At 47.5% G+C, this 143615-nt stretch overlaps 4 protein-coding genes across 4 annotated transcripts in view; 2 read left to right on the top strand and 2 right to left on the bottom strand.

Moving 5' to 3' along the window:
- Positions 1–2647: 2647 nt before the first annotated feature.
- SOX18 (SRY-box transcription factor 18) lies at positions 2648–6350 on the top strand. The gene is made up of 2 exons (XM_032766435.1): positions 2648–3204; positions 4282–6350. Exons 1-2 carry the CDS (start codon positions 2793–2795, stop codon positions 5130–5132), a joined length of 1263 nt encoding a protein of 420 aa, XP_032622326.1. The 5' UTR covers positions 2648–2792; the 3' UTR covers positions 5133–6350.
- Positions 6351–54187: 47837 nt separating this feature from the next.
- C14H20orf204 (chromosome 14 C20orf204 homolog) lies at positions 54188–61297 on the bottom strand. The gene is made up of 5 exons (XM_075072423.1): positions 61283–61297; positions 60866–61006; positions 60324–60392; positions 57803–57955; positions 54188–56482 (listed from the first exon to the last, which is right to left on the bottom strand). Exons 1-5 carry the CDS (start codon positions 61295–61297, stop codon positions 56333–56335), a joined length of 528 nt encoding a protein of 175 aa, XP_074928524.1. The 3' UTR covers positions 54188–56332.
- A 5970-nt stretch (positions 61298–67267) lies between these two features.
- Positions 67268–102838, bottom strand: PRPF6 (pre-mRNA processing factor 6). Its single transcript, XM_032766258.2, has 21 exons — positions 102616–102838; positions 100275–100440; positions 99318–99436; positions 98519–98597; positions 97383–97559; positions 95629–95784; positions 93634–93728; positions 92507–92663; positions 92089–92251; positions 88809–88927; positions 87893–88111; positions 86095–86217; positions 85045–85166; positions 83666–83804; positions 82497–82616; positions 80980–81156; positions 79639–79772; positions 78905–78996; positions 74477–74591; positions 70636–70762; positions 67268–68792 (listed from the first exon to the last, which is right to left on the bottom strand). The coding sequence occupies exons 1-21, from the start codon at positions 102795–102797 to the stop codon at positions 68640–68642; spliced, it is 2934 nt and encodes a 977-aa protein (XP_032622149.2). The 5' UTR covers positions 102798–102838; the 3' UTR covers positions 67268–68639.
- A 39352-nt stretch (positions 102839–142190) lies between these two features.
- SAMD10 (sterile alpha motif domain containing 10) overlaps positions 142191–143615 on the top strand; it is a 41348-nt gene continuing 39923 nt past the window's right edge. The window contains exon 1 of the mRNA XM_032766440.2: positions 142191–142831. Within this exon, the coding sequence (XP_032622331.1) occupies positions 142741–142831 (91 nt within the window). The 5' untranslated portion in view covers positions 142191–142740. The remainder of the gene's footprint in view (positions 142832–143615) is intronic.

Raw genomic sequence — 143615 nt, 5'->3', positions numbered from 1 at the left:
CTCTCTCTGTAGCTAGTAATACTTTAAAATATATATGGCCATGTTTACTATGCATCTTGGCCTGGAGATTGACCAGACAGCATCAGTCCCAAAATGTATAGTTGCAGAAATGGCTCCTGGCCTGATACCACTGAAACAAGGAAATAATAGCACATTGCCGTGTGCTGGAGTTACCAAAAGGACAGTAACCCAAAGAGGCACTTATTTCACTGACAAGTTACCACTTACAGCTGTGCTGCTGCAGAGACATGGAATCTCCATTCTAATGCATCGGCCCTGCTGCCTGCGCTCTGGCCCAGTCAACCAATCTTATCACTGAGACCCTGCACCAGTCCCAGCAGTGGTGGCCCAGACACCAGTACAGATGCACTCTTGCAAAGAGCAGATACACCACAATTTGCACCTTTAGCCGGGTTTCAGGCAGGGGTAAACTCCACCCGAGCAGGGGCTTTGCCTGTCTGTGCTAAGGGTTTGCAGTAGTGCTCTTAGGCCAGTAGCTTTGCTGTAATCAAGACAAGGGTCCAGAGTAGAGGAGGCCCTCCGTAGCTATTGTTAGGAGACTGAAAGGAAGGGGGCAGTTTATTCTTTCAAGCTCCAAACAGTTTTTGTCTTTAACATTTATGGTACCGCAGAGAGAACAAGCTTTGGGCTTTTACTGCATCGGAGCTATTCTGAGAAGCTCCTTGGGCTCCACTTCTCAAAGGGGAATGGGAACCTCCCCACATCCCTCCCAGCTCCCTGCTCCCCTCTAAACTCCAGCACAGCTGGGATCAGCTAGATCCTGCTCTTACAGCCCAAGGACAGAAAGCGGCAGCTGCAAATATTCCGACAGACCCTCTGCGCCACCGCTGACCAGGGCAGGCCCACGTCCCTGTCAGCATCGCTCTAGGTTATCTGAGTTTCAGTCCTATCCAATAACCCGCCCTGGTGTTCAGGAATAAACCGCAGACAGACACGAGCTGATCCGGGATTAGCCACTCCGCAGGCATGAAACGCCACCCAGAGGCACCAGCACAAACTGCCCTTTCAGAGAGAGGCTCTGAGGGCACCTGGAGGAGGGTGTGGGTGTGTTGGGGGTGCCCGTGGAGGGATGAGGGTGAAAGCACATGTCCCGGGGGAGGTGCTGAAGGCACTAGGCTGCACGCACCCAGCCAGAGAGGGGCTGGGGTGAACAGCAAGGGGAAGGGGCTGGCTGCAGAGGGGCTGGGGTGAACAGCAAGGGGAAGGGGCTGGCTGCAGAGCGGTTGGGGTGAAGAGCAAGGGGCAGGCGCTGGCTGCAGAGGGGCTGGGGTTGCTTCAGAGATACACAGGCTGTTTTCCCCTCCAGGTTGTATATTTTTCGCTTAGGGACAGGCTCTGGACGTGGCAGGTCTAACATACTGCAGTTCCCCTCTCTGCTCCCATGGCCTAAGCCAGGGCAGCGGTTTTCTGCAGGCGGCAAAACAGCACAGCGGAGTTCTCTGCAGCTACCAGCCCGGGGTGCAAGCCCACATGCGCGCCTTAAAAAGCGCAGGGCACAGACAGCTGCCCCCCCTCTCCTCGAAAGCCACCGCAGGAGAGGGAAGGGCAGGGGGCTGGAAACTTTCAGGGTCTCCTCTACAGTCACTGCTGATTTCTTGTTGCAAAATCTTAGCAAGGGACCCCAGGACCTGGCGGGAAATGGAGTTTGAAACCTCAGTTGTTTCTGTCTCGAGATTGAAGGGTAAATTGGGTATTTTTTTCTTTTAAAAAGCGCCTTTTGTTTTGTTTAGGGTTAAATGCAGATTGGCTTGTTTCAAATCACTTCCAGACACACACACCCCGTGGCATGCAACACCCCGCCGCTGCTCTCCGCTGCGAGCTCTTGCTCAATACGATGCCCAGAGTCCGCCTAATGCTCAGTTTCAGATTTCAGGCTGGGGTCCGGGGTAGAGTTTGCAGGCAGAGCGGGGTTTGGATGCAGATAGAAGCGGGGAGACCCTTCGCCTGTGCCCCAGAGCGCTGGGCCGGATGGCAGGCAGCACTGGAGGACAATATATTCAAGCCGATCCATTCTCTGCCCCCGGGACACTCCAGTAAAATACACAGTTTGGGCAGAAGCGGAGCTTTTTCTGCCCTGCTGCTGCAAAGGGACCGCTGCATATAGATAGTGGCGCCTACTGACACATAGGCAGCAGAGTGACCAGATAGCAAGGGTGAAAAATCCGGGCAGGAGGTGGGGGTAATAGCACCGGTGTAAGAAAAATCCCCCAATATCAGGCCTGTCCCTATAAAATCGGGACATCTGGTCACCCAGCTCCACACACGTCTCCCCAGGACCGGGTCCCTCGGCAGTGCCAGCTGCGCTCGACCTGCCAGGGAGCCCAGACAGGGCTGGCGCATCGCAGGCTGCAAAGCGCGCAGCAGCGGAGCGGATCCCAATCGCCCTGCCCGCTTGCTTTGCCGGGAGGGAAGGGGGGTCTGTCGCGCTGCGGATTTCAGCGACCCAGCAGAGCTTGCAAAATAAAAAATCAAGTCCGAGCTCCTTGGCCGGAAGGGAAGCCAGGTTTCAAACTGGCCCCCCAGCCAACCCCCTTCCCAATCGGCGCTTCCCGAGGCAGCCCGGGGACGCCGCCTCCCCGTTGCTGATTGGCCGGGGGTGGCTATATTTGACCCCTTCCAGCTTCGCGGCGTCCCAAAAGTTTGGTTTTTTTTCGGGAGGGGAACGCGCCTGTGCCTGACTCCCCCCGGACCCGCTGAGCCGCCGCCGGTCGCAGGTTTCTCCCCTTTGCCCCGCTCTGCTCGGTTCTGATCCAAAGGGCCGCCCAGCTGGAATGAATAGACCTGAGCCCAGTTACTGTAGAGAGGAGATATCGCAACCCAGGGGCGGCCGTTCATGGGGACCCACTGCGGCCCCCGCCGCTGAGCCCGGCCTCGCCTACCAGCCGACCCCCGGGGCAGACTCCGCTTCCAGCCGGACCCCCAGCCCCGAGCCCGGCTTTGGATTTCGCCCAGGCGCGGCGGGGGGAGAGCCAGGCGCGCTCGCGTCAGCGCCCAGCCGCTCGCCGAGCCCGGATCCCGGGTATGGATACAGTCCCACCTCGGGCAGAGCCGAGGGGAAGCCGGGGGAGGATTCGCGGATCCGCCGCCCCATGAACGCCTTCATGGTGTGGGCCAAGGACGAGCGCAAGCGGCTGGCGCAGCAGAACCCGGACCTGCACAACGCGGTGCTGAGCAAGATGTTGGGTAAGCGGCGAGGCGAGCCACTGCCCCCTTACGGGACCCGGGACAGGCTGTCTCCCTCCGGGACCCGGGGCAGGCTGCCCCCCCTCCGGGACCAGCCACCCCCCCTCCGGGGCTGGGACCCTGGGACCAGCCTCCGGGCCCCGGGACCGGCTGTCCCCCCTCTGAGACCGACTGCCCCCCTTCTGGGACCCCAGACAGGCCGCCCCCACTCTGGGACTAGGGTTACCAGACAGCAAGTGTGAAAAATTGGGATGGGGTGGCAGTAATAGGCACCTATAAAAGAAAATATCCCAAATATCGGGACTGTCCCTATAAAATAGGGACATCTGGTCACCCTACCAAGGACCCCGGGGCAGGCTACACCCTCTGGGACAGAGACAATCTGACTGGGACATGGGACCCGGGGCAGGCTGCACCCTCTGGGACCCGGGGCAGGCTGCTCCCACTGGGACAGGGGCAGGCTGCACCCACTGGCATAGAAACAGGCGCCCCTCGTTGGATCTGGGCCAGGGTCAGGCTAAAGAAGGCTGCATGGCTTAGGGCTGGTCTGCTTGGTGGCTGGAACGGCTGCTGTTGCTAACTCTCCAGTACAATGGCCCCTCCACCTCCTCTCTTGCCTTGCAAAGGACATTTGCTTATTGGCTTTCCTATCCGGTGGGGGGTTATTTTCCTTTTCGGGGGGGGGAGCGTGCAGTGTCCCATTGCAGAGAGGAGCCGGATGCCTGTACCCAGAAAGCGCTGGAATTCTCAGCAGAATGTGGCTCCTAGTAGGCCATTGCAGTCATCTCTTTGCTTCTCTGCAGGGCTAAAGAGTTAAATCTCTATTTTTCTTTTCTTTTCTTGGGGAGGGGGGAGACTTCGTATCACTTTTCAGCCCTCTCCCCAGAGGGGAGTTAAACTGGAGGTTTGTATGTTATCGGTTTTTTAACCGCATTCTGGATGTGACCTCCCTCCTGCCCTCCAAAGCATTTTCCTCTCTTGTATCTTCATGCATTGCTTCTTTGCAAAGATCTGTGCGTTCTGGAGGAAGGGTGCAGGGATGAGCTCTTTTAACGGGGTGTGCTTTCCCCTTTCCAGGCCAGTCATGGAAAGCCCTGAGTGCCAGTGACAAGCGGCCCTTTGTGGAGGAAGCGGAGAGGCTGCGAATTCAGCATCTGCAGGACCATCCCAACTACAAGTACCGCCCAAGGAGGAAGAAGCAAGCCAAGAAAATCAAGAGGATGGAACCCAATATCCTTCTCCACAACCTTTCCCAGCCATGCAGCGACAGCTTCAGCATGAATCATCATAGTGGCAGCCAGCCTGGCCATCACCAGCCTCCCCCACTTAACCACTTCAGAGAACTCCGCTCCATGGGGTCGGATATTGAAAACTACGGCTTGCCAACTCCCGAGATGTCTCCCTTGGATGTCTTGGAACAGACCGAGCCAGCGTTTTTCCCTCCTCACATGCAGGATGACTGCAGCATGATCCCCTTTAGAGGCTATCATCCCCATCACCAGATGGAGTTTCCCCCAGAGAAGCCCATGGGGCGGGACATGGCACTGCCCTATGCTCAGACCCCATCACATTTGGCTGATACTATGAGGACTCCCCATCCATCTAGCATGTACTACAACCAGATTTGCTCTGGACCGCAGAATATCCTTTCTGCCCATCTAGGCCAGCTCTCACCCCCTCCCGAAGCCCATCACGTTGACAGCGTAGATCACTTAAATCAAACTGAGCTTTGGACAGATGTTGACCGCAATGAGTTTGACCAGTATTTGAACATGAGCAGGACTCGTCCTGAAACCTCAGGACTCCCTTACCATGTCTCCCTGTCCAAAGTGACTCCGAGAAGTATCTCCTGTGAGGAGAGCAGTTTGATATCTGCATTGTCTGATGCCAGCAGTGCTGTCTACTATAGCTCCTGCATCACAGGCTAGGTCTGCCCCACTGCACGATGTGCTCACCCTGGAGAACGTATGACCCTTCAGTGCAGAGTCTCCTTTAAAAAAAGAAAAGCCATCTTCCTTTAACCATTGAGCTCCATAATATTTAGAGTATCTCATTAAATGCATCGCTTTTTTTAAAACATGCTGAAATCACTGATATACTGTATAACTATATAACACAAATAGATGCATTTTCCAACGCAGAGGGTTAACATAGACAAGAGGTCAGCCTATGGCACTCCATCTCTTAACTCTGTGCCAACTGGAAAATATGGCAAAGCTTCTTACACATTGTTTTCAGCCGGGCATAGCTGTAACTTCTAAGATCAGGTTGTTCTACCGTGTCTTTAGACAAACTGCAGTGATTCGTGTCTAAAACAACTGCCAATGGGACCTGCTCAAATTGACCATGTTTAACTGAAGGGCAAACTAAATAGCATGGGAAACCTTAGAGATATTTTTGAAGGGGTTGTTTTAAGACTGGGTGCCTGTTAGAGGTGGTTTTTAGCACAGTTTTCACTGTATTCTCAGCAATATATTTTAACTGGGCAACGAGGCTATATTTTTACTAAGCATTTTTATATATAAAATTATATTTAATGTTTGGGGTTTTTTTATTATCAAACTTTTTTTAAAATAAATCAAAGGATATCCATGAGCTCTACAGCATTTATGTAGCGAGGCTGGGTTTTAAAAGAAGAAATATTGGGAGAAAAGGGAATTATGATATCAATATTGTTGAAGAATTGACTAGAATTCTGCACACTCCCTACCCCTGCCCCCAGAATAGAACTGCATACGTTTTTATTGTCTAGATCTGTCTGGAGAGCATACTGGTTCATTATTAAAACATCTTCATATAATTATTCCCATCTTGTGTGCTTGTTGTGTGAACACATATTTTCCGCAAATGCATGTTGTCCCAACCATTTCCAGATTCTTGGATCACTTGATTAATGTCCTGACAGCCTAGCAATTGTATTAATTTCAATAGTATCGCCCGCCAGCGCTAGGAAGCCTTGTAAATGCTCTCCAAAGATATATGAAAGGTGGCTAGTGCTCAGAGAATGTCAGCAGACACAGTCCTCATGGCTGTCTCACCCTCTCTTAAATTTCTCATTTTGTAAGTGTGAAAGACATGTTCTATGGGGAAAGCATCTGTTCTCAGATAAATGACATTTAATAAAACATGTGATATCCTTCTCTTGACATTTGTGTGCCTCTGTGTGGTTATTATTTTTGCTAGCATGGCTGTACACTATCGTATACGGCCTGATGCCTACGAGCTTTTCCCGGATCCTCATTTGAGTCAAAAAGTGCAAGGATGGGGCCCATAAACGTTGCAAATGGAAAAGACTTCTAGCCCAGCCAGTACAGGCTTGTCCCTTGTAATGCATTTTCTAATGCTTTGTTCAGTCTAGTCATAAAACATTCCCAGCAACAGAGCTTCCACCAGGATCCTACACACCCATTAGAACTTCAGCTTTTCATTGTTTCAACCCATTGTTATATTCATTTGGGTCCTCCAAGGCAAATCTTATCCATCGTTCCTATTTTATGCCTCTCGCTTCAATTAGTTCTATTTATTTCTGGAAAATGCAGCATTTGCACCAGAATATTTACAAAAGAAAATGCCAATCTGTTGCATAAATTGCTAGCGGCATCCGTTCATTGAACGCTGGTGATTTAAACCAGATTGATTTAGCCCAAAAAAGCTACTAAAAAAATGAAGAGATGAAAGGTTTTTGTTGTTGTTGGCAGGGATTTGCCGTTTAGGGGAGATGGATATTTAACAAATGACATGAATTTTTCAAGCTTCTCCTAAATCAGACCGACGTTAGTGTTAACAGGCCTAAGTCCTGCCCCATTTTTTACATGAAGTGCCAATAAATGAACTGAGTGTTTGTTCCCATTTAATTACAGAAAGGAACTCCATTGTGTTTCCATATACAGTACGTGTAAAAAAAAGGGGAGGGGAATACATGGAAAAATGACATCATAGGCTAAACAGGAGAGCTGGCTTATGGCCACCAGTGGTGTGTCCAGCATGTGCCAGGATCGCCGGCTGAAACAAACAGAAATGGGAAGCATTCTGTGTGCCTGGACAAATGACTGCGAAAGGAAACAGCCTTATATAGGCTGAATCCCATTCTAGTCCCCAGAAACGGTCTGGAAGGAAGAAAGCAAGCTCTGACTTATTTTCCAGTTCTGAGCTTCCAAGTACCTTGCATATTACCATGTGATCACTTCCTGTGATTAAAAAGAAGAAGAGCACACTCAGCCCCTCTCCCATCTGCCCTGGAGCTCTGTCAGAGGAAAGGTAATGGGTAGATTAGATCACAGAGGAAATGCTAGTCATTTTCTACCACTAAAATTCCCTTCTTTCCCCCCACTGTTAGATTTGCAAGCTGTGCTAATTCTTCCACCATCCCAGAAGGTAGCTAGATGATTCTTTGCCTATTATAATTAGATGCCTCTCCGCTGCATTTTCATTGTTAATTGAATGCTGGTCACAATGCTAAGAATGCAGGGTAACATCTTCAAAAGTGTCTATGTGACTTGGGCACTTCTGAAAATGTCACCAAATCCTATCTGCAGAAAAGGCTCAGTATGGGAAGCAGATGCCCCATCGATATGCCCTAATCTTGAGCTGGAGGGGACATCTCTAGAGGACAGATAATGCTTCAGTGTCCATGGCCCATTCAGACCTTGGCTTTGCTACGTGCTAACTATCCATGGCTGGAGTTGAGTAGATGACCAGCTTTGTATTCCATCCTCAGTCCCCAAGCCATGCAGCCCTTCACCAAAAGGAATCAAACAACAAAATACAGGTTTCTGGCCATGTGTTGTATCTGGGTGAGGTTCTTTTAATCACTTTGGTGTTGTTTAAGATGTAGTAGCTTAACAGCTGCAAAACTACATGGAGCAAGCCGCTCTTTGTCAGCTGATGGATGCATCTAGCCTAGCGGAGAGAGACTATACTGGCCAGATGTTTGAAGTGTTCCTTCACTCTAGCCGTTGTTTATAATGGGAGAGTCCCTGACGGCTTCATGGCTCCAGATCATGTTCTTTTTAGATGGACAAAACGCTGCCTCTGACACACACACACAAATCTCACTTAACTGATATCTCGATAATGCGCCAAATCAAGCCCCCAGGTCTGAACTGCCCCAGACCTTGGAAGAGTTCAGATGTGGATCCAAAGGTTGAAGCTTGGGCCCATGTCTAATTCTGTTCCTATGCAGGAGGTCGGTAGCCAAAGGAAGCGGAGAAAGTGCCATGTGAGGCAACTGCAAACCGACATTCGTGCATGTTGCTCCTTTGGAAAAGTCAGACGGACTGAACCTCATTCCCACTTCTTCCCCTGTTCCTACAGCCCAGGGCTTTTTAATTCCTTGCCAATGGCTCACCACTGAAGTTAATGGTTTGACGGGGACCTGCGCTTTTGAGGCCTTCAATAGCTCAGACATAGGTTAGGGGTTCAATACAGGAGTGGGTGGGTGAGATTCTGTGGCCTATGTTGTGCAGGAGGTCAGACTAGACAATCATAATGATCTCTTCTGACCTTAAAGTCTATGATTTTATGAAATATTTCTGCAACAGAGCATTAGGCATTATACTATGCATTTCTGTGTTTTAATGGCCATTTGAGACTTAAGATATTTAAATCCCTATTCCACCACAAAACTGAATGATGCAGTCCCTGCGCTTCAACACAAAGGTACTTGCAACAAAACAATCCCCACCCCACCCACAAACTGTCTCTCATACATGCTGGGCCAAATCCTCGGCTGGTGTCTGCATAGCTCCATGGACTTCAGTGGCATTATGGCAATTGACTGCCGCTGAAGACCTGGCCTTCTGTGTTAGTATTAGGCACTGATAATAGCCCTTACTCTTTAATAACACTTGCGACACTCCAGTACCTGTCCGTTCTGCTATTAAGGCCTTTCTTTGACCACCTGCGCTCAAGTCTTGATCAAGTCACTAAGCAACCTAAAGTGTTTTGTAAACATCATTATAGATCATTACTTCTGTGCAGCCAGTTTCCCCTGTCCCACACACAGTGGCATGCTTCCCTCACGATGGGTGTGCAGCTCTGGGAAGGCAGGGGAATGTGGCTTTTGTAAGGATGTAAAGTTACCATCAAGTGAGTCGTTCTGTATTCATAAGGATGTCTTCTCCCTAGTCAGCCACCAAAAGGTGTAGCTCAAATCACCACTGCAGGGAAAGAAGCTGGAGTGATTTACGGTCAGTTAGTCCATCCCATCCCAGGAGCCCGATCTACAGCATTAGCAGGTCTCCTTGCAGGATCATTCTCCTCCCAAATCATCTCAGCTGCACCATTCTCTTACCCATGCCCCTAGTGAGGGAGCTCTCCTGGATACACACCCAATGGAAGGTTGTGTCCCCAGGCAGCAGCATGCCTGGTGGTAGCAGAGCGTTTTCACCAGCAGGTTCAGCCAGGGAGATGATAGTGACAAGAACACAACACCCCCTGTCCAACTAGATGACAATCAGCTCATGGGCCTGACTGAAGATTAGTTGCTGTTCACATAGGTGAGGTATCTCCTGAATTCTCAAAGGCGTATCCCACAGCCCAGCAGCGCTTCTGACAAATGAGCCATTGCTCCTTATGCATCACCCTAACTCCATCTCTCATTTTACAGTAAAGGCTGCTTTCTCTTCTACATCAAAGCAACAGAGGCTCTGCCAGTCCTGTGTCCTTGATGAGGCATGTGTGTGTTTGTTAATAATGAAGCATAATTGCAACCAATACCATGAACAATGCAAACCTAAGCCCCACACCCACCCACCGGCAGCCCTACCCAAGATCAGAGAAACAAGGAAGAAGGAGGAAAACAAATCCACAGCATCATGGGAGGTGACAAGTTAGGAGAGCTCATGTCAGTCGCAGATTTCTGTCTAACCCCTTTGGTGACAAATGCCTTGTCTTGATCAGTAAGAATACTGTGCACAAGTCGCTTTAAGGAGTTAAGGCTTCAGAATATGCCTGGTAGGGGAAGAGGACAATATTGTTATCTCTTGTATACTATTAGTCTATAAGGTGCCACAGGACTCTTTGCTGTTTTTACATTGTTATCTCTGTTTCCCTAGAAAGGTGACTTGGCAAAGGTTGCAGCAAATTCAGCGGTAGAGATGGAAGAAGGCAGGATTCCCTGCCAAGCTCGCATTCTAATCGATAGACAATACTTTGGCTCTTCATAAATAGAAGTATAGCAAAAGCATCTTCCTTCCCTGTCTGCTATCCAAATGGCTGTAGGAGGAACCAGATTTGCTCTTCACTTCTTCCACACTGCCAGTGCTGAGTTTGTCTCAGTGTGGTTGAGTCCTTCCTGACCATGCTCTCCCCATAGACTTTCCCTCCTGACATTTGGGCCAGTCTCCCCTTTTTGTGGGATCCATGGATAGCTATGAAGGTTTCTCATTGAGTTCTGGATCCCCAAACCACAACTTTTTTATGGGTCAGATTCAACTGCCATTGATTTCAATGGGAGTTGGATCCAGCCATATAGCTGTAGGCCAAGATACAACCTACTTCAAGCTATGTCTCCTTCCAGTTGATTTCCCCTTGTAATTTTAAACCGCAACAGAATCGCAGATTAGTTTGGCCATCCCACAATGCTATCACCAACAGTGCCCCAGAGATACTTTTCTTAATTCTTCATATTTACAGGCTTGGAGGTAGCATTCTGGGAGCCCATTCTCAATCTTGCCATTCAAAGAATTAACAAATAAGAAACCAACTGGATAGCCTTAAATTCAGGAGTATCGTGTCTACTCCATCACAAAACCCGAAAGGGCCCCACCCTGGGCCTAAATTCATCCTTTGTATTGGGCTGCATCATGCTTTTGAAGCACCTGTTCATTGACAGCACCATGGTGGGGGCAGTGAGAGGTCTTTAAAAGTACACTTATTATTAATGTTACAATTGTGTCATTTGCCAAGTGCACGTTTTCATGTGCCCCAAATCTCATATTTGCCCACTGTTTGGGTGCATAGAACTGTGCATGTCAAGAACTGTGCAGCAGCATCGGTTTATGCATGCCCATTTGTGGGTGCAGATTTAGGGGGCATTTTTGAAAATCTGACCCTCAATATTAGGTAGCGGAGGTGGCACAGATTCACAGTGCTCTATGTTTATAGATTCTCCACTGCAATATTTTCAGAGATAATCAGGTTACCTAGTATTTGTATTTTAGCCAAAAAGATCCCAGAGCACTTTATAAGCTTTACACATACACACAGGAATCACTGAAATGTAACCGCTTTTGGAGTGGAACACGGGAGCTGCTAAATTATTGCATTACATGTTAGCACGCTAGCACACTAGTCAAGTACTCTCAGCTACAGAGCAGAAGATCACCCCAATGCATCTCACAGAGAGGAGTGTGGCTAAGGAGTCTTGGACCTGGGAGAAAACGGATTCCTGAGCCAGATCATTGACATTTTTCATCTTGCAGGCTTGGGCGGAAAAGCAGAGAGAACAGTGCAGTGCTGGGAAGCAATCAAAGTTTAGAAGTGTGAAACAGCCCTGAATATAAAAAGTTGCCAACCCAAAATCATGAGTTTAGGAGGAAGAGACATTTTTCTCCAGCCAAGTTAAAGACTAACCTTTCACCCAGTTTTTGTGTGTTGGGCACTGCTGTTTGAAGTTGAGCCACTGAGTAGAGAAATATTAAAGGGGAAGGTATACGGTTCCGACTGTAGAACAGAAAGAGCTGAAGACTAAAGAGCCTTCCCTCTATGTGCATGGCTTAGTGCATTTATAACTGGTGTTTTCCCATGACTTCAGTCCCAACGTACTGCCAGCATCTAATTATTTTGTAATCAGGATTTTTGTAGAATGGTTGAGATAATGTCTGTGGACTGACCCATGATCTTAAATGTCTCATAACACCTATGGATCTGCCGACCGATTATCTGGATCCATGGACTTTCCTCGTCCAGAACGACTGGAACGAGGGAGGTGTTCATTTACAGAGAGGTGATCTAATCAAATGCCACAGGGGCACTTGTGCTCTGTTCTGATTTGGCAATGGAGTCCTGAGGAAGAGCTCTAGCTGGGAGGGGGAGGAACCAGCCAGGCCACCATCTTAAAACACGGGAGGAAAAGAAGATGACTTACTTGTTTGCCTGCTGCTGCTGGCCTGGGGCCACACAATGCTTCCAAAGAGATTTGTGCTTCCTCCATCCTCCCAGCTGCTTCACTGAGGGGCAGGAGCCCAGAAATGTGCATCAACAAGATTCAACATCTACAAGCAAGTAACCTCTAGCCAGCCAGCAAGGCCACTGATGTTCAAAAACCTGAGCCAATAAAACCCCCAGCAAATTTTTTCAGCTATGTACCTGCTTCCTGAAGCAGAATGAAAGCATGAGAGTCACGACAGCCATCCAGCATAAACAGCAACCTTTCTTTCACTAATTTTTATTAGTAGAGGAGTGTGTGTGTGTGAAGATTGCACACGCATGTTTTTCCTGGGTTGAGAGTATATGCTTAATCCCAAGAAATCATGTTATTTGCACCTGAATTTGGCATTTGAATTTCAAACATAATAAGCTGCTTCCTTGTGAGTTGCACTGGAATGTTTAATGTAACCTCATATTGGCGGGGAGGAAGAAGAGAGGAAGAGACTGGCTATTACCTAACCACCAGTACACCACTACTTTGGGCAGGCTGCCTTAACTGACATCAGAGCTGTAATCTCAACATTAGAGATTTGAGCCTCCCTCTATCAGCTATTTGGCTGGAACATAAATGTATTGTGACAAAGTTCCTCCTCTACCTTGGTGGGTCCTGCGCTTATTGGCGGATTTGTTCACCTCAGTGATCTTCCCCTCTTGTGGAACCCACAGTCTGGAACAGCTCCTCCTGTGTCTGATCAGGAGTTGGGAGGTTTGTGGGGAACCCGGGCCTGGCCTCTACTCCGGGTTCCAGCCCAGGGCCCTGTGGATTGCAGCTGTCTATAGTGCCTCCTGTAACAGCTGCATGACAGCTACAACTCCCTGGGCTACTTCTCCATGGCCTCCTCCAAACACCTTCTTTATCCTCACCACAGGGCCTTCCTCCTGCTGTCTGATAACGCTTGTCCTCCTCAGTCCTCCAGCATACACGCTCTCACTCTCAGCTCCTTGCCTTCTTGCTCCCAGCTCCTCACTTGCACTCCTTCTCCTCTGGCTCCTCCCTGCCTGACTGGAGTGAGCTCCCCCCTAAACCCAGGTGCCTTGATTAGCCTGCCTTGATTGGCTGCAGGTGTTCTAATTAAAGTAGCTCTCTCTACTGTCTTCCAGAAAGATCTTAATTGACTCCAGGTGCCTTGATTAACCTGGAGCAACTGCCATTTGGTACCAGGGTACTAGCGATTTGTTTAGCCTGGGGCTAACATACCTGTTTCTCAGTACTTTACTGTAGCCATCTGGCCTTGCCCCATCACAGTATCAATTGCCACTGAGACGGAGAATGGCCTGTTACTTTGGGGGCTGATAGCTAAATGAGATTGCTGCCTTCCCAGACTCTTACACTGGGTTTATATGAAATTGTGGGCTCACTTGATATGATTTACTCAATCTGTTTATTAGATTAATGGGATGATTTGATAATAACCCACTTTCTTTACATTTGATTTGTTTGTATATATTTTTTTATTTTACATTTTGTGTCGTTATTTCAAGTAGGTAATAAAATTGGAAGCCAGTGTGGTCTGGCAGTTTCCGCCCCAGATGTCAGGGTTCCAGGCCTGAGGTGTCTGAGGGTAAATAAAAGAGATAATCCTGTGACCCACCTAGGGGTGGCCCATATGACTCCCCCCGTAGTCTTCCCAGAGCAGGTGCCCATACTGGGACACTGTCAGTTTTTGCAGGAAAGCAGACTTATGTATTGATCATGTCTCTCTATAAGTGACATGAGTCCCAGAACCATTGAGCAACTGGGATGGGTATCAGCTGCTCAGCTCCATAATAAGTCTATGCTCCTCGTGGTAGGTTTAGCATGCAAGACAGCAAAGTGATAGAGCTTTGTTCAGCTTGGGTGAGAAGTAGGTCCAGACATTAGCAGACCTGTAGCCCTGGTAAACTAGTGGTCCCTAAACCTATGGAAACCAGCATCATTTAAATAAATAATAACAACAAAAAACACCCATAGGCAAGGTTTTTGTATCAGATCACAAGTGGGTTACACGCTGAGGAGGCAGAATCAGGAAGAGAGCAAAAGGTTCCCAGGCTTTCGCATACCCTCGAGAGAAAGTCTGATTGTTCTGATTTTGCCCACAAACATAGTTCCCCTTTGCGGTTTGATTAATCTCTAAAGGATGCCATGGCAGGATGGAGGGGCAGGCACTTCCTGTTTTCCTAGAGAACAGGATGTTCGCTTACGATGATGCCTTTGGAGCTGGAGACCGGAGGTCTCGCTTTAAGGGGCTTCCATTCCAATCCTTGACCTGGTATTTACAAGGTTTTAGAAACCACAGGAGACTTGCTTCAGTGATTGGACTTCAATGGGCAGCTGGGTCCCTTGAGGATACGACGGTGGATGCCCCGGCTTTTTATTGTCGTTACTGCCCTTCAGAAAGCTGGATGTGTGAATTGCTCAGTCACACATCAGGGAGTGGTGCAGAGAGGAAGAAATAGAGAACACGGCTCCTGCTCCGCTTCCTGGGGGTTGAACCTGGTTTCCTTGAAGTCATGGCGGGTAGTTGCCATCGACTTAACTGGGATCAGAATTTGACCCTAAGTGAGTGATTACCATCAGTCGAGACAATTGGAAAGACCGGCGTGCACATCCACCTGGGACCTCCCCTGCAACCCAGAGCATCCGAGTGGAATTCAACTCTACCCACTCGCTCCCCATGCCACCTCAGCTACCTCCCAAGCAAAGCTCTGGGCAACTCTTTGTGCTGCAGATTCCTTCTTTGAGGGGACTGTGGACTTACACAACTCTGGGCTGTAATCACCCGCTGAAGGACAGCAGGGAGTCTCTAAGAGATGGGCAAGGCTGAACCTGCATAGAAAAGCGGGGTAAGGACAGCTGGGTCATCTCCGCTCATGTCTCCAGCCTCAAGCTGAAGCCCTTCATTTTCTTTCCCTGGACACTTGGCTTTGGATTTGGTGGTGAGAGGGTTATGCAGTTTGGGAGATGGAGCTGACCAGCCACCCTTTCTCCTCTTGGCACTGTCGCTGCTGTGAGCTGGGAGACTCCTTACCATTCAGATATGGACGCTAGCACTTTGGGTGATGGCTCCAGTTTGCGGCTGGGGATTCATTCTCAGCAGGCTGCTACCAAAGCTAGGGCTCATTTGGCAAGTGGGAACACTTGAGAAGAACCTCTTTTTCTTTCAGGTGTTAACTTTCCAAAGCCACAGTCCCCTCCCCTCCTTTAACATTTTGTATATATGCAAAGATATTTAGGGATTAAATACGCAGCTCAGTGCAGCCATGCAACCTTTCTTCTTTCTTTCAAGGGTCGAGCAGTTCAGGCCAAGTGGAGCAAAGAAAATGAGGTCAAGAATAAGAGAAATCCTATTATCTGTAAGTTCTTGTAGGACTTCCGTCACCTTAGTGGCAGAGCATCCAAGAGACAGAGATGAAAAAAGAGCAGAATTGGAGTGAAGGAGGGAGAAGAGATGGAGGGAAAGAGAGAGTGGGAGGGAGAAAGTGAGCCAGACATGAAAAAGAAAGAGAGGTAGAGAGAGAGGAATACAAGGGGAGCGAAAAAGAGAAAGCGAGAGAACGGAATCATCCTGACAGGGCAGGGAAAGAAAGACAGAGGGAGAAATGTTACCAGAACCACATATCTAAAGCTGGCACAAAATTCCACAAACTGGGCAAGAAAAGGCTGAATATAAGAACGTCCATATTGGGTCGGACATGGCCAATGCCAGGTGCCCCAGAGGAAATGGACAGAACAGGTAATCACCAAGTGATCCATCCCCTGTTGCCCATTCTCAGCTTCTGGCAAACAGAGGCTAGGGACCCCTGTGGGAGAGAGCTTAGCTCCTAGTTTTCGTGACTGACCTCATAAACCAACCCACTCACAACATGTTCTTGGAGAGTTTCTCGGTGGGAGTGGGAGTGGGAGGGACGCACTATGTGCAAAAGGGATGGCTTCTCTCCATGATGCCCTGGCCAGGTGCACACTCCAGGACCTGCACAATTCACTGCACTGGCTCCTCTCATTCCAGAGCCATAGACAATTCTCAGCCTCTTTCATGAAGCGGGTTGTGACCCCTCCCATCCCTGCAGATCCAGCCCCGCCTAGGTTTCATCCTGCATTTTCTCCATGGCAACTGTTGTGTTGGGTTGCCTGAAAGACTCATATGGACAGTCTGAAGACAAGGTGAACATGAACTGGCTTTAACAGGATGGCTGTCGGCCAGACCTCCCCAGTTTGTTCCCCATGATGTTTAATTCCTCATCTGGCCGTAGGTCCAGGGCTGTCTCTTCATTAGCACCAGTTCTTCTCTTGCTGCCTTCAGCCCCCCTGCTCTCCTCCCTCCTGCTGAGTTTGCCATCCGGTTCTATCCTCCTGTGTGTTGGAACCCTCCTCCTCCCGCCTCAGTTGTGGTGCTGTCTGCAGATTCGATCACAGCTGAGTTTTGCACCCAGAAAACACATGACAAAGACAGGTACAAAGCAGCCATGTCAGGTCCAGAGAGAGTTTCCTGTTCACTTTGCCACAGGCCCTGTCTGCACCAGGAAAATAAGGTGTGGTTAGCAAACATGTTAGCTAACATGGTAGCTGGTCGTGCTGAACGCTAGCTGAGACTTTTATAAGCACAGCTGGGCTGAATTCCCTGCTAACATGACATCACTGAAGTCAAGGAGTTACGCCAACAGAAACTTTGGCTCAGGTGTCTTTGTCTACGGGCATGAAAAAACACCCCCCTGAGCACAGCAAGTCCCAGTGCTGTAAAGCACCAGTGTAGACAGTGCACCAGTGATGGGAGCTACGTCCCTCATGGGGGTGGGTTTTTAGAGTGCTGGGAGAGCTCTCATGAGCTCTGTCCCAGCACTCCACCATGACCACACAAAGCACGTTGAAGCATTGCCATGGCAGCGTTTTAGCATTGCTAGTGTAGACAAGCCCCTGGACTGGGATATAACTTGAAGAAAGTTTCCCAGCGTTAAGATTGATAGGCACTTTGGAATGGGAACAGATATGTCTTTACAAACTATTTGGATGGCCCCCAAAGCTTGCAGGTCCCGTGTATGTCCCTGTCCATCTAAGGCCTCTCATTCCTTCCAGCCCCAGTGGGAACCCATTTGAGATGCAGTGCAAAGCCAGAGAATCCTGGAAAGACTTTTAAAAAAACCTCTAACCCGTGAACCCCTTCTCCCCCCTACATGCCTTTTATGGCAATTCTGGAATTCAGGAAACAATACACGAGCTTTTTATTTTGTGGAGTAACTCTTGAGTGGGGTTCAGGTGTGAAATGGAAATGGAAATAGACTTTGCTGAAATAGTTTGGGGATGAGTTCACTGCTGTTATGGCTCAGGCTGGGCCTGTTACCACGCAGCCCCTTCCAATTTTATGACTTAATCTCTCCAAACTTTGGTGCCGGATGGTTTCACATTGGGAGAGGTGGCGCGTAGGGCTCTTAACAGATCGTTACTGGAGAAATATGGAGAAGTTATTTGACAGGTATATTTAAAAATTGACAGCTCCATCCTGTCGACTTCTCTAGTGGTGGTTACTGGGGGGTGGGAGGGGAGTTCGGGAAGAGAGGGAATGGGGAGGAAATTTGTTTGGCTTAATGGGCAGGTGGTATCTGTTCCGAGTCCTGTCATTACCATTTGGAATCCATTCACTCGCTTTGGCTCGCCTCCTGCTTCATCCTGCCTGCTTTTCTGCTCTGTGGATGCTTGGGTGCATTTCTGTCAAGGCTCCTAATGCACACTAACACGCAGGGTGCACAGGATGCAACACAGTTGCACACAAGTCATCTCTGCAGCAGGCTGGGAAATGCGATATGTGATTAAACTCACCAGGCTCAGGCAAACCCCAGGGACTCACGTGGGGACAGAGTGCACTCCCCCCCCGTTCGCAGAATGTGGGTGTTAGCTGGGGATCTTTGCTCCATGTGCTGGTAAAATGGCATGGGGCAGGACACACATGGGGGCGTGCTCGGCCTCCTGGTAGCGGTGAGGCATCGGGATGTACTTTTCTAAGAGCTCCTCCTAGAGGCAATGCCAGGAAGCACTGCAGGGGCAGCTCAGGGCTAGGGAGACTTTACTGAGAGCTCCCCACTCATTCCCAAACACAAGGCTAGGTCCTGGTCCTAGTCGTTAAGACCTGTAAAGGGGTAAGGCCCAGTTATGCTAGCAATAGCCTCTCCATCCTGTACAATTGTTCTCAGCAGCCCCGCGACCGGTGATGGAAGGGCAGCCCAGTGAGGAGGTCACTAGGCTGGGAGTTGGGAGACCCGGGTCCTGCTCTGCCACAGGCATCCAGTGTGACCCTGGACAAATCACTTTGTCTCTCTGTGCCCATCTGTGCAGTAGGGTATTCACCTACCTCACAATGACACATACACTAAAGCTGGTGAGGTGCTGAGATACTCTGGTAATGGGAGCCATGTAAGTACTTTAGAGACAGTGGTGACATCTAGGTTGAATCCTGGGGGAGCTGTGGGCAGAGGTTTTCCCAGTGGAGTCCAAACATGCTCATTTTCAAGGTCTTTTTTGGATGCACTCAATGTGGATGTTAGTTTTGCATGGGGTAGCTACATACTGCCCTGATGGGTGCATTAGAAATGCCATTGGGAGGCTGGAATAGATAGAAAGATTCATTCACATGACATTTCCTTTTGAGTTTGGGGGGTTTTATTGGTGGGGGGTTGAATCTGAGACCTCTTAGTGGGGCAGCCCCACCTGGCCAGAGACCTAGAGAAAAGATGGATGATGCTTCGGTGCAGCAAAGCTGCTGAGATTCATTGAACTCGACTTGCCACTAACCCCACCAGTGCACAGCCAGGCAGGGGTGGGGCACAACATTCTGAAGCCCACAGAGCCTCCCAGTCTTACAATGTGCAGAGAGGTTTTGTATTTAGTGTGAAGGGGGGGCAAAGGGGAGATTTATGTATGTGGGTCAGTATGCACCTGGTGTGTGGGGTCTCTGGTGGGGGAGAGGTCTGTATGCATTTTCAGCTGGCCAAAGCCCGGTCTCTGCACCAAGCACATGGAAACAGGCACAAAGCAGGGGTTTCTATGACAGTTCCAGAGTGGGGCCCATAATCCTTCCCCCACTTCACAAAGCTGCAGGGGGGCTTCTCCGAAGTTACTGCAGCCTCAGCGCTCCAGTCGCCACAGCTGCTGCTCCCTGTTTAGCAGAGGGGTTGGCTGTTTGATGGGTAGCTCTCTGAGGAGCTGCAGGGGAGCTGCTTTCATGATCTCCTCATTAACCGAGCCCCCACAGGGCCCTACAGAGAAGAATCTCAGCTTTCATGCATGTTGCGAGTGTGGCTGCACATGTGTGTAGAATGCTAGCATGCATGTAAATGCTGCATCCAGCAATAGTAACTATTTTGTGTGTGTGTGTTTGTGTGAATGAGCACATCTGCCCCGGTGTATTATCTATGAAAGCATAGACAAGGTTTGATGAGTCTGTGTTTCTGAAAGCAATCGTCTCTGCATATGTGTATGTGTGAACATGCTGTGGAAGGGGGTGGTGAGGAACATTCTGACTGTGTGTGTCTGTGGATGTGTTTGTGTGAATGCCCTTGTCAGTGCACAAGAGCCTCTGTGTGTGTGTTCTGCTGGAGGATGATTGCTCAGGTTTATAGAGGTTCTGGGGGTTTTATGGCATTATGAAGTACTCGATGACATCAGCCAAATATTAAAACAGTATGGGCCATGCGGCCTTCCAGTGGAATATGCAGATTTGAATCTGAAGTTATTCAAGGGTGAAAAACCAAAGGAGTAGTTTTGGAAAATGGGGCCTTTTTCTTTTGGACTCTACCCACAATTGCTCCATCTCTCCCTTTCTGCTCCCCATCCTTCATCTTCAGCATCCTTTAGCTTCTTTGTGCTCATGGGTAAAGAGATTCTAGACATGGAGGTTTTTGTTGCTGGACTTGACGAAGCTTTGGTGATTCCATGGAACACACAGTGCTGGCTTGAGTCATATTGACTCCCAGGGAGAGCCAGGAAGGAGGGCGAAGAGAACCACATAGGGAATCAGAGGAACAAGTAATCAAGGCTGAGATTTTCCAAAGGGAGTTAGGGACCAAAATCCAGTTGACATTCAACAGGAGATGGCCATCTACTGACCCTGGATGTTTTAGAAAAACTCATTCATACTCCTTATTCTGCCAGTCATCTGGAATGAACTGTTCTAGATGGCTTGCATCCAACTTCCTTTCTTACATGGTGGCTGAGGTTTTCAAAAGTGACCAGTGATTCTGGGTGCCCAACCTGTGATGCCTGAAAGGGTCTGATTTTCAGAAAGTACTGAGCACCTGACTTCTGGGAATCAGGACCTTTAAGGCAATGGTTCTCAACCAGGGGTCTGAGCCCCACTGGGAAGGCCGCAAGCAGGTTTCTGCCAAGCAGGGACGGCATTAGACTTGCTGGGGCCCAGGGCAGAAATTTGAAGCCCCAACGCCGGGGGCTGAAGCCAAAGCCTGAACATCTTAGCTTCCCAGGGCTCCCTGTGGCGTGGGGCCCTGCTTGCTACCCCCTAATGCTGGCCCTGGCTTTTATATGCCAAAAAACAGTTGTTGTGGCACAGACAGGCCACTCACATGCTAAGGGGGATGCTGTGCAGTCTGCTAGAGACACTCTCTTTCGAAGGAGATGTAAAACAGAGGGTCTCGACTCCTGGTGGTTGCTAAACGCCCCTGGCTTTTTCCACAGGAGTCAGACTGTTTAAACCTGGTGTCCTGGCCAAATGCCGTTGCCTTCTGGTCACCTCAAATTCCCCTTCTGGCTTGATTTGGATACATTTCTGAAATGTAGTGGAGCTTTACTGTTATGTTAAGTCACTGGGCCCAGGAAAGAGGCAGGTTGGCAGGAGAGAGGTAGACCAGCAGGAGGAAACAGGAAAGTAGTCTGCAGCAATGGAAGGGTGGTGGATGGGAAACACGGCAGAGCCAGATGGTAGCCATGAGGTGGCAGCCATCTTTGATTCACTTATATCAGGGTTTGCTTTTGGTGATCAATGAAGCGCTGGCAAAATTCCACTGTCTGAGCATGAGTCAAAGCTCCATCAAAGAGGCTTCACATCCCTGGCTATAATTGTTATTACTATCTTGCATTGGTGCCTGTCCAGCACGGTAGCGGAGGGCTACCCTCCTTCTGGGAATACTGATCACATATCAAGGTGCGGCCTGCAGGCCCCAGAGGATCTTTATGTTTATGCATCTCTTTAATCTCTGCAGCACTGCATGTGCAGCAGCCAGAGGCCTTCCCCCCTCCCCGCCCTTCTCTGCAAATTACAGGCCTATTCCCAAGAAAGCTACTAAGAACAACAAAAAAAGAATTTCCATAAAACACAACTCTGAAATGAACGGAGGCCTTCCTGCTACACTGCTGTTTTTGCAAATAATTTACATAGAAGCTGGTTTTCCAGGCTCTCATTGATTCAGTGGGAGCTGCAGGGCTAGCACCCGAGAAACTCAGACCCGGAATACACAAACACACAAGCACACACAGTACGGATCAAACTCTGCTGGCACCACTCCACTGATTTCAGCAGAGTTACGATGCCAACAGAGAATTTGGCCCATCATATCATCCATATTATAGGATTTGCAAAGAAGCGACGAGCCAGCACAGAGTCTGTAAATGCATTCTTGGACAAGTTCCCCCACCTGAGACTCATTTTTTCACAGCATTTCTCCTGTTGTGAAGCTCAACAACCCTGGAATGGAGATACCGTTGTTTGAGGGAGGTCTGGCTGCAGTTCCACAGGCTATCTCCCCTCTTGCTCCCTCCTGCCTTCAGTGCTTCCCCTGCCCTGCACCCGATGGCTCAGACCTTGCTTTTGCACTTTGATTTGCTCCTCTAGAAACACGGGCTGCAGATGGGGCAGCGCGTTGTCATTCTATTGTTCTCTCCCCTCCAGGTCTGCTGCTTCATGGGCGTCACCTGTCAGCATGGTGCTCACCTCTGGGGCTCCATGTGCACTCACTGTTCTCGTGAGCAGCCCTGTCCGGAGTAAACCAGCTACTTTGATTTCCTCCTCTAGAAACTTGGTCTCCATCTCCTACCAGCAGATCAGGAGCAGCTGCCCAGGCAGTCAGCTCAGTGTTCTCAGAGCGCCAAGATCTCTGACAGGCTCTTCTCTAGCACCCAGGTGCATGGAGGCCAGCCGGCCAAACACTCTCCATATGTGCAGCGACCCTGGGGCCAGTTTGAAGAGATGAGCCCAAGCCAAACCCTCAGATCCACAAGGGGAGCTGCCAAGCTGAGACCTAGGCTCTGCGCCAAGAGCTCTCAACGCTGGAGAGCTGTGTTTCAGTTTGGATCCATCCCTAACATCACACTTGCAATCAGAGACTCCCTCAGTGGCATTTGTCCTGGCTCTGTGCTCAGCCCCTGTGAATGTCCTTCTAAGACACTCGGTGGTACCTCCCTCAGAAGGAACAGCCATCCCCCAAAAGCATTATGGGCCTGATTCTCAGGAGGTGCTGAGAACATCAGCTGATGTCAGCAGGGGCTCCTCCTGTCTAGAAATCCAGGCCTACATTAGGGCTCAGAGTTAACACCATCCAGGACAACATGGAGATTTCCACAGAAACCTTTCTTTCCTTTTGTGCTCACTTGCCTCCCAGGGATAAGTCCTGGCAGGGCTTTCGCTCGCATCATTCTCCTGCCGGAGCAGAAACGTCACAGACTGTCTGAGGCCCATCAGGAAAGCCAGGCCAGGCCGCACGGGGGCCATTCTGGGAACCGCTCCAATCATCAGTGGAGAAGCCTGCCTAAAAATGACTCTCCTGGCTCCCCTCCACACATCGGCCATCCCATATGGAACAAATGTACATTTTCCATCAAATGTTTGTATTTTTTCATTTAAAAACCCCCAGGGCTGCGTGTCCATGTGAAATGTCGCCGACAGCAGATCAGCCTCGTCATGGAGATGGAAGCACTGGCCAGCTTTCAAGCTACTCAAAGGTATGGTATGAAGCCATCAATTTTAACGGGGGGGTTGACATTTGGTGGTGTCTGCCTCACACTTCATGAATGTTTGTCCACGTTACAAACTAACCGCCTGGCTTGAGACATTGGCCGGGGGAACCAGGGTGCCGGAGGGCACGGCTGTGATGGTGCTGGCTGACATGAGTGGAGGTAGAGAGGAGCGACAAGGGGTGCTCACGGTGAAAGAAGAGGGGCATAATGGATCAAGTCTGAATGCACTGGAGGAAGCATATGGGGGCCCAGCACTCTAATAATAGCAAGTACTGCAAGCCAGGAGACCTGAGATACATTGGCAGAGCCGTGTGAGCACTCAGGAGGGGCTGCTGAAGGTCAGAACGGAGATGAATTGGCAAAGCAGTGTGGGAAAGGAGAGATGCTACTCCTCAGGACTGAACAGAGTGCTGTGAGGCGGAGCACTAAAACAGGAGGCATGCAATGGGTCAGGCCAGAGGTGCGCTTGCAGAGCTGTACACAGGCATAGGCCTGGAATAGTGGCGTTCATTCGAGTGTCGGTGCACTATGCCTGCCTAGCTGTCCGTCTGACACTCACCAGCCTGGCACATGAACCCCTCAGTCAACGCTGGGCTTCCGTCACTTTCACAAGCACCATTTTCAACTGACCTCCCTTCCCAAAAAAAACAAACAGGGCTGTCTGCGTAGAGGCCCCTGGAATAACTACCACTGGTATGTGCTTCTAAATGGCTGAAACACAGCAAAAGCCCGCCGCTGAATCCTTCATGCCGGCTGGTTTTTGGAAACCTGTAGCTGCGTCCTTACATTATTAGATCCCAGATGTGCTGGGCTCGTACAATTTTATTTCTTTGGCTGGAATCAGGACCTGGGTTCTCTCATGTCCTTTTATAGCTGGCACTGAGGGGGACAGACCAAAAGAGAGGAAAGCCAGAAAGAATAGAAAGAACCCCCAATTCCACCTCCCCTCAAACACCTCGTTGGGAAGCCGAGCCCACTGGTCTCCCCAAAGTTTAATACAGACAAATCTTGATCTGAAAGATGGACATGAAAGTGGAGTTTGGCTCTGTTTTCTCTCCCATTCAAAACATTCAAAAACTATTAACTGCGGTGGGGGTAAAAAACCAGCTGGTTTTAATATCATGCTCTTCCAATTGTGTTTTTTTCTTTTCTTGAGCACTTTAAGTGACATGGTTACATGTATTTGATTAAAAAGCTGTAATTCAACAAGTACGTTTTCTTGTACTGTATAAAACTGCTTAAAGAAACAGGGTTTATTTATGGCGTTCTGTGGACAGACAAGATGATAAGGGAAAAGAGAGGGAGAGACAGTCGGACAAACTGACAATCTAGTATCTCTTTTAGAGTTTGGCAAATACTGAAAAAAATATTTTGCATCAGTATTAGCTCTAATTTAAAAAATGAATTTTGTTCAGCCACCTTGGTCTCTGAACAGTTTCATAGATTCCCAGGCCAGATGGAAGCACTATGCTCATCTAGTCTTACCTCAGGTATATCAAAGGCCAGAGAACGTCCCCAGAATAAGTCCCGGTTGAACTAGTTTGTGCGCGGGCACGCTCACACACACACACACACACACACGCTTTCTCTACAGGACTAAACCAAGACCCCGGCTCAGCTTTGGGAAGATCTACATCTAGGTCTAAATTCTGCATGTTGGATTCATCTCTAAACAAGAATCATTTATGAGATTCGAATCCATTGCCCCCATTTCTGGAATTTAATTTTCAAGAGTCTCTCTGCTCCCTGGAAGCAAAAGCATCAAAACTACCATAAGGGAGTGTTTAATCTGAATGGAACAACCAGAAAGTACCAGAAATTTCCCAAGAAGCTCGGATCTAAGGAGAATGCAGCTCCTTGTCTAGAGCAAAGAGATTTGGGTACATTTGGAGAAGCATCCAATTTTGCATATGCTCCTTACTGGTAATTATTCTTGAATATGAATACAGAGCTTTCAGTGATTGCATGTGGCTTTATTAACATTAGGGCATTTATTTAACTTCACAATCCCTCTGTGATGCAGGTCGGTTCTGTCCCCAGCTTACAGAAGACTCCAATTTTCAAAAATGGCCACTAATCTTGCCCAATTGGAGATGACTTTGGCCAGATTTTGAGACAGTGCAGATGAGCACCCTTGTCTCCAGGGGACACCAACAAGAGCTGCAGCTATTCAGCTTCCCAGTGTCTCCAGCTGGACACCTAAAACCCAAAGTACCTAAAAATCAGTGGCTGCTTTTGAAAATGTTTCCTAAGTGACTTTCCCAAGGTCACAGAATGAAGCTGTAGCAGAGCTGGAAGCAGACACCTGGCAACTTGATTCCCTTAATTACAAACACCTCCTATTCAGGGAACAGGTTGGATGGAATCTAGGCATTGGTGGATTTACAGATGTTCAGTTCTGGAGACTTTAATCAAGTCTAATAGCCTTGACTTAATGCTAAAGAGGCCTTTGGTTTGTTTATGCCCTATGATGAGGCACAGCTGTCAGTCTCAGAAGTAAGCCCCTGCCCCCCAAGGAGAAGAATGGCAGGGGATGTGGGTTTTAAAGTGCTGGCAAACAGCTGTGTGCGGGGAAGGATGAGATGCTTACCTGAACTATGCTTGGTTCCCTCTGCAAGCAGTCATTCAGTTTCAGGGGAACCAAAATGACTTTGGAAAGGGGGAAAAAAGGGCAAAAAAAAATTCCCTCTACGTGTCTTTATGCGACTGAAAAACTGAATTTGCCAGTATACATAAAACTCTCCAGGCCGGCTGGAGAGAGGAGAGCGGGGCGAGGAAGACAGCTGCAAACCAGCTATGCAGATAGCGAATCACCCAGGCTGACAAGACCACAGGAATTGCAGCAGCATCCTCAGTCACTCTATCCCAGAGCTAAACTGAACATGCCAAGAATATGGTGTGTGGTGGAACCCAGAGCATACCCAGTGTAGGTAGGTAGGTAGCAGGACACCAAGGGACTCTTCTCAGTCTTCGCACTCATTGCAAAGTGCAAAATGGAGCTCTCCCAGGCAGCAGCCGGTTCGGTGCCATTAGCACAGCTCCTAGGACACAGGAACAGGCCTTGGAAGCAATTCAGCAGCATCTTCCTATGGATGGTCACTTAGAACAGCATTTCTCAAATGCAGCCTCCATGGCCGCATGTGGCCACTAGGGGCTTTTCTTGCTGCCACACCCTCCTGAGCAGTGATGGGGGAGGAGGGCGGCAAAGCAGCAGCTCCTCCCCTGGGGCTGCCCACAGGGTTTGGTCCCTACCTGCTTCCGGAGCCACAAACGCTGTAGGAGCAGGCAACCAGTGGGAGTTCCCCATCTGCCCAGGGGTGGTGGGGCTCAGGCTTCAAGCTTCCGCCCTGGGGTGGTGGGTGGCAGGATCTGGCCGTGCAGTGGCAGGCTCTGTCCCCCAGCTACAGGGTTTTGGGCGCCATACCTGGACTCGCCCCCCATTATCACCTCAATCCCCGTTGCCTCCTCCAGACCCCCCTTGCCATTGGCCTCCCCTGCCTCATCCAGAACTTAATTTGTCCCCCAGCGTGCCAGGGCTGAGTAGTCTGCTATGAAAAGTGTAATTAACAAATATACAAATACCACTTTTCACAGTAGCAGACTTACTAACTAGCAATCTAAAAAATACCCAAACATGCAAAGCGCCTTATTTTTGTTTCTATTCTATTTAGGTCCAGTAAAGACCAGAGACAACTGTACATTATTCTTATTATTGAATCTGCAAAAAGAAACCCTACAGAAATAAATTGCAATGATCTGGACAAGTGTATGTGCATATTTATTTGTTTTGCTTAAAGTTAATTAAGTATTTTAGGAAAACTTCTCAAAGCGGCCACCAGTAAGAGTTGGTGGCCACCCTCTGAGGCCACCCAGAAATATGTTGTGAGAACCCCTGACTTAGAAGGATAGTCCTGAAGGGGCTGCCAATTCAGCCGAGGGGAGGGCACAGCAGAACTGAGGCATCTAGGAGCTGGATCTGGGTGATGAGGCCACAAAGCGAACTGATAAGGCAGATCTGGGATGTTGGAAGAGTTGTCCGAGTCCCCTTGAGCTGGACTAACAGGGATGCTGCGTACCAGGATTGGAATGCATTGGACGAGCCTGCATGACAAATGCACACACTGTGCCCGGCTCTGGGCACCAATTCTGTCCGGACACTCATTAGCGTCAAATTCATCCCCTTCCCTGGCCAAAAACCCAGCAAACTCAATTGCTCCACTGAGCTAAAATGAAGTCTGTGCAGAGATGACCAGAGTGGTGGGCGACCTAAGGCAGTAAAAACTAGGCAGTGCCATTGTAACTCTTGGGGATTAGTTCACCCACATAAGGGCCACATAGCCCAAAAACTGGCTCTGACCCAGAACACAGGAGCCAGAAAATTCCAAGTTACAGCCTGCTACCAAAGCAGGAGTGAAATCCTGAGGCGTCCTTTACTCACACCTCTGTGCTTGGGTCTTCGTCATGGCATATGATAGCTCTGCCCACAACCCTGAACTTTGCAGGATCATTCCAATTTCTCCAGCAAAGTCCCACATCCTATAAGCCCATCATGGTACACTGGGAAAATGTTTCAGTACAATCTTGCAACGCCACACATTTGTCCTGATGGAACAAGTTGAAAAAGCTGAACCCTTGTCCTATAGCCCATGTGCTGCAGAATCTCTCGGTGCAGTGAGGGAGAGAGAGCCAGTTTCAATCTCAATCCTTGGCCTTTGGTTGGTTAAATTTCCCTGCATTTCCATTCCTTGAGTGGCACTTCTGTGCATGGCCCCAGACATGCTGCTGAAATAAAATTCACCATGGAAAAAACTTTGCATCCCCCACTACAGTTTGGTTCATAACAAAGATTAAAAAGAAAAATAAATATTTTAAACTAGAACTGAGCCTGTACCAAAGGCCCACGCCCAAGAAGTCCAAAACTCTCGGGAATTTGGGATCTGGATCCAAACTTGGCGATCTACCCCAACTCTGTAAAGGACTGGATGAAAACCCTGGATCTAAGTGCCCTGAAATACTAAGAATTTTCACACCACAGCCCAAACTTTGTACCCAACATTCTATGAACCCCATTAGTGCAGGTCACAGGGTCAGCAGTGTGGGAACCCTCTTCCAATTCTCCTACCACAACACAGAGAAATCCCTTGAAGAATCCCCTTTCTTTTGTTTCGCTCCAGCTTCACTCGGTTTCCCTCTTCCTGCACTGTTTCCAAACACTTGCATTGGTTCCATTGACAACCTTTAGGAATTTCTTGTTATGTTACCAAGTGGCAGGATTTTGTATCCAAGCCACTTCCTGGCTGCTCGGACTGGTGTCTTTTCCTTGGCTCTGTCCCGCTTAGGGATCACCTGCGGTTCATTTGATTTATGAACGGAGAATTTTTTGAAACGCCGTTTCCTTTTCATTGTTGTTTCAGTTGCTGCTCTCGCTTCCTTCTCACTTTGAATAACTCCTACCCTGCTGCAAACGATGAGAATCATTGGGAATAAACACTCACACTCCAGCAGGCGATTCTTGGCCTGCCGGCTGAGGCGCTGAATTGAGAGACCACCCTGGCCCACCCGCCCCAGCCCCAAAACATCCTGAATCAGCCTGGCTTGACATTCAGGTGAGAAGCCTGATGGGAAGCGGCTGGGAAGAGGGCTGCCTGCACTTGTTGCTTGGTGCGTGGGCTGATCCTGGGAAGGGGGTGTCCGTCATGAGGGGAGCTAGCTGAATACCACGCCACCTGATCTGCCTCAAAGTCCTTTCAAGGCAGAGCTCTGAGCTCTTCCCAGCAGCCTGTAAGGATGGCCCAGTTCCTATAAGCATCTCCCAGTTTGCACCAACGTTGCTTCTTCCTTGGGATCAGGAGTGGGTCTCCTGGCCTGTTTTGGGCGTTGTAGGAGTCAGTCACTGATGCCCCCTGGATGCAGCGAGGCTGTGTCTGTCCTGGGCAGCCCAGTCCCACCATGTAGTCACTGTTCAGGAGACGCACAGACTGCCCTGCATTGCTTGGACAAGATCACCGCTCAGGTCAATGCTGGAAGGCATTGGGGAGGGGATGGGGGAAGTGGGGGAAAGACAAATACCTGGGGTCCTGGACTCTAGCTAACATACCCCAGTACAGCAGGCCATTCATTCTGATCTTTTGCAAAAGGTACCATTGGAAGCTGATATCCTCCATTTACCCCCCCACACAGCCCAGGCCACGGCAAGGCAAGATTCCCCACCAGGCCATGTCACCCTGTCTCACCCCTAACCTGAAAGGCTCCCATCTAGAGGGAGGGGCCCAGCTCATTTTTGTACTGGGAACCAGAGAAGGCTGGGAAACCCGGAATCAGATGACTGAGCAGGCAGCATGCCCCAAGCTCTGTCTTTGGTCAGGGGCTAGCTCGGTGGTCAGGATGTGTCCCATTAGTGTCCCTCTCAGCCCCCGGCTGCAATGAAAACACAGCAGGTTCTTGGTGCAGATCTGCGGGGGTGATTGCCCTCAATACAGAGGCTCATGGAGAAAATTCAGTCCTGGCAGTTAGCATTGACATTGCAGGAGCTCAAACACATGGTTTGTGCTCCTCCTACCTAGCTCCTCCTACTCAGCTTTGAGTGTGCAGGGGGAGGGGGGACGACCCCCTAAACACGTTTTCTCTGTCCATCCCCAGCAGCTGCCTCAGGTCCCATGTCTGTCCATGAGCGAGTCTGATTTCCCCTGTGTTTGGTGTGGCATCAGGACCCAGGGGATGCCGGGATGAGTTCTCCAATCTCTATCTACTGATGGCAGAAAAGGAAAATGCAGGGGTAAGCAATTGCCTCTGCTTTCTTGTGGGACCCGGAACTCTGTGCTGGAACCCATCTGTTCAAAGGGAGGTGCAGCTCTCTCTTGGGATTTTCTAGAGGGAGGAGGGATCTCCAGTAGGACTTTTCCAAATCCCCCACTGTTCTTGAGACACCTTCCTAGGGTATCCTCCATCAATTGCCAGGCCCTTCTGGAAGGACTTTAGTCCACTCCCCTCTCTCCCTCTCCTCTAGGCTGAGTCTGCTGGAAGGTTATAGGAATGAGGTTCAAATGCATGGTTTCTGCACCACCGCTGGGAACAGAACACAGCCAGCGAGGATCACTCTTGCCTGTCTCCAGAGAAACCACCTCTCTTCCTTCTGTCTTCAAGACAGTGATGTTCTAGACTCTCTGGTGCAGATAGGAAACCCTGGAGAGACAATGATTAGATTTATAGCATCCCGCCCCAGGACCACCTCCGATCAGCCCTCAATCCTCTGCCACTTGCTGCTCAAAATGTTTCATTCTGCCAGCCAAAGGAAGAGCTGCATAGACCCCTGATTATCCAGGGACTGTAGCCTAAGATCCACCAACCTATGGATTCAGGCTGGATTACATCAGCAACAGCACCACAATTACCTGGCTGTCCTGCTATAACACACCCATAACCACCAAAGGACATCCCAGTATCATTCTGCTGCACATTCATGGTGTCTCAGTAGCTGCAGAGACAGGCCCAGGATCTTCCTGCTCCGAAAGGGCAAACATCTGCCTCCAGAGCTAAAGGGGAACCTCTGATAGCGTTAGAGGGCATATGGCACACAGTTGAGCAGTTCCGATTCCACCCAGTAGAGGGCAGCGGTCTCACATTCGCGGTGGTCAGTTAATTACAATGCTTTGCGCTCCCTCGGAAGTCAGAGTGGATTTGGCTCTCCGTGAAACTTGCAGTGGGCTCTCGCAGGGAAGCGCCAGCTCAAGCCAGTCTCCTCAGGTTCAAGGCTGCTTGCCTCCCCAGCTCTCACGGGGGGCGAGCCGCCCCCATTCTTCTCCACGCCCTATTGTCTTCCATCATCCATCCTCTGCGCCCCCCCCTCACTCCCCAAGCGAGGCTCCTCCAGGCCCCCACTGCGGCCGCTCTGGGGGCTGGCTAGAAAACAGGAAGCTCTCCCCAGCGTGATGCAGCGGAAATGAGACAAATGAAATGCAGTGGCAGCAAGGAAGCAGGCGGAAGCTGACAGGATATTTGGAACGGCCTGTGAATTCTTGAGCTTATCTCTGTGCAGCAGAGGCCCAGAATTCCTTAAAAAACAGAGCGCAGCTGGAGGGAGGCCCGCTGCAGAGCTGGGATGTGGCAGCTCGTGGCGTGTCAGGCCAGGCTTTTCCCTCCGACAAGTCCAGGCCCCGTTGTGGTAGAGGGCTCTTGTTCCGAGATGGAATCTGGGCTCATGTTTTTGGCGCGACTCCGTGTGACTGTCAAGGCACCAGCTGGGGCTGGGATTTCTAGGGCGGGTCCTAGAGCAGCAGGTCCTGAGACTAGCTCCCTTGCCAGCATTCGAAGGGAGCATGTCCTCAGGCAACGCTCAGCCATGGCACAGGACATGATCCAATGCCCAGCAAAATCAGTAGAGGTCTTTCCACTGGCTTCCATGGGCACAAAGTCAGGCCCAGAATGAGTTAGGGCGCCAACCTGGTAAATCCACAAGGGGAAGTGAGTTTGATGGCTCTATCCAAATTTTTATTTGCCAGCATCCCTAAATCACCATGCAACCAGGCCTGATCTGCTCAGAAGGCCCAGAATGGGACTGAGGCATATGAGCAGCGTGGCGTGGCCGTTTTGTGCAGTGCCTGCCCACGCTCTTCCTGGATCTAGCTAGGACATTAAGTCCGTCTCTTTCGGGAGCGCTCCCTTTGCTCACACTAACCACCCAGAGCCCTCCAGCCTCTGACTCCATGGGAATCAGCAGAGAGGAGCTCTCAGGCTAGCAGGGAACTGAATCAGCACTGAGTTTAATGAAAGGGGGAAGTGGGGCCTGGTGGTTCCTTTTAGACAGTGATGAGACTTGGCACAGAGGACCCTCAGGAACCAAACATGGAAGCTTCTGCAATTGCAAAACGAACCCCAGAAAGCACAAAGGAAATGCCAGCATTTCTATGGCAGAAACATGGCGTGCTCTGTCTATAGGCTGGGGTCACCTTGCAGGGCTGATCACGATGGTCCTTCCGGTAATTCTCCTGTATGCTGCATTGCAAGGATAGAGGAGAATGGAAGACTGTCAGTGCATTTTTTTTCCTCCAAGGGGGCTGGGTTGCAACCTCTGCCAGTAGAAGACAAGGCAAAACCTGTATATAGGAAAGGGAGATGAGTCTCCTTGCTACTGCAAAGGACTTGATTTCCAGCCTGGAAGATCGGAAAAGAAGCAGCCAGGAAAGAGCTCTCTTGGCATAAGGCCACTTGCTTCTGCTATCTTATTGCTGAGGAAAGTCCTCAAGAACTTTTTCTGTCCCTCTCCCAGAGGGTGGGACAGAGACTGCCTTGTACTAGGCAATGGGAAAGACAGAGACCCTTATCATATACCATACCCATAATCTCAATCTCAACATTTCGTTAGATGAGTTAGTCTTTTTGAAGAACTTCAGTTGGATTTATATCTGGCATTAAGTCAACTTGAGAGACCTCCGCCTCCTTCATTCTCTGACCAGCCCTACCTTGATCCGAACATTTTTATTCTACTTTCTCCCTTAAAGGTCATCTTTGGTTCACATTCTCAAAGTTCAGCTTCCACGAGATCCACCGTGGGATCAAACAACAAACAACAACAAAGCCAAACAAACAGGAGGAAATCAGAGCCAGAGCTTCCGTCTCAGGTTCTTTTTCTTGATGCCACCTGTACATAGGGACAAAACAAATCAAAATCTGTCCCGGACATGCAGACGTATAAATATCCACAGCACAGAGGCAGACATGGCCCTTCCAGATGCAAAGATTCCCTAAGGAATGTCCCACAGTGCAGGTCCCAAAGCATCACCACTCTTCCCCCCGTAGTCTAACTTACCACAGGGAGTGTAAATAAGCCTCTTTCTCCCTTTATGTTATTGACCTGAGATTTAATTAGAGTCCAACTTCCTCTCTATATGAAAAATCACTTCCTGGAGCAGGTGGCTCTGCGACTGCAGGGATTGTGGGGGGTGGGGGTAAATTGGGGGAAGAGTTTGTTGTTTATTTTTGTATTTACAAAGCACAGCTTTTTCCTGATCCCGGGCCTGGGAAGAGTGACAGGATACGAACTCCATCCGTCTCCTCTGAAATCAGACAATACCCGCAGCACAATAATGATTTACAGTAGAGAATAAAAAATGGCCCCTCCTGAAGCGCCGATGCAAACACCTGGTGCCCTCACACGCATGTCGTTAGTGTCGCAGGCAGAGGCGGACGCGTGCATGTATTCCCCCACCCCTCCCTCGTTCCCAGCTGTGTTGTATCCTCTCTCTCTCTCTCTCACTCACACACACATACACAAAAGCAAGGTAGCAGATTTCCTCTGTACAAAACAAACTCCAAGGCAGAGAAAGACAGAGGCATTGTGGGAATGGAGGGAGGGATTTAAACAGTCTTATTTTATTCTTCACCATTATCTCCAGTGCCTCCAGGGGTGTCTATATGACACAGAGGGTCTCTCCAGCCTCCAAAGTTGCCCAGGTGCAAAGGTGGGCTCTCTCACTAGGCTGGGAGTTCAGTGCTGCATTTCTTAGAGGCACAATGCAGAATCTCAGCCCTGTCTTTTCAATTTGCTAGGGAAACCCGAGGATGGGTTAATACCTTAGGATGAGTAAATGGTTTGTATAAAATAAAAAATGACTTAAATCTCTGCCAATGTGAAGTTCTGAGGTTCAAAATGCGTGGTCTCTCTCTCTCTCTCACACACACACACACATACACACTTTTGTGCCCTTACACAGTCCCCTGGACACACAAAATCCATGCTGTCTATGATAGCCTGGGTGGCCAGCTGAGATGCAGGAAAGAACATTCCCACAGAAGACAGCCCCTACCCCACGAGGTAAAGAGAATCTTGATCAGCTGTAGCAGACTGGAATTCTTGCGAGAAAAGCCAACCGTTGAAGATTTCCAGTCCAAATAAACCCAGATCCATTGAAGGAAGGCACAAAGCTTTAACTGGAAGGGTAATTACTTACTGGCTCATTTTACCAAGGATTATGGTGGAATCGCCAACAGCTGGAGTCTCTACATCAAGACTTGTCTTGATTAGATGCCATAAAACGTCTTTCCAAAAGCTACGGTCTAGCTCAACCACAAGATATTGAGCTCAATGCAGAAGTCACTGGGTTAAATTATGGCGTGTGTTATACAGAAGGTCAGATTAGATGGTCATAAACAGACCTTCTGGCCTTAAAATCTCTGAAATTGACAAAATGGTGCTTCTGTGGAGTAGCTGTTCTGGGAACAGTTCTTGTTTTGTTCATACTGGTAAAAGGAGCAGCTGTCATTTATCTATGAATCAAAAGATAAAGTGAATTCATGCTTTTACATTATTTTAATTAAATAAAAATAAGCTTTTTTAAAACAAGCCCTCCCTAACTCACCCTAGTACTGTCTTTTTTTCTTGCCATTGTGTTTGCTCAAGTTTCAATCTACTCTGTGAGCGAGGTTCTGAGTCAAAGCTATAAAACGTTAGAATGACCAGGCTTGACTTGTAATCCTGCCCTCCACTGTATGGAATCAGAAAGGTTCTGCATTGTGTCATACGCCTTATAGTGTTAGCAGATATGAAGATTCTCTTTTAGCCCAAGTGGCGAAGGCTTGTGCTTCCAGAGCACTAACGTTTGAGTTCTAACCTAGTTGCTATTAATAGCTCTCGTTTGTATGCCACATGGTGATAACAGTTAAGTCCTAAGTGACTAAGAATTTGGTACAATATTTTACATTTCTAGAGAGTCTTTCATCCAGAAAGAACTTCACAAGCTTTGACTGTTGTGTGTAAAACCCAAACCATGAAAAATGCAGCTAGTTTCAAATTTCATTGCAACCTGAAATCCCAGTGCAGATGAATCAGGAGGTTTTGCTAAGGCACCAGTCTAGTAACCGGGGGCCCAATCTGGACAAGCCTGTGATGATTTATGGCTTCACTTCAGCATTAAGCAAAGCTCACACACTGGATTGATATTCAGTTTGAGTTTCCAGGCTTTTTTCAACCCCCAAAGCACAACTAAAGGAGTGCAGACCCCACATGCATCATAACCAAGGAGAATGTTTGCACAGTGTTCTGCATACAGCAGCTGCCTGATTTCACACAGTTCTGCAAACTCTACACATAGATCACGACAGAAATGCAGCTACCTCTGGGGTAGAGGGCAGCAGCCACCCAGTGCACAATACTCTGCACAGCGGTGGTGAGTAGAGGGCGGAAAATGTTACCAATCCCACTGCTGTTGTGGAAAGTGAGATGGGAGTCTTTAATGCCCACCCAGAGCAGACAGCACCTCTGGAGATTTAGATTTCATCTGCAAAGAGAATTGCAAAGCAGGGATTGGAAACAGGCTTTGGAGGGGCAGCCGTATTAGTCTGTATCAGCAAAAATAACGAGGAATCCTTGTGGCATCTTAGAGACTAACAAATTTATTTGGGCATTAGCTTTCTTGGGCTAGAACCCACTTCATCGGATGCATGGAGTGGAAAATAGAGTAGGGAGGTATAAAGACACAGAATATGGAAAGGTGGGAGTTGCCTTACCAAGTGCAGGTCAGTGCTAACGAGCCAATTCAATTAAGGTGGAAGTGGGCTATTCTCAACAGTTGACAAGAAGGGGTGGAAATCGCTTTTGTAGTGCTAATGAGGCCAGTGTAATCAAGGTGGCCCATTTCAAACAGTTGACAAGAAGGTGTGAGTATCAGCAGGGGGAAATTAGTTTTTGTAGTGACCCATCCACTCCCAGTCTTTACTCAGGCCTAGAAAGTTTGTCTTTAACCTGTTGGTGTCCCCCATGTTTCAAGAGAACACGTATTGGGCTCAATCCTGCTTCTGCTCAAGTCAGTGGCTAAACTGCCATTGACTTCCATAGGAGCAGGTGCTAGCCAGCTGCGATACACCGTACATCTCAGGGTGACAAGCAAAACTCCCATTGACCTCCCTGGGGGTGCTGGGTGTAATGGAGAGCAACATTAGGCTGGTCCCTACACAGAGGACTTGTATCCTCGCCTATTATTAATTCTTAGTTGTATTACTCTAATGCACAGGAAATATAGTCATGGACTAGAGCCTATTTTGCTGAGTACTGTGCAAACAAAGAACAAAAAGCTGGTTCCTCCTCTGGCTTGAGCCTTACACCGTGTATACTCCTGGGATGAACACGGTCATTCCCTGACATGGCTGTTCATGCTCAGTCACACACTTACCCACACACACTTCTGTGTACAGTTGCTTGTAGTTACAAGCATTTGGTGTAAGTCACTTCCATTTGCATTAACAGGAGGAGAGAGAGAGAGAAAGAGGAAAACCCAGCTCAAGGCGATTTAATAAGTTCAGCTTTATGAGTTGGGGAATGAGTGGAACACACAAGTGGTAACACAGGATTAATCTCTGCTTTAGCCCTGGGAATTATGTGTTCATTAATCCTAATTTTTCCAGATGTTTCACTCCTTATACCACGGGCTTCAAAGCGTCTGTGGCTGCGAGTTCCAATGAAGCCATGAGAACATTTTAAGAGAAAGATTCAAAGCTTGAATTGTTTCCTTTTCTCCTCCCCCCCCGGGCTGTTTGTGAGTGTGTGTGTGTGCGGTCCTGCTGCCTCAACATGTTGTGTTACTCAATGTGCTAACAAGATGGAGTGGAGCATTTGAACTGGGGAATGAGAATGTGATGTCTTTCTTTATTTTTTCCCCCCAGGTTTTACACGGTTTTGTTGGAGGTTTGGCCACCTGCCCATAATTTGTCAGTATTTTATGACTGTAATAACTCGAGAGACAAGGTTATTTGGGTCTGAAATATCGAGTTGTTTTTAAATATGTTTATTCACCATGCTGCCATTGACCACATTACCCATGAAGCATTAAAAAAAAGACAGCAACCAATACCGTTTATGCAGGACCTACAGTATCAAGGGATTTCACAGGTTTTCGAAGATGGCTGCGTCTATTCTCCTGGATCTGCCATGAGAGCTATGGCCGCACTTTATAAAGGCAACCTGGAAAGAGTTTACAAAAGAGCTACAAGGCTGGTTTGAAGTCTGGAGAACTTACCTTACAAGGAGAGGCTGAGGAAGCTCCGTCTATTTAGCTTAAATGAAGATGTGGCTGGGTCAGTCTCTCAGCATGTACCTGCGGGAGAAGATTTCTAACAGCAGAGAGTCTCTAATCTGCCAAGGCAAGGCAGCATAAGAGCCAGTGGCTGGAAACTGAAGCTAGACAAATTAAGACTAGAAACAAGGTGCAAACTTCGAATGGTGAGGGTCCATCACCACTGCAACAATTTACCTAGAGACAGAGTCCTGTGGCACCTTATAGACTAACTAACAGAAGGATTGGAGCCAAAGTTTTCGTGGGTGAATCCCCACTTCGTCAGATTCTCCATCACTTGAAGTCTTCAAATCAAGCCTGGGGATGAGATCCTCACTCCCACGCCAGCCTTTTTACAGCACATAAAAGGGATGGAGCAGCATAAAAGAACCTAAAGACTCAGGTGGGAACAGACACTGGAGGAGACAGCTGCCAGGCTGCCTGCTCATGACCCCCTTGTACGCCCAAGCACAGGGGGCATCCTGGGGAGGGGGGTGTCTCAAGGGCAGTGTTCTCATGTAGTCAGGTATTTTGAAGGACTCTATATACTTGCGCTTAAGCACTTGAAATAAAACGTACTTAATAAAAGTACTAACATCCCTCCCCACTGTCCCGGATCCTGCATGGCCCCCAGAACCCACTGTTCCAGCTGAAGCTTCAAGCACCACGTTCCAGCTCCCAGGGCTTTTCTCTCGCAGACCTGCTGTCGCACTGGCAAGGTGGGTGGCAGCCCTGCACCCTTCCTGTCTGATTGGTCACAGGGGTAGCAGGGAGACTTGCTCCCAGCCCAGCAGATGGGTGACTCCCTAGCCAGGGGAGAGAGACCAGGCAGACACCTACTTCTCAGTGTCCTGCAGCGATGGAGCAAGCCCAGTAACTGCGTCCCCTGCAGGGTGGGGTAGGAAGCGCCTGCCAGTCACTGTGCATGCATGGGCCAGTGCTACGGGGCTGTGGGAGCCTAAGCAATTGCTTAGCATGCCTCTTGCCTTCCCAGCATGGATGGTGCTGAGACGGTTCCCCAGCCCTTCCATCATAAAGCGACCGCCCACTGCAGTTAAAGGCAGATGGGGGAAATTCATGTCTCTTTTGCCTCAGTCTCAGCTCTCTCCAGATGCCTCCTTCATCTGGCTGGGACACCCCCAGCCTCAGCTGCCTGGATGCCAAAGAAACACTGCTGCTAATAACAATACAGTCAATAGAGGGGACAAAGCCACCCTCCACTCTCACCCCTTCACACACTACAATAGAGAGTGGAGGGAACAGAGGTACACACCTCCCTTCCAAGCCCAGATCTGCTGGGTGGGGGGGACCCCCTCTCCTTGGACTGGGAATGGTGTGGCCAGAACATTGCTGGTAGCTGCTTGTGCTGGGACTTCAGACTTCATAGGGACTTTAACCCTTTTATAGATGCAATAAAGATTTTTTTTTTCTTAAAACAGGTGTCTTGGGTTTGATCAGTGGCTCCCATTGTCATGTGGGGACTTAGCCCCAAGGAGCAGGGATCACTTGGATTTCTTTTTGAATGGCTCACACAGGGGGCTCCTCCCTCGTTACTGATTGGGTCATCCCTCTTGTCTGATGCCCAGCTTTATGCCACAGGTGCTTAGTGCAGACTGGATGAGGGCAGCTGGCAGCCTTCCTGGTGTTACTGGTGATGGTTTTAACCCTTTGCAGTCAAGCTGCACTCGTCACACAGCCGGGCACACTAGATTCTGTACAGCTCTGATTTCTAGACATCTGTATTGGAACCGATTCACATTGACGTTGTGGAGAGAGACACAGGATCTACTGGACTGACCACAGGGCAAGGAACCCAGAGCTTCTGAACTCAGATCCTGACATGCCCGTGGCTTCCAAGCCACCTGTTTACCTTTGTGTGTCTCAATTTCCCCATCTGTAAAATGGGGATAATAAAAACCGTCCCTCCCTCCCAGGGGAATTGTCTGGAGCGCTTCCTAAGGCTGATTTATTATTATCATCGCTATTAGACCTCAGCAGGAGCCCTAACATGGGAGCAGACATCTGCCTGGTGAGGGTTCTTACGCATTCCTCTGGAACATCTGGTACTTGCTGTTGTCACAAACAGGATACTGGGCTAGAGGTCCTTGGGGCTGCTCCAGGCTGGCAGTTCCTATGCTCCTACTGTACTGAGTACATCAGAATAACATGTGCAGATTGAATAATAGTTCCATGTCGAGGAGTCTTTGGGTCCAAGGGCATGTAGATATTATGATGGGTTTGCAGTGGCTACAGGGGGGTGTTGCAGGTGCTGAAAGGGCCCCTCCCCATACCATGCTGGCTAACTCACAAATGTTTGCCATGAGTGGGCCTGATTCACCATTGCCTCGCGCCTTGGGTAGCCACTTACGCAGAGTGGGTGTGTCCCGAGCTGGAAGCATTTGACACCTACTTTGCACTAGCATAAGTAACTGCACAAGGCAGTGGTGAATCCGGGGTAGCTGCCAGCCGTCCTCGTCTGGCTGGGGACGTCCTGGGTTTTACAAACCTGTCCCAAGCCAGGTCAGGTTTTCTAAACCTCAAGAAGTCATCAGTTCCAATCCCCTGCGCTGAGGCAAGACCAGCTAAGCCTGGACCATCCCTGACAGGTGTGTGCCCAACCTGTTCTTAAAAACCTCCAATGATGGAGATTCCACAGCCTCCCTAGGTAATTTGTCCCCGAGTTTAACCTCATAGCTAGAAAATTTTTCCTAATTTCTAACCTAAATCTCCCTTGCTGCAGATTAAGCTGATGACTTCTTATCCTCCCTTCAGTGGAGAGGGAGAACAATTGATCACCCTCCTCTTTATTACAGCCCTTACCACATTTGAAAACTGTTATCAGGTAGCCCGTCAGCCTTCTTTTCTCAGGACTAACCGTGACCAGGTTTTTGAGCCTTTCCTCGCAGTCAGGAGTTGTTGTCTCTGCTGTTCTGTGCCAGCCAGGGATATGGCAGGAGCATCCCCCAAGAGATTCCTTCTTACCAGTCCATTCTCATGTCCCTGGTAGGATCCATGTTTCTCTGGATCTTCTGGCTGATCTTTGTGGCAGTCCTTGCCCAGCCAGGGGATGCCTAGCACCAGGCTGGGCTGTACAACTTCCTCACACTCAGCGCAAGTGATCTGATCACATTTGCAGCTTCCCGCCCTCTTAAAGCAGGGCAAGTTGAGCATGTGCCACCTGCAGAATGCTACCTGGGGATATAGTCATTGGGGCGTTGGCCAACATGATGATCAAACCGGCTGCTACCTTCACCCTGGGCAGCATCTCCTCTTTGGCATTCATCCGGGTCTCAAGTCTGCAACTCCCTTCTAGACTGGGAAACTCCATCTCCAGCAACAGTGTTGCATCAACAACCTCCATGACCTGTGTGGCATCATTGGCACCATGGGTGGGAGGGTGGCCACCTGGGTTGCTTCTGCAGAGATCTATGTCCCCCACCTCTACCAGGTCTTCCCTCGGCATGCCAGCCAGGTGGCAATGTCAGCTTGGATGCAGCCTCACTGGGGGAGAGACAGGGACAGAGCACCTCAAAGCAGGTTCTCTATCAGGCTGAAGGTTTTGGGGCATCCTTTGCAGTGTCCCTCTTTGGAGGGTACCTCCGTGGGCTGGTTCTGAAATGCCCCTTCCTGGTCTTGCCATCTGATGACCTCTGTTTTGATGATAATCTTTATTTTAAGACTGAGATTGCGGACACTGTTAACCTCCATCAGGAAGTTCACCTGCCAATGAAGGACAAGGTTTAACTGTCCTCTTCTGTCAGGGCTGCAGGCCTGACTTGACCACCTCTCCAAGCACCAGCTAGATCAAGGCCCCCCATCCTCTCCCGGACAGGCATCTGTGTGTGCATGGCACTTTGAATTATTCAGTGACTGTGGTCTCTGAAGAAAGATGGACGAGAATCTTTCATTGTGTCCACTTGGCCTCTGATATCTCCAGACATATCTCCCGTGGCTATATCTAAATAATGCTGTGTCCTCCCATTGGGTCCATCCTGTTCCCTTGTTCTGCTTTCTGTGGGAATGACTTAAATCCACGGAAAAGGCGACTTGGCTTTTCAAATCAAAACCGTGTCACATGTGGGCCTGGATTGGATTCTGTCTCATTCTTGCTTTCCAATGGGGAGGCTTTGGGCTGGCAGATTGGGTCCCACACTGCAGTTGGGTCTCAACCAAGCCCCTTTCCCCAGCCTTGGGGAAAGCAGCCAGGTACCCAGGCCCATCTGCACTGAGCACACAGAGGCAGTAGATTTGCCAAGTCAAGGGGTGGGGAGCAAGGGAAGAGAGCCAGAGGTATTAGGGCAGACCTGGGGAAACAATGCTGCTCGCTGCCTCTGCACATCCTCCTTGCTTCTAGTCATCAGGTTATGAACCTATGGCTCACGTATTCTTAGGGCTGCCAGGCGAACAATCTCCCAAATCCTCTAGCAGTGAATTGGTGAGATTCGCTTGTCTTCCTCCAAAATACCTCACAGTGCCCCTGCACCATGTTTCCTTTAGATTATGAAGTCTAAGTCCTCCACTTTTCTTGCCTACCAAGCTCCCCTCTTTCCTTTATGGGGGAAAGGACCCAACTCCATTGATTCCTAGGGAGGATAATCTACAAGGTTAATGAGACTAATCTAAGGTTTGGCTCATATATATGCAATGACTCCCCCCTACTAGGCTTTAAACCCGGGACATTCTGCACCAGTGCATAGACCTCTACTGCTTGTGCTAAAGGAGCAACTCCACTAGCTGGCAGCAGTAGCCAACTGTTATCTCTTTGTGGTCTGGCTGCTGGAGGGAGACAGGACCCACGCTGCGCAAACGTATTACAAATATCTCGCCTCTGCCCAGTGTTGCTTTTAAATGTCCCCAGCCATGGATCCTCCGAAGACTTCCCTTGTGGAAGGCTCTCTGCCTATGAGCTCTTGCTATCCGGAAGCTTTTGTGCTGATGGCAAACTTTTGTTTTCTGTCTTTCAACTTGCTGAGTCAAAGTATATTGCCTGGTAAACTCCTGGGTGGGCTGCTGGGATTTCACTGGAATCTGAATGTGTCAGGGAGGGCACAGCAGTGGCTAGTTCTCCACTGCAGATATCAAAGAGGGGTGTAGGGACTTCTTTATAGGGGCACGGGCACAGGCCTGTCCCCCTTCTCTCTGACAGGACTGTGCTGTGCTTAAATCTCTGCACAACTGTGTGGACCCAACTGCAGCCCCTTCTCAACAGAGAGCAAGTTTCCTCCTTTATTCTGCTGGGGCTGTGGAGCGGCAGTTCAGAGTCTGGCCCAAGACAGAAAGAGGATGATGATTGCTGGGCACAAAGCTAACCCTTGGCCCCAGAGAGAGCTGGAAACAGGCCAGTATCAGGTTAAACATCCCATAGGGCGTGCAGAGGGGATTGCCCCATCGTTGCAAGGGGAATCCCATACCTATTACCTGCCCTTGACTAAGAAAAGTTAAGGGGGAAGAGACAAAAATGTCAGAAAAAAGACACCGTTGCGGCAGAGATCCATGTGAACTGCAACCCCGTCCTTGGAGCAGGAGAGCTGGGAAAGCAATGCAAACCTGGCTGCTTCTCTGCTGCTTCCTGGTTGCTCCCGGACTGCTCCTCCCACTGTGGCGCACTTCGGTGTGTGCTGTCTTTGACACCCTCTGCATTGCAAAGGCAGGAGCCCAGGAAGGGCGGGGCTTGGAGAGCCCAGTGAGAAAATCGCCATCTGGACTGTACTGGACTGGAGGGAAGGGAGCGGCTGCCCATTGGAAGGCGGAGCAGTGGCTCCATGAGTGGCCAACATCCACCCCAAAGGATCCTGGGATTCAGGGAGCACCCCTCTCCCCTGTCCGCCTCCCTGCACACCCCTTTCTGCAAAGGGCATATGAGTCATCACTCCATGTGGGGTGGCACTAGTCCCCTCTGATCCCGCTGCTGTTGCAGACACAATGCTGTGGCTGGTGGTCTGTTTGCAAGGGTGCCCCAAAGCGCCCCTCCCCTCCCCTCCTCGCCCTTGCCTTAGGAGTATGGTCTCTGCGTGGCTGGAGGTCGAGAACCCAGGCCATCCGGCTGCCGGCCTGGAGCAGCAGAGCCCACGTGATGGATTACACGCCCCTCCTCCTGGCGCAGCACCATGGAGGGGTAGTACCCAGAGCAAGGCTCGGGAGTCGGTCCTGAAATAATCAGAAACAGGCTCGAGTGCCCTGTGTTTGTTTTGTTAATTATTAGAATAAAATAGCGTTAAACTCACCCCAAGGGATTCTCCCTCCGGATCCTCTTCTCCGAGAGCATTGGGTCCGTCCAAGGGGAGGCCGCAGGGTGGAGAGATTGACCCACGAGGGCTGGGAGAGGTGTAACTCAGAGCACTGTGGGCTCCTTGCTTCCCATGGCCTGTCAACTCCATACGAGGCCCAGTGGCTCAAGCCTTTATCTAAACATTCAAACTGCACCAGTCTAATCTAGATCCAGTTTGAGATCGATTCGCTTCAATCTGGTGTGGGCACCCGAATGTCAGTGCGAGCGGCTTATTGCGGTTTATCTTGATCTGCTCCTAAGGACACGTCAACACACACACTGACACCTGACTAGTTAAATCGATGCAAACTCCTGTGTGTTTGAAACCGGTTACATGGGTTTCCACCTCAAGATAAACTACTCCAAGCCAGGTTCAATCAAATTCAGTATCCACACACAACATTACATTGGGTTCACCTCAGCAGTTTCAGATAGAGTGACCAGATGGCCCGATTTTATATGGACAGTCCTGATATTTCGGGCTTTGTCTTATGTGGGCGCCTATTACCCCGCACCACGTCCCGATTTTTCACCCTTGCTGTTTAGTCACCCTAGTTTCAAATCACACCTTTAGTTAAAACAGTGTCACTCTGGGTGTAGAGGAGGCCTCACTGACTCAGGGTCACCATTTCAAAAGTGACCCAGGCCAATCCTCAAAGGTATTTAGGCTCCTAACTCCCACTGGAAGATCTGGGTCTAAGTGACTTAGGAGCCTAAGTCTCATTTGCTTGCAAAGAGACTTAAGAGCTTAAGTACTTAAGTCACTTTTGAAAATTTGACCCTCGCAAGTGGAGGCGACATTGGGGGGAGTGTGGGATCATGTCCCCCCTTCCAATTTCCTGTTTGGTTTGTACTGAGCATGCTCACACAGACTGATCATTCTCAATAACACTGGTGAAGCCAGTTGCACTCACTCTAACCCGCCCCCCCACGGCAGGCACAGGTCACCGCTGCTCCAGAGAAATCAATGTATGCCAGGGTTAGATGGCGTTCAGCATCCTCATGGCCCTTTGATGACTAGAAGTGGGCAACATTTTATGATTGAAACATTTTTCAGTGAGAAATGCAGATTCGACTGCTCCAAAACTTCACAAATTTGTGTCAACTTCTCCAAATTGTTTTGGTCAGGAAAGAAAAAAAAAAATCAAAAGGGGATGTTTCAATCATTTCAGAACAAAATGTTTCAATTTTTTTATTCAAAACGACCTTCTGTTTAGGAACGTCCTTTAATTATTTTTTTTAATTAAAAATGTAAAAAAAACCTCAAACTCTCAATGAAATGCTTTGTTCATCCTGCAATGATTTTTTTTTCAACTTTTAGAGTCACCCAAACTTTTGAAACACTTTGTTGTTGTTGTTTTAAAATCCCACCGAACTGAAAAACCCGTTATCTGCTCAGGTCTACTTACGATATCCATTTTCAGTGGCACCATTAATGAACACTGTGCAGCTCTGGAGACCCAGCCACCCACTCCCCAGAGAGTGACAGGAGGAGTAGCTTAGGCATTGGAGAAATTGTTAACCAGCAGAGCATGTACCCTTTTGTTCCTCTCCCATGGTGCCTGCCTCCAGGCAACCAAGTGTCCTGGGACCAGCCCACAGGGAAATTGGTGGGGCAGGAGAGATGGGGGTTGGAGCTGCAGAGACATTGGCATCACTTGCTTTCTGTAGCAGCTGCTTGGCCTGGAATCCCCTCTCTGGTGGGGTTGGGAAGGGCTGGTTCCTTGAAAGGAGCATCCTCCACTGAGGACATCCTGCTAATGGAGTCCCAGAGCAGGCACGCCGGGAAGGCCCCCACGCTTTGTGGCACTCAATCTGCTTGGCAGATGGCAGGACTATTCGTTGTCGTGCAGGAGCCTGGAAACCCGGCAGCAGGACCAGAGAAAGGGGGAGGTTCTCCCCCACCCAGAGAGCCTCTTTATTATTATTTAGCCTGAGGTTTTTGGTGTATTTCTTGCTCATGGGCTCAGAGCGCTGCCTAAAGCCTGGCATGGAGCTAGCAGAAAGCATGAGCGTCTCCAGGCAGCTCTGCTCAAGCACCCCGCTCCTGAGCTGCAGCCCACATCAGAGACAGCCAGACGCCCTGACGTTGCTCTGCCAAGGCACCGCCATGCTGGCCAACGGGGTCCCTGCTATTCTAGTGCGGCCCGGAGCTGTGAAGAGCACGTATCGGCAGGGCGGGGCTGGTGGGGATGGGCATATGTCCTCCAGGGTTTACGACCTGGCCCCTCGCGTTGCGGATTTCCACAGCTGCATTGGATGCGGACAGTCTGTGTCTTCCCACTGTTTTCTACTCCTGGGGGTTCCTGCCCCCAGAGGAATTCCTCTCCTCTAGCTGGAGCCAGGGAGTGCCTGCAGATGGGTGCATCGCAGAGCTCTCCAAAAACAACCGCTCTCCAAAGGATCACGCCGTAAAATATTAACCAGAGCCCCTAGCGTTTATCACACTGTAAATCTGGGCTTTCAACAACTTTATGATGCTGCGCAGAGACAGGGAGAGAACAACACACTGTTCCCATTGTCATACACAGACTTAACATGCCAGGCCAATTCCCTTCTCCCTTAGTGCCCCTCGCTCGAGCTGGCTGGGGGTGAGGGGTGCAGGAGCCCACCTTCCAGGTCTGGAACACCCACAGGTGCTCTGGAACTACAGGTACAAGTGCCAGGGTCAAGTCAACCAGCCATCCTTCGGAGGCTGACAAAAGGAGCATTGTGTGGTTTACTCCGGGGAGGTCTTTTGAGTTAGACCTTTGAAACCAAGAGTCCGCCCCGTATGCAAATGTGCCTCCAAGGGTGTTTGCGCTCAGCCAAACCTCCACCCCAGAGGCAGCTGAATTTTGGTGGGGCAGAGTCCATGGCCATTGTGAAGCCCTGGGGGTGAACAGCACTGTAGAAATGGGAAAGATGTTATTAAATCACATCCTTGGAGGAGGAAATGCTGCAGCGCCGATCCGAGGGGTCCCTAGCGTGTCACCGGACATGGGCACATACAGGATCAGCTGGTCTGGATGCCATCAGAGCCCAAACCCAAACCCCACCTCTTTGGCCATTAGAAACAGTTGTCTTTGCTGCTGTCACTCTCCTTCCCCAGTTCCAACATCCTCATGCTCTCCAGCTCCAGGAGCCCCTGAGCTGCCCTGGGATGTCCTCGGGGTGTTTTTGAGTCTCCAGGAATGGATCTGTAACAGGATGGCCAGGTTGTGCTCTTCCTGGCCTGACTCTGGTCTAAGAGTTTTGGGGACTAACCATGCTGCTTGGGGCATCTCTGCTGTAACTCCCTGGCAGTCTAGCCACCAACAGGGCTGGGCTAGTGCCCCAGGGCTCTGCAGAAGGAACAGATCACTGGACTTCTTCACCCGCGAGCTCCCACTCAATCCAGCCAGGCCTGTATTTAGCAACATGGAAAGGGTGTCCCCCTTGAAATCTGTCCCCGATCCCCTTGGGACCTATGACTTCCCAGGCTAAGATGCCATGACCTACCCAACCACTCCCTGAACGACCCGGTTAGGAGACGGACTCTGGGATAAATCCCCTGGAGCATCTGCGGGGAGTAGCTACACCACACTGGTCCCACCCCGCTGTCGCTGCTTCCCGGGTGCAGCCGAAGGATGGTGTAATGAGTGATAATTACACAAGAGCCCCAGAGAAGGAAGTTTGGATTCAGAGGTTCTCAAGTGCATGGAGCACATCTGGGATGGCCTCTGCAATGCACACGCACCCCCCTGCACCCCATCACATGCCCACAGGCACACGATGGCCACACAACCGGACACAAACACCTGCTCTTACACAGGCATGGAATAGAAAAGACAGGTACCACTGCTCACTCCTGTCTGCACACAGACAGATAGAAAAACACTCTGTGGGCAATCCCTGACATTCCCCCCCCCACACACCCTATCCCCCACCCATGCATTTGCTTTTCACAGTCAACAGTGAGCTGGCAGAGACTGCACAATCCTCTGAAGCATCAGTGCCCCAGAACTGAGCACCATGCTGGGTGCCAACCAACTGCCTAGCTCTGCGAGGGGGAGGGCGAGGGGCTGCGAGGAACCGTCTGGGGGGCTGGGATTGGGGCCGGGACTGGGGCCACTTGCCAGGAGCCGCAGCCGCAGGGCAGGGAGTGCACACCCTCACTCCTGCACTTGGCCTTGCCTGCCAGCTATTTTTATTTTCCTTTTCAGGCCAGTTTCCTTTTTCCGGCTGTTTTGCTACAATTCCACCATCGCTCCAACCTCCCTTTTCCCCTCCCTCCCTTTAGCATTTTCCTTCCTTTCCATTCACTCATCCCTCCCTGATGGTCCGTAACACTCCGCCTGCCGGTGCTGGTTCTGACCCCCTCCCCCCCGGCTTGCTTCAGGCTCCACCCAGCCCTGCGCACCCTGCTCCCAGCTGGCAGGGGATGGCGTAGCTGCAGCTGCGTGGCTTTGGGGAGCAGCGAGAGGACCGGGCCAGACTGGAGAGGCGCAGGGGTTTGGTGGGGATTATTAGCGTTCTTTCTTGCAATCGTTTCAAAGCCCTAGTCGCTGGCGGTGCCATGGTCTCAGGTAGCCACTGGAAGGAGACCTGCTCCCACACACCCAGGGCCAGTACGTTCCACACCTCGCTTCCCACGTCGATGTAACTGTCCTGGCCTCTGTCACGTTCCCCCTGGATAACGCAGCCTTCTGCTGCCAGCGTGAGCTGCTGCTGCTCTCACCCTGCTGCCTGATCGGTCTGCAGCTATCCTAAGTCTCTGAGGCAGGGCCTGAGTCGTGGTGGCCAAGCGATACCCGCATGCCTGGATCAGAGTTTAGGCCTGTCTAGGCAAAGCAAGGTCTGGCCTGCAGCTCCAGGCCAGGCAGCAGCCTGGGAGTTTCACGGCAGCTCCATGTTATGCACCCTAGGCCAAGAGAACGGCCCAATCTGCCCAGTCCTTTCTCTGGGACTGTGCTGCCAGCTTAGGGGGGACTTTGCTCCATGGCTCCCATGAAGAACCGAGCGAGACATTCAGACAATGCAAGTCACAGTCCAGGACACATCATGCTGGAAGCTGGCAGACGGAGGCCCCCCAGCCCTGTCTGGACTCCCTGTAGAAGGTGACGGGCTGTGGTCTGGAGCACTAATGCCTCTCAGAGACTGGTGGGATTTGTGGAAAGGGAACATGCTGCTCTCCCCTGTACATACAACCCCTAAGCAAACACTCCCCCCCTGCCAGGGCCTAGGCGACTCATCTGTCCCTGCAGCCCAAATGACAGACACTCGAACCAATGGCCAGCCGGTCCCACCAGCCCGAGCAGTGTCTCAGGCCTGGCCCTGCCTGCAGGCCGCAAATGCAGCTAGCTGCAGCAATGCATGGGGCAGCACTGGCAAAGCACCATGTCTAAAAGAGCTCCCGCAAGGCAGCCTTGAGCACGTCACTGGGCTGCTACGCAATCCCTTGGCTTTTCCACTGGCCCTGCAACAGAGACGGGGACAGCACAGGTGTCCTGGGCACACTATGCAGCAAACCTCATCCCACCCTCAGCCGACCACTGCTGAGAACAAACAGGGGAAACATTAGCTCTGGGGGGCCTGCGTGACTCATGCTTCCCCTGGTGAACTGCAAAGGCTGATGGCAGAGACTGGGGGCAATTAAGGAGAGGGCATCTCTTTCCCCACCCCCACCCCGATATTGTTATAAAACCTGGATGCAAATTGGCAAAATCTTTGCTATTTTGGGACTCTCAGGGGGATGGTTGCTGGGAGGCAGTGTAGCTGGTCTCCCCCCGCCCCCTCCATTTAACAATTAAAATGCTCTTCATATTTGATCTTTTGTTTAGGGAAAAAAGCCCAAAACCAAACAATGGTTTCAATGCAAAGCCCCCTGCAGAGCTGATAGAATGAGGAGCAGCAAAACAAGCTGGTGTTTGTTCTCTGCACAAGCTACTGGCTCTGGGGAGCCGAGCTGCAAACTCTGCCCATCCCTGCCACCTCCCAGCTGACTTTGCTGGGATGGAGGGGAGCACAGGGTGAAGCGCTGTTCCCCGCTGAGATGCCAGCCCTGTCTGGGCGTACGTACAGGAGGGAGCTGTGCTGCTGAAGGAGGCTCTAGGAGTTACAGGGAGGGGCACGGGATCCCTGCATGGGATTCGCACACCCGTTGGCATAAACTCCACCCCAGCTCCAGGGCCCACGAGTTTGACATCCTTGCACAGGCTGCAGTTGCCACCAAGCGGGAACCCCAGACTGTGAGGAAAGAAAACGGACCCAGCCGCCATAGACCGGGACAGGGAAAGCACAGGCAGGCAGAAGGGGCACAGTATGAGGAGTGTGGCTGGAGACAGAGGGTCAGGTGTCAAGAGGGAGCTAGTTTGGTGAGACACCTGGCGATCAGGACCGCAAACTATTCCCCAGGCTGCTGCCAGCCAGGGGATGCTGCTCTGCCAGTAAAAATCTCTTTCCTCCAACAGTGCCGCAGCACTTCCTGCTAATGACACTGGGCCAGGGTGGGGAAGGGGCAACTCAGCAGTGCTGCCCTCTCGTGATTTTGTCACAAGCCTGGCGATAACTGATTTTCCTTAAAGCCCCAACTCCTGGAGGCAGGTGATTGTGGGCGACACTCACCTGCCTCTCTCTTTTATTTTTTAAAAGTCACCTTCTAGCCATTGCCTGCAAACATGAGCCGAGGGTGCCCTAAAGGCTCAGGAACCAGAAGGCAAGGCAAAAAGAAGCCCTCCTTTTTTTAGATCTCATGATTTTTAAGCCTTTCTGGGGCTGGGGTCAGGCTTTTGGAAGGCTCCCATCGGCAATGCCCCTCAGATTGGTGCAAAGGCGCTTCCTCTCTGGTTACAACAGCGCACCAGCCTGTAGCTAGTGAAACAAGGAAGCGCTGGGTCTTGCTGAGGACGAGCCCCGGGCAGCGAGGGCTCGACAGGCCCACAAGGACCCTCTGTCCCCATCTCTGGTGAAATCACACTGACTTCACTCTGAGTGATTTCCCCCGACCAAGAACATAAGGTGGGGGGGGGGAAGGGTAGGGGTGGCAGGCTGGGATCCTCCCCAGGAATCTGAGTTCCACCCTCCAGCAATGCTTCTGGCAGCCCCACACCGTGGTCGCCAGCCACGCTGCGTGGCATAGCTAACGTGGCTCAAGCCTCAAGGTCCTTGGGCGCTTGGCTCCAGAGTCTTTCCAGGATGTCTCTAGCACAGCCTTGCTGCACAGCCCTCTCCTGCCACCTAGCGTCATGCAAACGCCCGGGCCAGGCTCTGTGCTCCACCCCCGTTGTTCTCAGGCTGAGCCTGGCCAAGGGCCTTGGCTGGGCTCAGGTCTCCAGCCCGAGTGCCCTTTGATGGACGGGTGCGCAGCAGAGGATGCGGATGGACCACGGCCGTCCCCCGGCCGATGCAGAGCCAGACAGGCCATGGCTCTGGATGCCAGTCTCCTGCCTTGCTCCATGCGCAGGCCTGGCCCCAGTGCGATGGCTGCAGAAAGTCCCCAGTGGGGAGCGGGCCTGGGAAGGAGAGTGACAGCAGGATTAAGAGAAGCCAGTTCTGCCCCCCCTGGCCCCACACTAGCTCACCAGCCTCAGTGGTGAGCTAACAGGTTCAGTGGCGCTGAACAGGTTCAGCTGGGGGCAGCGTTTGGCCCCCGGTGCTGGGAGCTGGACTCAGGCCTCGGGAGGAAAAGTCCTCTCGCAGAGGGGCTGCGAGCACTTTGCAAACAGTTAGCTGGCTCAGCAGGAAGGGGAAGCTCTCTGGGGCACGGGCCAGGTCCTTCTGTGCTTGTACGGCACCCAGCCCACGTGGGATCCTGAGCAGGGCCTCTGGGAACTCCCTGCCCCTGAGTGTTAAATAAAGAGAGATTATCCCCATTTCACAGCTAGGAAAACCCAGGCAGGGAGCGAGGCAGGAATTTGCCCAGGGTTACAATGAGGGCCAGTGGCAGAATAGGGGGGAGATGCCTTCCGGCCCTGTTCACTGCTTTAACCACTAGCCGATGCTCTCCCTGCTTGCTGGGGGCAGGGAAAGTGCATAGGAGGGAGATCACTGTCTCTTGAAGGGGAGGGGTCATAAGGAGGAGCCCCTTTCCCAACAGTTAGTTTGGGTACTAACCTTAGCCACTGAGGCAGCCTGCGGCGTCGGGACTGGGGGGGACGTGGGGTTGCCAGGGCACCGCACAGAGGCAGGGCAAAGGAGGGGGCAGGAGTGCAGAGACAGAGAGGGGTTGGGGAAGCCAAGGAACACATGAGGGTAAAGGGAAGGGACAGGGAAGGGCCTGATGGAAATGGCTGCCAGCTGAGCTCCTCTCCAGCCGGCCCTACTCACCTGCTCCCTGCTGAAGCCGCTCAGTGCACTGACTGCAGGGCTCTTAGGATCAGGCCCAGAGGGGCGAGATGGAGCCATCGCCATCATGTTATCACACATCCTCCAGTGCATTGGCAGTGGCTGGGGGCAGGAGAAGGCAGAGGCCAAGCCTGCCACGCCCATTAACCCCCTAGCAGCAAGTGGGTGGGCAGGTTTACATGGGGGCCGGTGAGGAAGGAGGCTTTGCTGGGTCAATCATGAGCAGCCCCACGGGGTCCCTCAGCCGCTCGCAGCTGTCGCTCCGGTGTGGGCTGACTCGAGAGGATAGTCACAGCCCTTGCCTGAGCCAGCCTCCCTCACTTGGGCAGGGTGGTGTCCTGGAACAAGGGAGGCTGGCTCCGTTCCAAGTGGATGGGCAGCAGCATGCTGGCCATGGACCACCCAGCCCTAGATGCTGCTTTTCTGACCTGCCACCTCTCCAGGAACAACACAGGGGCTCCATATTTATTCACCCGGTCTGGCTCCTAACAAGTTGGCTCAGGGTACATGCCATCCTTGCTGGAAGAAAACCAGCAGAATCATTTGCATTTCTACAGTTCCCTCCAAGGCAGTCTGGGAGAGGTTCACTTAACACTGATCAAGGGATTTATTTCACCCAGGGTATAACTAGCCTGCGGACCCCCCGCCACAAGATAGCACTGAGGCCAGATGCCTAGCAGGGTTCAGACCAGGATCGGGCATTGATAGGGAACTAAAAACCACCCAGGGTTTTGAAAGGGATCTAAACCTTCATGCTTCAGCGCATGAGCCAGTCTCTAACAAACCGGCGTCAGGAGGAAACCTGCCCCATGGGCAGGTTTTCCCATTCCTGCCTGCTGCAGTGTTCTTTGCACCTTGCTCTGAAGCATCTGGTTCTGGCCAGAGTCAGAGACAGGATACCAGCCTAGAGCGGCCCCTGCTCCAAGTTTGTATGACAAGTCCTGCGATTAGTATCATACCTGCTTTACAGCAAGAGAAACTGAGCTTGACAGGCTGAGTGGCTTGCCCAAGGCCAGCCAGCTGCAGAGTCAGGAACAGAACCCGGCAGAGTGATTCTGCCCAGCCCTCTGTTCTAACCGCTAAGCCAGACTGCCACAGCTGCTCTAGGAACTCCAGCATCAGCAGCAGTTGAGGCTGTGTCAGCAGGGACTGGTGTGGGAGGTGTGAGAGGCATGGGATGCGGCTTGCTCTCCCGTAGCGATGGTGGCTCTGGAGTAGGGGGCTCATGGGCCTGTGAGGCACACAGAGCACACAGGCCCCTTCTCTGAATGCAGTGCCACTCACCTCTCCCTCATCATCCAGGAGTTCAAACAAGGACCGAGAGCCAGGAGATCTGGCTTCTCTTCCTGGGCCTGCTACCAACTCTGCGAGTGACCTTGGGCATGTCACTTTGGGGACATCTCCACAGCAAGAAACACCCTGCAGCAGTGAGTCTCCGAGCTATGGTGCTAAAAATAGCTGTGCAGATGTTCCCACTGGGGCTCTGAAACCTGGGGAGCGGGGGGCTTTCAGACCCCGAGCTCCAGCCCAAGCAGGAACACCTGCACAGCTACAGTTAGTGCCTTAGCGTTGGCCTGCGTCTGTAGGCTCGGGCTCTGAGATCCACCGCTGCAGGGTTTGGTTGGATGATTTTTGCAGTGTAAACATACCCTGGTCTCTGTGCCTCAGTTCCCCATCTGTACTCCAGGGATAACAGTACTTCTCTGCTCCCAGGGGTGTTGTGAGGGTGAACTCCTTTATGCCTGTGAGACACTGCAGTGAAGCAGAGCCATAGCTGTACCTACACAGGTCGCTGCAAAGGGTGGCTGTTGCAGCAGAGGGACCGTGCCCGCAAGCAGCACCACAGAACAACTGGGAGTTGAACGGGATGCTCTGAGGAGTCTGCTCCACCTCCGGCAGCCAGCAGAGGGAATTCTAGTTTAGTGATAAAATCTGGTCCCCAGACTGAAGAGCCATTGACGATATTTTTGCAGCAAGGACGGGAAAAGATGGCAGTAAGATGTGATTGCAGCTCAGATAGGCCAGACCTGCACTACCTTTAATTCAACTGGCATAGCTAAAAATAGCAGCCAAGGCATCAAAGCCTGGACTTCCACTCCAGCCGCACAAACTCTAGAAGAGAGGGGGGAATTTGTGTTTTCTAGATAAAAAATCCAGAATCAGTACGAGAAGAAATTTTATTGTCAAGCTTCTGAGAAGCTGCAAACAATGTGGCATTACACCCAAGAACTGAAAGCAGGCACAATGTGTTGGTAAGAGAAAATTTGTTATTCATGAAAAAAACTATCCACTCCCCAACCATGTGGGCTTTTTTAATTATCACCATTATGGCATTTCAACATTGGCTATACGGGGGATTTATGTGTTTCCAAAGCTCATGGATTTGAAGGATTTTCGCCGAGGTTTTGTTCTGGTGCGTGGAAAACACGCTCCTTTCCGATGCTGCTCCTTCGGGGAGGCTCATGTTTAAATGTCAGGCAGCCAGTAAGTAAAAGGACGTTTCTTTCCGATCTCTGCTCACCGCCTGTGACGTTCACTTGTCTGCGCTAGGCTGGCTGGGCACTGCTCGAAGAGCTGCAGGTGCTCAGTGAATCTCAGACCAGCTCCTCCTGAACTCATACTCACCACTGCTGTAAAAGGGCCTACTGACTGCAATGGAGTGGCAGTCCCTAATTCCAGGGGAGAATTTGGCCCGTGGTGTTGTGTTTCTGACCTGTAGATACCTTGACCAACAGCCTCCTGTATACGTAAGGGCTTGGTTGCCACCAGGTAGGATGAAGAGTACAGCAATGGCATTATCCCATGAAGAGCAGAGAGGAGATTCATAGGCCAAAAAGAATGAACTACTGTGATCAAACACTTTTTACTCCACTGGCCATGGACACAGAGTGATTTGAACTGCTGCCCTCTAGCATCACAAGCAGGAGCCAAGCCCCAGTGCCACCTCACATACATACAAGACTTTGCTCAGCAGCCACTGGCTAGGGTGTTCCTGAATGTCCTAATGCACCGCTAAGCATGAATCCACAGCAGGTTGTATCCTCTGGTGAAGCTAATGGGAGCAGCTCTTCCTCCAGGGCTGGAGCCCTACCAGTATCAACTGGTTTTCTATAACTGATTAAAGGGCCTCTCTTCTAGAAGCCTCTCTTCTAGAAGCAGGGGATTTGTTTTGCTGGTAGGAAGAGGACAGTAGTTACAATAGCATAAAAGATGAGCAACTGAAGGCTGGTTTTACATCTAGGCAGCACAGCCTTCCCCTTAGCACCACGAGGCAACATCAGTTCAGACCCAGAGGGAAGAGCACCACTTGCTGAATCATCAACCCCACCTCCTAAAGCACTTTGGCTTTCCCTTGTCCTCTTGCAGTGTCCATCACAAAGAATGATGGGAAGAGAAACCCAGCCCGGGAGGAGATACAAGTGATTCTCAATTGTCTATTCATCCTGGTTTTTCCAGGAGATGGTAGCAGCTGTAGAAAGTCCATTTCATTCTCCGCACCAGCCTGTTGAGTGCAGGTTGGAAGAACAAGGAGACAGAGCTAGTTCAAAACCATGGAATGTCAGGGGGATCTAAGATTGCCTAGACTACTTGCCACTATGGCTACCATGCCCAGCCTTTCCTGAAGCACTGGCCCTTCGGGAGCTAGATGGCTTTCTCCCAGTAACTTCCGGGGTATGAAGACAATATTGCATGTCAATGAACAGCCCCAGGAAAGCAGCAGACACCATCTCAAGTGGTGCAGTTGTAACCCACACATCTCCTGGGTGTGGTGCTCTATCCCATCTAGTGGCACTGAGACCACTTAAAGAGAGAGAGAAAATGAGTCTGCTCTACTGCCTTAGCTAACAGCCAATTGGCTTTTAGCTCATGCGGTAGAGGCTCATGCAGTAAGCACCAGAAGTCCCAGGTTCAATCCCCCCCACCGACGACAAGTTTGTCAGTGTTACACAGTGCAAGAGGTTTCCTAGCAGACAAGAAGCATTTTCATAATTCGGGAGCCTCCTCTTACTCTATTGCCCTCTTCTTTCACTGCCTGCTTACTGCCCTGTCCTTCCAAATTCCTAACACACAGACTCGCTGGAGCCAAGGCCCCCACTGTGGAAACGTCCAAGAAAGTTTTAATTCAGAATGAAGGAGCAAATTCTGTTGATGCCACTCAGTTCATTTCAGGGCTGAATCTGACCCTCAGTATTTGCTACCTGGAACAGTAGCAGAGCAGGCCATGAACAGAAGATGTGTCCCTCTCCGATCCCCACAGAGAAGAATGGGATGCAATGGAATGCCTGCTTCACCCAACAGTAGAACCAAGAAATCAGAAGGAAGGAGTTTCCATGAAATCGGTGTTGCTTACTGGCTAGTACGGAGGTCGTGGTACAATCCCAGGTGCTCAGCATCCATGGGGAGAGCACCATGCACTGCTTCCTACTGACCCTATGTGTCCCAGTCCTTTGAGTGGAGAGAGAACAGCTTCTCCCAGCAGGTGACCAAGTTTTCCACTGTTCGCGCTATCATCTTCAGCTGCTTTCTCCTGTTGCCCTGGCTTCTGTGTTGCGGTTTCTCTGTAACTGTTGACAGACTCTTCTGTTCGCATGCAAAGAAAGAAAAACAGTCACTGCAATGAAAACTATGGCCTAGATACAGATGCCGAACAGGACAGAGACCAGTTCCAGGCTGTTCGTACCCCAGGAGTATGTGGGGAAAAGCAACGGGGAGGGGGATAGCACTGGAAAATGAGGGTCCCCAAGCATGCGTGTAACCCACTGGCGAGGGTGTGGGACCTGTAACACACACTTCCCAGTGGGTTGCGTGCGCTCTGCTGGATACCGGGACACTCACCCCAATGGGCACATGCACATCTGGCAGTACAGGAGAGAAGCCACCTGTGAGGTTGTACCATCAAGCATCACCCTCCAGAGAGGGTGGGTGCATTCCAACCTGGTGAAACTTTCCAAGTAAAACTTCCAACGGGGGGGATAGGGCATGGAGGGGTTTCTCCTATATATCTATATCTATGTCTATTATATATATATATTTCAACAACAGCCTAGAATCCTCATAAATAATCCCAGCATTAGATATTGGCTAATTAATGCAGACCACACACATCTAGTATGGATGAAAGTCACTTGGTAAGTGGAGAAGACACAAGATCTGTTCCCCAGATGACTTGAAATGGTTCCGTCCCCCAGGTATCAGTCTCCATTCATAGGCATTCCGATCAGCTATTCAGACCAGTCAGCCACATTCCCCAGTGAGACAACATGAAATAAAATAGCTTCTCTGACAAATTGGGTGGGGGAGGGGCAGAGCCAGGGATTTCCAGAGACTGTGCCAGGTAACCTGAGTTCATCGGCAGAGTCTTGCACAAGGGCATCAAACATCTGAATAGATTCCCTCAGCTTGGGCTTTCCCCCACGACTCTCCCAGGTGAAGAGTATCCATTAATGAACTCAGCACTAGTGCCAGATAGGGAGAGGGTGGCTATCAGCTTGGGGTTTCCCCAGGGCTCTCCCACAGGCGAAGGCTAAGGGAATTCATTTCAGACCACAGAACAGCTCAGTGACAGTTCAAAGGCATCATTTCTGGGGAGACCCTGGATCTTGCCCCAGGCCTGCATGTGCTGCTCAACAAAGACAAGGCGGGTGAGGCAATATCTTTGATTGGACCAGCGTCTGGTGGTGAAAGAGACACACCTTCGAGCTTGCACAGGCCTGAAGAAGAGCTCAAAAACTCGTCTTTTTCACCACCAGAAGTTGGTCCCATAAAAGATATTACCTCACTCACCTTGTCTCTCTAATATCCTGGGACCAACAAGGTTACAACACTTAAACTTCTTAACAAATGGTTGCTATTTTTTGCACCATGCCAGCTGCGTGGCAGAAGAGAAAAGCAAGCCCCGACCTTGTGGATTTTCTTGCAGTTCTGTTTGGTCACAGATTCTGTGTTGCTGACCACCTGCATCACAGCCACTACTTCAGGATTCCTCCAGGGGCCTCTGACCATGTCCCTGAGAGACATGCTCATGGTGGAGATAGACAGCAGGATTTTCTGCTCCTGAACAAAGAAGGATGCAAAATCCAGATGTGCAGAACCAACTCAAGCAGAAAACACTATGATTAAGTAGAGGAGCCAGTGCTTGCTTAATACAAGCTCGGAGGCCCAGCATCTTAGATCACTGGAGTAAATAGTGCCCTAAAATATAGTCATCGCCCCACCCTGCCAAAAAAAAACAACAAAAAACACCCTTCTCCCACTCTGTACCGTAATGCCCACTAGAATACAGCTTAGGGAAGCTGTTCTGCTGACCACTTGGGGAACAAGACATGAGGCTGTGGCCACAGGCAGTGTCACCATGGAAGTGATACAAGTGTTACCTGCCGCCCATCTACCTGCACCGCCACGTTAGCACTGCTGCTGCCTAGCAGGCTCCACCCCAGCTGCTAAAGAGACCTGCAGTCTTTCCCTCAAAGGGCGGGTCATGGGCACCATTTTTTTGATGACCCCCCCCCCCCCCCACACACACACACACTTCCCCTTGTTTGAATACAAAAGAAAAAGCCTCGGTTATTAGCTACAACAAACAGCAAACTGAGGATTTTGCTGTTTGCTCTGTTCTGAGTTCCTGCCTCACAGATTTGTGTAGCTAATAACCGAGGGCTTTTTAGCTACACAAAAGCTACGGGGCAGGAACTCAGAACAGAGCAAACAGCAAAATCTTCAGGTGTTAGCAATAAACCATGTGAAAGGTAGGGTGACCAGATGTCCCGATTTTATAGGGACAGTTTCGATATTTGGGGCTTTGTCTTATATAGGCACCTATTACCCCCGCCCCCGTTCTGATTTTTCACACTTGCTGTCTGGTCACCCTAATGAAAGGGGCACATAGCACAATGAACTGGTTAGTGTGTCTGTGCTCTACTGCCTCCTCCTGGATGGAATTGTAACTGCTCCAATAGCAAATGGCAGTTCGGAGTCTCTTGCTGTAGCCACGGAGCTCTGAGGATCCCTGGTGTACAGCACAGTGACAACACTGGCTATGGAGTTGTCACACCAGGGTCAAGAGTGAGACTGGAACTTCTGTGAGTCTCACACACTTGTGGCTGGGCTTTGTCTAGCTAGGGGAGTGTGTCGAACTGGCTCGAAAGCGAGCGTCGGTCACAATTTGGCTGTGTCTCTGCTGCCACGAAATCCTGAGTGGCCATGGCATGAGGGTTAGTCACTGCTGGGCAGTTTGGGTGGCCACTCATGCATTCCCACAACATCTGGCTTGCCGTTAGTTCAGGAATGGCATGGGCTCACCTCACCAGTGCAACCTTGCGCATGTGGGGCATAGGAAGTCGCGCTGCAGATGTCATTTTGAAGAGTGCCCCGCTCCACCCCTGCTTGGGGGACCTTGAACGCATGGTGTGCATGAGGTCACATTGCACAGATGACACCATTTTGAAGAGCATGCCGTTCCAGCCTTGCCACGTGATCTTGCATGCACTGGGCATGCGAGGTCACAGCAAGAGGGGTGGAGCAACGCACTCTCCGAAATGTCATCCCCTGTCCAATACTGGACAAAACCACCTCTAGTTTTGTCTCAGTCCCCGACAGGGAACAAACCAAGAAGACGACTCTGCAGCTTAAAACCAGACAAATGGCTTGCCTACATGCATTGCAGGATGTCCTGATGTGTGACCCAGTATTGTACAGACTCACATCTCAGCCGTCCACTCTCTTTCTCACACACAAACACACACGTTCAATGGCCAAACCTGTGTGAAAACAGGAAGAGAACTCAGGTCACCCTGTTCCACATACACAGCCAGTGCTCATAGACTTTAAGGTCAGAAGGGACCATTATGATCATCTAGTCTGAACTCCTGCACAATGCAGGCCACAGAATCTCACCCATCCACTTCTGTAACAAATCCCTAACCTACGTCTGAGTTATTGAAGTCCTCAGATTGTGGTTTGAAGACCTCAAACTGCAGAGAATCCTCCAGCAAGTGACCCGTGCCCCAGGCTGCAGAGGAATGCGAAAAACCTCCAGGGCCTCTGCCAATCTGCCCTGGAGGAAAATTCCTTCCCGACCCCAAATATGGCGATCAGTTAAACCCTGAGCATGTGGTCAAGACTCACCAGCCAGCACCCAGGAAAGAATTCTCTATAGTAATTCAGATCCCAACCCATCTAACATCCCATCACAGACCACTGGGCATACTTACTTGCTGATAATCAAAGATCAATTGCTAAATTAATTGCCAAAATTAGGCTATCCCATCATACCATTCCTTTGAGCTAAAGGAAAGTACTGGCTGTAAGCTAGCGGTACAGGGCTGATGACCCACAGTTGAGCAGTCCTGATTTCATCTAGTACAGGACGCTGGTGTACAGCCCCCACCCCCACACAAAAGCACATTGCAGAGAAACCATTTACCTTGTTAGAGAGGCAGGCTGGGCCAGCTCTCTCCCTCCTTGGTGTTTCAGCAGATTGAGTCAAGTTTTTCTGCGTAAAATAAAAGGATTACAAGCTGCTCAGCTTTGGGCCTTTCTCCCCGGCTCTCCTGAAGTTACTATCCCGTGCTCTGTGCACAGCACAAGCTCTATGCGCTGGGGAGAAGAGACCCACTGAACTGAGCAAAGCACCCCATGAGGCTCTCTGGCGGGCTTGATAGGGGGAGAGTGCTCCTTACAAAAATCTCCTGGCACTTTTCATGAGGATGCTGTTGTCTTGGCAGCTGAATTCCAGGGGCACTCTAGGTGCGCGCTTCCCATTCGCAGGGAACACTGTTATATTCCACAATGCCTAAAGGCCCAGGTGGGATGGACGCCCTATTCCACTGGGTGCTGTACCCACATCAGCGAAGCCACAGTCCCTGCTCCAAAGGCCCTATGCTATCTAAGACAACCTGTGCCACATGGCCAGATAGTGACATTTTTATACCCGCCCGCCTGCCAGGGATTGTCCGCTCCACTCACCAGGTTCTGGAGCTCATCAAAGATCACGGCTTGGTATTGCCGCAGGATTTCCACAATGCTGCACTTTGCCTTGCCCTTGCTCAGCACCGATACAAGCAGCAGCAGCAGCAGAACAGCACAAAGGAGAGTTCTGGGGAGAATCTAGATGGGAAAGAACGACTCAGCTTCAGCATTGTACACTAGTGCCAGGCACTGGAGACCTGCCTGCCCTTTGCCTTGTAGGCTGAAAGGAAGCTGGTTCACTTGTGTAGTTTAAAAGCAGAATGGTCAGCTGTACAGGGTGGGGTCAGCATGGACCCAGACTCCAGAAGTGCATATGGGGAGCTCCTATATAAGAAGTGGAAAGTATTAAGAGTGCACTGGACTGCAGTATAAGTAAGGTATCCTTCGGGAATACATGTCCCCGGGTCAGCTAACCAGGTTGTGCAGCATTCCCGACAGATTTGGACTTTATCAGACCAGAGGAGAGGAAACTCCAAAGCTGAGAGGCCCACCTGGAGAACACACTCCAGCACTTCCTTCTCCTTTTAGAGAAAAGGAGCTTCAGTTTCACCCCAGCTTGCTGCTCTGGCAGCATGGGAGAAATGCAGTCTTAGGTAGGATGGTCCCAGGCCATTTCAGGGTCAAATCCAAAGACTTCATTTAGAATTAATGGCAAAAGCATCTCTGTCCTTGGAGAGGTGATTTTGTGTGTCCAAACAAAACTGGGGGCAGCTGTCACAATGGTGCATAGGGACAAAGGATGCCTGAATAGGCAGAAGAATGGCTGCTGTGTGGGAAGCCTATTTTGTCACATCTTAAAAAGATGCTGAATATAAAATACAGGAGCAATAAAATCCAGGGAGACATGGTCTCTTGTGCAATTGTTCTGCACTGGGTAGTTCTGCACTTGCTCCAGCTTTTCAAAAAGTTCCTTTAATCCAGGTGCTCAGTGGTCTCACACAGGAACAAAACAGATGCTCTTGATGGCTAAATGTGTGGGGGGGTGGAAATAGCCTACGCAGGTCTCTGCTTGCACTGGTGCAGCACGGATCTCTAGGCAAACCTTCAGGCTTCATGCTTTCCAAGCAGTACTGAAGCCAGCCACGGCATAGCCCTGAAGCCAAAGCTTTGATATCTGAGACTGTTGAGTGGATGAAGTAAATAAATTTTATCTCAGTGCTTGTCCTGTCTTTGAAAAATCAATGATCCTCAGACGCGTCAAGGGATGGTGTAGGTTCACTTCCTTCTGCCCCAGCGAAGGGAGTGGAATTTCTCTTTGGGTGTGGCAGAATCGTCTCAGAGAGCCAGTTGCACAGTTTTGTTTTCTCTGTACATTTCTCCAAGAGACGGGAGATATCACTCCAGAGCAAACTTCAACACAGCACAGAAGATATAAATAACCCTCAAAACCATTCATCAAAATGCCAGCTTCGCTGCAAACGGAATATCCCTTTCTACACCGACACCGGCCAAAGTCTAAGGGTTGCTGCTCAGGAAGGCTTCCCCACAGAGGAAAGAAGGCCTGGCAATTTCACTTGAGCTATTAAGTAAAGGACTCTTTCCATAAATATCAAATTCCGGAACACAGCGACACTTGCACCATTTCCAAGCAGCTGGGACGGGTACTACATTTTCAGTCCTTAATATGTGAAAAAACACAGTCTGTCATTAACAAGACAGGCTGGCTACGCTCTCAAAGGCTGTGACCCGCAATTCTCACAACTCACATGACCAGCCTGGTGGAGGGGTGCCCGTAAGAGATACACGCTTCTGGAAGGAAGACTCTAATGAACAAATCTCGAGAACTGTTTTCTCTTAGTAATTGGCACTGTTCAGAGGTGGAAAAAGTTATTATAGTTAATCCACATGCCTGGGGATTACTAATTCTCTCTCCAAGACAGTCTGAAGGCTTTGGCCCCTGCCCCCCTTACACACAAACAAAATGTCAACAATTGGCATCACTTAATGTTTGTTAGTAGCATCCAGGAAATGCTCATTCTGGGTTTAGAAGTCACCTCCTTCCATGGAAGGACCAGGAGTTATTTGTAAGGTTAAGAACAGGTCTGTGAACTGTACAGGCAGCTGGGTACAAAAACTCAGCATGTTAAACTGTGCTTTGCACACGCCGGAGGCCAGGGGCTAATCTTTTCTTTCCTGGCCTTAATCCTCTAGCAAACACTGACAGATAAGGGAAATCACTAGTATTGACAGAGCACTTCCTGGTGGCACATGCTCTAAACTCAGCGCTCACTGATTGAGGCACAGAATCTGCTTCAGCAGAAACCACTTTGGTCCCCACACACACAGTGTCCTGGATTGCACTGCCCCGCTAAGTCTGCCGGGGGCCTGACCCCTGTGGCTTGGGGTAGCTTGGAGGGCAGACGGGGTCTGGCTGGCTCTGCCTTACACCTCGCAGAGGCACATGCAGACAAGCCCGAAGGAAATGGATTTCAACACACTGCTAATTAAGGCCAGAGCTTTCCCCCTCCGCCAACGCACCGATTTGTGCGCACTGCAGGGCTAGGATTTTCTCTCCCCTGCAAACGCGTCTCTCCCTGGCTCGGCTGCCCCCGATCACAGCAGCTGGCTGGTGCTTTGTGCTCTTTTCACAGGGCTGGACGAGCCCCCAGTGACCCCCCACCCTCAGTATCTACACACGCCCACGCCGGCTCCGTGCAACGACCAGGTTCCAGCCATGAGCCCGCACCAGGACCGGGTCTGTGTGTGTGTGAGTGAGGGTGTGCGGGGGGGGGAGGGGGGGTCCCGGTCCCTCCCCTTTCCAGAAACAAGCAGCCGCTGTTGAAAAGCGGGAACATTTACAGGAAAGCCTGGCCCGGGGCGAGCGGGGTTTCTCACAGTCCCTGGGGCCGGTGCTGAGTGGGAATTTCCAGTTCCTTCTTCTGGATCTAGCTGGAATCGGTGCTTCTTCTTTGGGGGCGGGGGGGAACCCCATGTGGTCCCCAAAAACCCTTTCAGCCCCCTCCCCCCGCAGCGCAAACTTCCAGCTGTCAGCTGCCGCTGGCTGGGATTAACCCCCTCCCCGGGACACTCACCATTTATCGCTCGCGGTGCCGATCCCCACATCTGCAAGTGCCCGCGGTGGGAGGCGAGGCGCCCAGCTGCATGGTCCCTGGCAGTCCCTCCGAGCTCCAGGATGCCCGGCGCAGGGGACCCGTCTCATCCGGCGCCCCTGCCGCTCCCTCTCCTGCGCTGGGCTCCCCTGCTCCAGCTGGGTCCCAGCATTTGAACTTGGCTCCAGGATCTAATAGTAGGAGTGGGAGGGGATAAAGCGCTCGCGGCTGTAGTCCCACCCCCACCTCCCGCCACCCCCAAATCCTGCCTGACCGGGTTATCCCAGCCGGAGACCTGCACCTGCCCTCCCAGAGCTGGAGGAAGGGAAAAGGGGGCGGGAGTGAAGCAGGCTCTTAAAGCCTTGAGAGGGGGGTAGGATAATATCAGGAGATAACTTGTTTATAGAGGAGATGGAGAAGAGAGTCTCTGCCTGGGAGTGGAGGGTCAGGTCTGATTGCTCCGTTCTACAGCACAAAGTGCTGGGAGTCAAGTCCCATCGGGCAGAGGATGGGATTTTTGGGGTGCTCATGAAGTACCTATCTATGGAGCAACAAGGGCAAGTCCCTTCTGGGTTTCAACTGAAATTTCAAAGCGTGTTCCATGTATGTACATTGCCAGTACTGGACAGGGCTATCACACTACAGGTAATAACTAACCATCTCCCTTCCTAAATGTTTCAAACACCACAACCACAACCACCTCCAGAAGGTCTCCTGAAAGCCAGTCTCAAACTGAAGCACACAGTGCCAGGCATGCACAGGTCAGGTAAGGCTTCTAAAACACTACAGAGCTACTACTGCTGAAGACAGCCATGCCTAAGCCAAGCTGCCAGAGGTTTGAAGATGCTGAAACACATGCAAGAACATACACTTGGGAGTTCTGCTTTGGAAATAAGGCATTGGCTCCATCCTTCCTCTCACAGAACCATCTTTTGGGGCTGAGAATTATTGCTGTGGAGCTAACTGCTGTGACCGCAGATGTGGCAAGCCAGACTTTTTGCTTTCAGTTTCTACTAGCAACATGTTTTAATCATTAGCAATTTCTGAAAGTGGATCGAAAATGGAATTAATCTACTTTGGTGTTCATAACTGCACTTTGTACTATAAAATCATGTTGCTAGACATCAATTTATAGAACTTAGTGTGAGTAGGCAGTGTGAAATGGTTAAGACACTTGAGCACTATTTACACACACAAAGAGAGGTTAAAAAAGGTACCTTTGGTGGCCTCAGATGAATGAGCTCAGAATCTTATTTAGAGTGTGATGTCAGCTAAACCTAACAAATTATTTCACCGTGATTTTTACAGAACAAATTCTAATCTAAAGATTTGACAGCAACCAAAAGCATGCTAGGCATCTAGATATTAATAAGACACAGCCCATGCCCCAAGTTTACAATCTAAGTTCATACATGATGTAACAAACATTAATGGAACAACAAAAAAGGAATGAGTTAATAGCAATAAAGAGTTACTTGGCAAAGGAGAGGGCACAGAACCATGAAGCAAAAATGTGTGGCTTTTAGTAGGGTACCTGAATAACCCAATTCAATTCTTAGACATCTTGGCAGAACTGAGCCTTCCAGAGGGATCTGAGAGGGGAATAGTCTGCTGGATCATTGATTGAAGCAGGAGGAACTACGTATACTCAAGGACACCCCACTGAAGGTTGGATCCGGACATGTTTATTGTGCTCTATGTGCATATAAATAAAATTTACAGATTCAAAAATCCATTTTCAAAATGTTAAAGATATCTAAAAACATTAAGCTGGTAAAGGGAAGGGTCCATTAAAAAAAGGCATAAAAAATTATGAGATTTTGAAAGATAAGGTGAAAGGTAGAAATACTGGGTGGCAAGAGGAATTTCATGCTCTAAAGGAAACAAATCCACTTGCTGGTACCTAGCCCTCACATCCTGATCCTTTCAATACCCCATTCTGTGCCTCAGAGAGTACATTTACTCTGAAGGTGAATTTTTGCATTAGTATGTTGCTACATTTTATGCTCTTTAAATAAAGTTCACTCCAATCTCATACAAAGCCTGAATGAATGGACTTTGTGTTGGGAACAAAGCAAATGCAGGGAAGGATGGAATTCAGCCCTCAACCAATGGGCAGCATCCCAACCCTCCAAACCCCTCTCCTTTATTTTGGATTTTCCCAGGCATTGGATCCAACAGCCCATCCCCAGCCCATTCCAAAGCAGAGTGTGAAAACCCCACTGCATTCCATCCAACACAGCCTCACTGCAGGACTTAAGAGCCAGAGAGGGCTTTACAGGCCCTCTGTACCTGGGTGACCACAAAGCCCAAGTTTGCTGCCCTGAGTACTATTGTATGTAGATTGTCTAGCACATTTCCAGTACTGTGGCACTTCCTAACCAAGAGGAACAGTTCCATCTCCAAAGATCTTACAATCTAAAGAGAGAAAGGACAGATGAAAAGACAGGGAAGGGTCATCACCTGTAAGCAGAGGATAGGTCAGGCTAGGCCCCATAAGTATTCAATACAGTATGTAAATGCCATTTGTTAATCTATGCAGTAACCATATTGGTCCCAGGATATGAGAGACACACGGTGGGTGAGGTAGTATCTTTCATTGCACCAACTTCTGTTGCTTTAAGCTTGTGTCTCATCAACAAAAGTTGGTCCAATAAAAGATCTCACCCACCTTGTCTAATTTGTTAACACATTTTTTTCAAGCTGACCCCTTGCAGAACCATTATTAGTTTGACCCAACTCTGGGAATCCTAGTTAAACTATCCCCTTATCTCTATGCTCCCCACCCCAACAAATTAATACCCCTGTTCCCTCCCAGTACGGTTAACCCAGACTAACCCCTGCATTCCCTATGCAGAGAATCTTCATTCTCCCTCTGCACCAGTCCCCATTCTCCAGTGACGGAAAGAAAGTCACTGTTAGTGATGGAGAATCTCTTGGGATAGGGGAGGTCCTCCCTCTCCATGCTGCTTGCCCTAACAGCTGCAGGCCTGAGCCTTTAAAAGCTTACAAGCCCCCAGCACACTAACGAGATATACTTTTCTTAATGAAGGTGCAACTGCACATGTTCTCACCAGCTACCTGAGAGACAACACCTGGCTTCATTTTGCATTTATAAATCAGGAAGAAAAACTTTCATCATAAGTGGCCGTTCCTTAAACAATGTGGCACTTAAAGCAAAAGAATATGAGAAAGCTTGGCACACAGATACATTCCTCACACGGGCATCTTTGTAAGGAGTAGCTGGCCTTTCATAAGGTACCCACCCACTAGTCAGATCCAACCACCCTGCATTTACTCTTTGACATGCAACAGTCACTGCAATGGAGGAGATGGTGGTCAAATAGAATTCAAAGCGAAACACAAGACAATTGTATTTTATAGCATCCCATTACATCTGTACAGTTTTCCAGGCAAGTGACAGGTTTTCTTCAAACAACATTCTATGATGATATATACTTAAAAAAAAATCACTATATCCTAGTATACAAATGCTATTAAATGAAGTTGGAGACATTTGTATTTTTCAGTTGATGAAGAATAAAATAGATACAATCTCTCTGGAGGACATTTCTTTTCACTCAAAGGAGGATCAAGAGAATGAAAGTCACCCCTTTGGGTCAAAAAATGGCACTGCTCATAGCTTTAGACAACTTTACTCATGGAACCTAAGACAAGGGGCTGCAGACAGAGAGATGTGCTCCAAGATCATCCCAGCAACAAGCTAGTTTCTCCATCTGAGTTTGAAGAAGTTTTTCATATCCATCCATCCTGGAGATCAGCTTCAGCTGTTAAAGCACATGGCTTCTTAATGGTTCTAAGAATAAGGATTTTTCCTTTAAAGAGCCTCGAGTTATTTTTACCATGTTGTTTTAACACTACTGCTGTAGTATTAAAATGAAATTATTCTATTAAAATAATATGCTTATATTATACATTTAAAAATTAGAGAAAATATCACTAAAAATAGGTTCTGGTTATTGGATTTCACAAAATGCTCAATTAAGAATAGTTTTCAACAAAAATCTGACCAGGATTCTATCCCAAAAGTTGAGGAGGCAGTTCCAGTCTAGCTTTGTCACACCAAACATACAGTTTTGCCTTCCGTTTCTGCCACCACGCCCTTCCTTCCACCCCAACATTCCAGGCATGTCTTTCAGCGATAATTGTTCTTTGGTTCCTAGTTCTTTAAGCCTTTGCATGCTTAAATATCAAGGAGACAGCTTTGTTGACAAAGAGTCATCATTAAAAGGGCCAAACACCAAGAAACTGAAGGCCTGGTTGACAGGAAGAGAACTCGAGCCAGGGAAGACACCAGAGAAGCTGCAAGTCATCAGAAAGTAATCAAGTAATAATTAAGGTTTGAATTTACAGAATGGGTTCAGACATCCAAATGAGAAGGCCCATCAAACCTATGCAAAATGACTCAGCACCAACACCTGCCAGCAATGTTCACAGAAGACATTACAACACAAACGCATCTGATTATGCCACACCACAGACTGCAATGAACAGTCTCAAGCACTACTGCAGGAGTGGAAGGGACTGTCTCCTCATCATAATATTTTTTCTGGAAAACCAGTGGTCCTCATTTGTTCCACCAACTTCCTTTGTTTCCTCTAAGCGATTGCGTCACTGGCAGGGTTGAGGGTGTTGGAAACATGTATAGCAAAGGGACCATGTCCTGCAGGGGTGATTGATGCAGCTGAACACAGCATATTCTAGAAGGCATTTTTAATTTTGGCTGCCACAACTACTAGGATCTCTCCAATTTTTTTCTGCCAGTTCTCTATGTCCTTGGACACTTCACACCACAACTCTCCATGGCGGGGCTCAGCATTCTCACAGCGCTTCTTCACCTCTTCCTGCTGCTCCTACAGAATAAGAAAAAACAACAGGTTGGGACTATCTTAATCCCACAATTCTTTCCCCTAGATGAGTAAGATGGTCTTCAGATTCTACCATTCCCTCTAATGCATTGGTACATTGTGCTGAAAGTTAAGCGCTTATACAGACCATTAAAAAAAAAAAAAGAAAAAGAGGTGGAAATCAGGGTTAGGAATAAATGAAGGTTAAAGCTTGGCAATAATGGCAACTGTTCTGCTTTGCAAAGCAGCCCAATGGGCTGCCAAATTATGTTTGGTTTTCCACCATCTACCTTTCCCCACATTCTTTACATAGTTGCTCTTCAACAGAATCTTAAGATTTGTTTTGAGAGAACACAGAAAAACGGACATTTTGCAGTTATGAATCTAATATGGTGCTCTATAGCCTAGTCTTAGTACATTCTAGGCTGCCAGACAATGAAACCGTTTCCCTAGTCACAGTTCAGGCAGAATCAAGGCAACTGTGGTGGAGGCTTTCCTTGAATTGCCTAGACACATCAAGCATATCGAGTGGGACTCATCTCACTGAAGCTAAGAAGTCTCACATCAGCTCAGTACCAGGTTTCTCATGAGCATTACATAGGAACTGCCACACTGGATTAGAACAATGGTCCATCGGATCCGGTATGTGATTTCCAACTGCAACTCAGATAGGTATTTCAGGGAATGGGATAAAAACCCTCATAAGGGGCAGTTATCCAGCAACACCTATAGGGAAACTTCTTACTAACCCCAAGCAGTTAGCAGATGGCTTACACCTTGAAGAATGAAGGTTGATCTCATACATTTTTGTATCAGCTACTGTAACTGCGGATGGCAAAGACAGGCTGCCAATTGTGTTGAGTTCCTTGTGGTGATGGTTTTTGTGAGATTCACTCCTGGTGGACTGAGTAGAAATACCATCTTTGGAAGACCACACAGAAAAGTTAGTGTGCTTGGGGTCAGTGCTCAACAGAGCACATTTTACTGCATCTATTATTGGGGTAGCAGTTTCTAATTTTAAAACTCCGTATTATTTTTCCATGCTGCGATATCAAGTGGAATTGATTAAGGAACACCAGAGGGTGCATGTAGAGAAAAGTGCACATTCTGCCTAAATGTACCAGAGCTGTGGCAAGCGTTACATGCACTGCTAACATCCTGAAGAGTCCCCCATCCTCTGCTTCAAAAACAGAAACTACACACTTCAGTTTAAGAATAGACATGCAGTGGCAGTGGGTGTTCAATATGGCATTTGGCTTGACAATGATCATTTCCTGCAGAACCACAGAGAACACAGATGGGGTACACTAGGTTGACGGTTGCTCTGATCTATAATCAAACACTAGGATTGCACACAATTTTTTCTCAGCCACATAAAGCTGTCTGCTAAGATATAGAACCTTTTTTGTTTAGAGCTTTGAGACAGCAGCTCTGAAAGGTTCTGGATTCAGAAAGTGATTAAATCATTTGTAGGTTTATATTTTCCATTCGTTAAGGCAATCAGCTGGCAATTTCTGAAGCTGAAATCTAAAAAGTAATTCCACCTATTAACAATGCTGGTTTATAAACACCATGTTTTAAGTCACACTGCTTATAATTATCTAGTTAGCAAAAGCAGTCTCAGTCTTCAACTCCTCAGGTCCAGTGTACTGCAGAGGAAACATACTCTCTGCTAGGAACAGGGTGCTCTTAACGGCTGAGAAGTGATTTCTGTTGCTGATTAATGAATGGTGAGGATGGGCTTCAAAAACAGTCCTGTTAGCCAGCGGAAGGTGAGGTGGGGATGCTGGACCACTCCCCAGGAGGTCACGGCTTCTATCTATAGAGAGAGAGACACACACACTCTTACCTCAGTGCCATGCTGGAGCTCAAATTTGTAGAAGAAAGCCCAAGCATCTCCCAGGTCTGAATCTATCTTCACCGTTCGATGGAACCATTCTCGGGCCTTGGTTATTTTACGCTCACTCCAGAACAACCTGTTGCAGGAAGGAAAAGAAGAAAAGCAGAAGTGAGCAGTTGGCAGATCACTCTCTACTTGCACAGACAATGGGTCACCTGACACTGCTTGAAAAGTTCAGCTCTTGACTCTCCCAGCACAGAGGGGGTAGCTTTGCAAAAGAGATCCTTCTGCCTGGGAAGGTGGTAGAGGGACTACAGAGGTAAATGAAACATCCACTGTTTCCTTGCAGATTGCTGACTGAGCCTAAAAGGCTAAATTAGCCCCCAACCAAGGAAGGGAGCAGGGGGGAGAGTCAGATTGTAAGGGGGCGCCCTGGCTCCCCGTCGCACCTGAGGGGAACGAGCCAGAGCAGGCACCCTGGTGGGCGGAGCCACTACCGCCTGTTCCCGCCCCCCGGAAGTCAAGGGGCGGGACAGGAAGTATAAGAGCCAGGGCTCAGAGCTCAGTTCAGCGCCGGCCGCCGAGGAGGACGGACGTGGAGGCCCGAGCTCCCGCTCGGCCCAGCCTACCCCAGGCCCACTACCCAGAGGAGCGCTGGCCGGAGCTGCCCCGGGCCCACTATCCAGAGGAACGCTGGCCGGAGCTGCCCCGGGCCCACTATCCCGAGGAGCGTTGGCCCGACCTGCCCTGCGCCAGGTACCCCGAGGACCCCCAGCCACACGACCCTGTGCCGGCTATCCGGAGGAGCCACCGGACCCTACTGCCTCCCAGGTTTCCGAGGAACCCATGGTCTGGGACCCGACGCCGTACGCCGAGGAAGGACAGGTACCGGGAGAAGGGGGGATTGGAAATAGCCCGGGGGCGGCTGACCACAGTCAGGCCGCAGAGGGCCCCGAGCCTATGGTCATCTGTATCGGCCACGATCCCTACTGATCACCCAGTCAGTGTGTTTCGGTGCGGATCCCCACTGACCGCCTTAGCGGTGACAGCCGCTACTAGGGCCCCGGGCTGGAACGCAGAAGAGTGGGTGGGCCTGCGTTCCCCCTGCCACCTGTAACCGGGTGGCAGTATCCCCCTTCACCCAGAGCTACAGTTTGTTTGCTGCTCCAGAGGGGTCAGAGCCCCTGAACTGTTTGCTGCTCTGCCCTGCTCCAAAGGGTCAGAGCCCCCCTGAACTGTTTGCTGCTCTGCCCTGCTCCAAAGGGTCAGAGCCCCCTTAACTGTTTGCTCAGCCCCCAAGCTGAGCCTGACTGTTTGCTGCCCCGCCCTGCCTGAGGGCTTGGGCTATAGACTTTGTTTGCTCAGCCCCTAAGCTGAGCCTGTTTGCTGCCCCGCCCTGCCTGAGGGCTTGGGCTATAGACTTTGTTTGCTCAGCCCCTAAGCTGAGCCTGTTTGCTGCCCCGCCCTGCCTGAGGGCTTGGGCTATAGACTTTGTTTGTTCAGCTCCTAAGCTGAGCCTGGACTGTTTGCTGCCCGCTCTGTCTAAGGGCCAGGGCCTATAGACTTTTGTTTGCTCAGCCCTCGAGTACGGGAGCGGAGTGTGAGCCATCCGGTGGCCTGGAAGGAGGCGCCCTGGCTCCCCGTCGCACCTGAGGGGACGGGGCCCGAACGCACCGGCTTACACAGATGTTCTGAAGAAAGAATGTTATTACACCTCTACCCCGATATAACACGACCCAACATAACACGAATTCGGATAGAATGCAGTAAAGCAGCGCTCCAGGAGGGCACAGCTGTGCACTCCAGTGGATCAAAGCAAGTTCAATATAACACAGTCTCACCTATAACACGGTAAGATTTTTTGGCTCCTGAGGACAGCGTTATATCAGGGTACAGGTGTACTTCTTGAAACCCAGACAGAATCTTCTCCCTCATTTGCTTACTGTCAGTCAACCATGCTGCACCAAATTCATAAAATGAGAGGATCATGCAGGGAATCTTATGTCCCACCCCCATGTTCTTAATGTTTTAAGATCTTGTAGCTATCTAACAAGTTGTGTATAATCTTTAGATATTTGGAACTTATTTAAGTCCTGGACCTATAGAAATGTGTCCAGATTTACAAAGGCCAAGATCTGAATCAGAACCCATCGTACTGTGCAGCAGAGCCATCAGTACAAGTGCACGTATATACTGAAATACTAAAACCTACTGAAACAGATGTACATTGAAAATCTGTTTCAATGCAAAAGGGTAGGAGTGGGATTTAGATGTTTAAACCCCAACTTTTGCACTCACATTGCCTGTCGCCATTTCTCAAATTTTGCTCGTGAATTTCAAAACTTCTCCCCCCAAGAACTAATCAACTGAGTCATATTTTATGGGTTTGGTTTCTGTACATCAAATAGAGTTCAATTAAAACTAGCGAGGTCTTTATGAATAGGACGCTGTGTAATTGGCTAAGCTGTTAAGTTGTATAATTTTATGGTTTGATAACATGATTGTTTTTTAAGCCTTATGATACTCTTGATTGTTCGGTGTTAGATAAACTGTGATTTAAAGAGCATGAACACTGATAGGAAACAGACAAAACACCTGCAAAGTAACAATTTGCAGTAACATTTCCTTTTAATAAAAACTCTTCACAATCATGTTACAGCCCAAGGTATCAGAGACACATACAGAAGACTCATTACGGGAGGCAGAAGCAACTTGTGCTGGGTTTAGTTTAGCTACTAAAAAGTCTGAGGCTGTTCCAGAAGGGACCTGGAACCAGTTTCCCTAAAACGAAAGTTAAAATTCTTCTCCTTTGCTGACAAAACTGAAGAAGTCAGCTGTCATTGTCTGGCAGACCCTAGTGCCATAGTAACTGGAGTGAATCCTGTATGATTTGCTTTGGCTTACAAGAAAAGTTGTGTAAGATTTGGGCACTGTTTTACACACTTCCTCTATTAAACTCTTCTGGTATTTACAAAAGAAAAAACAGCTGGTTCCAATCACTATAGCACTAAAGTCACGCCTGCACTTGAATGGAGCCCCTTAACATAAAATAACAGGAAAAAAGCCATGAAGCACAGTGGATTAAAGTACTCGCCCTTCAACATTAGACAACTCAAAATTTGGTCTAGGCAACAAGAGAAAATGACATTTTAGTCTTGTTTCAATTCCTAAATGGACATTTGCCTCCTTCACAGAAGCAAATTCAGCATGACCGGCAACTTATACTCAGGAAATCCCCAAAATGAAACAGCATGGGATAATGGGAGCAGCAGAACTGGAAATGCAGAGTATGCCGGGTCAAGATTATGGGCCACTGGCAGAATTTGGAGACTAAGAGGAAAGAGACAGGGAGTTTAAATAGCACCTGTCCACATTAAACTGGCACAATGGCCAGCACAAGCAGCCCCATGCTTCCATGGGCATGAACAACATATCCCCAAAAGGAAAAGCAATTACAGCTTGATTTCAAGTCTTTGTCAAAGTTATGTACCAAGAGATCCCATGCTAGTGATGTTTTCAGTGTACCTAAACCTAACATTAGAACAGATCTCAGCATGAATCCATAGTGTTCCCCATTGCACTCCTACACTTCCCAGCTGACATTAGTACTCTGAGAAAAGGCAGACAGCTTGTGTTCAATCAAGAGAAAGAAGCTGATTTGCGCTGATGCTCAGAGGCAGCTATACAGATGCATCAGTTGTTCCTGGATTTGAGGCATATCAATACTGTATTGAAGCAAGACCACGTGATACTGATCTGCAGCAGTATTTTCATGGTGTATTGACCTTAATTTGTGTCCAGAGACAAAATGTCTACCTTTACTTCATTAAAAATAGGAATAGCTACTCACTTGGCTACAGCCAATAGGACGTGAGGGTCGTGCTCACACTTCTTCAGGGCGTCCACACTTTTGGTCTTTCGCTGTGGTCTTGCCTCAAGGAAAATTGCTTCTGACCATAGGATTCCTAAAAACCAAATAGGAAGATTCCAATTTTTGTTAAGTCAGAGATTAAAAGGCCACATTACCAAGAATAATGAGCATGGTAGGTGCTTAAATCCAGAATGGAGTGCGTCATTACTGCCTCAGATGTTCTGGCCAGAAGGGACCACCACGATGATCTAGTCTGACCTCCTGCATACTGCAGGCCACAGACCCTCAACCACCCATTCCTGTAGTATGACCAGAACCTCTGGCTGAGTTACTGAAGTCCTCAAACCTTGATTTAAAGACTTCAAGCTACAGAAAATCCACCACTTAGTTCAAAACAGGCCAATGACCCACGCCTTACTCTAAAGAGAAAAGCAAACTCCCTCAGAGTCTACGCCAATCTGACCTGGGGAAAAATTCTTTCCTGACCCCACATACGGCACTCAATGAAACGCTGAGCATGTGGACAAGAACCACCAGCCAGACACCTGGGAAAGAATTCTTTCTAACTCAGAGCCCTCCCCCTCTAGTGTCATCTTTGGCCAGTAGAGATATTTGCTAATAGTAATCACGGATGGGCCACAGACCATTGCAGGCAATCATACCATCCTCTCCATAAACTTAGCAAGTTCAGTCTTAAAATAAGTTAGGTTTTTTGCCCCCACTATTTCCCGTGGAAGGCTGTGCCAGAACTTCACTCTTCTGATGGTTAGAAATCTTCATCTAATTTCAAGCCTGAATTTATTGATGGCCAGTTTCTATTCATTTGTTCTAGTGCCAATGTTGGCCCTTAACTTAAATAATTCCTCTCCTTTCCTGGTGTTTAGCCGTCTGATGTATTTATAGAGATCAATCATGTCTCCCCCTCTACTTCGTTTTGTCAGGATAAACAAGCCAAGCTCCTTAAGTCTCCTCTTGTAAAATAGGTTATTCATTCCTCTGATCATTATAGCAGCCCTTCTCTGCACCTGTTTCAGTTTAAATTAGTCTTTCTTAAAGATGGGAGACCAGAACTGCACACAGTAGTCCAGAAGAGAATCTCACCAGTGCCTGTATAATGGTAATAACGCTTCCCTATTTCTGTTGGAAATACCTTGCCGGATGCATCCTAGGATTGCATTAGCCTCTTTCACAGTCGCATAATATTGGTGCTTCATAATCATCCTGTGATGGACCAACCTAATGTTCAAATAGCTCTCACCAAAACTCACTAACTTTGTACTGAATGTTTCTCTGTTTTGTGCTCTGCAGTATCAGCTGCCATTTCCTGAATATTGAAACTCCAGCTATGAGGCGCTCTACAATACACACTCTTTTTTTTTTTTTTTTTTTTTTTTTTTGGTACTTCATACACTAAGTATGTGCCGACCCAAAGACTTTCAACCAAGACCACCACACAATGGGAACAGTGCAATATAGAACTATCCTCAAACCTCTTCTGGAGACTCTGCATCATGCAACACAAATGACTGGTGTTATGTGGTGGCTATCTATGGATGCATCTGTAAGCAACGTTTGAACACTGTTATCCCACAAGTGCAGGTAAATGTTTTAATTGTACAGACAAATATCACACATTGCCTACATACTAATTCAGTTAACTCTTGAGTGCCACAAGGTGGGGTACACTCATCAACTCTCCAGTGGTTAGCATGATGGGATAAATGGTCTGGTGAAACTTTCCACAGTTCTCTTCATGCACCCAGTATAGTTCCCAAGAACACTGCCAACAAATTATTAGAAGCAAAGTTAAAATGCCTTGAAAATATATACATTTCTAGTAGTCTGCTACAAAGGGGGCACTTAGTATGAAAATAATAGACCACCCAAGATCATTATTGACAGATTGGCAGTAGCCAAACTTGAGCCTGGTCTATACTACAAAGTTTTACCAGCGTAGTTGTTGGCTAGGAGTGCGGGGGAGGGCGGAAATCACACTCAATAGCCAACATAGTTATGCCACCAAAACCGTGGTGTAGATGCAACTATGCTGACAAAAGAAAGATGGTGCAGCTATGCCTGCAGAAGAACTACTGTCAGCTTATACTGCATTTGCACTAGAGGGCTCTGCCAGCATAGCTACGCTATAGCTAGACAAGCCCATAGAGAACAACCAGGACCAAAAAGGTAACCAAATCTCTCAGACAACCAGGAGTGAAATTGTTCGGTATGTAATTTTAATTGTACAGGACACACTACATCTCTCTAAGAACTATCAATTCTCATCTCTTCAAAGCGAACATGCCAGGAAACTACTCTCAAGAGGAAAAACATTAAGAAGCTGTAAAACGTACCACCTGGAAGCAGTTGGAAGAGTCTGATAAGGAACGCTGAAGTCCTCCCAATGATCCTTACTGTACCCCGCTGCCAAACAGGCCAGTCACAGGAGGCCCAGAAAAACTGCTCTAAATGACCACAGAAGTTTAAGGTTACACGTCCCCAGATAATTTTTTTCATTGCCAAAAAGCCGAAAAGGAAATCTGCTCAAAGGAGCATGACATCTTCTGTTTCACTTGTCAGCCAGCCACACCTGTGGAACACTCTAGAGCTGTGGAAATCTTTAGAAGTCATATCTGCCAGGATTCCATCAGGGGGGTCAGAGCAATAGCTTCCTGTAAGTGGCAGCCATGTATGCACCATAGGTAAGGCTACGATTCTGTCATGGATATTTTTAGTAAAAGTCAGGGACAGGTCACGGGCAACAAACAACAATTCATGGAAGCCGTGACCTGTCTCTTTTACTCAAAACATCCCTGACAAAATGGGGAGGGAGAAGGGTCCAGCACCCTGTCCCCTGCCTGGGAGCTGCAGGGGGCCCCATCAGCAGTAGTGGCCGGGGAGTTCTGGGGTCGCCATGGTGGCTGGGAGCTGTGGGGGGTCCCACTGCTGACCGCAGAGGCTGGGCTGCTGCGGCGGGTCCCCTGCTTCTGGCAGCGGTTAATCAGCTGCAGGGGCCCCAATGTCAGAGGTGTCTGGAAGTCAGAGATTCCGTGACTTCCACGACCTCCGTGACATAATTGTAGCCTTAACCACAGGGGTGTGTGTGCGCGTGCACGCACACAGACACTCTCTCTCTATTCTGATTTCACTGATAGTTTAGAGCAAGAATTTTCCCTTTGTGTCTTTCAAGACTTCTCTTTATTTGCAGGGTATATTTGTACCAGTGTAGAAAAGTCCATGACCTGACCTGAGCATGTGTTTTATGACTATTGTGGTATTCCACAATAGGGGGGGAAAAAAATCCTTAAAATAAAAATCTTTTCTTTCTCAATATTATTTAGCTATGTAGTTGCTACAAGGCTGTTATACAATTGTGACTAGGAGGGGAACTCAGCAATCATGAATGGCAGGGAAGGAGGTTCTGGACGAAATATTTATTTCTGGCTCATGCTACAAAAAAGTTTAGAAACCCTTGACCTAGTGGGAAGGTGGGAACCGGAACACCTGCATTCTAGTCCTGGCTCCAACACAGATCTGCTGTGTTATCCTGGGCAAGTCACTTGCACATAATCAGTTTTCCCCATCTGTAAAACGGGGATAATATTTACCTATCCCATGGAAGTGTTGTCAAGGTGCCGACAAGCTCCAACATAAGGAATTCTTAAGAGTGCACATCTAGTCATGGAAGATGCAAAGAAATCTCATAATTCTTCCACTAAATCATAACCGTGCTGAACAGTTCTATTTCACAAATGATCTCTGTTAACCCAGCGTGCTTTCATTCAGCCCCAGAACCCATCACTTCTTTTAAATAGAAGCCATCAGTTTAGTTCTCAGAGGGAAAAAAAAAGTCACCCATGACACAGATACTCTCGCAGGAAACCAGGAACCACATACTAGGCACAGGCCTGATAACACAATCCGAGCAACACTACAGGAAACCTGAACCACCTGTGAACAATCCATGCCCCTCTCTTCAGGCAAGAGTCAAAAGCATCTAGGACCTCTAACAGATCTGCAACAATTCTTTTGCATAAGGAAATTACCACTTCCTAGACCAGTGGTTCTCAAACTTCTGTACCGGTGACCCCTTTCACATAGCAAGCCTCTGCGTGTGACCCCCACCTTATAAATTAAAAACACTTTAAAATATATTTAACACCATTATAAATGCTGGAGGCAAAGCAGGGTTTGGGGCGGAGGCAGACAGCTCGCGACTCCCCATGTAATAACCTCACAACACCCTGAGGGGTCCCGATCCCCACTTTGAGAACCACTGTCCTAGAGCAGATCATGATCTATCCAGTACATAAGATGACGTGGCTAGCAGAAACATCTTAGAGAGATGAGGAACCCTCTTATCCACCAAGTAAAAATAACTGCATTTCAGAAAAATTAGCTACTTCTTACCTGAGTTGGGACATTCCTGCAATGCCTTGGCCATCAGCGTATTAGCAATGTTTTTTAGTCCAGCTCTGTATTCTAATCGCACAGACTCTAACCTGGTGTGGAAAAGATACCACTGTCAACATCTCAGTTCAGAAGCTAAGAAAGCAAGAAACCTGTGAGATGTTTCATTTGAAGGACATGGGACTTGTTAAGAACACATCTACCAGTGCTCTCTGCACAGCTTCCTGGAGACTAATTTTGCTCACTCTCATAAGCTCATTGGGCTAAATGTGTTCAGCAGGAAATCATGGAAGAATCAATGGCTATTATAATTTTTCCATCCCATGGGTTAAAAGACAATTGTGACCTTTATTTTGTAATAGTCATCTTAGATAAAAGCATTTAGAGGAGACTGAATTAACACGGAAATGGAACGACCTGGTTTCAGACAGGTAGGTTAGGGTAATCTGCAGTTTCCATTACAAGAAAACAGTTGGCAACCAATTGCATTCCCAAAACAAGTAACATGATGGCAGCTGTGTCCTAGAAGAGCCCCCCAGGAGACTGCAGGTATTCAGAAGGGAATTGTTGTCCCCAAAGTGTGAAATACCCAGGATTTTCCTTCTGGCTATATGCGATAATAGAGAATCCATGCTTGGATGGCAGGAGGTTGGGGAAGGGTGCAAGGTGGTTAACATAAAGAATACATTGCCCTTATTGTTCATGTGTACTCAGTTCAGCTCTACACTACTCACCAGAGGTCTGGATTCTTTGGATTCTTCAAGCGAGACTTCTCCAAGATGGCTCTTGCTCTGGTCAGTTGCCCAACTTTTTCCTCCAGCCTGGACAGCAAGAGCCACAGGGGTGTGGAATGGGGGCACTTCTTCAACTGTTTAAAAGAAAGCAAACAAGCCAGGGTTTGGAGCAACAGGGAGAGATGACGACAGGGAGTTTATAGTGTTGACTGCTTTTTATACCAAAGCTGCAGAGCAACTTCCAGAGAAGATAATCCTCAGTGAAACTATCTCTGTGGAGTGTGTGGAGACAGGGGAAATGGGAGTCACTGATATCACTTGATATTTTTTACACCTTTTTTGGTGAGTTTTATGATAGGAATCCCTGCGAAAAATAGTTTTGTCTCGTCTCCTGAAGTTCCAGGGCAAAAAAGCACAATGTACTGTGTATTACTGAACCCCTTCAGTGTTATGAGGAAACGCACCTTGACTAATGGGTGTATTTAAAATCTGTGCTGCCCTGAGATGGAACATAAAGCGCTGCACCAGCAGAGAACATGGCATCCAAATTTAGGTTTCCTTTGACATTAAGGGACTTTAGGTCACTTTTAGCCTCCAGTTACTAATATGTCTCCATGTCAGTTTCATGGCTAATTTTAAGAGCATTCACTCTCTTATTCCACATCACACCTAAGACATGCCCCAAATATATTTGAAGTACATGGCATCATGCACCTTTCTGGTGGCTAATCTATCTCTTCGGACTACATAAGCTCTCTCCTTGCACTTTGTTCCCCGTAAAACCTACCAATGGGCACTTTTTCTTCTTTGGCAGCCATCAGAATATTAAATAGAAAAAGTAAGTATTTTAAAGGGGAGCTTGAATTCTCCCCCTGCCCCCCAATCAAGACAAGCACATGGCCAGTTTCCTCTTAACATTGTCGATACAACCGAAAGAATAGGTAACTCTGTTATAGCATAACCACAGTCAATCTACTTGGATGTGTGGTTTGATGCTTATACTACAGAGCATGAATGTGTGACAAAGAAGAGATTAGCCTCTCATTTTACGCAGACAAATCTGAATGCACCAAATATATGCAACTTGGAATGAAGTTACTCTAGTGGAGGATAAATTCTATCCAGAGACTCTGGTTTAGATGTTCATCCTTTACTCATCCTCATCACCTAGCCATTTCTATGGGATCATTCTACCCTTTTAGCAAGATGCCAGCATCCAGCCTACCAGTCTGCCAGGGACAGATTCCTACAAGTTATGGCTTTTGCTTTGAGGAGGACAGTCAATACACGATTTCCCTGTACTGGAGGCATGAAGCAGAGATGGAATCATTCCATCCTTACCCCTTGATTATAGGCTTCCCGAGCTTTTTCTATTAGCTCATCTTGCTCCTCGATCTGCCCTTTCATCATCCACAGCTTGGGGAAGTCTTCATAGTGCTTCAGGGCTTCCTCACAGAGCTCCTGGGCAGCAGCAATGTTCCCGAGCACCCATTCCAATTTCACAGATTTCATAAAGACCTAAGACCAGACAAGAAAGTGCTTTATCATTTGCAGTTATTGATCCAGTAACACATCAATGCAGTGGATTCCTTGTTCCACAAACATACAGCTATTACATGTGCAGACTAGGAACAGATTTCTGAAAACATGACAATTGAGGCTAAAAAAATTCTGGGAGTCAGCAACAGCTAGAGATCAACACAAAAGTTATCCAGGATTTGGAACAACATGATCAAACTTAACCTTTGCCCCAACTATAAGCAGAGTGCAGATAGTGATATTAAAGAAGTATTCCAGGCAAAAATATTTAGGTAGTAGAAGAGCACATGAACATGAATTTGCTCACTGGCTTTCCTACCACACCCCACTTTCCTTTTTCAGGTTTCTACCACACTTGTAATTGTGGATCCCAGGACCTCTTTTCCACCTTCCCCACACTCCAAAGCTCTGAACTAGAAGGCTAAGGACTACCAGATACTGCTTTCAATTCTTTTCTTTATCATTTAGAAGGGCCATTATTGAGAGACAATGTGCTTCTTGCTGGTCCAGATTGTGACAGACTAAAACCAAAAATCAAATACAGATTGCAAGATACTTATATACTGTTAGCTTCCCACATCTTTGAACACCCCCAATAGCCCATTCAAGGAGCAACAGCATCGAATCTGACATACAAAAGTTTCACAACCCTGACTGCCAGGTAGAGAGGAATGTTTAAAAGATCAAGGCTGAGAGGTCAATTTTTTAAATTAGTTTTGCTTTATTTTCCCCATTACGTAGACTAGATCTATTTTGTTTGAGGGGTAGGATGGGAGGGTGTTTTAAAATGGCCCAGCTGAAAATTGTCAAAATAACTTTTGATTATAAATAATATTGCTAGCTACAGCCTCTGTATTGACACACCAATGTAGTTTTATATGACAAACAAGAAGAGTCTGACCTTTGAGAGAACATGCCTGTACTAGGAACTCAAAAAAATATGCATTAGAAAGTCTTCCCTACAAATAGAATAGTTTCATTTTTAAAAGCGAGAAATTAAATGCAAGACATGCTTTACATAACATGACTATTACATAAACTGTCAGCTGTAACTGGGAATTTCTTGACTTTTGCCATCTGTGTAACAATCTAAAAGTTTTATTTGATCCTAGTCTTTTTTTCTCCATAATAATTTACTTCATGTTGCAAAGCGCTGGGGAAGCACTTTAACAAATCAGCCATGACCTTGCAAAAAACAAATAGCAGGATGCCATCTGGAAAGTCTCTGGGGCCATGAAAGTGAAGGAACTCCCTTTTCTTCCCTCCCCTCTCCCCCACACCAAAAGAAGACTATCGTTCCACCCATCACATGTTCTTACTCTGGCTGTGGGGGCACTGCTACGTGCTTTCGCCAGTAATCTCCTCGCTCTTTCGTATTCGTTGTTTTCAGACTCCAGCTTCACAGCAGCCAGCCAGATCTCTTCACTGTTGGGGTTGGCCTAGGAGAAGAGAGTGACAAATATATACTCTGATACATCAGAAGATTTAATGCTTTGTTTGGTTCAGATTTAAACTGTAATCAGGCCCTTGTCAATCTTAGGTCAAGCTCTTCCCAATCATCTATGGCCTTTTAAGGTTACACAGAGTTCTCCCAAACAGACCCACAATCCAAGGATCTACGCCAGTTTAGGAATTGGACATTTCATTTCTAAACTGCTCAGAAGAGTTGGTCCTTGAACATTCTTCTGAACCGTCAATTAAAGTAGTGAAAAGATTATGAAGCTGACGCAGGGACTGTTTTATTACCCTTGTAGACAGTGCTTGGCAAAATGAACCCTTGATCCCTGATTGGGGTCTGTAAGTGCTCCTGCAATACAAGTAACTTCAGGGCATTAATGCTGGGAAAGGTTCAGAGCTCTAAGAACAATTTAAAATTCCCAGAACCTAGTTGTGGAATCAAAATATCAGTCACCTCCAGTAAGAACAAGTCTCTGCTGTCGTTCAGTTTTACTACCACTCTGCTTTGGAGGCCCCACTCTCCTCATCATCAGCACTATGGAGCTTCTCACTCCTTTCAGTGTCTGGAGGATAACTTCCTTCATTTTGCAGTAGGCTGATTATACTGTTCCAGGCTACAGACAATTACAAGGGGCAAACAGGAGGGCACTGCACTATCTGTGGGTGTGATCCTGGTTCTGGAATTCAAACCTTTACGTTTCAATGAATGGAGGAAGTAGACTAATTCATCCAGAGGAACCTGCTGATAGAGGGGAGACTGCTAATTGGAGAAATTGGGCTGGGAGTGGCAATTTTGAAAGGGTTGCAGTCTACAGGGTTGCTTCCAGCCCGCATCTCTATTCTATCTGGGAAACAGAACCAAAAAGAAATGGGAGTTTTGCCATGTTGAAAGGCTAACTTTGCTGCTGCAGGAGCTCAGAGCTCTCTCTAGAAAGGACCTCATCATTTGCTTTGCTCTGTTCCATCCTGGCAGTAATTAATTTATGCATCTGCCATGTGCTCAAGTCTCTCAAATGATGACTACACCCACCTGGAAAGCCAGGGCCAAAATGCTTCTGGCTGCAGGCACATCTCCAGCCAGCCACTTCGATTTGGCTCCCATGAGCCACAGCACTTCTGCTTTAGGACAGTGAGCCACAGCTCTCTGCAAGAGAGCCTCCAGCGATTCCCTGAAATGAGAAAATGTGAGCGACGGTAACATGAAGGCACATCTATAAATCTGAACTGCCAGACCTTACTTCCACTATTACTGGATGTTATAAATAGTTATTGTTGCAAAGTCCAATGCTGTAAAACTTTGATAAATCATGTCATAAGGAGATGGGGGTGGGTTCTTTTCCCATGAAGTTTCTAAAATCAACTTCTGAAAAGGGCTCTACAAAAAGTGAATCATTGTTAAGACACCATCATGTGAAACAAGTGTTTATGGAGAGACTCTCATACAGCTTGTGTGTCTTGGAAAGTGCTGTTCAGCCGAACAATAAACCACACTAGATATGGTGGCAACTGTGGAAGAAGTCTTTTCAAGCATTATCAGTTGAAGTAGCCTGGATCACACTGATAAGAGGCTATGTTTTCAGTAGGGTAAAAATGTATTTTACAAGTGAAATGAGGGGGCTAAAAGTCAGTCACCACCAAGAAACTTGAAAGGCTACTGACAACAGTGGAGGACAAAAAAATCATGTTGAGAAAGTGCTCGAACATTACAAGCTAAGTCCCAGATCTCACCATCAATTACATCTGAGTAGTCTCATTGGCTTTAACGGGATTATTTGCAAGTGTGTCTGTAGGATTGCGGCCATAGGCCATTACAAGTTTAGCCCCTCTTCCAAGCTTTCTAAGGAGAAAATATTAGATGCATGTGACATAGCACGAGCTTTAAGATGCACTATCTGCAGTTCGGCTTTTCTTTTCTTTTCAAGCTTAAGTTCAAGAGTGATCTTAATCAGAACATTTATCTGATATAAATTAGTAACATTTTCAATTAAAACCTGACTGAGGGCCTCCCTACACAGATACTGGCTGACTGATGAACCAGAGTACCTAGAGAAGTTTAAATGAAACAAGTGACTTACCATCCTACTTTCCCACCATTTCTCGGATGTCCCATTCCCAAGAGGTTTAACATCACCTCCATATCCTTCCCACATACCAGGTAGCCCCATTCACCGAGAGGATTTTTAATGGCTTCACACGAGTAGTAGGTGCTGTCTACCACCATAAGAAATTAAACTCAGCTCTGCATACAATTCCAATGGGTTTTCACCAGCTCAGAGACTTTCTAAATCCTATTATTCAATAGTTTATGGTCAATTTATTAGCTTCTCTGCCTACACCAATCCCAACCCACACACTTTAGAACCGTAAGAACACCCTTTCGGTAGCGTGAGAATTATGCAGCATATGTACCTGGTTCCATGGTTCTTTTCAAAGTAGGCTGCTCGCAACCAAACACTTTTCTTGCTTGGGAAAACTTGTAAGGCATAAGCATAAATTGCCCGAGCACACTCTAGGGCATTGTGAGCAACACACTAGAGAAAAATGAAGGGAGGGGAGAAAATCCAAAGGAAGTCAGTACAGGGCCTAGAGATATAAAGTGCAGGCTAGAATGATGTACATAATCAATGGTGACACAGAGCTCAAGGTTTTACAAGAATTCCGGTGAGTGGTATTTACCAAGTACATATAATAGCAACAGGACAAACATCTGAATAGCAATCACTTAGCAGAAATTAAATTTATACTGGATTCGGAATAATGTTTTACTCTAAAGAAGATGCAATGGTGGGATTCTCACAAGCACCTAGGAGTCTCAGGAAAACGTATGCCATTGATTTTCAGTTGGGCTTGTGCTCTTAAATCATTTAGGTGATTTTTAAAATCCAATGTTTTTAAAATTGGTCCTATATGCTTGCATATGCACTGCTTACCTACAGAACTCACTGGTGAGCATGATTACATATGCACTCATGGTTTGTAGGCTCAATTCCAGGTCAACATATTGAAAATGTAGCTTTGGAAGTTTTATAAAAGTAATACTGGTAATTTAGTTGTCAGTGCATATTCAGTCTGTTCCAGATTGACAAAGAAATCCAGTTAGATTATGTAAACATTTGAGCTAGAATTTTCAAAGGAGCCTAAGGAAGTCTGCCACCTAATTCCCTTAGGCTCCTTTGAAAATTGCCACCTTGGCCTACAATATCTACTCATATTACAAAAACAACTGCAAAATTTCTGCGCAACTAGCAGTCTCTAGAACATCTCTAGAACAGGAAGGTTGCAGCAACTCAAAACTGAGAAGTGCTGACAGAACTCAGAGACAAGCTTGCAGAGACTGTTGGCATCTGGCCAGTAATATCAGCCCTTTATTTTCACAAAAAACAGATCTAACTTCCCAATTGTCAGTCCCTTTCCCCTACTATAATTAAAAGAAAACAGAAGGGTCCTAATCAGACATACACTATCTGCATCTTCCATCCAGGTATGTTTCCGATCTTCCTCTTCGATCCCAATCCCAATCACGGCTCGCATAATAGCCTGACATGTAGCCACACTCCCAGCTTTATCACACTCCTCAGCATCCTAGAGACAATAAGAACAACACTGAAACAATCTATTATTCCAGTGTGAAAAGCCAGCAAAGGAGATAGCACATTCTATTGCATCCTTTGAGCAGGAGACAGACAGACAAAGCATGACCTCTCCAGCCTGGAAGGGTCCCCTCTCTCCATTTCACTGATTCCCTTTGGACTGAGCCACCTGTGGATTTTTTCAAAACAAAATGCTGAAAACTATGAAGGGAAGTGGGGAGAGAGAGCATGAGAAGATAAGAAATGCTCCAAGAGACTGAGCCATGAAACCTAATAAAAATCCTGTGTGTGAAAACAAATACACGTATCAAGAATGGTGGCTCAACCTCAAAATTACTGAACTTCCTTTATGTTTGGCTTGATTCTCAAATCTCAATGTTTAAATAAAACCGTCGGCCACCACCAAGTTAAGAAACATTTGGCACATTTATCAGAATACAGAGGGGAAAAGGTTTGTTTTAATATACACAACTCAAAAAAGATTTTGTTGAAACCTGCAAAATAAATTCTACTTCTGACAGGATATCCAGCATGGAAAATTCCAGCACTACAGAAGTTTGAGAAAGGAGGACAGCAAGGTTTATAATGGAAGTTTAATTTCAACCCTTATTAGATTGGTTCCCATTGCTATAAATGAAGTTGTATCTGGTTTAAACGATAATGAAAATGGTAATTTTATAATTGAAAAATATAGTTTCCTAACTGATATTCTTTTGACTGGTGTGCCAATTGTGCAATGCAGATGTGAAGAAAAGCTCTGTGTAGCTCAAAAGCTTGTCTCTTTCACCAACAGAAGTTGATCCAATAAAATATATTACCTCACCCACCTTGTTTCAGTGCATATACGAGATTAACGTTAATAGGGGCAGGCTCAGACACTGCCTTACTTGAATTTTAATTTGCATTCAGAACAAGAACATATGAAAATACTTTGCTGCCTTCATGCACTCCACCAAGTGCTTTAGGCCAATAAAATATTTTATATGTTATTTTAAAATAATTTTCTGCCTTTTAAGTCCAACTTTTTAAACAGAAGGATTAGAACATTAAGCCAAGTGAGAGGTACATTGCAGAGCCTATTGCCAATCCAGGGGCTTTGCAGGCATCATTGTTACCCAAAACATTCAGATGTGGACACTAAACAAAATCACTCCACTACCTTTTGCTGTCCATATGCAATCAATTACACCCATTTTTTGTAATGTGTTGTCAGAAGAGGCCTCCTTTTGGTGAGTAGATGGCTTTTAAATCAATAAATCCAGGAGTTGGTAATATCCAAAAGCACAGCTTAAGGCTTGTGTCCCTAATGCCCCCATACAGCAGCTGCTTGAAGTAGCACAGTTTAAAAAAAAAAAAAAAAAAAAAGAAGAAGATGTCAATCTGACTACAGTAAAGTACGTTCTCCAGCTAGATTGCAGGTTACTCCCAGATATACCACTTAATCACGGCACTAGTCTGGTTCCTTCCAGCTCACATAGTTACTGATCAGAAGTGACTCAGACATGGGAGACTGGTTGATAAAACGATATCAGAAATGTTAAGTTCCATATTATTTTGCATCAGTGGGCTTCAGAGCGGGAAGAGAATGACCAATCTGAAACATATGACTGTAGTCCAATACTAGCATGCATAGAAGGGTTTTTTAAAAAGGGAACACACACAAGTACCTGGATCCACTGCTCCCTGTTGATTTCTACCCCATTTGCCCGGAGGGACGTGATAGCTCTGTCAATGATTTTCTCCACCATCTGAGTGTTTCCATTGGCTTCCTCCAGTTTGGCAGCAGTTATCCAAATGTGACGGTCTGTTGGAATGTTCTCACGGGCTTTGTTTAAGACTTTGCGAGCATTCTCATAAGTCTCCAGCCTTGCCAAAGCAAGCCATAGCTGGACAGCAAAAAGTTAGATGTTAAAACAAGGAGACAACAACACTTCATACAGCAGTATCTGCCCAGTCAACAGGAGAGAGATAAGGCTTTGCACCATGCAGATATATACTCTTTGGTAGACTTTGCCCATCTCACACTATAAGTAGGCTGCAAGATGCCAATATATAAGTAGTAAAATAATCAGTTTACCACTGGCCTTGAAAATTCAATACCTTTTATTCCAAATGTGTGAATATGTTGTCTGTTGGAATTCTGCAGTAATATTTTCTGTTGTGTTGTCAGTTGGATTTATAGCTCAATATATGGTTCAACGTTTTTAAAGTGAATAAAACAGTGCCTAAGTAGTGTGTGTATGTTTGTGCAATTATCATAAATGCATGTGCAAATTAAGTAACCATGCAAGCAAATATGCCTAACTAGCCATTTATGGGTACAATTACTCAATTTACATGTACAATTACAGTAACAAGTACACAACAAAATGACGTGTAAAAACATGCTGAAAACCATCACCTGAGGCATGCAAATTAACCCAGAAAGATACTGCCAAACTGTCTTGCTGGTCAGTTAAAACGCCTGGTAAATCTGCACACATTGCACTTTACTGTCAATTTTGCTTTTCAAACCTTGTAAACATCAGACCCTTTCTATAGGAATATCCTTAACCTGAAGCAGAGAGAAATTTGATGACTTACTTCCACGCTGGTTGGGCAACATTCCACTGCTCGGCTCAGCATTATCCTAGCATCTTCAGGTTCTTCTAACTCCACTGCTGCCTTCCACAAACGTACTGAGTTCGGAACATGCTCAAGGGCTAGAAAGGTGAAATAATAATATGAATCTTGGTAAAGAAGGCTTTTACAAGAGAGAGAATGCTGTACTACCAATAATCACTTCTGCAAACATAACTATCCCTTTTCTTTCATTGAGGAAGTCTTAAAAAAAAAAAAATTAAAACAGTTTTGCTCACTGAAAAATAAAAGTGAAGTTGGAGAGAGAGAAAAAGTACTGTTTGTCCAAACCAGAAGGTCCTCTTGTTTCTCTTCAGCCAGTACAAGATGGAAGAATTGGAGCAAAATAAAATTCCACAGGCTGCAAAAGTCTTAACTGGTAATATCTGTGTTAACTCTTTCAGAAACTGCTTCAACAGTTGTCAGAACACAAAAATCAGGAAAGCAAAGAAGCTATAAAAGCACTGTTTCCCCAATCCAAGCCAAACAAAAGTGATTTTCAGACAACTGTTGTGCAAGTTAAAGGCTTTTCCACTTAATCTTGACTGTGCCCAGTTTGAGATTTTAGAGCTGTTAGATATTACAGGTCTAAGTAGCGTTGAAATCAATTTTAGAACATTATAAATGTTTTAGCTCCTTAGGACAGGCATTTTGTTACTGCATCTTTCACTCGGGTATAAAAACAAGCATATAGGGATTAATTCTCACAAAAATGGATATGACAGAGGGTGTTCTTTTATTATTAGAAGCAACACCAAAAGATTACAACAGAATATTTCTCTACTTTTCAGGTGTTTTTTGTCTGATGCACTTCGTGTACATTCAGTTTCATTGTTTTACCTATCTGGTTAGTCTGTGCTTATATGGGAATGTTATAGCAACAGGGAAGAGAAACATTTTTAAAACAGGAAAATGTGATTGTAAAACCACAAAAAAAAAAGAAAGATGATTCCAAGGAAAGTGTAACATCTGAAATTACTTTTAAAACCTCAGTTTTTGAAGTTGAGCAGGTTTCAAGTTAATGGTGTCCCTTTAATTGTTCCAACAAAGGACCAGGAAAGACAGATTGTTATCCTGAGATTCTCTCAGACTCAAAACCAGAAGGAAATACATACAGAAAATATGTTATTCTGACTAGCTGGATGTTAACTGTTCTTCATTAAGTTTATAGTGGCAGGAGCTTTTCTTAAAGCATTCTAAATGAGTAATGTTAGCCTTTGACAGCTTTAAGTGCTACTCGGCAGGAAAGAGCATGTCTTCACAGACACAGCATTAATTTCTACACCTCAAAATGGATTCCAGCACTCAGTTTGCTGCCTCACTAGAGAGGATAAAAGCATTAGAAGCTCTAGAGTGTTTGCTGGGTGATAGGAGCATACAACCCACAGAAACAAAAGAGAAGCACATTCCAGGATCATATTTCAGTGCTGCTACTTGGCACTTAGCCCTGATAATTTTCTGGTAAATACTGGTTAACATTGCAAGTCCTCACATGATTCCTGGTCCAAATGCCTCCAGGCCTCAGTTTTGTGCTGTACCATAGGAAGCAGTAGCCTAGGAACATCATGAAGCTGATAGTAACATGTGGAAATTAGAAGTAGCATGATAAATTTATATTCTTTTCCACCAACATAAACAGCTATACACCAAACTTTTTACCAGATAATATTCTGAACTGAAAACTGCCCACAGAACATACAATATCTCTAATAATTTAAACATCAGATGGAAAAAATTACTTTTGTACTTAACATGCTGTAAATCATCATTATAATCCAGCTCACAAGTCACATCCAGAAATCTATCACTTTCTCATATGACTAACATCTGTTTTTCTATTTAATACTTATTGCAACTTTTATAGGCACACACAGTTTAATAGCAGCAGCTGTGCTTAGCATCACATTGCAGAATTCTTTTGCCGTATCTAACCCATAATTAAAAAGCCACACATAAAATAAATATCTGAACTCTTGCAAGTTTCAGAACAACAACTGAAGCTGAAGTGCAAATCTTTTATTCAAATGTTGGCAAGTACAACACAAGTGTCATTTCATCACAGATAACCAAGTTGCAACAGTCAGATAGGAGACAATTTACTTCCCTTGTTCCTAATCCTTGCCGTAATCATACTAAATGCTATGCAATCATTTAATACTGTGGATTGATGCATATTAAAGACATTAAATCCTAATCCTTATCCTTTTCCCTAGACACCTAGAAAACTACAGTAACTCCAAGTGTTTATTACAGAATTAAAATGCTAGGATTCAGCAACTTGACAAGGAGGTAATTTTAATCTCTTCTGAAATGGGACTGGCACACTGACTTCAAGCAGCCAAAGAATTAATGCTGCGGTGCCATGGGCAAGACCTCTAATTTCAGCACACCAGGATAAATCAGTCATGAGAGAGAAGTGCCACCCATGCTGTTGTGTGCTAGTTAATGAATAGGCATTATGAGTTTGAAGAAGGCAGTACACTTCAGATGGCCGACAGCTGTGATGGCAACAGCATAAAAGATGCAAGCGTATGAGTAAATAATGTAGAGAAAAACTATTTGTCATAGGAACATAGGAATTTCCATACTGGAGATCTATCCAATCCAGTCTCCTGGATCCTCTCCTTCAGAGAAAAGTACAATACCCCACCACTTGTAAACCCCCAATACTTAGGCTAGGTCTACATGGGGGGGGGGGGGGGGGGTTGGAGGTCAACCTGAGATACGCAACTTCACCTATGCGAATAGTGTACCTGAAGTTGGCGTTTCTTACGTCAATTTACCTGGCTGTGAAGACAGCAGCGAGTCGACCACTGCCGCTCCCTTGTCGACTCCAGAACTCCAGCTTGGTGAGAGGCGGAAGCGGAGTCGACAGGGGAACAATCAGGGATTGATCATGACCCACCAATCTGGTGGGTAGTGTAGACGTACCCTTAGAGACTGGCTTAAGTCCTGAAGCACAAGGTTTAATATCCTTTCCAAATTTTTTGTTGTCAAAACTATAACTCTATATCCAATCCCATTTTGATCCTGTTAAGTTCTTAGCCTCAACAAGTTCCTGTAGGAATGATTTCCTCAGTTTAATCACACATAGTGTGAAAGAATATGTTCTTGCTGACGACAAGAACAACAACATTTAAAACCCCAGGCCATGCCCTAAAGAGTTTATGTTCAACTATTTTTTTAGAAGAACGCTTGCAGGAAATTGAAGGGTTAGTTGTTATAACCCTGTAGAAGGTCTCACCTTTCCTAAGGACACGTTTCTTTGCTCGTATATCCGTCTCCAGTTCTGCTGCTCTGATATAAATCCGGACAGACTGTGGAAGGTGGCGGACTGCCTGGGCCACCACAGCCTTAGCCGTATCTCCAGGCTGCAGCCGGGCAGCTTCTAACCAAACATCTTCACTCTGTGGGTCAGCAAACAGTGAAATTGACACCCTTTCCATCAGAGCAAACAGTGGCAAAAGTCCCATAACAAGCTTAAACTAGAGCTTTTGGATAAACACTGTTCCAGCTCCTCTGATATGTTACAGGAGAGGTTATACAGTATTAATCTATACTGAGAAGCTCAACGGAGGAAAATATGCTTTTAGTAAGAGAACTGGCCACACTCTTTTCACAAATTTTTGCAATAATCAACAGGGAGGCAAAACAATTCTTACCTTGGGGCACATTTCTGTCCCCTTCATGATGAGGTTTCGAGCTACTTGCAGTTTGCCAGTGACCTCTTCCAGTCGGGCTGAAGCTATCCAAGCTGGTGGATGATGAGGGTTAGTCTCCCGCACAGACTTCAGAAGTAAACGAGCTTTCTTGATGTCACTGGTAAAGGTGAAAATACAAACAACAAAGTTTTTAGTAAGCTAAGGAACAGTTCTCCTTCACCAACAAGCTCCCCACACCCAGTTCCTCACAATCACACTCAGATGCACATTAACTCGGACGTCAGACATTTTTAGATAATACATTATATACTACCACTATGGAGAATATATTTTAATGTAACTGAGGTCAATATGAAGGTTGTGTATATTTAAGTGACATTTTGAGGAGCTGCATGTGTGCACTGTGGATTGTTGCATGCTGAAAGTAAAAGCTTGTTGTGGAATTGACAAGTGTGTAAGCATTTGTGGCTATTAAGGCTTAGGACATTTAAGGCAAAGGAGCTGAGGTTCTTGCACATGTAAATGTTGGTTTCACTTGGCAACTTCCTGAATTTTTAGTGCTGACACTCAGAAAATGGACTTATGCTACCTTAATTCTAAGTAAGTCTTTTTAAATGACTAAATACAGATGTGAGAGAGGACTGGGCTACAGGTATTTTCACAAAGTCACCAGGCCAAATCGAGGTCAGTATTAACTAAGGGCAGTCACTGATCAGCAGCATGCGTGAAATGTATTTGGTTATTTCCTAGCAGATAGGTAACTGCATCACAAAGCCGCCAGCGCATCTGGCATGCTTGTTGGCAATCTACACAAAAACTGAATGTGTAAAGAAACTGTACTCCCTCAGTCACAGAGACAGCTCATCCAGGCCCAGAATCTAGGAACGCTGGTGAGGGAGAACTTGCAGAATCTGGCCTATGGTATGTCAGTAGTCTCCAATGCCATCAATCTAGCAATTTTCACAAATACAACATATTAGTAAAGATGAGTGGAATCCTTCAGACATGTACAAAGGTCACCTGGAAGCCATTCTGGCCAGATACATTAGAAATATAAACTTCTATTTACATGCAGAAGAGTCAACCATTAATAAATGCCAAACCAATTCACCCCAAACTAGACTTACTTGATATCTCCTCCATGTGTAGGTATCATAGAATTCAAGTCTGTCAGATATCCCTTCGGGTCCACCACAGTTTGGCCACTCACAGAGTCAGACACCTGGGAAGGTAAATCCAAAGCTGCTGAAATTACCAATCAGAGCACTACAGTTTTGGCAATGAAAAATATATTAAGAGTGAAAAAAAACAAAAACTGTTTTCTCTTAACTTACATGGTCATCTGGTATGAAAACCAAAATGGAGTAAACTGGAAAACTTTGCTTATACTCAGTTTTTTGATTGTTTTTCTAAAACAAATGACAATGCAGAGCACCTTTCCTATACAACATATCCCAAAATGATTTACACAATTAAGCCACGTTATCAGAGTTTAAGAAAACGGAGCAGGAAATTAAGAGGCTTAATCAAAAGGAGAAAAATGTTTGCAAATGAGATTAGAAATTAAAGAGAAAGTTACTGAGGTAAAAAGATCCAAAAAGGGTGTTCCAAACGGCAGCTGCTGAGGAGACAGCTTCTATACCAACACTAGTAACTTTGTAAAGGAGCAGGGAGGGGAGGACTGAGTAGAGAAGAAAAATATCTGTGAAGCAGGATGGAGGATGCTTTTTAGCTAGAACCTGTTACAATCAGAAAATACCTCTTTATATGTGAAAAAGCAGGCAGAATTAGCCTGTACGTGCTGACTTACAAAAAAATCCCATTAATTTCTTCAGTGAGCTGATCACATTAGACATTAAGACCTTCAGTTTGGAGATGTTAAGGGCATCTGACATCACCTGTCCTACTGACTGGGTTTTAGGCAAGAGAATTGTCAAAGACACGAGAACTTGCTGCAGGTACCAACAACGCTGACAGTCATGAACTGTCTATGAACTGTCATTTGTTAATATTACATACACTCAAATTTTATGTTTTAAAAAGTTGGCAAACACATAAGAACTGTTGATTTTACAAGCAATGGCACTGGTACCAACTTGCAGTTAAAGATAACATGAAGCTGGCTTGCTTAAGGAAATCCCCGAAAGGATTAACTAAGGAATTTAGTTGAAGAGTAAAGTAACAATTAAATATTTGATTTTCTGGGGAGAAGGGACAATCAGAGAAAGAAAAAAGATTTTGTAATATTGTCTACAGAAACATCCCCAGGAGTATGTCTCTAACGGGCATTTGCCTTTAATGTAGCTATTCATTCAACATTCTATGACTTATGTAAAAACAAAATCTGTGTATGTATTCAGTCATAGCTGATGTTAATGACATGGTGCATTTTTTACTTCTGTGACAGCACTGCAGAACTAACACAGATATAGGAAAGGAATACCGATTCTGCTCTCTCACCTGAATCAACAGAACTGTTAGTTAAGTTCCAAACATCTGGCCATATTTTGCCTTTAGTTATACTGAGCAATCCCTCTCAGATCATAGGTTGGACAAGCAGAACAAAGGGTGCAATTTAGCCTGACAAATCTTTAATATTTGCAAACATACACCACAGAGTCAAAAAGCACACAGCTTGACTTTCAGATCCCATGGGAGAGTGTAGTGCTGGTGGTTAGAAAGGCCATCTTTTCACTTCTGAACCAGAATGAAATTTGCTTTTGAAAACACTGAAATAAATATAGAACTCGATGATACCATTTCAGAAAAAGTGTTGTGTACTGAATGGTTCACTAATTAAGATAAGAGGAACAACCATCGCACCAAACTAAAAATGGACTCTTTAGGTCTGATGTCCATCTCTGCCATGACTGGCAAGCTCAACTCCTCTGTGATGGTCCAAAATGCACTGACCCATCTCCCAGAGAATTCCTCTGGAACAGGCCTGTAGCTAAGGGCTGTAGGGTATTCTTTTAATTCTTACTGCTGTGCTTTTCAATAGTTTTTTCACTATTTAATATCCAAAGAGAATAAAACAAATAGTTTTGCAAAACCAGGCTTCGCTACAAAACAGGTACACCTCAGGTACACCTTTCAGGGTCATTGTGTTCCTGTGGCCTTACCTGGCTCAGTCTCATATCCATCAAGGTATTCCTGGCCTGCCCAATCTTCCTCATATCCAGTTCACCTGTCCCAGGTGTCATTAGCCCTGGTGTCATTCCTCCTGGATACGGAGTGTTCAAACCCCCTGGATACGGAGTGTTCAGACCTCCAAATTGCTGCCAAAAAGTGAGATACGTTATTAAGGTTTATGCTGGGATTTTCAACAGAACTCAAGGGAGTTAGATGCTCAGTGCCTATTGGAGTTCCAATAGGTGCTAGATCAGGGGTGGGGAAACTACAGCCCGTGGGCCACTTCCGGTCCATCAGATGTTTTTATTCGGCCCTCGAGCTCACATCGGTGAGCAGGGTTGGGGGATTGCCTCACTCCACTGCCTGGCACTCCCCAGCCCCTGACTCACAATTCCACTGATGAGCACCATCTTCTGGCACACAGAGCCACATTGAGCAGGCGCAACTTCACTGTGCTGTTTCCAGGATTGGAAATCCACCCCTACGCAGCAGCTCCCCCCCACACCCATGCAGCAGCAAGCCCAATCCCCTCCCGGTCTCCTACGGTCCCACCCTCAAGAGCTTCGAAACCACCCAGGGGCCACATCTTTCCCAACTAGGGTGCCTCTGCCTGTGACCGTGCCAGGGATGACAGCCTTCGTGTCACTGCCAGCAGGACTCCTAGGAGTCCCCAGTATCACCCTGTAGAGCCCCCCTCCCCAAACATTGGTAACATCCCTTATAGAGCCCCGCCAAGTACACCCCATAGAGTCCCTTTCCCCCAACGGGCATTCATGGCCCACCATACAATTTCCATGCCCAGGTGCAGCCCTCAGGCCAGAATGTTTGCCCACCCCTGTGACAGATGTTTGAGTTTGAAAATCTTCCCCAGAGTATTGCCAGTACAAGCTGAACAATTGCCTCCCAAGTCACAGTATGAACAGTGGTTCTTATACTGGGAGTTGAATAACTTCCTATGGCTCATCAAGTGGTACTATTCAACAATAAAACATGAGAATAGGTATGTTCTCAGATTTATTTCATTAAGAAGTGTCAAAAAACGATCATGACAATATTAACTGAAAGAATATTAGCAATAAAGTCATATAACCATTTGGTGTCAATTTAAGTCCAATAAGTTTTCTCTTCTATCAGCCAATCGCAGTACTCTGCACTCATTTAAACAATTAATAATGATCCAAAAAACTTCAACGACTGACCTGTCAACTGAAAGGGAAATGTCTTAATTCTAGAAGAAACTGAATACATCAGCCACCAGGGGAAGTTAGATTCCACTTCGTGTTACATATTTGGAAAAGTTTCAGTCAATAAGAAATACGTTGGTTCATTGACCAAAATTAACTATGGACATTCCTTAGCCAAATGGAGCTAAAACAAAAGGGTTTTTAGAATCTTCTATTGTTAAAACAAAAGGCTGTCTGATCACTGTTGCTCAGATTCTGCTCAGTTCAGAGTTTGCTGAATAAAACAGAAGTTCCCAGTAAGCCTGGGACTGCAACACACAGTGACCTCTTCTAAGGCTCTTATACTAACGAGGTCTTTCCATATGCTATTCACTTAAGAAAGGGTTAAGCCTTGTGCCTTTGTCTTTATTTTCAATGGAACTGCAGGATATGTTCTAGGCTAAGAATAAGGCACATTTCACAGCAAGTGCTTGTCTCTAGCTACTATTAAACATTTTCTCCAATTTACCATGGGTAAAGTGGTAACCTCTCCATGTTTGTTTGTTTGTTTTCATGCTCACCGTTTGCCGGGGGTCCACAGAAGTGTGATTCTCCCCAGTCTGTAAGTGTTTAGCAAAGAAACTATCAGGAACAGGAGTCAGTTTCTCATAACGTGGGTTCCTCTGACGTTTGTTCCTAGCATCACCAACTTCTGGAATACTCAGCCACTCTTCCTCTGTGACTTCCGCTAGCTTCCTCTATACAAACAAAAACTGTCATTACTGATTTTAGAAAACTTTGTTTTTAAAATTTACAATTTTTAGTGGACTATCAATCTGTTGGTTTCAGAGAATTCAGGATCAGTTGGGTCCCATTTTGAAATAAAAGGTCAACACTAAAGAATTTCAGTGCACACGGGAGCTGTATACTTTTAATAGGAACCCACCTTGTACAGACTGGGATCTTGACCTGATATTTTTATATTTTTGCCTTGTTAATTGGTAGCAATTGTTTTTAAATTTTAACAGGGTATTATGAATATGTAGTTTAATCTGACTAATTGCATATCAGTTATGTCAATCATGGACATTTTAAAAAAGCAGAATTGCGACATAGCTTCTCAGCTGGGTGACCAGATTAACCAACTCTCAGGGTTCAGGGCTTGTTTACACTTGTGGAGCCAAGAAGATCTGATACCAAAATGTGTGTATATTTCAATACCCTAATATGCCCATTTGGCAGAGAGGAAGGAATTGCAATGACCACATACACCTACAACTAAATGGCTGGTAAATATTTAATCCTACCAGTCCTGAGAGTACACACACACAAACTACCAATCATCATGATTTACTCTTAACAGCATATATCAACAATACTTTGGTTTAAATAAATACTGACCAGAAAAAACACAACACAACAACCTGTGTCCCCAGTCCAAAACCATTTGCTGAAAATCATACTACAATACTTAAGACATTATCAGCCCAAAATTGGTTTCTGCATCACTAGCTACTACTTTCATACCTGTTCTTGTCTATTATTCAGTGGAAATCAGTTCTAGTCTGAAGGCAGGGGACATGCATAACATTCTTAAGTTCCCATACAGAAAATACTATAGAATAGGAACTGTGTAAATAAATGCCCAAAGTCATGTCCATCTCTTCACTCTTAAAATTGGTTATTTTCTTCATGTGTAGGACAGTTATCGCCTTACTTTTAAATCTGAGAACTGCTGCTGAATTTTGGGACGTTCCATACGGTACTTTTCAATCTCCTCTTTCTCCCGCTGTTCTCTAGAAAATAAAGAGTGCTCAAGTCAAGCTCACAGAAACACTAAATCCAGTACCACTATTATAGAAGAAACCAGTTTGGTCAGAGCTCTTAAGGCATAAGCCTATATCAGAGAACAGTTAACTTCAACTTGCTATATGCAGTATATGTATTTATCTATTTACAGAAGAATATTAAATATCTAGTCAAATAAGGCATATTTCAGGATCCTCAAGCAATAATACTATAGAATAAAAATTGAACTTTGCATCCACTTTTAGTCTTAATCCCCAGCGCCCTACGGATTTGATCAAATACTCTCTTTTTAGTAATATTTGTTAACAAACATACAAAATATCCAGATTAGAAGACTTCTCTAACAATAGCTCACTTGTTGTGTGATGAATTTAAGTTCAATTATATTAGTTTTGGATTAGCATCTCTCTAAATCACCAAACCTCAGCCACTTCAACCATACATAAGAAAAGCTAGTCATTATTAACATCTGTTCAAGGTGTCATGCAAAAAGCCAAGCACTTCTGAAAATCAGACCCAGCATCTCTTACATTGGTTATCCAAAATCAATGGCGGCATTTGAAAATTTTGCCTTTTAGAGATTTGCCCAAGAACACAGATTGAGACAGTGGAAGAGCTGGAAACAGAAGTCACAAGTTCTGACTCCCAGACTCACTCCCCACTAAAATCAGCAAATAATGCCTCTCTTGACAGTGCAATAATTATACCTTCTCTCTTTTCTGCGTTCATCCATTCTCTTATCCAAAGCTGCATAAATAGCATCAGCTTCCTCGTCGTCTTTTTCATATGGACCACTTGAGAACAGGCTCCCAGCATAGCCGTTAAACTGAGAATTTTTAAAACAGTAACTTCAGTTTAAAGATGCTATTATATATCTAGCACAGTTATCAACATCATTTGGGATAAGGAAAAGACCTCAGCAAGCCGCTTCTAATAAGAGCATCCAACTAACAAAACCCTAAATAAAAGAAACTCTTCCCTTGCCCATACCAGTAAACAAAAATTCCCATAAGGTAAAACCATTTCCTTCAACTCAAGAGACTACACAGTCCAAATAAAGACAATGACACGTCAAAGGGCAACAGAGCTTATATTTCACTTCTGGAGGCAGATGAAAGATGCATCCCACAAAGTACTGAGACTAATGTTTTATTCAGAGATCCCTCCCAAGGTACTCAGGGCATGGTATGGACCATTAAACCATAATATACAAACATCAAAACAAAAACCACAAAACACGCTGTGGCTTCCATACAAACAAAACGTAGTGTTATGTGACTCTACAAGGAACTCTGCCCTTGCCTCCTCTACTGGAGACCTGCCATGATGAAGGGGTTTGGTTAGTGTAGGGGTCCCCAACGCGGTGTGCGCTGGAGCATCCGCCAAAATGCCGCCGAATTTCTGCGGTGACGCCTCTCGACGGCGCTGCTTGCCGCCGACAAGCGATGTCATTGAGAGGCGTTGCCTCCGAAATGCCGCAGAAATTCGGCAGCATTTCAGCAGATGCACCGCCGCCGCCATGGCCCTTCATCTGGCACCCGCCAGACGAATAGGTTGGGGACCACTGGGTTAGTGTGTGTGCGCAGGGGTAGAGGGTAGCAGAATTACAGACACCTCCCTCAGCCAGGAGGAAAAAGCTAACAGGAATGCTACAGCTGCATCACCTCATCATAATTGGTGTCATTCAGATCTTCATCATCATCATCAGCCTGGTTTTTCTTCATCTGGTCCCCAACAGTTCTCTTCCCTGGCGGAGCATGACGATCATCCACTGGGTCATTGGCATCTCGAGCTGGGCCAATATCAGAACGGGTGGTAAAACCCGTGGCACTATATTGAGAGACCAGTAGCCACCATTTAGCCTGTAACAATAGTGCTACAATATACAGATGTTTTAATCACCCTGACAGTTAGGCATTACAAATCTTAGAATCATAGTACTGGAAGGGCCTCAAGAGGTAATCTAGTCCAGTCTCCTGCACTCATGACAGGACTAAGTATTATCTAGACTATCCCTGACAGGTGTTTGTCTAACCTGCGCTTAAAAATCTCCAGTGATGGAGATTCCACAACCTCCCTCAGCAATTTGTTCCAGTGCTTAACTACCCTGACAGTTAGGAAGTTTTTCCTGATGTCAACCCTAAACCTCCCTTGCTTGCGCAATTTAAGCCCATTACCTTCTTGTCCTATCCTCAGAGTAATGAAGGGCATGTTCGCACCCCATCAGTTTCAGGATTTAACCCATCTTATTACAACAGCACACTCTCTCACACACACAGCATGTTACACACATACACATCCCCTCAGTATGTTTTCGAAGAGGGCAGCAGCAGTCTTTCTGGGACAGGCCTGCAAAGATCCCTATTGCACATGCAGCATGTTTCGTCCCCAAAGGCCCCAGGACACTTGGCAAACTGCGCAGATGCTGCATCCGCCATGACAAGGGGATGTTTTGACTGAGGAAGCCAGGACTTTGTCTACACTAGGTCTTACCTTTTTTTCTTAAATTTCCCGCTGGTACTACTGTTCTTTTGGGCCGGTAACTGGGAAACAGCATTACACTTTTGACTCATATTTAGATTGTGGTCCACTATGACCCCAGATCCCTCTCCGCAGTACTCCTTCCTAGGCAGTCATTTACTATTTTATATGGGTGCAACTGATTGTTCCTTCCTAACTGGGATACTTTGCATTTGTCCTTATTGAATTTCATCCTATTGGCTTCAGACCATTTCTCCAGTTTGTCCAGATCATTTAGAACAAACTTGTAATTCACAGGTATGTTACCTGGCCCTCATAGTTAAATGATGTGATGTCATGCAGGAACAACTGTCCTCTTAAAGAGATAATTTTATGCAGGATGGACCCAGGTTTTATACAGCCCTGCTCCCTGTTTCCCCACCAGCTATTATCCCAACACTCCCACTCCTCCAGGTCCACCTCCTTTTTAAAAATATGTAAGATCGAGGGCAAAGGAGCATGGAGAGAGAGAGAGAGCCCCCATCTTGTGTAACAGGACACCTGCAAGGGGGAGGCTGTTGGCTGCTCAGAAGCCTTAAGTCCCCATGTCTCTAGCCTTTTCCCCCTCTCCCAATAAACTTTCATGCAGTTAAAGTGTCTCACAATGAGCTCCTAAGGCTTTGCCCACATGGGAAAGTTGCACCAGTTTCACCTAGGATGTGAGTTTAAACAGATTTATGGCTTGTCTACACTTGAAACACTGCAGTGAAGACCCTAGCTACATTGATTTAGGTCAGTGGCCCTCAAACTTTTGTACTGTTGACCCCTTTTACACAGCAAGCCACTGAGTGAGACCCCCCTTTATAAATTAAATTTTTTTTTTATATATTTAACACAATTACAAATGCTGGAGGCAAAGCAGGGTTTAAGGTGGAGACTGACAGCTCGTGAGCCCCCACGTAATAACCTCCCGACCCCCAGTTTGAGAACCCCTGACTTAGGTAATCCACCTCCCCCTAGGTTGACAGAAGCGCAGCCCCACTGTCAGTTTAACTGGATCACTCAGGAGTGTGAATTTTTCAACCCCCTGAGCAAGGTAGTATACTAACCACAGCCTAGCCATTTCCCAGGCAAATCCCCTCCCTGCCCCGAGCGAGGTAGTTACACCCACCTAACCCCCGGTTCAGAATGGGAGGACTTCTCCCATCGACACAGCCACCGCCTCTGGGGGCAATGGAGCACTGACACCATTTAAATCAGTCTAAGTTCACCCCAGGGGTACAACGTTCTCATGTGGACAAGCCTCAAGGTGCCAGGAGAGGGGCTCTCCTTGGCCCCACTGCTCCCCAGCGCCTCCCTCCCGCCCACAAACGGGGGGGGCCCTGCATGGCCGGGGAGGGGGGCACATACACAGGAGCTGGGGGCGGGGGAAAGCGGGACACTGCGCCCGAAGCGCCGGGGAGTCCCGGCTCTCCAAGCCCGGGCCCAGGCCGGGCCTCACGGGGGAAGGGCGCAAGCGGGGGGCCCAGGCCGCCTCTCGCTCACCCGCGGCCCAGGCCCGGCACGTAGCCCAGCGGCGCCGGCATGCCCAGGAACGGCTTCTTCTTCTTGTTCATGGTGCCCGTGATGGAGGCGGTGAGGCCCGAGGCCCCGCCGGGCCCGGCCGGGTTGGAGCCCCCGGGGGGCGCCGCGGCGGAAGCGGAGGCTGAGGCGCTGCTGGCCGCCATGTTGGGGAGCCGAGCGAGAGGGCGGTGTTACCCAGGCGAGCAGCGCGGCCGGAACGGGGCGGGCTGTAGATCTCCTCAGGCGGGGTGTGTGTCACAGGCCTACACAGACCCCCCAGTGTGTTACACACACACACACACACACTGTGTGTCGCAGGCCTAGGGGTACACCCAGAGTGTGTTACATACAGACACACACACACTGTGTGTCACAGGCCTACACAGACCCCGCAGTGTGTTACGCGCAGACACACACACACTGTGTGTCGCAGGCCTACACAGACCCCCCAGTGTGTTACACACACACACACACACACTGTGTGTCACAGACCTACACATACACCCAGAGTGTGTTACACACAGACACACACACACTGTGTGTCGCAGGCCTAGGGGTACACCCAGAGTGTGTTACATACAGACACACACACACTGTGTGTCACAGGCCTACACAGACCCCGCAGTGTGTTACGCGCAGACACACACACACTGTGTGTCGCAGGCCTACACAGACCCCCCAGTGTGTTACACACACACACACACACACTGTGTGTCACAGACCTACACATACACCCAGAGTGTGTTACACACAGACACACACACACTGTGTGTCACAGGCCTAGGGGTACACCCAGAGTGTGTTACACACAGACACACACACACTGTGTGTCACAGACCTACACATACACCCAGAGTGTGTTACACACAGACACACACACACTGTGTGTCACAGGCCTAGGGATACACCCAGAGTGTGTTACACACAGACACACACACACTGTGTGTCACAGGCCTAGGGGTACACCCAGAGTGTGTTACACACAGACACACACACACTGTGTGTCACAGGCCTAGGGGTACACCCAGAGTGTGTTACACACAGACACACACACACTGTGTGTCACAGGCCTAGGGGTACACCCAGAGTGTGTTACACACAGACACACACACACTGTGTGTCACAGGCCTACACATACACCCAGTGTGTCATAGACCTACACATACACCCAGAGTGTGTTACACACAGACACATATACACTGTGTGTCACAGACCTACACACACACCCTGTGTTACACACACACCCAGTGTGTTACACACCCACACATACTGTGTGTCACAGACCTAGGCATACACCCAGAGTGTGTTATACACACTGTGTGTCACAGACCTACACATACACCCAGTGTGTTACACACACACACTCTGTCACAGACCTATACATACACCCAGTGTGTTACACACACACTGTGTGTCACAGACCTACACACACACCCTGTGTGTTACACACACAGAGAGTGTGTCACAGACCTACACATACACCCAGTGTGTTACACACACACCCCGTGTATTACAGACACACACTGTGTGTCACAGACCTACACGTACACCCTGTGCGTTACACACACACACACTCTGTCACAGACCTATACATACACCCAGTGTGTTATGTACACATACATACTGTGTGTCACAGACCAACACATATACCCCATGTGTTACACACACACTGTCACAGACCTACACATACAGCCTGTGTATTACACACATACCCCGTGTGTTACATACACACACACAGTGTGTCACATACTTAGACATACACCCAAAGTGTGTTACACACACCCCGTGTGTTACACACACACAGTGTCACAGATCTAGACATACACCCAGTGTGTTACACACACCCCCGTGTGTTACATACACACACACAGTGTGTCACATACCTAGACATACACCCACACTGTGTTACATACCCCATGTGTTACACACACACACAGTGTGTGTGTCACATACCTAGACATACACCCACAGTGGTTTCACACACACCCTGTGTGTCACATTCCTAGACATACACCCACAGTGTGTTACACACACATACCCCATGTGTTACGTACACATATACAAAGTGTCACATTCATAGACATACATCCACAGTGTTACACATACACACACAGTGTATTACACATACACACCATGTGTTACATATACACAGAGTGTGTGTCACATACCTAGACATACGCTCACAGTGTGTTACACACATACACTGTGTGTTACATACACATACACTGTGTTTCACATTCAGACTTACACCCACAATGTTACACAACACACACAGTGTGTTACATTCATAAATATACACCCACATTACACATACACACCGTGTGTTACATACACAGACATATGCATTGTGTGTTACATACACACACACTGTGTCACATACAGAGTGTCACATACATACAGAGTGTGTTACACAGACACATACACATAGACCCATAGGGTGTGTAACACACAGTTTTAAATGCACACAGACATATACAGTGTTACAGACATTGTGTTACATACACAGCGCACACAATATTACATACATAGACGTACAGAGTATGTTGCATGCACACACAGTGTTACATACATAGACAAATACACAGTGTGTTACATATGCACAACACGTGTGGAGTGTGTTACATATGCACACAGAGTGTTACATACATACACATATATACATAGTGTGTTATGTGCATGCGCACACAGTAATTACCCATGCATGCATACAGTGATATGCACATGCACACCCAGTGGTACATACACACAGGCACACATAGTGCCTTATATACATACACACACAATTCATTATTTATATACTGTTACCCCATTTTGACCTGAGTTGCTAGTCAGGACTTCGTAGGCTATTCCAGTTGGGAGCAGAAATTGACAATAGAGTTTGGTATTTTCTTTGATGCAATCTTGTTTATTTACAAGGTATGTACAATATTCTACTTCTTACCAGGAGGAACCAAAAACAAGGGATAGCTTTTTTGCCTACAGCCACAAACTTCATTCATCCAGCACGTGTGACCCAAAGCCTCTTTTTGGACTTCTCCCAGGGCCACATCATGCTTCAAGGCTGCTACGTGACTTTCTTGCTCTGCCTCTCTTAGTTTCATGTCTGCACTCTATCTTCAGCTTGTCTTTTACACACACACACACACACACACACACACAGACACACACACACACTGGCCCAGTGGAGCCCTCTGTCCATGTAGTGTTAATTTCTGAGCAGACTCCATTATAGGTTGTTTTGTGTAGGGCCCCTAAACTGTCTCTGACAGCTATTTTAAATGAAGGGCATGTTCGCACCCCATCAGTTTCAGGATTTAACCCATCTTATTACAACAGCACACTCTCTCACACACACAGCATGTTACACACATACACATCCCCTCAGTATGTTTTCGAAGAGGGCAGCAGCAGTCTTTCTGGGACAGGCCTGCAAAGATCCCTATTGCACATGCAGCATGTTTCGTCCCCAAAGGCCCCAGGACACTTGGCAAACTGCGCAGATGCTGCATCCGCCATGACAAGGGGATGTTTTGACTGAGGAAGCCAGGACTTTGTCTACACTAGGTCTTACCTTTTTTTCTTAAATTTCCCGCTGGTACTACTGTTCTTTTGGGCCGGTAACTGGGAACGCAAGCACAGACAAAGTGCTCACTAGTGTTTCAAGCACCATGGGCTTATCTACACTAGAAACTTGCATAGTGCAGCTGCACCTTATATATGTTGTTATACCAAAGTAATTCCGTAGTGTAGACCAGAGCTGTGTTGCATAGACCTGTGCTGAGTGTGTGAGGTGCGGCATTATTAACAGAATTGTTTTTCAAGGGGGCTGTCTTTGGGGCCATCCACTGGTAGCACAGAGTCCAGGGAGTACTTGGCAGGCAGGGGTCTTTGGGCCCAAACCAGTGGGAATATGGGAGAAAGTAATCTGTTACGGAAGTGGAGTTGCAGCTGCACAGTTTCCTTTCTGGATCTGGCCCTCTGTTCATAAAGTACCTCTGAAGCTCAGCTGAGGTTTCCCACTTCATCAATGCGGAGAAGGCGGGTAGTCTGGAGAGAGAAAAATGGTACATTGTAATGTTAGGACATATACCTCCTGTCATTGCCTCGGCACGTCATGATGCAACATGATAATGGGATATCTGTATGTCAGCATGTCTTTCTCATCGTCAGAACATCACTGCTACTTCGCTTTGCCTAGTTTCCATTCACCCAGTAAAGCTAGCCAGGTTCGCTGGAATGAATCTCAGCCACCCTTCATAAAAATGTCCTTGACAGAACTTTCAACAGATTCTGGCCTAAGTGACAGATTTGTTGCAAAACCAGGAAAAATTGTTTTAAAGCTGCATTAGAAATATTACAGAGTTCTACAAAACTCCACTGCATTGTCTCAACTCTGAAATGACTACTCTCCCACTGTGAGAGGCTTTTAAGAATTTGTTGAGGAGTAGAGACTTTTCTCTTTGAAATCATGATGGTTCCTGGCAGCCTCTGCTCTTGTATTTACCACCAGATGGAGCACTTTGCACATGAATTTGTCCATCAGAAATCGTCTTTCAGATGCACAGTTGAAGAGGAAAAGAAAGAAGCTAAAGGTACTTTCTGCATATCCACCCTTAGCATTCAAACCCACCTTTCTGAATGAAAGCATATGAAATCTTCACACTATACTTCTTACCAGAATTCATTCAAAACTCAAGGGTGAAAAGGTCTTCATAGCTTGAGTAATTTTCTATCCACTCTTCAGCCTAGTGATTACAGCCTAGTTTTGTACATCAAGTGAACTGGTGTCTCATCTAACAGACCTTTATGAGAAAACGCCATATCTTAGCTCTCTGTATGAAGTTAAGTTTAATCTATTTAAACAAACCATCTGGCCCACCAGCAGATTTCCCTGACAGGCCGCGTGCCAAAGGTTGCCAATCCCTGGCTTGTAGCCTGCCCACGGGATTGGGTCCCATTCAAACTTCAAAAGCAGGTGGTGGTTTTATAATTTATAAACCCAGTGGTTAAGGCACTCACCTGGGATGTGGAGACCCAGGTTCAAGTCCCATTTCAGGCAGAGGGGGGAGAAAGGATTTGAATAGGGGAATCCAACACCTCTTGGGAGAGGGGGTGTTAACCACTGAGCTATTCTGGTGTAGGTCTCCCTCGCGCTTTCCTATGGATGCTTCTGTATTGTGGATTAATAATTAAAAAATCACTGGAGTAGTGAGACAGGAACATGGGTCTCTCACCTCCTAGGTGGGTGCCCTCACCAGCAAGCTATAGAATCATTCTTCTGCTGGCTTGCCCAACGACTATGATTATTGTAGCACATAACACCCTTTGTGGCTCTGAACCCTTCTGAAATGTTTCCAAAGCTGTTTTGACCAGATTCCATGGTACGTTTTGCTATTACTGGTTATTCTGTGAACTGGATGTCCCGTACCTAATGCATCCTTGCATATACTTTCTTATGTTTTCCTTCTTTGCCAAAATTAGGGCAAGTACCCAGAGACAGGACAAGGCTTTATGGTTTTTTATTTCTTCCCCTTGGCGCAGAGCAACATTTTCAGTTTTGGCTCAGGGCAGCAGAAAGAATTTATCCTTCGGCAATTGTAATTCATGTTGTATATGCCTCTTAAAATATTTTTATTGTGCAGTTATTTCACTTTTACAACACGTGTGCATGATACTGTAAAAATGAAAAGTGAAGTATTGCACAGGACTAGTGTAGCTGAACCTAATCAAAAACAACCCAAATAAGTCCTTTGACAAGGGCTTTAATATCTCTTCAGCACTATTACTTTGTGGCACTACAGTTCTGCTCAGAAGATAGAAGGAGATCGCTGGTCACACTGTTGCATGGACAATCCCTAGAGGTATAAGTCCACCCTCCCCATCAATACTGCCCAAGGCCAGTCACGGATGGTACAAACTGCCCAACCAGGACTGCTTCCCTGTTGAGGCAAGCCCTGCAATAGAGACTGAAGCAAGGTCAGTGGAATAAGACTCCCAGTGGAAATAATACGTGGAGCATTTCCAGACAGTTCCAGAAAGAGCTTATGAAGGACAAATTTTAGCATCCCCAGCCATACAATGAAGACTGCTTGATGGATGGACCTCTTTATATGTGCTAACAATGAGTTAGGCCATCCAGGTCTAAATGATAGCTCTTGTCCTCCATTTCATCCCCAAACATTCATCCCTTTGGCATATTCCAAATGTGAAGCTTTTCAGGAGCTTTAGTAAACATAAAGAAGGAGAATCCATGTTTGCCTAAATATGATTAAAAAAACCTTCTCAGTGCTGCTCACTTTGCTACATAAAAGGCGCAATAGCTGAAAATAAGTATATAGGACTAGGTCCTTACCAGGTGTAAATCAGCATATTTCCACGGAAAAAAATGGAGCTGTACCACGTTATAACAACTGAGGATCTGGCCCATAAGAAAGAGCAATTTTTCTCCTAATTCGTGTCTAATAATGAGAAAATCCTAACAGATTCATGCCATACTGAACAAAATGTGTGCATGCATTTAAATAATTTGGATCTTTTTGCTGATTAATTACAGATTGGGTTCTTCTTCTTTTGCATTTCCAATTAAGAGTTGGAACAGATGGTGAAACTTAATTTAAATGTATATATCCCTTGAAATAATCAGAATCTCCCTGTGCTGGGGTTTCTGCTACATCAAGACGCTTTGAAAAAAATCAGGACTATAGGAGACGTCATCTTTTATAAGAAATTTGTACTTGGGTAAGCTAGATGACCCAGAGGTATGCTAATGATTTGTGTTGCCTTTTGCCTGTGTGTCACCAGTTCAAATCTATTCCAGAGCCGTAGACTGAAAGTTGTTGACATCAGATGGATGGTTTCTAGGGGACAAAACCCACATGATAAAAATCTTCTTCAAGATTGGCACCCTTGCAACCAGTTTTCATCTAAGCATATGCACAATGTGCCTCAAGTGGCACCTGAGGGCAGCAGTCCAGCAGCATTTGGTGGCATGCCTGCGGGAGGTCTGCTGGTCCCGTGGCTTCAGCGGCAATTCGGCAGCGGGTACGCCGAAGGCGCGAGATCGGCATATCACCCGCAAAAATGCCGCCGAAGCTGCGTGACCAGTGGACCAGCCGCAAGCGTGCTGCCGAAGGCCACCTGACTGCCATGCTTGGGGCAGCAAAAACATAGAGCCGCCCCTGCCTGTGAGAGTGCGCTAGCTATAGCTCGCTAGTCACAGATTATTGTGAAAAGAAAAGATCACAAGCTTAACTGGAAGCAATTAAACTGTCATGGTGGAGACTGTTGACACTTGGGGGCAATGGCTGGGTAGTGAGGTAATTAGCCCAATAAGGGGTCAGTATACAATGGTCAGGAATAATAAGTAAGGGGAGAGCTCAAAGTGAGTTGTGTGGAAGGCTGTTTCGACCTGAGTGCCGTGTTCCACACTGCTTGAAATCTAGAAATGGACTGTATGTTGTGGCCTCTGCAATTAAAAACAAAAATCAGACTTCTCCATTTCACTGAAGAGAGTACAAGAAGTCAATAGTGAAGTGCAGTGTGAGGAACAAAAGGCTTCACCCTGAGGAAACTATCAGGATGTGTTATAGTCCTTCCACACAGGAAACTGAAAGAAGGCTGTGGAATTCTAAGCTGGGACCGGTTCTCTCTGCTCAGCAACTTGGTAAATCTTGTCAGAGAGCAGTAGCCAGAGAAGAGGTTTAAATACATAAATAGATAAAGATTGCAGGTTAATGCTAAACCTGCACTTTTTTTATTAAACTATATTTCCCAGTGTTTTAAATAAACAGTTTTAATGAGGTCTCTGAGAAAGGATTACTTTTTTTTCTCAACTATTACCAAACTCCTCAGCATCCTCCTTCACTGTCCTTTAATAGTCCTGTTCTAGTCCAAAGCATATTAGATACGTGAAACAGCACTTCCTTTATGCGACATTATAGCTGGCAAATGCCATTATTGCTGAATTCCTCTGTGCAAATGTGTTTATGTTTAGGGGATATTTGAAAGGTTTAAAAACAATATTCTCTTGGGAGCCATATTAATCATAGTCAGCCCCATGGGCTTGATCTCCTTTCTTAACCATAAACTTTAATACGGAAACATTTTCTAGCACAGCACTTTCTGAACGGAGACTAATTAAGCCCCAAAGCAATTTTCTGTCCAGCACCAGAAGCAGCAGCAGGTTGTCATCATGTGCAAGTGGCTTTAATTTTCAGTTTTGTCTTCTCAGAGATGCAGAGGTGTCTGTAGAACGGATGGCCTGTTGAATGTTAACAAAAATGGAAAATCAGCTTGTCACAGATAGAGCTCTGCTCCTGCTTTCCAGCCGCTCAGAAACAGCTCAGCCTCCACCACTTATATGTCCACACTGTGCAGTTTATTTCAGATCTCTTTACAGATCCACGGGGCAATACTATTTAGAGCAATGATTCTCAAACTCTTAATGGGGTCACCAGGGCTGGCTTAGACTTGCTGGGGCCCGGGGCCAAAGCCCAAGCCCCACCACCTGAGGCCAAAGCCTGAGGGCTTCAGCCCTGCATGTTGGGACTCAGGTTACAGGTCCCCCACTAGAGGCTGAAGCCCTTGGGCTTCAATCCCCTCCGGTCAGTGGGGCTCGGGTGGGCTCAGGCTTCTTTCCCGTCCTGGGGTCACGTAGTAATTTTTATTGTCAGAAGGGTTTGCGGTGAAATGAAGTTTGAGAACCCCTGATTTAGGGCCTCCCCAGGACCCAAGAGGTCTACCTCCCTTCCTTGAGAGCTCTCTGAGGCTATGTCTACACCAGTATTTTTGTCAGTAAAACTTTGATCAGTCAAGGGTATGACTGACTGGGAGCGGGACCAGACTGGATAATTTAGATAATCAGGAGAATTGGTAAAGAGCTTTCTATCCCTTATTTTAAGATGGGGGGGGCTGGGCTTGGGCAGTCAGCCCTGCACAGCTGGGGCTCAGGCGGCTGATGATTCGGTTAATATGGAGAGCCGGATAATGAAGGCTTGGATAAACGGGGTTCTACTATATATCAATAAAACACTGAGTTCAACTGATACCTGTATATAGTGTGGCTAGGGAAACGAAAGTTCAGCATTTCATTTTAATTATGGAAAAACATGGATTTTTTTTTTTTAGCAGAGAAGTTTGGGGTTTTTATCACAGAAAACTAGGATCCCTGCCAATTAGATAATTACACTCTATTCCTCAATCAAACCTCCCCAGGGGATCCAGTGAACACAGTTCAGGCGCCCTTGCTAGCTCCCAGCACTCTGTCACACTGTCACAGAAAACAGACATGGTTCAAATGTATTATTCTCAGGGTGACCAAACAGCAAGTGTGAAAAATCAGGACACTTCGTTTTTTCGGAGGAGGGATGAGAGGATAGTTGCCTTTATAAGATAAAGCCCCTAATATCAGGACATTTGGTCACCCTACTCTCAGCTGAGGAGACAATATCAAACGTGCCTGAATTCTCTTTGGTTTACTTAGCCATTTCATGATACTTTTGCAGTGGCAAAACATTGCTCAGGTTTGCTGCCCCTCTACAAAATGGTACATTGATTCCTTCTTTTCACTGCTGCAAAATTCCTTTTGCTTACAGTGAAAATCTTGTGAAACTACACCAGCGAAAAGTGATTTGTGTTTTGCCATTTTGCAAAATTGACAAGAAGCCAAAATAAATCATTTTTTAAAATGGCTTGAAGTGGGTCATTTTTCATCTGAAAAAGAGGCTTGTGCCACCCAGAAGTGTGCGTTTTGTAATGTATATATTGGTTGAAGAAAAGGGCTCCCCTTACCCACTTTGTGTTTCTGTTCTTTTGGGGACCCGTACAGCTCGTGCTATTTGCTGTAGCTATGATTGGCTGATTACAAAAATTGCAGAGCACCAATGGTGAAGTTCACCGTGTTCAGAGGCTCGGCGTTAGACCTGTAACCGCTCCAATCCCATTTTGGGCTAGGTCTACACTGGGGGGAGGGTGTCGACCTAAGATACGCAACTTTAGCTACACGAATTGTGTAGCTGAAGTCAGCGTATCTTAGGTTGATTTACCTGGCCATGAGGACGGCAGCGAGTTGACTGTTGCTGCTCCTGCCTCGACTCTGCTTCTGCTTCTTGCCGCGGTGGAGTTCCAGAGTCGACGGCAGAGCGATTGGGGATCAATTTTATCATGTCTACACTAGAAGTGATAAATCAATCCCTGATAGATCCATCACTACCCGCCGATCTGGCGGGTAGTGTAGACATACCCTAAGATTCTTAGGTTTTAAGGGGCACATTAGCCTTATGCTGGCCTCCTGCATAGGGGTGAATTTCAACCCTAATGATCAAGACAGTGCGGAAGGCCAGTATCTGATGTTGAGGACCAGTCTCTTGATCTGAAGGTCCATATTTCCTGTTGAAAAACAGTCTCCAGTGCTGGAGACCTTTCCCTGATATCTGTGGACCAGCACAGATGTGGAAACTGCTTATACATTTTCCCAGTATTACTGCACCTCTGCTGTCTCTTGGCCTGACTCAATGCCCATTGAGGTCAATGGAAGTCCTTTCCATTGGCTCCACTGAATTTGGGATCAGGACCTCTGGGAAAAGGAAAAGAAAACAAACTGACCAGATTAAAGTTCTTTGGTATTTAAATCTTATGGGGATTTGACATTCTACCAAGATCACTGAAAGCTTTTGCACAAGCAGTTATAGAGTTCATTTCTAATCATGCTGGAGAGAGAAAGACCTACTGTGCCCTTGTCCTTTTGATATATGGGTTTCCTCTCCTGAGCTACCCTTCTTTTCTAACAGGATTTTGTCCACAAATGTACGCTGGTTGGGTAGAGAAAGAGAACTTTTCTTCTGCTGTGCAGATGGAGTGACTGTAGGGAGTAGCCTGATTCTTTCCTCCACAGCATTGGACAATGCTTCAGAATAATATCTGGAAACATAATGAATTGGGAATGAGCTGCTGGGCTGCCAACCCAGATGGCAATAATCTGGCAAGGACTCAGTAATTTAAAGATCCAAGTTAAATGTTTTGCATTCATCTTCCAACCAACAGCCTTGAGATTTGCTCAGCTGGAGCTCATATCTCCTGGATAAGTTGTTAAAATTGTCAATAAAGGACTGAAAATAGAGAAGGTTTTCAGTGCGCTGAAGGGCAGTACTTAATCTCGCCCAGTGGTGACAAAAAGGGACATTGATACAGGAGCAATTTACATTAACTAGCGAGAAAGGGCTCTGCAAAGCTCTTAGGTCTATTAGAAACTTCATCTCCTTTCATAGCCTCTTGCTGCGGCTGCAATGACTGTGGTGTCACAAAACCTGAAATTATTATTTTTCTTTAGCATCAAACACATAGACGAAGAAGAATTTCGGGGTGGGGAGAAGCTCTTATTTACAAGCAAAGTGCAAAGTAAATAGTAACATCCTCTTCCCTGGGGCAAATGCAATGAGCTAGGCAGTCTCAGTCCAGTTCCCAGAAGACTGTACACATCACAAAATATAACCAGCCCTCTGCTGACTGTCTTATTAGAGCTCCAGGACTGAATGGGCATGAAGACTTTTACTCCAAGATTGAGGCAAATTGGTGGGTCCAGGTGTGGACGTTTACTGTCATACATGGTTTACCTGCTTTCTAAGTCTAAGTGTCCAAAGCTGTCAGGGCAGCATCATTCACCTGATACGGACTAATGTGGCTACCACTCTGAACCTGTTACTAGAAGGGAGGTAATTAACGCACATGTGGTAGGTCAGTGTAAGATTGCCTAATCCCCACTTAGGGCCTGACCTAGCTGGCCTGACTCATACCTAGTGTGACCAGATATCCTGTTTTTAAAGGGACAGTCCCATATTTAAGCCTTCCTGTAGGTGTTCTGAATTTTTCTTAAAAATGGGCAAATTGTCCTGTATTTTCTGTCTCCGCATGATCAGTACTGATGGGTCCTGCTGCTGGCCAGATCCCTGTTTGTCAGTCACCCACCCACTAGTGTGGGGGGGAGGGCTCCAGTGGCTGACGATGGGAGTGGATGTGCAAAGTTGGTGCAGCGCAAAGATGCAACGTGCAGAGTCGACCTCTCCCTCTGCTGGTCTATCAGCGCAGTCCCCACTGCATGCCAACTCTTGGCCAGCAGGACCCCACCCCCCATCCTGTTTCCGGCCGGCGCTGGCTGCGCGCTGCGAGCTGTGGTGGCTAGTGAGTACAGGCAGGCGCCAGGCAGCAGCCAGTTACACGTCACCTTTGCTGCCCACCCATCATCCCTTTATGTGCTCCTCCTCTTGCTGTTCTGTCCCTTCTTTGCCCCTTCACTCCCCCTAACCCCACTACTCCTCTAGATCTCCCCCAGTGGGGCACACGTCCTGCTCCCAGCACTGGCCAGCAGGCTTCTTCCTTCCCCTACCACCTCTTGCTGGGCCAGCACCCCAGGAAAGCCCAAGACCCTCTAGCCCAGGGTGCCGCCCAGGAGGAACCGAGCCCTGCACGTGCCAATACCCCCTCCCCCCCCCCGATCTGAACATTCCTGCTGTCAGCTAGGATGTTGTTCAAAATCTAGACATAATTCTGGATCTTGCAAGAAGTTCCTATATTTCTAAGGTGATGAACCAAAACCCAACCAAAATCTGCGGTATTTCAAATCTGGATCTAAAGCTTGCAGATCAGGCAGAATTTCTATATTTTATTTTTCTGCATAGTAGCGTCAGAAACTCCCTGGATTTTAGAGGACGGGGAAAAGACCATATGGTGCATTCAGCTGTAGTCCAAGTCAGTTTGCAGACAGTCCATGGGCTAGTGCTAGCTGGCCTAGATCCTACATTTGACAGTCTCAGTTGGAGGGCAGAGAGAAAATTATGTGCTGATGTATAGCTCTGGGAAGTACCTGCGTCTCTCATCTTCCATGTGAGAACATTCATTTATCTCTAGAGGAAAGGGAAATGACTCCACGAAGGCTCAGAGGCAAGAATTTATTACAAAATTCGGCTGCTACCATGTTCCTGTGACCTTTACATCACATCACACCTGTTAAAACAGCTGTGTCATCAAAGGGTGGAAGAGGTAGCCATGCAAAGGCCTAACAAAGCAAAGGCCTATCACAGGCTAAAGGCAGAGAGAAAAAAAGAACTATCTTGACTCTTTTATCTCTTTCAGTGGGCTTCTCCTGCTGTTCACCTTAGCCTGTCCCAGGGCAGCTCACCTCTTGGAGGCTTCCGTCCAGCTCCACTAATCTGCCCAGTCCTCTAATTACACATTTCATGGTTTAATGAGTTAACACATATAACTCAGGGCCTCTGAAGGAGACTGCAGCTGAGGGTGCCTGAGGCAGGATTTATGTTTGTGTAATCTCTTTAAACCACTGGCAAATGCAGCGTCCTTCATTCGGCACAATATTTGATTATAAAGTTATTCCTTTAATACAATTGGAAAGATCCCAGGTCCCAAATAAATGAGGGCATTGGTGAATTCTCAATGGCACACAGCAGTCTTGCACACTGAATAATTTCTATTGTTTCCTTAAAAAAATGTTTTTTAAAAAATGTATATTTAGGGCATTATGTCCATTTCCCTCTAGATGTAGCAGTGGCTAATAAACACACTACACAGATTTAGGCCCCAATCCTGCGGGCAACAACCTGCACTGACACAGAGCCCCGCAGAAGTCGCTAGTGTTCCGTGTGGGCAGAATCAGGGCCCAAGTCCTTAGAATATACTGGAAATGCTTCTATAAAATAAAAGGCTCGTCCCCCTGTGCGTGTATAAAGCATGCCATTTTGTGCATCTCAGAGGAGTTGGAAGCACTCAGCTTTGTTGCCATTCTCACACCATAAATTGCAAAGTAACATCTCTGGTGAGCCCAGAAATGTGTGAGCTGGTGTCAGGCACATTCTTAACAATATTTTGCCCTTCTGCTGTGCCTTTCATCCCCACACCTTAAAATGCTTTGCAAATGCTAATGAATTTAACTTTTGACACCCCCAGTAAGATAGTTCTATATTATCCCACTTTGCAGAGGAAGAAACGGGCGCACAGCGGTGAAGTGACATGCCCAAGTCTTCATAGCAAGTCAGTGGCGGTGCTGCGAATCAAACTTCCAAGCCCCGACTATCCATGCTACCTCCTGCATCACTAGATCATGCTCCCTCCCTTCTGTATCCCTTTAGCTTTGGTTTTCTAGTTGTTTTCATTTCCAAAGCCCATCTCAGAAGCTGGAAATAGACATTTTTTAATCCCCTACTAATTTGTTCTTTTTCGTTTGGCAGACATTGATTTCCTCCCCTCACCCCACGTTGTTTCTGATGGTGCTTGAAATGAACATGCTTCTCTTTTGCTTCCTCTTTATGCCAAAGTGAAGAGGACAAAAAGCAAGGCCTGCCACAGCGTGGCTAATCATTTTAATTTGTGGGGAGGAGGTTGGTTTGGGGGCGGGGGGGGTTCCATCTGAGGATTGATTTTTCTGTTCATGTGCTGGATATTCCTTTTTCCCTGTGGTAGGAATGTGCTAGCAACTGTGAGTGTGAATAGTGGTAAGTTCTAAATTGCTGTAGAATTTCAATCTCTGTTCTGTTCTATTCTGTTCTACGTAGATTCTTAGACTGTGCTCATCCTCATAGTATCTGTATCCTCCAGTAGCATATTAACATGACTAACACATCTGTCATGGGTTGTTTATTTTCTCATCCTTCTCTCCAGGGGCACAAGCATGTGCAGTCGAGTGGCTTGTTTTTGTTGGGATTTAAGAATTTGGTTTGGGTTTAAATTTGCGTATTGCTCTATATTTATGTTAGAGAAGGCAAGGCCAAAGAAATGCACCTTGGAGTAGCAGGTAGTGAGATTTTGTGATGATCCTGAAGTTTCTCTGTTTCAGATCCTCAAAGATATTTAGGCTCCTAACTGCCACTGAAATCAACCAGAGTTAGGTGCCAAAATTCCTTTGAGGATCTGAGCCTAGTTTCCAATCCTGCAACTGCATCTATGAATAGGCTTTTAGATGCAGGTGGGCTTGGACCCACCTGTGCCCTGGGAACTCAATAGGTTCATCTATGGATACAGGCCTGCATGCCCACGCAAACCCCTTTGAAGTCAACGGGGCTCTGTGCAGGAGGACCTTTGAACCTCTGGAGAGCCCATTGACTTCAGTGGGGCTCCACACGGATCCAAGGGTCCACCCACCTGGATGCCATTGCAGGATCAGGGTCCTAATGTATAAATCTTACCTTGCTGTATAAGGAACTGCCATAGGGATGCCTGGCTGCTGCTGTCTCATACAGTTGGATTAGCCTTGTTTAGGTCCCAAGTGCAGTGAATTGGCAATCTCTTGGAACTGAAGTTCAGGAAGTGCAGGAATATAAAGAAGAAACTTAGCAGCAGGGTAGATAAGGAAGCTATGAAGAGAAAGTCTAATGCCAGAGCTGGCTAGAAAACCTCATTCTACTTTTGGTATAAAGATTTTACTTATGGTAATTTTATTGATATTCTTGTCTTTGGCTCCTTTCTCTCCGCTAAAGGAGGTTAATATATTTTATTTTACCTTGCTTGGTCTGGTGCACTCTTTCCTTCTGTGTCAAGCCCACTTTCCCCTTCCCAAGCTATCATTACTGGTACAAGGGCTGCTTGTTCTCCTATTTATCAGGAACTGAGCTAACTTCTGTTTTCTGAAACCAGTTTAGATATTTAGGAGCAGTCTTACAACCCTGGATTATCACCTGGGGTCAGGAACTCTGCTCTGTTTTTGCAATGTCTAGCATGCTGGGGTCCTGTGTCCATGACTGGTGTTTGTATTAACTCCATATAGTTAATAATTCTGGTTGACTACCTAGTTTTGCTAACACTGAGGATTAAAAAAATCATGTCACGCCCCCACAAATTGAGATCTTATTTAAGACTGAGGGTTTTTTTAAAACTTGCCTGCTTGTTTATTAATCTTTTAGGGTTCATATTTTCAAACTCTTCAGGACAGGAACCTGGCTGTAAAATAACCAAAAGCAGAGCCTGAGGCGTACTAGGATTTTAAAAAAACCACCATATCGTGTAAGACTCAGCTTACGCTTAGGATGGTTGGCAACACAGAATGGAAAAATGCCTGTGATTCCACCTAAGTGATGTGTAATTATCTAGTTGGATTTAAAAAACAATAAAGAAGCCTCTCTGAGGCTTTAGGCACCTTAATGTAATTAATTGCCCGATAAATGCAATTACATTAACACTCAGCAGCAATGAAATTGATTCCACAGGAAGTTGGCTGATTAGCCAACTATCCTTCCATCATCCAGGAAGCATATCCTCAGCCTGCTCCAAAGACCCTATCGGACAGGTGACTTTCAGGATATGCTACAAGGCAGCAGATTTAGGGTATTTTGGACCAAGAGAGGGGATCAAACTCTTAGTGTTGGAACATCCTGCTGGCCACCTCCTTGCTTTCATAACCACAGCTTACGTTGGCTTTATGGCCAATAGTCATGGCACGGAACTGGCCTGTGCGTGCTGGATTACGTAGAGGATTCAATTCACCTTGGATTTTTTTTTCCTGGTATAAAATATACTAATCATTTCAAAGAAAATTATCCCTGTGACTATGAAGAGGTTTTTGTGCTGATTGGTTTTGGTGTACTGAATAATTTCATCAGCCCCTTGTCCATGGCTGCTGCTCTGTCTGGATTTCTTGCACTTTTAGGCCATGTTAGATTCTAGATCCCACTCTACAGCAGGTTTAGGGGCTAAAATTCCATAGTGTGTAGAATCCAGCTAAACAAAGTAAGGGGTGGGGTGGAATCTTTCCAAGGCTTGGATTATACAACCACCATTGAAAACACAGATTTCTCACCTCTCTTTAGACAAAACCCAAGTCCTTTACTTAACCGAGACGGAGTCAGAGTCTGCCTCCCTTACTCTGCAAATAGAAAAGAACCACTCAACGTAAGGAAGAGTGGTGGAACTTTGCCCTTGGTATGTGCCCATTGATAGGGTTTCTGCCCACACTGCTTACTATAAAAAAAGCTACTCCCCCACCTCTACCACTATACAAAGCAGGCAGCCATAACCACACCTTCCTTTCCCCATCCATGTTCTAGTCAACTGTGCCAACCCACCAATTAGAAAAGTCTCCAGAGTCTAAGCCCAAGGACAAGCAAACACACAGTATCTCATTTCTAGTGCAGCTTATTGCCCATGCAACTGGTCTCTGAACTCTCTTCATGCTTCCTCACTGCTCTGCTCTGGGCAGCTGCCAGGGTGATAGCCGTGCCAATCAGCCTAGGCCAGTGAGCGACTCCACAAAGAAATGCAAGAGCTTGTAAAAGGATTCTACGCAGGGAGCTCTCTAAATAGATCAAATAGGCCAGGTGCAACGGTGTCACTTTATATGATAGGGATAAACTATGCGGAGGGTTGGGGGGTTGCACGCTCTCTGGGACCTTGTCTGCACTGATGCCTTGCCCCAATTTCACCCATCAGTGGCCCAGCCATTGGCACAATCCTTAGGGTGGACAGGGTACATTTGCACAAAAGCAATTTGTGGCCAATAGCATCTTCACCTGCCTACGTTAGATTGAAGTAGGGGCAATTCATCAGTGTCGACCAGCTCTGTCAGGCCAGATCTACACGATGCGCGAAAATCGATTTTAGATACGCAATTTCAGCTACGAGAATAGCATAGCTGAAATCGATTATCTAAAATTGATCTACTTACCCGTCTTCACCGCGCGGGATCGATGTGCGCGGCTCGCCATGTCGATTCCGGAACTCCGTTGGTTTTGGTGGAGTTCCGGAATCGATGTAAGCGCGCTCAGGGATCGATATATCGTGTCTAAATGAGACGCGATATATCGATCCCCGAGCAATCGATTGTAACGCGCCGATATGGCGCATCGTATAGACGTGGCCTCAGTCTCTCTCTTTGTTTTGTGCAGAAAAGCAAACGTCCAGACTTTGTGAAAATGATTCATTTGGTGCAGCCTGCACAAGCGATTCGGAGTGATATGCATGTTACACCTAGATACAAGGACTGACTCCGCAGTTCAGATAATTTATCTTCCTTCGGGCTGGAGCCTGCAATGCTAGCATGAACACTTGGAACCATTTCTGGGTTATGGGGAGGTGGATGAGTGGACGTTTGGCACGGCATCCCCCAGAGTCAAATTGATCCCCATTCTGACTCCATCTTTACCATACTGGCAGTGCATGTACTGGGGAGCTGTCTAATGGGACTGGAGTTTGAAACTATCTCTGCCAGTTAGCAGCCCATTAAGAGTAGAGGAAGTTTACCCCCGCCTGCTTTGCTGGGTCCATCTGTCTGAAGATGGACTCAGAGAGGCCTTGTTTACCCTGAAGATTTGCTGCAGTGGGGTTGGGTAGATGGGGCCTGTAGCAGGGTGCTGGTGCAAAGACACCTAATTAGCCCCTGCTCAGCCAGCCCCAATCAGGGGAAATACATTGGGGCTGGGGAGAAGTCTGGTGCCTGGCCTTTAGAACTGGCTGCACCTTTGGGCCTCAGGGTTCAAGGGCTATAAAGGCTGGCTAGCAGCCAGAAGACAGGGGAATGGCCAGGGAAAGGTCAGTTGCCAAGCTGAGGGCAGACTCTGTGTGGAAGAGGCGACTGTAAGGCCTGCAAGCTGTATCTAGTGTATTACTGGTGGTGGGAGAATATGTGTAAATAAAGCCCCGAGTGCTGCAGAAGGGGAAGCCTCTCTGTGCTTTATTGGGGCAGCCAGTGGGCCCCAGGAAGAGGGGTGGGCAGAGGACCAGTTACAGGGGCTACAACAGCAAATTGTGGATTCACATGAGGCTCTTCGCAACCACAAGGAGCAGAGGCTTCTTTATTTGAATAAAAGCTCAGATGCTGAAGAATTGTGTGTGTGTGTGTGTGTGTGTACACACAATGGAAGACATTAGTTACACAACACAGTAGCTGAAGCAAAGGGCTGGGCTGCAGGAACCTCTCCATTCTAATTCTGTTTCTGACACTAATTCCTGTTGTGGTCTTGAAGTAAGTCACCTAACCTCTCTGCCTCAGTTTCCCAGCTGTAAACATGAGGCTATTATTAATTTGCCTTCCCCATACGGCTGGTATCAGGATCAATTAGTTAAGATGTGGAAACTGGTTTTGAAGATGACAAGTGCTAAGTATTAATATCTTTCTACACAGATTTAAGGGGCCCATGGAGTTGAGTGATTGTCATCTTAGGACACACTGCTCTCAGCTGCTCCTCACGAAAGGTTAGGGGCTGGGCTGGGGCCAAGTCAGCAGTGCTCATTAGGGAATCTGAGGTTGGCATCTGTTTGCAGTGCAGAGACAGGAGTAGCACGTACATCTGAATCTTAGCAGGGGAAAGGGGAGAAATAAAAAACTATCTGAAAGAGAAAGCCCAGGGAGATTTTTCTTCCAACAGGCAAGCCAAGGAGCTTGTACTGACTCCCTACTCAGTGAGGGCAGGGAAAAGAGAGAGCCCTGTGGCTATGGAGAAAAAGATGTCGACATGTGAACTCGGCAAGCACAACCTTCGCTTTCCTCACAGTTCTAACAGCCTTCCCGCAGGACAGCTCTGCAAACCTCACTGCTCCTCTGGCCAATGGCTCCTCCTCTTTTTTGAAGTCCCTGCCAGGTTGCTGAGCTCTGGATTTTGAAGTGAAAAGCAGCTGTAGCTAGGACATGTGGCTCGGTTTCACACACGCGTTTCACGTTGATTTGTCTGGTTTTCATTTTTAAATCGTTTACTTAGGTGAAAGGTTGGAGTTGCGTGAGGATCATTAATGCAGGGCACGGAACAGCAGGCATGTGTCCAAAAGGCTGGATCTCAGAGTTCACATGCAATGTAGGGAACAAATTGACCCAGAACAGCCTTTCAGGTTGAGGGTTCCAAAGCAAAAGCAACAGGGCTCCGCACTGCTGTAGGGAGCCAAGTGCCATGCGTTAGCTGCTGCTCCAGGCTGGTGGAGAGGAGATCAAGTCATGAGTTGACCGTGTTCTCATTCCATCAGCAAGCCCAGAGTTGACATCAGTTGCCTCCCATTCCATTCCTGCTGCTGGAAGGAGAGAGGGCACCAAGAATTGCTAAGTCATTGCAGGATCTTCCAAAGTGCTAGCTCCCTGGGAGGTCACTTGCTCGCGCTCTCAAGACCAGCCGTGGAAATGACCATAGAGATCTGAGGCTGGTCCTCAGAAAATGGCTTATCTGGCAGCCTCTCCCTAGGAAATCCCCAAGACCGGTGCAGTCAGGAAAAAGCTGTTCATGGGGGATTCTTCCCTGTGTGCACCAGGCCTGGCTCCAGCCAAGGCTATTAGCCAGCTGCTTTTAGAAATACAAACTTCACCTAGTTTAGGAAGAAAATAAAGAACTCTGGTTCCCGGAGGCAAACTTGCCCCCGCTCTGTGGTTCTTCCTGCCATGAGCATAGCTGCAATAGCTGTGTAGTGGATTGGGTGCTGCTAATATTTCTTTGTCCTATACCATCCTGTGCACTAGTCAATTTGCTAAAATTAGATCTTCAGAGAACACTGTCAATGCAAGCAGCAGAGAAGAAAGCAGCCCAGCTGCCCCACCCTAGCTTTGAAGTGGCAGTCTGCTTAGCTTAATGTTTTCTACCTGCTCAGCTGCCATTTTCTAGACAAATATGGCAGACCAGACTGTAACCCCTTCACTGCTGCCGCAATCTGAAGTGTTCTAATAAATGGAAGAACAGGGCAAAACAGAACTATGCACCTAAAAGGCTGGGGCTTACTTTCACCATGATTGTAGAGGGAAATCTGGTGTTTGGCTAGGCCAGGAATAAGCAACCTGTGGCACGTGTGCTGAAGGCGGCACATGAACCGATTTTCAGTGACACTCACACTGCCTGGGTCCTGACCACCGGTCCAGGGGGCTCTGCATTTTAATGTAATTTTAAATGACACTTCTTAAACATTTTAAAAACCTTATTTACTTTACATACAACAATAGTTTAGTTAGATATTATAGACTTAGAGAAAGAGACCTTCTAAAAACATTAAAATGTATTACCGGCACGCAAAACCTTAAATTAGAGTGAATAAATGAAGACTCGGCACAGCACTTCTGAAAGATTGCCGACCCCTGGGTGAGGCAGTCAGACACGTAGGTTCCTAAACGGCCATTTGCATGCTCCATCACATGCTTTGTGAACACAAATGTAAGTGTGCAGTTGTGGGCTTGGGCCTGCAATTTTAATGTTTGACCCAAAGAAGGGAGGTTGGCCACGAGTGAGGCATTAGTGGCTTTGCCACAGACTTACCTTTGTGACCTTGGACAAGTCACCTAACTTCTCCTTGCCATGTCAGGGTTAAAGACACTGAGCTGCCTCCCAGATAGAGTATGAGACTTGGTTTGCTAATCTTTGATTTCTGAGAACCGGGAGGGAAGGTGCCAGTCAAGTGTAAAGTGCCCTTGCTGCAGCGGGGCTTTTGTAAGCGTGCTCTGGCTGGATTGTTGGGGTGTGAAATGAATCATCTCTTCTCCATAAGGTGTGAGGCAGGGGACATTAGAAAGTTCACTCTGCTTGTTTTGCAATCATTGCCTCAACAGCTGGGAGCCAGTGTCTAGGTCTGGCTAGTCCCACTGCAAGCACAACAGAGTCGGGTGGAGTGGGGTCTCTGTCAAATTGTGCTCTCTGTGACAGTGCTCGTACTGTGTCAGGGAGGTGGACTTATCATGTTGGGACCTCAAGCAAGGACTTGGGGCCAAGAGGAGGAAAGCTCAGTAGTGAAGTCCCTCCCTTCCAGCCTTGCTGCTGCGGCAGAAGATCAGGTGGTGTATTGCCTTCCTCCTGGGAGTCTGGCTGGCCCTGGACTGTGAGCCTAGTATGGTGTCCCCAGATGTACAGTGATCACTTGCATTGCTTGTGCTAGGCGGAGGTGACATCGCAGTGCTGCCAGCTATCTACCCTTCACCTACACGAGAGGCAGGTCACTTTCTGATTGGTTTCTGGGTTTTAACTGGGCAGGGAACACCTGGCTTTCCTGGGAAGGTTGAGAGGTTCCTGGTATTGCAGACCAAGGGCATCATTCCTCACAGGCCTCCAGCTGAGGTCAGTTACAGTGGGTGGGAGCTGTACTTGCTGTTGGTCACGGGACCGTGGCCTGGCAAAAGGATGATGGATCATTGGATACCTGGGCTGGTTAAAAGGCAAGTCAGGAAAAGCAAATGGGTCAGAGAAGAGGGTGCAGAGAAAGAAGAGAGGAGAGGATGGTTGGGCGGGGAGGAACGGAAAGGCACAGAAGAAGGGGGAGAAGACAGCATAGAAAAAGGAGAAAGTTGGGAGGGGAGAGAACAAAGAGGCAAAAGGTTCAGAGAGGTAAAAGAATGACAGGAAGGGGGTGAGAAGAGAAGCTAAGGAACAAATTCATGTCTCCTCTCTCTTCCTTCCCCACAGCCAGCGTTCTTTCCCCACTCTCTGGCATTGGAGAAGGAGAGCTTGCTGTGGTACAGCTGCAGGAGTAATGGCATAAGAGGCCTTTCAGACCAGGACCTAGAGAGGAAAGGCCAGGCCAAGAGTTGCATGTGTCGAGGTAGGAGAGACCTTAAAGGAGCTGGCTTTGCAGCATCCCTGGTTAATCATCAAAGAGGAGGAAGGGAAACTGAGAAAGGGATGGGAGGAATAAGACGGTGTCCCACCCTTGTTCCAGTTCCTTTCCAAAGAGGGGCTGAGCAGCAGGTTGAGGTCAGCGTAAATCTGTTTTCACAGGCAGCCTGAGTGTCAGGTTAGTACTGTCAGCCAATGTCACTCCAGAAAGCACATCAAACCATGAGGCATCAGAGTTTCCCTTTGCATAAGGCAGACAGGTACAGGCTGTGATGGGAATTGCAAAGGTGACCTTACCTGTCTTTCAGCTGGCTGTGGAGGTAGGAGGCACATTAAATTAACAGAAGGAAGAGGTGCCACTGCACATAAGTCTCTGGGTGAAATCTTGAAAGCCTTATTAAATTTCACTGATAAAATTACTTAGCCAGACCTTTCTCTCTCCTGCTCTCAGCTTCTTCCCTCCTCCTCCTGGCTGGCTACAGACACAAAGTGCTGGGCCATAGATTCAGCTAGGAGATGAGAAGATTGATCTGTTTCTCCAGACAAATGTGACAATATCTTCATCATCGCTGGGTGCAGCAAGTGAACTGTGGATCCTTCCCAGTCACTGCATCTGTCTGCAAGCAGATCTCATGTGTGTGTGTGTGAGTGTGCGTGCACTTGCATGTGCAGTGTTCCTTTTGGTTTTTTAATTTAGAGACGTGGCTCTGAAAAGACCCTGTTGTTCTGAAATACAAAAGGTGGATTCATGTGCTAGAGGAACAAGGCTGGAATCAACCAGGGCTCACCTCTGCACCCCTGAAGGAAAGGCGGCATATCATTTCCTGGTAGCTCTGTACGCCCAGACATTCCACAGTAGACTAAGAAGAGTTTAAACTCTTCACAGAACTTCTTGATTTCAATGATGTCTAATACCTGGTGTGGCAACGTTGGGTGTCCTTTCCAAAGGCAAAGAAAAGGGCTGAGCCTGCAAAAAATACACATCTACTGCACTCATAACATTCACATGGGTGCATACAGCCAGCCACTGGTGTTAGAGTCACAGGTGGAGAGAAAACAGGGAGACAGAACTGTCTTGCAGCTAAGGCAGGCAGACAGGAGACTGGGAGTCCATCCGCAGGTGCGCTAGCAACCTGCTGTGTGACACTGAACAAGTCACATCACCTCTTCATGGTTCAATGCCCCCATCTGTAAAATGGGGATGATCGTACCTACCGCACAAGGTGACTGAGGCTACATTACAGCTTGAAGGGTTTAAGCCTTTGCTACTTGCCAGCTGGTCTCTTAATATTAGTTTCAGGCACCCTTTTACCACCACTGTGGAACTGCTCGGTTTTGCTCCTGATTTAGCATCAGAGTGACAAGGGGGCTGAGATAATGTCTTTCATTAGACCTCACCCACTTTGTCTCTCTAATATCCTGGTTACAACACCACGTCTTATTACCATCCCAGTGGCAGGCTGATGTATTCTATGCCCTTTAATATCTTTTCCCTTTCAAATCGCCTAAGCACTGATTCTGTCTTAGGTCTCAGAGTTCTGGCCCCTTGTTATGACGGTGTATTTCCTCTGGCTTTTCTTTCACCGTGTTGATACGTAAGTTGTGGGTTTTGGGAATGTAAACTAAAGGATTTCTCCTTTATTGTATTGGGCTGGTGCTTTGGGGGCCCAGTCACGGCTCAGAATCTGCTGTGCTGGACATGGTACAAATACGGAATGAAAAGATGGTCTCTGCCTCAAAGAGCTTACAGAGCATAAAGCCTACCCCCGGAATACAGTGAGAATGACAGCAATCCAGATTCTGATCTCAGTCACCGTTATGTAAATCCAAAGTGACATGAGAATCTGACTCAAGCCACCAAGGGTTTTTTCCCCCCTTGTTTCACTTGATTCATGACCCACCCCCATAGATGATCAGCTTCCCACCCCCATCTTAGGAGTGACTCCTCCCTCTCAGCATCAAAGCAGATGGATGGGGCAGGGAGTGGGGATGCTGATTCCCAACACTGCCCAGGATGCACCTGTTCTGTGGGTCAGTTAAGGAAGTCACTCTCTGACGCTGTCAGTCTGGCACACGTTACTAACCCTATACTTGATATTTCTTCTCCAGTCCAGAATATTTATTCTGCCCTTTCAGTTTTCCTTATGAACCTGGCCACTTTGGCCCCCACCCATAACGCATCAGTGAGACTTTGGGTCTGGGGTCAAAGACCCGGACAGAACTTAAGTTCTGTATCCTTGAGGTGCTTATTCTGTGCTGCTCATTGTTATGGTATTTGAGCCTCCCCGGAACATCCTCAGAGAATGAGACTGAGGCATGGACTTGCCGGAAAGCACAAAGCACTTGTCCTGGTCACTGTACTCTGCAGCAATTGTCAGGGGAGTGCTTGGGGGAAAGATCTCACTCAGCTCACCAACAAGAGTTGGTGCATGTCCACTTTCCTCTGTAGAAGTGGCCGACTGGGTAATAACTCATACATGCTGGTCAGGTTTTTGACTAGGGCAGGACAGTCCAGCTCCAGGGTCCCGGGCTGGGGAGCTGAGGGTATTTTGGCTGAAGCCTCTCTATTGTCGCTTCATGCAATGGCTGGCAGAGCATTCATGAACGCAGCTGGGTGTGGCCCCTGCCTGCAGATGTTGGTGTGAGTGCAAACTTGGAGTGCTCTGCAGCTTGTCACAACATCACAGTGTGAGAGGGAGCCCAGACTGGTGAGACAGAGGGCTGAGTTGTATCCCAGTTCCTGGCTGCAGACGGCCTGAGGCACAGAGCCATCTGCCTCTCCTCCCGCTTCAGGGCCCGCTCCATCTCCCCCACCTCACTGCTGCCTCTGGAACATCATTCTCTGTCCCCTACCGTGCCAGGTGCGCATCAGAACAACACTTCCGGGGCTGTCACAGTAACTCCCTCCACACATACAATGGGTGTGTGCAGCACAAACGCAGCTAACAGCTGAACATGCCAATGGCACAGGAACCCCCGGACAGTCAGGGTGTCCAAGCTTGGCCTTACCAAGGAGCCACGCTGGTTACTTGCCAGGAGCACAAGGGACAATCGAAAATGGGACAGACTGTAACCTCTTTGCTACAGAGGGCACCGTCCATGGGGATTGAAGGCCTCACTTTGCAGTACTCCCCTCTTGAAAAAAGCATCTGTCCTCCTCTTTAACAAAGCAGCATGGGCCACTGGGAGAGCAGGTCCCAGCAGCCAAAGCAGCCGTCTGCTTGGCCTGAGATGGGGCACTGCTTGTGTGTTGGGATCCCCAGTCTCTGTGGGCATCTGTTAGCCTGGCTCCCAGCTGCCTTCAGCGTTGTCGAACTTCAGGCATGTGACCGTGAGTCACACTCTGGCTGCTCCCACAAGACTGAAATTAACACAATGTGATTTCCAATGCCCCCTTTATCACACAAGCCCTCCTCTGAGCCTCCGAAAAATCAAATGCCACAGAGGACAGGACCAGACTGGCACAGGCCTTTCCTTTTCCATTGAGCTGGGCTATTTTCAGCATTAACAACAGAGAAGGGGCCACCGAGTCACCCTTCTCTCCCGGGACAACAGAAATACAAGACGAGGAAGCCGGGGTGGGCTTAGCGGGGTCACATTCATCTGGCGCTGCCCACGCTGTTCTGTTCCAGCGCTTTGGGAGCCAGGGCCACTCGGCTATTCCGTCACTCCTCTGCACAATGCATGGTCTGTTTCCATCTGTGATTGATTTCTTGTTTTTTACAAATCCTCCAGTGCTGCAGGCTTGTTAGCGGGGCGAGCGGCCTGATGAGTAGCTCAGCGTCTCCGTGGAGACAGCTAGTGAGGACACCTTTCCAGGCAAAGCCAGTCTGTCCCATAGGACCTCTGTTACCTTCCGCGCTGCTATTTTCTTAACATCTTTTGCAAGATCTGTTGTAAACAGTGGAGGGGTTATAAGCAGGTTCTGGGAACCCCTGGTCCTTCCCTCCAGGCTTCCAAAGCCAGCTAGGACTTTATCTGACAGAGAGAAACTCAGAATTCTACATGTGCGTAGAAAGTATTGTAGCTAGAGTACCATGCACTGCAAAGCAAATGGTTAATGAGTGATTATCTCTCTCCTGCAAATCTGGGGGTTGGTCCCAGGGTAGTTACTTTAGGATCTCCTGGGTATAATTCGAAGGGTATGTCTGCCCACCAAAAGCTGGACATGAGCTAGCCTAGAGAGGATAACAGTAGCAGTGAGGACAATGCAGGTAGAACAAGTCCAGTGTGGCCCCTGGGTATGTACTCAGTGCAGAGTGTGCTGGCGAGCCATTTTCACTGGTGTTGTTACTCCTGCTAACTGAATCAAGCTAGCTTGGGTCGGCGAGCCCCTGCCCAGCTTTTGGGGTGTAGACATACAGACTCCTGGAGCTTGGGGGTAATTACTAAGGACCAAATCTTGCTGGTTTCTTTATGGGCAAACTTTCAACTTGCCAATGCTGAGCACCTCTCCACTGATGTCAGTGGGGATACAAAGAATCCTGTGGCACCTTATAGACTAACAGATTTTTGGAGCATGAGCTTTCGTGGGTGAATACCCACAGGATTCTTTGCTGCTTTTACATATCCAGGCTAACATGGCTACCCCTCTGATACAATGGGGATACAGAAATCAGTGGCAAGTAGCCATGGGCTCCAAGGAGAAGGTTCTCAAAGAGTGTGGCAATTACATGCTTAATTTGCATGTGTAGTTACCAAGGTTGTTCATGCAAATAACCAGCCTTGGTTATTTGCAAGTGCAATTAACTAGTGTATCTGCACAAAGTGATTTTTATGGAGTAATTAGGCCTATGGTAAAAGATTTTAAACCCAGGCTGGGCTGCTTGACACTACAACCCTATACAAGTATAACTCTGTTGCTCAGGGGTGTGAAAAATCCACACTTCGAGTGACATAGTTACACCAACCTAACCCCCTGTGTAGACAGTGCTGTCAGTGGGAGAGCTTTGCCTGCCAACATAGCTACCCCCTCTCTCCTGGCTGTGTCAAGCAGCTTCATTAAAGCGCTCCAGCTGCACAGCGTTGTTTCAAGTGTAGACCAGCCCTCTGTTTCTCTTGCACACACACACTATGACTTTGCACAACATTAAAGCCGGGCCTATGCTATGAGCTGGGAGAGCGGGGGGTGGGAGGGTGACTCGCAGCTCATGTGCTAATTCTCCCTTGGAGAACTAGTGTATTTATAAATAGCAGTCGAGCGACAAACCCACCCATTCAGCCCAGCTCAGCCATGCCGCCACTTCCCATGCTACCATGGCTTTGCTACCAGAGTCTGTGTACACAAGCAGGGTATCACACCCCTAGTCCAGAACACAGATGTAGGCTGCAGGCGGCTCCTTGGAGGTGTAAGATAGGGGCCAGGCTGCAACTTGTGAGGGGAAAAAAATTACTGTGAGGTGTCTCTTGCTAACAGAGATGTCAAGTCCAGAGTCAAGAAGGTAATGCAAAGCCAAATCTGGGGAAATTGGCACCTGCACTTTGCAAATAACTAGCTCTGTTTAGGTGTTGCTGCTTTATAAGCCTCAATGTGATGATGACTTAGATTTCAGCTATGAAAGTGAGAGAAAGGGCTATAAAAAAAGGCTTGTTTTTAATCCTGTGTCTGCCTCATTAACTACTAAATTAACACTTCTGGAAACTATTCTCACTTGATCAGTGCTGCCGAATTCTCTGAAGACAGGATGTCCTACTTAACAAAATCAACTCTGCATTAGGTAAATATACTTCCTGAAATATTAAATAGTCCCATGCAGCAATCCTGAGGGGCTCCCTCAGGATACAACTACCATATCTGCTTGCTTCAGGATGGGAAACAAATGCTCAAAACTTGCCGACTGTAGGGGAGACTTTCAAAGGCACGAATGGTAACTAGCTGCCTAATTCCTATTAATGTTCAGAGAGAATTTGGAGCCTTTGAAAATCTCCCTCTCTGCCCAGTGGCAGAGCTAACAAGAGAGCAATGGATGATGTCCGCCACCCGCAGTGGCCTTCAGATCTATGTGTGGCACGTTTTCAAGCATATTATGCAACTGGCAAAAGGAATTGCCCGAAGCAAAGACTGGAAAGTGAACTTGCCCCATTCTCACCTGGCCTATGGGGCAGTCCTCTGAGCACTGCAATATGATGGAGAGGGTTGTGTGGTGCTGGGACCCCATGTGCTAGGTCCCAAAGCCATTCACTCATAGTTGGCCCAGAAATGCCTTTGTCAGAGCCGGGCCAAACCTGAATGATAATACTTAGCATGGCTACAGCACCATTCCTCCAGCGATCTCAAAGGACTTTACCAAATAAAGCCAAGATTTACACGAAAGAGACCAGTGATTTTGAGACTTGAGATACCTTGAAGATTTTCAGAAAGCACCGAGTTCCTGCCCTCTGAAAGACGCTTTACGGTGTCTAGTTGGACGCCCAAAATCACTAATCACTTCTGAAATTCCTGGCTTACCTGTGAAAGAGGAGACTTGTTATAGCCATTATTTTAGAGATAAGGGAAACTGAGGCACAGAGCAGTTAGGTGATTTCTCAAGTCTTCCCAGCTGGGGGTAATAACACTTAACTCCTTCACATAAATTAATTATTTGTAAAGCACATGGAGATGACAGTTGCTTTGGAATATTATCAATAGACTCAAAACAATCACTGATTGGGAATATATAGAATGTATAAGGGACTGCTGATTGTTGCATACATAATTATATATGGATAGCAACAACTGAATGAGTTCTCCAGACAATACTGTCTTTTACTCTACAGCCCTGATTCACCCCCAGAGTGAGTCCAGCCTGTGCACTGAATGAAGCAGGGGTCCGGTAGTTAAAAACAGTATGCGACCACATAATAAAAGACTGCATCATAATGTATATGCACAAGAGGGCTGAACTAAGGTTACACAGGCAGCCTTAATTCTGGCATTTCTTAAATTTTGAGGGCTGGACTTTGCAATCTCACAAATGTTCTTTCTGTCTGAGTTTTTTCGGGGTGTAATATAACTATATAGCAGGCTGATGGTTTGCGATTCACAAGTACATACCTATCACTTATCAGATCACGTAACACCATGCAGTTATTATCAGAGCACAGCAAATCAATTCAAGCTGTCCTCTACCTTTTATAATCAAGCAGTGTAAATAATAAATCAAATGCCATATGCAATTAAAGATAGCAAGCAAGCACTCAAATCACAGTCCTGCAACAGAGTGAGAACTTCAGGTACCTACATAACTACTATACTTCTCATGCTGGTCAGCAGCTAGGTGCTTAGAAACCCCTCTCAGGTAACTTCATAGGGCCTTACCTTAATAGGCACGTGGCCCCATTGATCTCAGTGGGGAAGCTTGCAGAGTAAAGGATAGTCATTGAGAGTAAGGCTGTCAGATTTTGGCCTCTTGTGCTTCACAGGGTTGCATACTGCCATTTCAAGGGCAAACTGTGGAGCATGTACTCACGGGAGTAGCCCCATTGCCTTCAGTGGGACTCACTTGGGTAAGAGCTCGCTAAAGCAAGCCTAGTGGACCAGCTGGCCCTTAGCTCACCCCTCCAGTGAGGCTTCCAGACTTGTTGGACTCTTTACTGGGGTTATGGAGTTTGCTCTCATCCTGGTGCCGGTTCTCAGGGTCTCATCCATGATATGCGGTGGTTTGCGGCAAGACTATAATATCCTGTCTCTGGCTGAGTAGGAGGTGGTCTAAGTGGCCAGGCAGGAAGTTCAAGGCCAGATTCTTCAGCCATCCAAGAGGGTCAGGTTTTCTGGTACCACTTCCCTTCTTGGCTGACGAGCCCCTGCAGGGTGCTGAGCATCCTCTACAAGGTGATGAGCTCTCCATTCACAATGAAGACAACAGACGTTGAGGGCACTTAAATTATAAGCTGTTTTGGGTAGGGACTGTCTTTGTGTTGTGTGTGTGATGAAAGCCAGGAGCACGAAGCCAGTGGTATAATTTAACTGGACTGAGATAGCGTGCTGGGAGGAGAAAGAAGAAGCATGAATATTGCAAGATTATAACCCCAATAAAAATAGCCTCTCTGCACATTTGTATTTGACAAAAATACCTTTTGCCCCTTTGCCAAAGCCATGGCCGACTGGGGTCACATTCTGTAGCCTGCAGTGAAACCTGAAAGCTGATAAAATCCCTATACTGAGACCAGTACTTATTTATAGTCAATTGGATTTTTGATTATTATTTGTTTTTGCTGCCTTGACATAATCGTGATTAATTTTTCATAGCCCTGTAGACTGCTACCACTACAGTTATAAGCTGGAGTTAAAGGTGAACGTTCCTCCTCCTCTAAGCATGCTGAGTATAGATTACTGTCTCTCAGGTGCCACAAGGACTCCTGTTCTTTTTGCTGATACAGTCTAACATGGCTACCACTCAAAAACCTGTTTTTAAATACAGTTTTCTGACTTTTTCCATGCAGCATTCTCACTGTTGAGAATATTTGTAAAGCTAAGAGAATCTTTTGGCAAGGACTAAATTCTCCAATGAGTTTAACTCCTTTTTATGCTCATAAAATATCCATAGCTACCTACCTACCCACCAACCTGGTCATCCAGCCTTGGAATCATTCCCAATTCCATGTCCTTTCTACACCTCTGCTACCAGCAGCTGAAATCACCAGTTGGCCGCCTGGAAAATTGCTCTCCAACACCACCTTTTGGCTTCCTAGTCCCTATAGGACAGTCACCAAAGGCTGTGCAGCCTCCTACAGAGGTGAGGGCGTGGATCACAAATTAGGCAGGAGGGCACCCCAAAAGGGATATGGGACCTGATCATAAGCTGAGACAGAAGACAATTTGTTGCTTCTTAGGAGACCCCTCCTCGACCACAATTCAGGGCCTACCCCATTTAAGTATGATGGAATAAGAATGAGAGACATCTAATGTGGCTGAATCATTAGCATTGATAGACCTTGGCATAGTATTGAACTGAATGCTGATGGTGAAGGTTAATAATTTCCTTTAGATTCTAGATACGCTTAATAGCCTTTTTGATTTATTCTCATCATGTGCTATGATTTTTCCGGCTGATGAGAGGTTTCCATTAATGAATGTGTGAGTGAAGTAACAGTGAAATTATCCACTTCTGTTTCTGCATTTTTCTCCTTATACAAATAACTTCTGGCAGAAATCTTTTTATCTCATTTTCCTCCTTTTAAGATTGCATCAAGGGTTTAGGCTGGAGGGAGGAAAGCTAATGCTTAATTGCTGTCTTTCTTCTATGCAAAATGAACTTGCTGATTCATACTGTTCGTGTGCCCTTCCCGGTAAGGTCTGGAATTGGTGAAGCAGTGTGGTCTAATGATTAGAGACGTGGAAATAGGAGTTAGGATAGTCTGGGCCTTGATTTTTAGAAGTGTGCGTGCCAATTGCATATATGCTGCTCTAAAAATCAAGTCCCCCAGTTCTACTGCACAAACCAAGTCACTGTCTGACCTGGGGCGAGTCAGACCCTCTCTGTGATTCCATTTCCCCATCTTTAAAGTAGAACTGATAAATACTTACCCACCTTTAACTGAGTTCCTCTCATGAAGGTGTTTTGTGACTGCACAGCTATTGTTAAACAGACAAAAATCTGTGGAAATCATATCGGCAGGTATATTTGGAGCTACGCTGGCATCAAACTGGAATGCCACAATTGTGAATTAGGCCCTTCATATTTACCCACCTTTCTTGAACTCACAGTTCGGTCACTTTTATTAAACCTACATGAGTAAATATTATATTGCACTTCCCCAAAACAGCCTCACCAGGATCATACTCAGTCCTGTGGTCAGTAGATACACTTTTAATTTAAACCAAGTAAATATGTTGTAGTCGTGTGTGATTCTCAGTCAGTTTTATCAATTTATTTGCCACTGAAGGTCTCTCTAGAGTAACAATGGGTGAACCACAGAGTGCTTTGGGTTTTCCAAACCTCCCAAATTCTACCTGGGGTTTTCAAAAACAGATTAAATTCACAGACCTTTTTTTCCTGTTTGTTTTTCTTTAACATGTGATTAAGTAAACAAACAGTTGCTTTTCTAGCTCAAGAGGAGTCTGTGTGTGTAGCATGGGAAGAAGACTATTATTTCCATCAGCGTGTTTTGTAAACAGTACAGGGACTTGTGACATTCCCCAGAGTACACCCCGACTACTGTGTCCCTTTAGCTCTCCAGCCTGGGATGCCTTTTATACTACTTTGCTAGTGATCAGCCACCCCTCCAGGTTCTGCTCACTCATAGCCACCAGCATCCCAAGTCACTCCCAGCTGAGTATATGGATGCTAGGCACAGCCATCCCTGAATTACGTATAGGGTGACACCCACATATCCCTCAATAGCAGCCTTGCTGCCCTAGAAATGTGCATCTTGTTCTGTTCATTAGCCCATTGGACCATACAAGCTCATACATAGTTCGTCATCTCAACAATGGGTAGTGAATATGCACCAGCCTTGTGGACATTCCTAAACACTTCAATTAAGCACACTTGTTTTGATAAAACAATAAAACAAGTTTATCAGCTAGAGAAAGATAGATGTTAAGTGATAATGAGTGGGAAGTCAGAAATAAAAAGATAACACCACAAGCTAAATCCTAAACTTTGCCAAGCTAAATAAAATTTGAAGCAAACACCATTCTCACCAAATCAGATGCTGCAGGCAATTCTCAGTTCATAGTTCACAGGCTGGATTTCCTTTCAGTGTTAGGGCATGGCTACATTTGCAGATGTAGAGCGCTTTGAGTTAAATCCGCCTTCAGAGAGCGCAGTAGGGAAAGCACTGCAGTCTGTCCACGCTGACAGCTGTTTGAGCACTGGCGTGGCCACATTTGCGGCACTTGCAGTGGCATTGGGAGTGGTGCATTATGGGCAACGATCCCAGCATGCAAGTGACTGCAATGTGCTTTTCAAATGGGGTGGGTGGGGTGGAGTGTGACAGGGAGTGTGTTGTGTGTATGTGGGGGGAGAGAGAGTGGGTTTTGGGGGGCTGAGAGCATGTCAGCATGCTGTCTTGTAAGTTCAAACAGCAGCAGACCCACACACACGTCAGCCTCTCTCTCACACACACAGCATTCCACAGCAATGGTTGCTTTGTCTCGGTCCAGATAAGCAGCCGGCTGTCAGAAACAGAGCTCTCAAAGGGCATATCCACATTCCTACAGCTGAGTTCAAAACATTGACAAGAATGGCCACTTGACTTAAGGGGATTATGGGACGTTTCTGGAGGCCGATCAGAGCGCAGTAATGCAACACCTCATTCCCACTGACACTCAGGAATTGTAGCCAAGGCACAGAAAACATTATTCCACCCACTGAGGTGGAGTACCAGAATTGCTCTAGCTGTGGAGTCAGAGCACTGTACATGCCTTGCCAATGTGGACAGGAAGTGAGCCAGGGCGCCCGGGGCTGCTTTAATGTGCTCTAACTCGCAAGTGTAGTCAAGCCCATAGTCAGGTATTCATTGATGTTATGAGCAACGAGGTGTAAGATGGAGAGAAGAGTAGAGGAAAGGGTCTTGTGGATGCCACTGTCATTTATTTTTATACCCACCTCCTCTCTTGGAGGATTACCCCCTCTCCCCTTCCCCATTGGGGTGTAAATAAACAGTCCCCTGTGTACAAGAGATTCCTACTATGTCTGGGAGGAAATGTAAATTTCTTGTTTTCACTTCTCCTGCTGTTGAATCTCTGATTAATCAGGTAATGGCTCTTTAGCACTTTGCTGACATGCCAGTGTGTCTTTGTCTCTGAGGAATCATCTTGGGGTGTTACCCAGAATTACAACATATTTCAGTAACAATCATACAGCAAAATCTCATAATTTCATATGCAGTGTTGTTACACACATTTCAGCAGATAATAATATTCAGCAGATTATGAGTTTTCAAACGATACCTCACAAGGCATACTCTGTACAAAATATATCATAACCATGTAAAAGTGGTGAATATGGAGTACAGGGTGACACAGGACTCCAGCTATTTTTTCAACAGTCTCTCTCTCCTCCTCTCTGCTCCCCTTTCTGACAGTTTATCCTAGTATGATGAGAATCCAGGAATATTCAAGCCCAAATCAAACTTCTGAACCTATGATGGTCAGTTGGGATTGAAATTAGGCACAAGTGTGTTGTCCCTGCTATAAATACATTGAAAAATAGCAAATTGAATTTCTAATTTGAAAATCCAAGCATTGGTGCCTAATGTCCCAGGATCCATATCCAATAAGGAGCCACTAAGAAGCATTTGATGAAATAAGAAGTGCAATAAGCATACAAAGAATGTTAGTTTGATACGTATGTAGGACCTTATACAGAAAATGAGATATTGTGGGCAGCTGTGCCTTTAAAAACAAGCCTTCATCTATATTTTATGTTCTCTCTTAACTTCCTTGAAATGGCAATGCTGGCCTTCCTGACACCTAGCAGTGGTCTAGCAGTTTTCCACAGAAAATTCTGTTTTGTTGAAATTGAAACATTTTGTGGGAACGTGTCAATTTCAATGAAATGTTTGATGGAAAAGGTTTGAAATAAAAATGGAGTATTTCATCTCGATACATATTCTGTTCTATTAACATACATGTCAATGGTCTCTGTTGTCATGTTTTGCCATTACTGAAACAAAATGTTTCCATGTTTCCGAATCAAAATAGTCCAAGATTTCATCCCAGTTTTGGACAAAAGAAACAGCAAAACGTCAGAATTAACAGCAGAATGGAAATTCCATTTTCTGACCAGCTCCACTGACCCCATTCACTTCCCACTCCTGTCTTTGGAGCCACTATAGCTCCTCTGATAGCTCAGCTAGAGTGGACCTGCCTGGGACATCAGGGGACACCCCCGCGCTGTGCATGGGAAGGGAAGTGAGCAGTACTAGGCTCATGTATAAAGATGCATAGGTACCATACTGACCCCATCCCTGCTCGTCTCTGGCTGGTCATGACTCCTTCCAACTGGGCTGTTCTTAATTACACTATAATGTCAACTCTGTATAGCAATTCAGAGCTGATCTTGGGGGTGCTGTCACTAAAACACAGGCGCCAAGGAATTCTGCTTGCGCCACCTGCCATTTCTCCTGCTAGAAGACACTGTGCCTTTCAGTACTGAGACAGAGCTTCAGAAATGGCCCCTCTCTCCATGCTTAGTAGCACTCACCCTCCACTGCAGGCCAGGAAGGGATAGCTCATGGGAGTAAAGGCCAGAGGAAGTCCCCTCCCTTGCAGACTGGAGACCGGGGCAGCTGCTGGAGGGCACCAGGGAAGTGAGGAGACTGGGATCATGCGGGGGGGCACACTCTGGGAACCTGCCAGGGGATTTGGGGTCTGGGTGATTGGGTGTCTGTGTGAGCTGGCCAGGAGATTGAGATCTGCAGGAATGAGGAGCTCTGGGAGCCTGCCAGAGGGAGTGAGTGGGGGTTACAGGAACTTAGTGGGGTCAGACCCAAAACCAGGATTTATTCTTTGGCCTAAAAATCAGAAGTGGGGTTTTTTTAATCTCATGATTTTAGGGGTTCTGTCTCATGACAGCAGAAATGCTGGGATTGGCAGTGCTGATTACCTTGCCCCAATAGAAGTGGCTTGGAGCTGAGACTCTGGAGGAGGAGGAAGAAAATATGAAAGTAATCATCCAAAATACCTTGATCAACTCACTGCTTCCTTTTTAAGATGGAGGAGGGGATTTACCTAGAAACTGAGTCTTGACCGTCTGCAACATTTCACTGGAACAAACAGCCATTTGCTTTACTGGAGTGAGAGAATGTGACTTCTGAACATTCTCAATAGCAAACTTCCATTTTGAAAGATCATCTAACTTTAAAAATGTCCAGAATTATTATTAAGTATTATTATTCTTTATTTGTTATTATTTGTTTCTGAATTGGCACCTGTGAGAAATGTATTTTTAGGGTCAGACATTCTCTGATTGCTCTCATCTCAGAGCGATTGGTTACAGTTGTGTTGCGCAGTTTTATATAGGAAGTGTGTAAGGGACACTTCACTACCGGCAGGCATCTGGCTACCTCTGAAAATGGGGTTAGGTTTATAATACAAGAGCCCAGAGTGTATGCACGCCGAGTTCTTGTTCCAATGGTTGTTTGCTTCTCGGTGCTGCACACTGGCCCTTCGTTCCAGCAGCTTCCTAGATAAGGAACATTACGGAGAAATAAAATGAAATTACAGGTTAGTGAAATGCTGCTCTACAGAGACACAGTCCTGGATTGCAGGTGAACCTCCCACTGACGTCAAGGCATTCAAGAAAGGACCCTAGCTTTTAATTTCATAGAATGGGGTTGATGTAAAAGGCATTCCAAGCCCTGTGCCCACAAACTTGTTAGAATTTCCCCTGAGAAACCTGATTGCTGCTAGAACAGTGCAAACAGTACGAATTCAGAACAAGGCAGCAGTTATTTTGTAATAAAGACAGTTTGATTTGGTCTGCAAGCATTTTTCCAATGGTGTTAGCTTCTTTCTCCCCAGATCCATTTTTTAAGCACAGTTCTCTTAAAAGACTGTGGACATGGTGTGCAGACAGAGCTTAAACTACCGGGATTTAAAAAGTAATAGATAATAGGGTCTGTAAACAGAGGGAGAGATATCTACAGAAAGCTTTCTTTACGCATATTCCCCAACAGCATTACCTGCGGTGGGAAAGGAATGCTGGTAGCAACCGTGCCAATGTAGATGGGATGTCAAGCAGCTCTTGGGACCTAATCTAACCTGGCAGGTGGTTAGAATGGTCTGTGCTGCTGCTCCCAGGATTGCAATCTCCAGTTCAGCTCTGTGGGTAGTAATGATGATAGGAAACTTGGAGCAAACTCCCTCCAAACCCTAGGCCCTGATCTTGCAGACTTATGCTCATGTTTAACTTGACATTTGCGAATAGCCCCATTGACTTCACTGGCATTACACATGAGGCTAAGCACGTGCGTAGGTGGTGGTAGGCTCAGAGCCCACATGTAGATAACAGTTTCATGGTTTCTGAAAACCAAAAAAAAAGTTCAACTTCTGAAAACCAGAACATTTTCACTTGGCAAAGCTGCTGCGATGGCTCATGGAAATTGCCATTCTGGTGCCTTGTGCCTCCATTTTTCTCTATAAGCTGGGCTCCCTGGCTGGACAATGTCCGAGGTGAAGCGTGGGGCCAGTAGAGGTCCCCAAGCTAAAGTCAGGGTTGGTGCTGGTAGGGTTGGGTACCCCAGGGCTCACTGGCCAAGGGTTAAAGCTGGGGTTGGTATGAGTCCTTGAGATGGGGACTGTAGGGTTAGGGATCAGTCTACGAGGGCTCTCTGGGTTAGGGACAGTGCTTGGCTGGCCCTGTACTCAGACTAGGTTGGAGCTGATAGGGCATCCTTGAGTATGGTTAGGGTTGGGGCCTGTTGTGGTCCCTGGCTATGTAAGGGTAGGGCCACTGGGGCTATTTGGCCAAGGGGTAGTGGTGGAGGTGCTGTTGATAATGGTGGTGTTTCCCATGCTGGAGCTGGGGCTGGGGCCAAAGGAGGGCCCCCCAGTCCAGAGTTATGTTTGAGGCCAATCAGTGGCTCCAAGCTAGGGTTATGTGATGGCTGAATAGGTGGCTCCAGGCTAGGGTATGAGATGGCTAGTGGTTCCAGGCTACTGATGAGGTTGAGGTCTGATTATTGCTCTGCTCACGTGGCATCAGTGCCTGGCTTCAGTCTAGGGTTAAAGTTTGGAACGGCTGATCAACCTTTGTCAGGGTTTTGGTTGGGTCCCCTTGGAAGCCACAGCGTAATATCAGGGTTGGGGCTGGCAGGTTTCCTCACTCTACGTTTAGCATAGGGGCTGGTTGGTGGCCCCTTAGGGTGCGGTTTGGGGCTGGTGGGTGATCCTGGTCTAGCATTACTGTTGGGAGGGGTGGGGTTACGGGTGTGGGGGATGGGGTTGGGCAGGTTTGAGATCTCTGGCTAAAGTTAATATGGTGTCACATTTATTAATCACCACGTAAAACTTTGGGAAGTGCCGAGGGGTCTAATCCCATTTTTAAAAGCGCCTGGGACACTTACTGACCTAAATCCTGTTGATTTGAATGGATCTTATGCCATAATAAGATTGGTTTATAACCAGTATTGATAAAAGCCATGTGCTGCAGTGTAGAGCCCTATCAAGGTGCTTTATAAGTATCACTGCTTCGCAGCTGAATGCAGACTGCTCAGGAAAACACAATACAAGCTAGGAACCTACATGACAGAAATGCTCAGTCCTTGCTTCTGTTACAGAGGCCTTTGTGATATATCTTCCCCTCCTCCCTCCCTCCCCCAGACGCTGGCAGGATTCCTTTGTTGCATTGATCAGAAGGAACTATCCACTCCTCCTTTCACTTCACAGCACCTTGTCAAGGAGCTGCGCAAACTTCCAGGTATGTACATCCTGTACGTCTTTTTGGATCTCGAGGGAGATAATAGAGGCTTTGTGCCGTGAAGAGAATGGGAAGGGGGGTTAGTTTCCAGTACCTCTGGGGATTAACTGCCAGTGTTTTGCCGGCTATGCTATGTTATGCCATGCAGCGCAGCAGGATGATTGGTTTTCACACACGCACCCCATGCTTGATGGGGTAGAAGTATTTTGCTTGTATCTTCCTGTCTGCCCCTCTCGCAGTCATTTGGGCACGCCCCCCTTGCCGAGCGCTCATTGACGGTTAACTGACTGGGCTTCCCTAACACTATGCAAATTAGCGGGTGGCCTGGCAGACCAGCCCCTCGCACGACGCCACCGCCAAGGTCCTGTCCTTCAAAGCGGCGCCTCCCAGCCCAGGTGAAATCGTGTGCGGAGGGGAAGTGGGTGTGTCTCTTCCCTGCTCCCGGGGAGGATACCTGGCGCTCGCTCTTGCAGCTGGTGCCGTGAGGGGGTCAGTCGGAGAAGACGGCGCACGAGAGGGGGCTAATCAGCTGGGAACGGAGCAGCTTTCCCTTGTCCGCCTGGCTCAAGCGCAGAGCCAGGATGAAACCAGCCGCGGCGGCGGCGGCACATGTGGCGGAGTGAAACCCACCAGCGCCCTGCACGGCGAGCGAGGGAAGGGAGCGCACAGCCGCAGAGGAGATCAGCCAGACCACTGCACCGATCCCCTGCACCGCACCCCGGGGGGCTGGGCGGACCCCGGTGCTCCAGCGGGAGGGAGACCCGGCCGGGCGGCCCCCTGATCTCTCTGGACCGGAGCCCGCGGACCCTGCAACCAGCTGTTGACCGACCGGCAAGCGCAGAGGGAGGGCGGCTGCCTGGGGACTGACTGGCTCCCGCCGCCAGGCTGCTCCCCGAGCCGGATCGGCCAAGCAGACGGGGCTGGGGGCGGCTAGGACATCGCCCTGGTGACCTTGCTGGCATGCGGGCGCCTGTGCATCCTCCCTCCAGCCAGCCGCGTCGGGGGGCTCTCAGCCCGGGGACGCACAGGCCAGGCAGCCGGGCAGCGACCGGGGCTGGGCAGGCGGATTCATAGCCCCCGAAGTGGGATCCCCCGGGGGCAGGGGCGAGCAGGGGAGAAGCGAGCGCCTGTCTGGATGCACACACGCCCTGAGGGAGGCGGCCGTGGTGGTCCCGGGGCAGCCGAACCGGAGGAGCCGGGCTAGGTCCTCCTCCTCCTCCAGCACGGTTCTCCTTCTCCCGCGAGGAGCCAGGCGCCTGATGTTCGCCGACCTCCGAGCCAAGCTCAGCCCCCCGAGAGGCCGAGATGGGGCTCTGAAAATGAACTGCGGAGACCCGAAAGAGATGGAAGGTAAAGGGCGAGGGGGGACGGTGGCGGGGGGTGGGGTGCGCTGGGGATGCTCTTGCTTTCTTCCCAAGCCACACGCGCGGGGGTTGGGGCAGACCCCGCGCTGGGGCTGGCTCTGGCTCTCGGTGGGATGCATCAGGTGGAGGGAGGTTCGCGAGTTTTCAACCTGAGGTCCCCCTCACTCCTTTATCTGAGTCGCCAGAACTTGCAGGCATCGGTCCCTGTGCTGCAGAGCCGCTGGAGGGCGGGGTGTCTTGAGCCCCTTCCAGGCGCTCCTGGGTCTGCAAGGCGCACTAGGGAGGCAGGATGAGACGGGGCGGGAGGTGGAGGCAGGTGGGCGCCTGGCCCGTGTGCTGAGCAGGGAAGTGAGTGCCAGGGAGGGGCTGCGGCTTGGCTTAGGGTGCCGGACCCGCTTTGTTTGGACCTGGACCCCTCGGGGTGAGGGGGGTCAGATGGAGAAGCGCGTGTTCGCTAGAGCGATACGAACCCAGGAGGAGACTTCAGTCGCCTGGGGGTAGAAGGCCAAGGAGCGAAGTCTCGCCTCGGTACAGTGGGCTGGAAGGTCTTGCAGAGGAGAGCCCCAGGGGCCGGTTTCTATGCACTATGGGCTGTGGATCCCCCCCGGTTCCCCTCTCACATCCGGGCGGGGCAGTTTCCAGGAGCCGCCTTTTGCCCTGGTGATAAAAGTTTGCCTCCCGTGAACAGCCCGCAGGGGAATGTGGCAGCTTTAGCTAACATCTGCTCTCCTTTGTCTGGGCACGTCTGGCTGTTCGAGTCAGGCTTGTCC

This window comes from Chelonoidis abingdonii, chromosome 14 (genome assembly GCF_003597395.2).
Source record: "Chelonoidis abingdonii isolate Lonesome George chromosome 14, CheloAbing_2.0, whole genome shotgun sequence".
NCBI lineage: Eukaryota > Metazoa > Chordata > Testudines > Testudinidae > Chelonoidis > Chelonoidis abingdonii.
The sequence above is the reverse complement of the archived record's forward strand: the minus strand, read 5'-3'. Positions and strand labels throughout refer to the sequence as shown.

Excerpts from the sequence above, each read along its gene's own strand:
- SOX18 (XM_032766435.1), top strand. The coding sequence starts at position 2,793 with ATGAATAGACCTGAGCCCAGTTACTGTAGAGAGGAGATATCGCAACCC. Across the intron at positions 3,205-4,281 it reads GGTGCTGAGCAAGATGTTGG|GCCAGTCATGGAAAGCCCTG; the intron begins GTAAGCGGCGAG and ends TCCCCTTTCCAG.
- C14H20orf204 (XM_075072423.1), bottom strand. Across the intron at positions 57,956-60,323 it reads CAGCCTGCCTCTCTAACAAG|GAGCAGAAAATCCTGCTGTC; the intron begins GTAAATGGTTTC and ends TTCTTTGTTCAG. Across the intron at positions 56,483-57,802 it reads ACTGCAAGAAAATCCACAAG|AAGAGTCTGTCAACAGTTAC; the intron begins GTCGGGGCTTGC and ends GCATGCGAACAG.
- PRPF6 (XM_032766258.2), bottom strand. The coding sequence starts at position 102,797 with ATGGCGGCCAGCAGCGCCTCAGCCTCCGCTTCCGCCGCGGCGCCCCCC. Across the intron at positions 93,729-95,628 it reads TGGATATGAGACTGAGCCAG|GTGTCTGACTCTGTGAGTGG; the intron begins GTAAGGCCACAG and ends TTACCTTCCCAG. Across the intron at positions 83,805-85,044 it reads GAAAAGAACCATGGAACCAG|GGAATCGCTGGAGGCTCTCT; the intron begins GTACATATGCTG and ends TTCTCATTTCAG.